This window comes from Pelophylax lessonae, assembly GCF_965119305.1.
Source record: "Pelophylax lessonae genome assembly, chromosome: 6".
In the NCBI taxonomy this organism is placed as follows: domain Eukaryota; kingdom Metazoa; phylum Chordata; class Amphibia; order Anura; family Ranidae; genus Pelophylax; species Pelophylax lessonae.
The window spans coordinates 10,288,916-10,433,094 of NC_138773.1; the positions used below are offsets into that span (position 1 = coordinate 10,288,916).

The window sequence follows — 144,179 nt, forward strand, 5'->3', positions numbered from 1 at the left end:
CTCCTGTCCCTGTCACTCCCCTCATCTTGGCTAGTAAATATAAAAGCGGGTCTCGGCTCCGTGATTTATGTTCTCATACACCCGCCGCCGCTTTTATATTTACTAGCCGAGATGAGGGAAGTGACAGGGACAGGAGTGGAGATCATAGATCAAGATAAGAAAGTTGATAACCAATACATAGTTCAATACAATTTATATGATATATATGATTTCAGATTTCGTTGATTTTGGAGCATCTATTACGTCAATCTCTGATGAGAAAAATTATATGCCAACTCTTTGTCCCTCTATTTCCACTTTGGGCTAATAAATTCCTGCTGCCTTTTCCCATTCCATTGGATGTTGTCCATGCCTCAGCCCCGGGTCAGGCTTCTCCCGGCTTGGCCCTATACCTCCTCTCTGGAAGTGGATCGTTCCGACAATATAACACAACCTAAGGTAGTGTTTACTCCTTATTATTTTTCATACAAATATTTTTTTTTTTTTCCCCTTTTCCCCGTTCTCTCATATTAACATTCTGGTATAATATATACCTATCATTTTTTCAGATACACAATCAATATATATATCCCCTATTATGCTCCTGATGAGTGGACGTAGATCCATGAAACGCGTCGAGTCTACAAGTATTTCAATCAAAAAATTCATATCCAAGCTTCCGTTATTTATAAATTCTATACCTATGAAGAATTCAGTTTTATATGTAATCTGCTTTTTGTGGATTTAATATCAATGTATTTATTCTCAATTATAGACTTCAGGTATAAAGATGCTATATGTGTATTTATATACGTTATATTCTAGATTATGAATGTTAAATTAAATGATTAAAGTTGTCAACGTCCTATGGGTCCCCATTTTTTTGGGTTATATTAAATTTTGTATATCAAATTTTTTATATGTGTTAAGACTGAGTACCCTTGGAAAATTGTTTGTCACAATAAATCTGCTATTTATGAATATTAATTTTTGATATGGTATTATTACATGTATCCGTTTATATACCCCTCTGCATAATCAAGTATCCAATGAATTTCCAATTGCCGACGGGTTCTCAACACCCGAGATCCTATAGGTTATATACATTATATACCCATTTAAATATGATATGTCCAGCCGTACTCATGTAAAGTCCCACATTTCCTTCCTCTTTGCTCGATACTATTAGGGATGGAGACAGCTGGACATCTTTTCAATGACTTTTTGGTGGCAGATCTATTCCCCAATTTTTGCCCCACTAGGAGTGGAGATCACTCGTATTGCAGCACAGCTGTTTTAATGTAAACGCCGAATGACACAGTGCCGTGCAACCGGAAGTGACGAGGGTAGGTAATTCTCACGGAACACCAGCACTACACATGCCTAATGGGCTGTCAAAACCATTTCCCCATTAGCAGCCAGTGGCACAGAGATCCAGGCTTTGTACCTGTAGCAGCTCATCATTCATCCATCTGCACCCTTTTAGGACTGTGCCTCCAACACAGGCTGACACTCTTCCGTGGACTCCCACATATATATGTGTGGTTTTTATACTTTTGTGAGTATTTGTTTTGAACTTTTCTTTGTAATTAAACCTCCTTGGAACTCACTGCACCAGAGTGGTCACGCTGTCTCCCTCCCTTCCCCTCTCTTTGTTTTATAGATGGAGTCCCACCTTCGTTTTGACAGCAGCACCCCTAGGTCCTCAGTTCCTTTTGTCTAGCTATGAGGGCTACCTGCTCATAAAGCCCTCCCACCCTAATTTTGGCCTTTATTAATTGTTCATTTTATGGATCATTCACATTTCCCATGAGTGGATGAGTGTGGATAGCCCAGCGCCATACCTGGCGTTGAGGAATAATAATCATTTTTTATTTTTAGGTTGATTTATGAGAAATTCACATACCCTTGAAGTGATTGTAAAGTCAGGTATTTTTTCAATAAAAATAACAAACATGTTACACTTCATTCCTCTGTGCAGTTTTTGCACAGAGCAGCCCGGATCCTCCTCTTCTCTGGTCCCTCTTTGGCTCTCCTGGCCCCTCCCTCCCTTTGAATGCCCCCACAGCAAGCAGCTTGCTATGGGGGCATCCGAGCCGAGTCACAGCTCTGTGTTTCCAATCAGACATGGAGCTGTGGGTCAGCCCCGCCCCTTCTCTCTCCTGATTGGCTAGCTGACTTTGGCAATGGCACCACTGCTGTGTCTTAAGCTGGATACACACTATACAATTTCCTTTAGATTTTTTCCTTTAGATTTACCAAAACCATATAATATGGGGTCAGACCTAAACACTTTCAATTTGTATGCAGTCTGGAAGGCCCCTGCACTACATAGTTGAAGGTAAATCTAAAGGAAATCTAACAACAAAAGTTGTATAGTGTGTATCCAGCCTTAAGCCTCGTACACACGCATCGAAAATCAGCAGGGAATTTTCGTCCAACGACCTATCTGCCGATTTTCGGCTTGTTAATATGATGCTTCTGACAACCGACTCCGACTTTTCGGCCGAAAAAAATCCTGGTGTGCATGCTATGAAATTTTTGTCCACCGTCAAAACACGGCCGATTTTCGTGCAGTCAGTACAGATTTCGACTGGGAAAAATCTAATGAGCAAGTCTGGGCATGCTCAGAGAAGAAAGAACACAAAGAAAGCAAACCAACACATGACATCACTTCTGAAGTAGAATTTTGTCGGGCAAGAAAATTTGTGTGCAGTCTAGGCACATTCCAACCAACAAAACACCACTCTGGACAAAAGACGGACGATCGGTCGGCTGATAATTGTTGCATATGTACTAGGCTTTAGTCAATGAGGAGGGGATTCCCAGACAACTGAGACAGTTGTTGGATCAAGAGGGGGCTCAGGTAAGTATTAAGGGGGTGACGGGCAGCGGAGGACTGGGCCAGGGGGACAACTGCCCCCCTGGCCACTCTGATGCCCTGTAAAAAGGCTGCACCGCTTCTGCCACAGACATGCCTAAAGGATTCCTGGTGAAAAGTACTAAAAAGTCCCACTGCTGACCTACTGAGTGTGGGATGAAGACAAGGACAGAGGGCAGGCCTTTCCCTCAGCATGGATGGTGTAAACTGTGTCTGAGCAGAGGCCAGCTCCATGCCCCACCAGAGACTCTCCTCCCCCAGGCAGCTCCGACCCAGCTGTCCCAGCTCCCCCCAACTGCTTTCCACTGGCCAGGTTGGGAACCAAGATTTGGCCAGTGAGTAAAGAGTACCTGGAGCGGAGCTTCAGCCTGGAATGGGGGTCAGAAGGAGATGAGGAAGAGAGAGAGTGGGAGGGGGGCCAAGTTGCTGCACCATGGGCCTCTGGTTTGTACTGGGCTGAAAGCTGCCAGTCAGCTCCTGGTTATAAAACCGGGTGGGCATGGATGGTTAGCTGATTCAGTGGTTCAATGGGCCACTTGATTGGACTTGCCCCCCAGGTTTAAGGCTACCAGCCCTCTCCTGGTGACGGGGCTGATGCACACAAAAGGTTTTTTTTTTATCTTAATGCATAGAATGCACCTTCTGCCTTTACAACCCCTTCAAATGCACTCAAAGTCTAAGACTGAGCTATAAAAAAACATTCCTCATACGTATTTATGAGACGGCTGCAGCAGGTATTGTGACTCTTTGTAGAAAGGAGATATCACTTTTTCCGAGAAGGAACCAGACCAGCCACATTCTTTTCTTTTTAGCCTCAAAATGTCAGTAAAATAGATGAGATCTGGGCTGTGATTGGAGAATGGAATAGAATGCACAGTCGTAGGAGGAATACCTGGGAGACAACTGGCTGGTGGTTTCTTCTGTAATGCAGATAGGATCTGCTTTCACTTTCTGATTAAAGACCGTGGGCATAAATCATCATCATCTCTGGAGAATAAGAGGAAAAGCCATCAACCCGGAGGGAATACAGAACCCAATCAGTGGTGAACAGGTAAATATTGAGCAGCCTATAAGATTGTCTCCTCTGGAGGTAAGAAAAATCCAGCCAAAACCATTTTTTAGTTTGGATTGTGGTTAGAACGTTCATAAGGGTCCTTTCACATGGTATTTTCTGCCCGGAGGACTCCGTTTTGCCACTGAGCAGGCGGATGACAGGTCAGATCCCTGCTCTCCTCTATTGGGGATTCAATGAAAATGGACCACCTATCCGATCCAATCCTCCAGACGGATGGAAAATAGAGTTTCCATCCACCTGTATTTCACGGAAAGGATTGGATTTGATAGCAGCGGGTGTCAGCGGAGATGTTACCACTGACATCCGCCGCTCCATAGGGGTGCATGGAGAAAAACTGAAAGGGACCGGATCAGAAAGCCCGTGTGAAAGGGGCCTTAGTGATTTAATTGCCAGCTGAGTCCCGATTGTGGAGATTGCACTTTACTTCATGTCCTCCCTGTCCTCCTCACTAACTCATGACAAAGGACCAGCCAATCTCACACCCTGCCGTCACTTACGTAACAATGAAACTCTCAGCTGCACCATGCACAAAGATTTTCCAGCTTGCGGGACCACAATCTAGATGCCAGCAGGCTGAGAGTGAATGTCACTGGGCTAATTAAGCAATTAACCCTTTCAATGCCACCACCTCCGTTCAGAGCGGGAGGAAGCTCATAATTTTAGAAATACCAATTATGATTTTAGAATAATGGTCTGTAACACGCGCTGTCACCTCAGACCGGAATGTTCAGAGGATTTATTCTATACAGTAGCACTCTTCAAGAGACAGGTTCTTTGTTAGCTTGCATTAAGAGCTTAGGGACAAGGTTAACACTTTTCAAAATAACGTTTTAATAATTAAAAATGTCAATGTTTTACAGAAAAAAAAGGTGTTTCAAAGAAATAGAGACACCATTCAGCAATTAGAAAAATAAGGTAGAATTGAGAAGTAAGAATACTTGCATTCAATGTCTTGGGGGTTATCAGAGTTCAATCGATGAGCCAGTTGTGATCGGTTCTCAAACTTGATAGATGTTCCTTCTTTGATGTTACCATGAGAACTCTGATAACTGAGTTTGAGTCAGCTTTTCTCTGGAATCAAAGGGGTGTTGACAGATGCCCCTGACCAATTAAAACGGAGTGGCCATGGGCTGTCCTGGGGCTATGACAATATCAGGACCTTCCTCTTTGTACAGTTTTATACCACTATTCATATCTCGAAATATGTATTGGTTACATTCTTTAAACTGCTAGTTTATCATTCAGCATGAAATTTTGCATCCAGGGATACCAAACACAGAATATGTCAGATAAACTTGTCACCCAGGGAATATCTGACCCTCTATCTTCTATTCTATATGTGATAGGGTGGTTATGCATGGTCTTAATTCGATTAGTATGACATTTCTCATCCAAATATATACTTATTGTTAACCACATAACGACCGCCCACTGCAGATATCCTGCGGCAGGCAGCCGCTGCTGGGCAAAGTGACGTAGGGGTACGTCACTCGCTCAGCCGCCTGTGGGGGGCAAGCGCGCACCGCCGGAGGCGCACTCCCACCCCCGCTCGTTCACTGAGATCCCTGCGCGACTGACCGGTGGCTCCGATGTCCGCCGGTCACTCGCGATCTCCCGCTGCAGAGGGAGAAAGGCAGACAGCTGATGTAAACAAAGCCATCTGTCATTCTCCCTGATGTAAGCACAGAGACTATGCGATCCTGCTATGTAGGATCGTATGTCTCTGTAATTACATCACAAGCCACGCCCCCCCCCCCACAGTTAGAATCATGCCTCTAGGGACACACTTAACCCCTTGATCACCAATAAAGTTAACCCCTTTCCTGCCAGTGTCATTTTGACAGTAACAGTGCATATGTATAGCACTAATTACTGTAGTAATGTCACTGGTACCCCCAAAAGTGTCAAAAATGTCAGTTAGGGGTCCAATCTGTCGCAGTCCTGCAAAAAAAAAATCACAGTTCGCCGCCATTACTAGTAAAAAAAAAAAAAAAAAAACAATAAAAATGACATAAATCTTTCCCGTAGTTTGTAAACGCAATAACTTTTGCGCAATTCAATCAAAATAAGCTTATTGCGTTTTTTTTTTTTTTAACCAAAAATATGTAGCAGAAAACAAATTGGACTAAAATGTTAAAAAATTTAGATTTTTACATTTTTTTTTGGGGGGGGGGGGATTTCATATAAAAAAATGTGGAAAATATTGTTATTTTTTCAAAATTGTCATTTTTTTTTTGTTTATAGCGCAAAAAATAAAAATCGCACAGGTGATCGAATACCACCAAAAGAAAGCTCTGTATGTGGGGAAAAAAAGGACGTCAATTTTGTTTTGGGTACAATGTCACACGACCGCGCAATTGTCCGTTAAAGTCACGCAGTGGCGAATCGCAAAATAGGGCCTGGTCTTTGAGCAGCCAAATCTTCCGGGGCTTAAGTGGTTAATGTGTCATGTTCCTGTCTGCATTTATGAATCGTGGGTGTATTTAAGTTTTTATTTTTTTAATGAACAGCTGGTTATCTTTAATGGATTTGTTCAAAGTTTTACGACAGCCCTGTTTTGGAAGAACAGACATCCTGCCAGAGATGAATTAGTGGTTTTATGTCTCTGAGTTGAGATAACTGTTCTTTTGAAGTGTAAAACCGATGCATTCCATGAGTTAACTGAGGTGAGGAGAGGGGAGAATATCACTGCGTGGATAACTACTGTTCATGGCTGGCTTACTGAACAACATGGCTGCTTGCGATAGCTTTTCGTATTCGGCCTTTTGGCTAAGATCAAGTGTAGTATCTGTTCTTATCAGTTGGTATGGACCTCAGCTAGTACCAGTATGACCGAAACCCGGAGCGCTCTAAGTACTGAGGTATGGGGAGTAGGTCATCTGGGAAAGCATGTGGGGACCGCCGCCTTCTGATTCGAATGGGTTGAACTGTCCTAACCAGTTTGAAGGGAGCAGGAAAGCCGGTCTGATAGGGTGGGCCCAGTGGAACTGCTCCTGGATGTAATGGGCTGAGGAACAGGATGGCGAGGGGAGGGCTTTCTCTCCTGGGTTTTGATCTGGCCAGCTGACGGGCCTGTCCCCAGTGGTAGGTAAGCTCTCTCTAAGCTGTCCAGGTTCTGATGTCTGCTGGTGGGGATAGGCTACACTCGGTCTGGCCGGGGGCTGAGATTGAAAAAGCCCGTAGTGTAAGTGCCCCTGGGGTGGCAGCCCAGGGGTGCCTTAATTTCTCACTGGTGAGGGGCAGCTCGCCTTGAGTCTTTTCGGCACCTTGGTCACTGCACACCTTTTTCACACCTGCCTCTTGGGACAGGCCTTTTGGCTTGCACCAGAGGAATTTTTTATTCCGGCTGGAAGGCCTGCCTTGGTTCCTCACATGGCACCATTGCACTTTCCCCACTTCTTTGTTTGTTTGTGTCCTTTTCTTTGTAGTTTGTCACCTGCACTATCACCTTTGTTTTCTTTATTGCACGACTTGTAGGGTGTGGGTCCTCGGGCCCAGCCTTGCGTCTTGGGAGGGGGTGGATATGGCCTTTTGGCTTAGTTCGCCCTCTCTCATGGGGTCTCCCTTCGGGGAGCCCCACTTAGTACTTGGGGTGGGCTGTTTCGGCAGTCCCCCTGGAGAACGGGGTCAGTCTGGTTTCGGCCAGACAGACCATAAGTACCTTATATCCCTGTCAGGAGTCTTGTGGCCCGGGGGATCGAGGTTAGGGTCCTGCCTCTTCGGAGGGAAGACCATTCTCTTCGCACACCCTGTGCACTTTTTGTGTTCTCACCTTGTGTGTGTGCACTTTTTTATGCACCGGGTGGAGTCTTTTGAGTGTGTTTCACACGCTACGGGCTTTAAAAAAGAAAAAAGAAAAAGCTTTTCGTATATCCAGTGCAGGATATCATTACACTGGTGACCACAGAAAGTAAAGATATTTCCCCAAATAAGAAGAGTATGGCAATTAAAATTTGATAGCTGTCCCAATCATTCCCCACTCTACTTAACCACTTAAGCCCCGGAGAATTTGGCTGCTCAAAGACCAGGGCCTATTTTGCGATTCGGCACTGCATGACTTTAACAGACAATTGCGCGGTCGTGCGACGCTGCACCAAAATGAAATTTACGTCCTTTTTTTCCCCACAAACAGAGCTTTCTTTTGGTGTGCGATTTTTACTTTTTGTGCTATAAACAAAAAAAAGCAACAATTCTGAAAAAATAACAATATTTTTCACATTTTTTTATATGAAATTCCCCCCCCCCCAAAAAAAAATGTAAAAATCAATGTTTTTTTAACATTTTAGGCCAATTTGTTTTCTGCTACATATTTTTGGTAAAAAAAATAGCAATAAGCGTATTTTGATTGGTTTGCACAAAGGTTATTGCGTTTACTAACTAAGGGAAAGATTTATGTCATTTTTATTTTTTACTAGTAATGGCAGCGATCTGTGATTTTTTTTGTGGGACTGCGACATTGCGACGGACAGATCGGACCCCTGACTGACATTTTTGACACTTTTGGGGGTACCAGTGACATTACTACAGTAATCAGTGCTATACATATGCACTGTTACTGTAAAAATGACACTGGCAGGGAAGGTGTTAACTTTATTAGTGATCAAGGGGTTAAGTGTGTACCTAGGGGCGTGATTCTAACTGTAAAGGGGCGTGGCTTGTGATGTAACCACAGAGACATACGATCCTACATAGCAGGATCGTATGATCTCTGCTGTTACCCCAGGGAGAATGACAGATGGTTGTGTTTACATCAGCCGCCTGCCTTTCTCCCTCTCCAGTGGGAGATCGTGAGTGGCCGGCGGACATCGGAGCCGCCGGTCACTCGCGCGGGGATCCCTGTGAACGAGCGGGGGCAGGAACGCACCTCCAGCGGCGCGCGCTTGCCCCTATTGGTTAGTGGGCGAGTGACGTACCGGTACGTCAGGAGGGGCTGACTGCCGCAGTATATGTACTTGCGGCGGTCGGCAAGTGCTTAAAAGAGCATCTCAAGTCCCTCCGGCTTCCCTACCAGTTTCGTCATAGCGTGACGTAATGGGGGGTCTCTATCCTCTGGTAAGTGGCTGCATGATTGGGTGCTGGTGAAGGCTTTTCCACAGAGCTTCAGATCTACTCTCATCTACCTCTTATGGTTCCTCTCATCATGGAATTTGTTTTTTTTTAATGAACTATTTCCTTTTATATGGACTTTTGGTTTTTAATGTTTTATTTTTAGTGCTGTACCTTTTTCTCTTTACACCTCTCTTTTACCTGGAGGTTACCCAGCAGGAAACATGAAGGAATCAGCTTTACTGAAACTGGGAATTACCATCTTTTCTGTACATATCTAAAGAGAACCTCCTGTGGGAATTACTGTATTTCATCAACATTTGTGCAGTGAGTTAGCAGATTAAGAAATTGATACTTATAACTGGCTTATAATGGGAATAACACTACTCAATATATTGACCCATTGTTTCCTGCACTGCAGTCATTCTTTTGTAAGAGGACATCCAATAATCTTCTGTCTTGTCCTTCGCCATCACTTATGGACTATATAATTAAATAACATCCACATTTGGGTTTCAGGGAGTCTCTGTGGAGCAGACGGAGGATGTTTCAGAAGGGTGTAGTTGGATTTTTCTCCAGAGATCCCCAGGTTTGCTATGAATGGCTGATTGCTTTCCTCCTGGACTCCTCATTGGTGGAAGATGTCCGCCCGGTCGTCATCCCTTGTGACTTAAATCGAGAAGCCCATCACTGCTCATTCGCTGTTCTCTACCACACCAAGAAGAGAGGAAGACTGAATCTCACCAACGTGAGGGACTCTCTGTATGACGAGGAGTTAATGACTTTATCAAGCTTACTTGGTGAGAGTACATTTGGTTAATTAAAGTTTTCCTGTAGTCTTGGCAAAAACAAGGAAAAATCTAACAAAGGTTTTATTTTTGTTTTTTTTGTTTTTTTTTAATGTAGCACCCTCCTAGGTAGGTGCTAGGCAAAATAATCTATTGCTCCTTTTGCTTATCAGGGGAGCCCAATCTATTATGTTGCCTGTTACATAATTCCCGGTGTGATTCACTGGGTCTGAGGGAGTGTCCCCACTGTATCCAATGAGGGAGCTTGTTGGGCAGTGGAGGAAACCCAGCCAATGACACATTGGCTTTTGTGGGAGTCCCAGTGGGAGGGCAATCTTGCAATGCATCGTGGGATTGCCCATAAAAGCTGGGGGGATATGTGACAGGGTGTCTTTGGCGGTAAGCAGAGTCCCAGGAGGAGGCAGACGACTGTCTCTCCTCCTAATGTGTCTGAGGAAGGGGGTCTTAGGCAGTCGTCCGAGTGAACCAGGTGTTGAGCTGAGCTGCAGAGGATCCAGTGGAGCTGATGGTGGAGCTGCTGGCAGAGTCTCTCGGGAAAAACAGTGTCTGTGAGTACTAAGGGACTTGCCAAAGGGTCTGCCCAGGAAGGGGGACCACTCCAGCAAAGTCAAGGGATCAAGGGGCCAGCTCACATAGAGTGTTACAGAAAAGGGGGTGCCGTGTAGAGCCCTGAAGAGTAGGGACAAAGGGTGTACCAAGTAGAACCCTGAGGAGTAATTGACAGTGCAGTACAGTTCAACAACATTTTCTTCACTTTACTGGCAAGGTGAAGCAGTGGCCTTGCCGTATTCAGCAAAACAGAAAGTCCCAGCAAATTGTGCATAGTTTATTTAGTTGGAGTGTCCCACTCATCCCTTCTCCTTTCCAAGTTCTCAAATAAAACGACAAAAAAAAAAAAAAACCCTGGACTGTTTTCTGACTGAGCCAAGCACTTTGAACAGAGGCGTAACTAGAACCTTCAGGGCCCCGGTGCAAGAAACCATGAAGGGCCTCCCAGACCCCTGGCTGGGGCCCTTCCCTTCAAGCCTGGGGCTTTTCCCACTAATCCTGGGGCCCTTTACTCTCATTTTGGGGCCCTTTATTACGGTCCCGCAGCGGGACCCTTTGGGCCCCTTCCTGCCATCTTGGGTCCTCCCCACGGTGGTGGAATGCCAGGGCCCGGTCACAAGTGTGAGCTTTGCGATCCTGGAAGTTCACCCACTGGTGTCAGTAGTTTTTATTTTTTGTTATTTTAATTGTATTATTTTTTATAATTTTATTTTTTTACAATGTCACTGACTATGACTCTGTCCATTCAGAAAAGGAAGGATCTGGTAAATTAAATTTTTACCAAATCCTTCCTGGTTCTCTATTGTGATACATCCTCTGCAGCAGCCGGCAGGAGAGGGAAGGGAGCACAGTAGGGGGGGGAGCAGCACAGTGGGGAGGGGGGGCGGCGGGGGCAGCATACAGAGGAACCAATCTCCTCCATTTTCCTACTGCAGCTACAGGAGGAAAAAGGAGGGCAGTGATTTCTCTACATGCTGCCCCTGCCGCCCCTCCTATCCAGGGGTGTACAGGGGAGCCGCAAAGGCCCCCTCGACCATGGGGCCCGGTTGCAATTGCAACCCCTGCAGCCCCTGTAGTTATGCCCCTGACTTTGAACATGCTTTATTGTCAATTTGTTCCTATGGGTAACCCAGGGGTATCCGTAACCAGCCCTTCCAATGGGAGTAGTGCTACATTAATAATACTTTTTAAAGACAATTTGGGCCAAATTTAGCTAAATCTATGGACACTTAAAGTGGAACTTTAGTCAGAAATTAAGTCCTGCTAGATGACTTCAGGCCGGCCCCTTTTGCGGATATAGCTATATAAAATATTAAACATAGGTGCCTATACTGTTTAAAATCCAGGAATACACTTTCTCACCCTGCTCTGCACATGCTCTCCATTTTTCGGCACTGTGCCGAAAATCTAGAGGCTGATCTGCTGACAGCCTAAACATTTACTGCTGCTCAGGGTCTCTGGGCTTCAGCAAAATGGCAAACTCCAGCAAGAAGAACCTGGAGTAGTGCTGGAGGCAATTTAGAGCACACACTAATTTTGGAAGCATAATTATTAAAGTCTTGTTTTTATTTTTTTCTTTAAAAATAACATACATGTTATACTTACCTGTTTTGTGTAAATGGCCATACACACTATAAGATTTTCTGAAGACTTTTTCCTTCAGATTTACCTTCTCTATGTAGTGCAAGGGCCTGCCAGATTGCATACAAATCAAAAGTGTTTAGGTTTGACCTCATAATATATGGTTTTGGTAAGTCTAAAGGAAAAAGTCTTCAGAAAATCTTATAGTGTGTATGGCCCATAATGGTTTTGCATAGAGCAGTCCAGATCCTCTTCTCATGTCCTCTGCTGGCCCTCCTGGCCCCACCCACCTTGGGATGGGGGCACCCGTGACGAGCCGCCACACTGTGTGTCCATTCAGACATAGAGCTGCGGCTTGGCTCTGTCTCCTCTCCCTCCTCATTGGCTCAGGGACTTTGATTGACAGCAATGGGAGCCAATGTCTCAGTCAATCAGGAGGGAGAGTCTCAGGCAGCCGAGTCTTTCATTCAATATTACTGGATCGACTTGGGACTTGAGGGGGGCTGCTGCACACAGAAGGTTTTTTTTATCTTAATGCATAGAATGCAACTTCTGCTTTTCCAATCCCTTTAATGTGGAATGTATTGCTAAAGAACATGATTTTTAATCCAGTTGTGATGGGTGAAGTTCTGCTTTAAGGTTCTGGATCCCAAGTCATCTATCTTCTGAACTGAAGCGTGGGAGGATGATTTACAGTGCTGTTGCCTGGTGATGTGGACACTTAACATTGGGTCCATTAGTGGAATCCCCACATGGTCCAGATGACACCAGAAACGTAGTGATGTCATGATGAGGGGTGGCAATAAGACTGCTCAGCTCAGGCCTTGGCTGCAGTGGTGGATCACCAGTCTTCCCTTCCGAAGATGTTAGATGGGATGCATAGAGAATTTCCAACAACCTGAAAACCTTGTAAGAAATAGAGATTGTTTCCAACTTTGGAGATGCTCATTATCACTTAGGAAGTTCCAGGCAGCAATGGTCCATTTCTGATCAGCATTAAACTTATCCAATTATGTAAGCAGCTAAAACAGTTAGCCAAAGAATAACAAGTCTTTGGCATGCATAGAGGTTAGGTGTACTGCAAGCCCAAGTTGGTGCCCCAATTCAAATTATTAGAAGACCTAAAGTGTTTGATTAGTGCTTGCATAAGAATCAAGAATTGTGTTGCCGATGCTCTTGTTGCTGTACCTTCATGAATTGCGTTCAGGTAATAAAGTACAAATGTGCTAATCAATTACTGTGCATTTCCAGGGAGGGAGAATGTGATTGTAGTAATTGATGATCTAGAAAATGCCAATGATGTTCAGAAGGCTGAGATTCTGAAGAATCAGCCCAGCATTGGACAATATGCCCGGGATTTCTTCCTGTTCAGGTCTACACAAGATAAGAGAAAATCACCAAACTCCTACAAGAATCTCCAAGAGATCAAAGGCATCATAAAAGGTAATCAAGTGTAAAGGCAAAATCAACTGGTCATTGGGACTTTATTGGGTCATCATTTTAGATCAATGCTCATTTTTACATGCTTGCTCCTCCATTTTTCATGATGACATTTCATGTTTAACCGCTTTACCACCGCTGGACGGGAACGAGCCACTGTGCCGCAGTAGCAGCACAGTGGCTGGGGCTAAAGTGGTTAAAGCCCAATTAAATTTGCACTTTAACCACTTTACCACCGGAGGATTTTGCTGTCTTACGTCCAGGCCACTTTTTGCGATTCGGCACTGTGCGAATTTAACTGACAATTGCGCGGTCATGCAACACCGTACCCAAATGAAATTTATGTCCTTTTTTTCCCACAAACAGAGATTTCTTTTGGTGCTATTTGATCACCTGTGCAATGTTTACTTTTTGAGCTATAAACAAAAAAATAGCGACAATTTTGAAAAAATAACAATATTTTTCACATTTTTTTATATAAAATTCCCCCCAAAAAAATGTAAAAATATTTTTTTTTTTTATCATTTTAGACCAATTTGTTTTTTGCTACATATTTTTGGTAAAAAAAATTGCAATAAGCGTATTTTGATTGGTTTGCGCAAAAGTTATTGCGTTTACTAACTACGGGAAAGATTTCTGTCATTTTTGGTGTTTTTTTTTTTCAACGAGAATTGGCGGCGATCTACGATTTTTTTTTGCGGGACTGCGACATTGCGGCGGACAGATCGTACCCTTGACTGACATTTTTGACACTTTTGGGGTTACCAGTGACATTACTACAGTAATCAGTGCTATACATATGCACTGTTACTGTAAAAATGACACTTTATTTCATAACTTTATTTGAGAGGGAGGGAATAAGTGTGTCCCTAGGGGCGTGTTTCTAACTGTGATTGGCGGTGGCTACTGGTGTAAGAACAGAGATCAACAGTCCTACATAGTAGAACCGTGTGATCTCCATTCTTACACAGGGGAGAATAACAGGTGGCTGTGTTTACATCAGCCGCCTGCCTTTATCCCGATCGGGATTTCTCCCATCGGGTCTGCCGGGCACACGCGCGGGGGGTCCGTGAGCGAGCGGGAGCATGCCTCCGGCGGCGCGCGCTCGCTCCCTAGAGCCTCACAGGCTAGTGACGTAGACCTACGTCGATTTGCCTGTGAGGGGCTGACTGCCGACGTAAATCGTCGTTAGGCAGTCGGCAAGTGGTTAAAGCCCAATTAAATTTGCACTTTAAATTTATGTAATACATTATAGAGGCCTCAAAAAAAAAAGGTGCGCAAAGTCTTAACGTTTTTTTGTTTTCAGAAAGGAGACACATTTTGAGAACAAAATCCTGGTCCCTTCCTACATACTGAACCCTTGCTCACTGCTTGGAAGCAGTAGTCTCACTGCAGAGGCCCGAGATTTTGGAGATTTCTAGTCAGCAGGCAACATGAGTTTTGCTGAATGGGGAGCTCTAGCTCTGGCTCACCAGGTGTCATGTTGGAGCTTTGCAGAGAAACCACTGCTTGCACAGAGATAGCAAAGATCCTTCAGTCAGCATGCTGTCAGATGACAGAATGTCTACCTAAAAAATGAAATATTCTTCTGGCTTATGCTAATTTAGCCTAAAATGCCTGACAATAGCAAAGCACAGCCTGCTCAAGTATTCAGAATTCTTTACACACGTGGGAAGTAAATAGGGTTGCAACCTTTTCTTCAACCCAAACCCGAACACTTTAGCACATGGCAAAATTTTATTTTTAAGGGGGAATGCTGTGGACTCTGGTGTAATAGGGAACTCTGATGGGAGAGGGTTTCTGCTCACCAAACCTCCCACTTACATCAGAGTTCTCAGCTGTCCTCCTTAAATTAGGGTTCCTAAGGCCCCCCTTACATCAGAGTCCACAAGGTACCCCTTATATCTGAGTCCCCCTTACCTTAGTGTACTCACTCACTTGGAGGCAGGAAAGAGAAGAGAGGGCCGGAGGGGGGAGACATCAGTCACAGACATTGGATGATGAGCTTACTCGTCCGAGGATGAAGGTTGAGGCATCGACACTTTTCATCCACGATGTATCTACCAGTTGCTGAGCCTCAAACTCCTAGCCCACCAATCCCTTTCTTGAGTCACAAAGGATTGGAGTGTGGGTGGGCAGACAGAGGGGTAGGGGCGGGAGGAGGAGGAGCAGACCAAGCCCCCTCTCCTGCCTGTGTATGGGGGTGGGGCCCATGTGTACACCTATGCACACAGCGGTTGTGGTTCTTGGTTACTTGAGGAGCCACAGTCCATTCTGAATATTGTGTCTGGGTTTCAGATGGTCTGAAATCTGGACACAATTCAAAACCTGGACTGTCCAGGTGAATCCTGGATGGGTGGCAACCCTAGAAGTAAAAGTAATTTATCTGAGTTCAGTATTCTGATATTTAACGTTATATTCCTAAATGTTTTGTGACACAGATTTCTAATTGTTTTTTCCTTTGTTACAGCTCACAATAGAAAGCTCCCGGTAAGTACATCAGAATATACCAGATGTGCACCACCCACACACTCCACTAGGGGGGCCCCTTCAGAAAACTGCTGACTAAAGTCCAAACACACTGGCCACTGACAGTCCACAGTCCAGGGAGAACTCTGTTTCTGCCTAGTGTGCATGAATGGCAGGCTCTAAACCTTTCACTCATCATTCTCCTAGTCACCATAAGCAATGACCCACCAATGTCCAGAGAAAATACTTGTTATAGGCCTTATGTCTTCTCCATGGTTACAGGATAGCCCTCTGACAGTCCAATGAACACCTGAGGCCCATGTGACATGGGGGTCCATGCCACTTGCCATGTGCTACATGGAGGAGATCAAGAGGGTGACTTCAACCCCTATCTGCCACCAGCAACAACCCAACCAGACTTCCCTTCAAGATCCTGTATCCCATAATGTGTATCCTCCTTGAGATAAACCTATCCAACACCGAGGCCTAATAATGTTCAGCCCCCATAATCTAATGGATGGCAGGCATCCACTTGGTTCACCAATACTCAGCCAGAGGCTTGGAACAACTCAGTTTTATTTGTATTTGAGGTAGAAATCAGTATTAGTCTGTAGCAATGAATATAAGTGGTATTAAAATGATTTTGGGCAGAGCAGCACCAATCCTCCTCTTCTTGGCTCCCCCCGCAGGCACTCCAGGCCCCTCCCTCCTGGCAAATGCCCATAAAGGAAACAGCTTGTTCCCGATCCTCTTCTCTGTGTCCATTCACACACACAGAGCAACTCAGTCCTGCCCCCACTCTCTCTTCATTGGCTCTCTGATTGTGATTGACAGTAGTGGGAGCCAATGAGGAGAGTGTGCCAGGAGAGACAAGGCTCCCGTGCATAGCACTTGAGAAGGATTGGGCTTAGGTAAATATTACAGGGGCTGGGGGCCAGTGCAGGGACAAGTTTATCTAGAGACCAGGACGAACATGCCAAATTGCGCCCCTCCAGGATGTATGAATGTTATGTGTCAGCAAAAACCCCCCTCTCTATAAAAATCGAGCAGTACAAATCTTTCCCCCCCTACTGAAACGCCCTCCTTCCCAGCACAAATCTTTACCCCCCCCCACCCAGCTAAAATCCACTCTCCCAATATGCCTTCAGCACAAATCCCCCTCAAAAAATGTCCCCCTTCTAGCACAAACCCCTCAAATGTCCTCTCCGAGCACAGTTCCCCTCCCCAACACTCCAAATCCCACACAGCACAAATTCGCCTAACTAGCACAAATCCCTCCTCCTCCAAAGTTCCCCTTCAAGCACAAATACCCCCTCCTTCAAAGTTCCCCTTCAAGCACAAATACCCCCCCAATCATCCATAATAGCACTAATCCCCCCCCCCCAAAAAAACAATTTCCCTCCTAGCACAAATCCCTTCTCCCCCTCTACCATATTACTTTTACTAGCACAAACCCCACAAATGACACCTCTTAGCACAAACCCTGTCCCCCCTTCCAACACAGATTATTAATACCTATTTGATGGAGAAACTGAAAAAGATTATCAGAGGTGGTTGCATTATCAAGTCCACAGTATAGTTTTCGGGTTAACCAGAGAATGAGGAGTTTCTAAGTAGTGACAGATTCTTCCCGAGGTTGGAGAGGTTTTTGAAAGTAGTTGAAGGTGCTGATTAGAGAGTTCCTGTTTTCGGGGGGGGGGAGCAAATAGTTGTCAAGAAAGTCTGCCATTTCTGGAGAAAACGGTTGGAGGAGCAGGATTCGGTGAAGTCAGTCAAGGTTTTCTCCGGTGCATGAGGGCAGTAAGATCCCTTTTGACACATGTGATCGTGGGGTGAGATGAAGACGTCCATTGTTTCAGAATGGCTCTGCGGGCAGTTAGAAGACACATTTGGATCCAGTCTTTGTGTAGAATAGGGGCTTCGGGCCCTGTTGAGAATGAAGTTGGGTTCCAATAACCAAATAGCAGGAGGATGGGATCCTTTGGGATTTGAATTGAAGAGATACTTGAGATGAAGGAGATAACAGGGTCCCAGAATAAGAAAATTTGGTCACAGAACCAGAAGCGGTGTGACAGAGATGGTCTTGGGTGAAAGCACAAAGGGCATTGAGTCGAGTGTGGGTTGGTCGTGTCTGAGAGAAAGGGTATGTATGCTCTGTGCATAAGCTTGAGTTGGGTCTCCCTCAGTACTTCGCTTGAACATTGTTATATCCTTTGAGAACTTTGGTGGTGATGTCTTCCGTGGGGAAGTCCTTGGTCAGGGAGGGGGGGATTTTTGCAGGGAAGGGGTGTATTTGTCATGGGAGGATGGGAGGATTTATGCTTAGGGGGTAAGCATGCAGATTTTTGTTCATTTTTTTTTTGGGGGGGGGGGGTTTCCTGACACATACTGCTTATACATCTGGGGGGGTGCACAGTTTGGCATGTTCGCCTTGGGCTCTAGATGACCATTTCCCGGCACTGTATGAAAACAACAACTCTTATGCTGCTAAGCAGAAGTGCTAACCACTATGCTGCCCATACAACTCCATTCTGATATCAGAAGCAGTGCAGCATCATTGCCACCCAATCACAGAAAGATGTAAGGTGGGTTTCAATGGTAGGATCAACCAGTAATCATTGGGCTTTATTTTTTCCTTCCCCATTGATTCCAATGCAATTTCCCTAAAAAATTTACCAAAATTTGAAGAAAATGGAAACTCAGTTTTGCTCACCCTTATTTCTAACATTGACATACAGTACAATATAATGTACCATGCATCATGTGCTTGTATTGATTATACAATTACCCAAAGTACAATGATACTTCTTATTCTTTTCAGTGTATACGCATGGGAGAAATACTTGCAAAACTCTATCCTCTGATTATAGTGGTCCTAATTATTTTGGGTTTTGTTATTATCGTTGTATCGTTGGTTGAGCTGGAGATCCAGCAGAGAGCTGTACCTATGACTACAGCGATTCCCTGGAATATTACCACCAACGCCACCGCCAAAACATGAACCTGCAGAAATGGCCATGGAAATTCCTACACTACTGAACTTTATATACTATATATAAATCAAATGAAGTAACAGACAGAGGCAAGCAAAATAATAACCATCACAAGAGACATTAAGTTCTGCTATTTTGCAACACATAAAAAGCCTCGCTGTAGAATACTTGCAGACTAAAACTTTGCACAGTTGGAATATTGTTTGAAAATGTTCATTAATTAAATGTTTGCTCAATGTTCTATTGGTTAATGTGGAGAAATTAATGATAATTTTTGACTGCAGTCATGAGGAAAATCGAAGCCAAAAGATAGAAAATACAATGATAGGTGAATAGTGCTGCGCTAAAAAAAAAAAAAAAGGGGGGGAAGGGATAGCCCCCAGAAGTGATAGGACTTTTAGGGCATCCACGAGTTAATCTCATAAAGAAATGTACAATCCTTAATTGTGTAAATATATACAAAATGTAATATAATAAGAACTGGAGAGAGTCCAGAGAAGGGCAATTAACTAATTAGGGGATTGGAGGAGCTTAATTATGAGGAGCGATTACAAGCACTTGATTTATTCTCCCTGGAGAGGAAACGCCTAAGAGGGGACATGATAGCAGTTTAAAAATAACTCAATGGTGATCCCTGCATAGGAAATAAACTGTTTTGTCTCAAGGAATGTAAAGGGACATGTGGCCACACAATGAGATTGGAGGAGAGGAAATTTAACCAGTGGCGGCTGGTACATGATAATTTGGGGGGCAGCAAATACACCACCCCCTCAGCAAGACGGATGGCCGGCAGGCAAATCCCCCCCCCCCAGTGGGATGGATAGCCAGCAGGAAAATACACCCCCCATCAGGACAGATGGCCAGCCGGCAAATACACCACCCCCCACCCCACCCCAGCGGGATGGATGGCCGGCCGGACAGCCAGCATTCTTGCCTCCTTCAGCCGTGCATCTCCTCCCTCTTCCTTGCCAATGGCCGGTAAAATCACTTCTCTTTTCAGCCAATCAGGAAAAGGGTCTCACGATCCTCTTCCTGATTGGCTGGGAGGAGAATCCATGTGATAATAGTGAATATTCATTCGCTATTGTCATACAACTGGGTGGGCTCAGGGCACAGTGCTCTGCGCCCCAAGCCCACCCTTTTTTGAAGCCTATTAGAGCCTCTGGCTCTAATCAGGTGCTTAAAAAAAAACATATTGGAACCCATGCATCCGGCACCCTGCATGTAGATTAGGAGGCTGGCTGCATGGATGGGGGGGGGGTGACGGTTCCCCTGCGCCCCCAATGGATGGGCTGCCCGCTGAGTTTAACCTTAAGCTGCGTAAGTGGTTATTCACTGTAAGGGGGATAAGATTGTGGAACTCTCTTCCACAAACAGTGGTAGCTGCAGGGAGTATAGATACTTTTAAAAGACTCTTGGATGTGCATCTCAAAAATCACATCATTCAGAGTTATGGGAAATGAATATGTCCACACACACCTACACACGTTGTACTGGATGGACTATTGTCTTTATTCAACCTCAACTACTATGTAATTATATAATAAAAAAAATTCTTGTTACATAAAAACCATCACATAGATGAGTGAGCACAACAGTGCTGAGCAACATGCTCCTGAGCCAGAAGAACCCATAGGTGGTTCGACATGTAGCAGGGTCTGTGTCTGAAGACCATCAAGATGGCCAATGGATCACTACGCGTTTCACTTTGCAGCTTCTTCAGAGATCACATTGGAGCTAAGAGACATGGCATGGTGAGTATACATTATATGGTATACAAAGTTGCTCTTAGAAGACAAAATTCATTACATGGTTGATTAAAAAATATCCCAAAACAAAGATTGTACTAGCCCTGAGAATAGTGCTGTGCTGTCAATCGAGTGATGTAATATTTGATATATCAAAGTGCGGTGACTCAATAAAAACATTAAAGTGAAATGCTCACCGTGCAATTATGTACATTCAAAAAAGTGAGTGCTGTTTCATTCCAAATGTTCGCAAATACAGTAAAACCATATAATACCTAAAATAAAAATAACAAGTAAAAGAAAAGTCCTTATTGTGTATCCCTTCACCATTTAATATCGAGTGTCCATATGAAATTCTTTCCTTCATCCAGGTGACACATCCGGCCTCTCACCTGTCTTTTGCTTAACCACTTGCTGACCGCACACTGTATATGTACGTCGGCAGAGTGGCTCGTACAGGCAAAACAATGTGTTGGTACGTTGTTTGCCTGGGGGCAGCTGGGGGGCGAGCGCACGTACCAGTACGTTCTTTTGCCTGTAGGAGCCCCTCTGCCGATGTACATATACAGTGTGTTTCCCCTAGGCTCACATTTAATCCATTGATCACCCACAATGTTAACCCCTTCCCTGCCAGTGTCATTATTACAGTAACAGTGCATATTTTTAGTAATGTCACTGATCCCCCAAAAGTCTCTCGATGTGCAAAACTGATAGAGACATACCCCAAGCGACTTACAGCTGTAATCGCAGCAAAAGGTGGCGCTACAAAGTATTAACTTAAGGGGGCTGAATAATTTTGCACGCCCAATTTTTCAGTTTTTTATTTGTTAAAAAAGTTTGAAATATCCAATAAATTTCATTCCACTTCATGATTGTGTCCCACTTGTTGTTGATTCTTCAAAAAAATGTTTTTTTATATCTTTATGTTTGAAGCCTGAAATGTGGCAAAAGGTCGAAAAGTTCAAGGGGGCCGAATACTTTTGCAATGCACTGTATATATATATATATATACATATATATATAGATATCACCTTCTCGCCCGGCCTATAGCAGATTGACAGCTGGGCAGGACTTTCCTCCTTCGGACTGGATGTTAGATAATTCTCTCTCCGACGGCCTCGCGCAGTGGGGCGATCTGTCACCAGCTGTGTCCACTGGACATAGCCAATGACTGATCAGTATACCAGTACCATGTGACCACTGTGACCAATCAAATTCATGACAGTTGTAAGCAATGGGTGGCTTCCTTTCATGCCATCGATTGTATACAATTTGTGTTGCTAGCTGTGATTGGTCAATGTGATTTCAAGGTACAGACAGGGCCAATTACATCCCATCTTTATCATGTGATTAGCTCTGGCCAATCACAGCTAATGAATGAACCAGTTTCTTTCAGTAAAATACTTGCTTATAGCAATGAAATGTATTGCTATAAGCAAACATAATGTGTAAGGAAAAAAAAAAAAATGTGATCACGTACCCACAATAGTACAATTTCACTATGGTAACATTATATTGCTTGTTAGTGTCTCAAGAAATGAGATTGGCCGTCAGTACATCAGGATTGATCAATTTTTAGATATATACCACGGTTTGTGAACTCTATAACTTTTCTATAGACTAAATATTATACACTGATTTGGGTTATTTTCACCAAGGAAATGTAGCAGAATACATTCAGACCTAAATTTATGAAGAAGGATTATTTGTCTGCAAAATTTTATAACAGAAACAAACAAAAACGCATCTTTTTCAAAATGTTCGGTCTTTTTTTGTTATTTAGAAAAAGATAAAAACCCAGTGATGATTAAATACCACCAAAGAAAGATCTAGAGTGGAGATATATATATATATATACACTGAACAAACCTATAAACGCAACACTTTTTTTTTTTTGCCCCCATTTTTCATGAGCTGAACTCAAAGATCTAAGACTTTTTCTATGTACACAAAAGGCCGATTTCTCTCAAATATTATTCACAAATCTGTGTAAATCTGTGTTAGTGATCACTTCTCCTTTGCCGAGATAATCCATCCACCTCACAGGTGTGGCATATCAAGATGCTGATTGGACAGCATGTTTATTGCACAGGTGTGCCTTAGGCCGGCCACAATAAAAGGCCACTCTAAGATGTGCAGTTTTATCACACAGCACAATGCCACAGATGTAGCAAGTTTTGAAGGAGCGTGCAATTGGCATGCTGACTACAGGAATGTCCACCAGAGCTGTTGCCTGTGAATTGAATGTTCATTTCTCTACCATAAGCCGTCTCCAAAGGCGTTTGGCAGAGAATTTGGCAGTACATCCAACCGGCCTCACAACCGCAGACTGTGTGTAACCACACCAGCCCAGGACCTTCACTTCCAGCATCTTCACCTCCAAGATTGTCTGAGACCAGCCCAGGACCTCCGCATCCAGCATCTTCATCTCCAAGATGGTCTGAGACCAGCCCAGGACCTCCACATCCAGCATCTTCACCTCCACAATGGTCTGAGACCAGCCCAGGACCTCCACATCCAGCGTTTTCACCTCCAAGATCATCTGAGACCAGCCCAGGACCTCCACATCCAGCATCTTCACCTCCAAGATCGTCTGAGATCAGCCCAGGACCTCCGCATCCAGCATCTTCATCTCCAAGATGGTCTGAGACCAGCCCAGGACCTCCACATCCAGCATCTTCACCTCCACAATGGTCTGAGACCAGCCCAGGACCTCCACATCCAGCGTTTTCACCTCCAAGATCATCTGAGACCAGCCCAGGACCTCCACATCCAGCATCTTCACCTCCAAGATCGTCTGAGATCAGCCAACCGGACAGCTGCTGCAACAATCGGTTTGCATATCCAAAGAATTTCTGCACAAACTGTCAGAAACCATCTCAGGGAAGCTCATCTCCATCCTCGTCTTCCTCATCGGGGTCTCCACCTGACTGCAGTTCATCGTCATAACTAACTTGAGTAGGCAAATGCTCACATCGGATGGCTTCTGGCACTTTGGAGAGGACTTCTTTTCCTCGATGAATCCCGTTTTTTTTAGATCTTTGAGTTCAGCTCATGAAAAATGGGGGCAAAAACAAGTTTATAATTTATAATTTTGTTCAGTATATTTTCATTTCTGAGGAATGAGATAACAGTTTGGTTTGAATTGAGGCTTGGACCGAACTTTGGCCATTCTGTTATTGCCTAAACTACTGCCCATGTTTGGTGGGAATCCAACATTATATTTCTACTACTTCTATATATGACAGCTTTCTGCTATCACTGGTTCCTAAGGAAGACGCGGATGCTTATACCCACAGTGTCCCTATGAACCATTGAAGTCACCAGGAATCCCCGCTCTTTTTAAGCAAAGGGGCAAAGGCAGCAGCAACATCATTGCCAAAGTATGGCTATTGGTCAAATTTGGTCCAAGATGTCTCCAAGATTCCTACCTCTTCCTTTATATAGAGTTGGGGTCTGGTATACACTTTGGAGGGGACTCTACACACATTTTTATTTATTATGTTTATTATTTATTTATAATTTTTTATTATTATTATTATTATTATTGCCATGTTTGCAGTAGAATAAACAACAGCAAATGTGGCATTTATAAACATTTGTCATTGACATTTGTCAGCTTTTTATAATATAAAAAAATAAATAAAAAATAGCACACAGACCCATCCAAATGACCCCCAAAATACAACGCAGAACCCCATTGCCCGATGAAGCTACAATGTATATAACTATACATCTAAACATACAAAATACTTATAAAATGTAAATAAATTTTACTTTACATTATTTTTTCATTGAAACTTTCTTAACCACTTGCCGTCTGCCGCACGACTATTTACGTCGGCAGTCAGTCTCTCATAGGCAAAGCGACGTAGGGATACGTCGCTAGCCTGTAAGGGTGTGGGGAGCGAGCGCGCGCCGCCGGAGGCGCGCTCCCACTCTTGCGCGGTCACAGACCCCCCCGCGCGTGTGCCCGGTGGACCCGATGTCCGCCGGGCACTCACGATCGTCCGTGACAGCGGGAGAAAGGCAGGCGGCTAATGTAAACAAAGCCGCCTGTCAGTCTCCCCTGTGTAAGAATGGAGATCATACGGTTCTACTATGTAGGACTGTTGATCATTGTTCTTACACATCAAGCCACAGCCAATCACAGTTAGAATCACGCCCCTAGGGACACACTTAACCCCTCCCTCTCCAATACAGTTAACTCCTTCACTGCCAGTGTCATTTTTACAGTAACAGTGCATATGTATAGCACTGGTTACTGCAGTAATGTCACTGGTACCCCCAAAAGTGTAAAAAATGTCAGTCAAGGGTCCGATCTGTCCACCCCAATGTCGCAGTCCCGCAAAAAAAAAAAATCGCAGATCACCGCCATTACGCATTAAAAAAAAAACCAACAAAAATGACAAAAATATTTCTCTTTGTTAGTAAACGCAATAACTTTTGCGCAAACCAATCAAAATACGCTTTTTGCGATTTTTTTTTTACCAAACATATGATAAAAAAATTTTGATTTTTACATTTTTTTGGGAGAAATTTCATATAAAAAATGTGAAAAATATTGTTATTTTTGCAAAATTGTCACTCTTTTTTTGTTTATAGCGCATGATCAAAAAAAAAATCGCACAGGTGATCAAATACCACCAAAAGAAAGCTCTCTTTGTGGGGAAAAAAGGACGCCAAATTCGTTTAGGTACAGCGTCGCACGACCGCGCAATTGTCCGTTAAAGTCACGCAGTGCCGAATCGCAAAATAGGCCCTGGTCAGGAAGGGGGTAAAATCTTCCGGGGCTTAAGTGGTTAATACAATACAATACAACTTTCTTTGAGGACTTTAAAGCAAAATTAGTTGACTCGATATTGACTTCTTTGAAGGCTCCGATGAACATTTTTTTTTAGAACATTCAAAGGAAAATACGATCGTGTTTAGCCAGTTTCAGTGCGACTACAGACTGTGAAACAAAACTCTCCAAAGGTCGGTAAAAATAACCAGTTCTACCATCTTTCTGCAAAGTCATTCTAGCAGTGGACCTGTTACTATTAAAATAACCTAACATTAGCATATAAGCACCTAATATTGTCATTTAACTACTTGCTTACTGGGCACTTATTCCTCTTCTTGCCCAGGCCAATTGACAGCTTTCAGCGCTGTCACACTTTGAATGACAATTACGCCAGATAGAGCTTTTTTTGGTGGTATTTAACCACTACTGGGTTTTTTTTCTTTTTGATAAACAAAAGAAAAAAGACAGAAAATTTGAAAAAAAAAAAAACTTTTTTTAATTTCAGTTATAAAATTTAGCAAATAAGTAAATTTTCACCTTCACTGATGTGCACTGATGAGGCTGAACTCATGGGCACGGATAGGCTGCACTGATGGGCGCTAATAGGTGGCACTGATGAGGCAGGACTGATAAGGATGTACTGATAGGCAGCACTGATGGGCACAGATAGGCAGCACTGATGGGCACTGATAGGTGACACTGATAGGCGGCACTGATGAGAAGCCACTGATGGGCAGCTTTGATGGCACTGATGTGCAGTACTACTGGGCAGTGTTGATGACACAGATTAGCACTGATGGGCACTAATATGTACTGATAGGTGGCACTGATGGGCACTGAAAGGTGGCACTGATGGAGAATGATAGGGGACACTGATAGACAATGATAGGTGGCACTGATGGGCAGCATTGATGACACAGATTAGCACTGATGGGCACTGATATGTACTGATAGGTGGCACTGATGGGCACTGAAAGGCGGCACTGATGGACAATGATAGGTGGCACTGATGGGCAGCATTAATGGCACTGATGAGCAGCACTGCTGGGCAGCATTGATGACACAGATTGGCACTGATGGGCACTGGTGATTATCAGTTCCCTAATTATTTGTGTGCATGTCACCTGTCAGGATTGCTGGTTACCGGCTCTCCTCTCCTCATGTGACCGGCAATTCTGTTTACACTGTGATCAGCTGTAATTGGCCCCTTACCATGATCACAGATCATGCTGGTTGTGCGCACCAGGGGGCGCGCAAGGTACGTGATTCCAGGAGGATGTCCATGGATGCCCTCCCTGAAGAACAGAGCCACGATGTAGCCAACTTTCGACTCTGGCACCGTTGGGATGCGGTTAGTCATTAGGGTCATTGTGTTTTTTTTCTTTTGAAGGGGGTTGTTCACAGCAGATCCTTATCTGGTTGGCTAGGAAAGGGTAGGGACAAGAGTGCAGCACCTCAAACCATACAGTGCCGCATGTCCCAACATGGGGGTTGTACCTTGCCAGGAGAACCCTACTGGCAAATTACCTTGTCCCCATGATAAAGAGGAAAACAACCTCTTCCCCCACAACCCTGGCCCGGTAGTTGTGGAGAGTCTTATCAGAATCTGAAACCCCCTTTAACATTACAGGGACACTGGCCTCCCCGTGTGAATAATTAAGAGTTACATAGTACCTCTACTACTCTACAGAAACAAATGTAAAGTGTACATTAAAGACTGACAAGTCCTTTATTAATTTTTTGGGGAAACCCCAAGCTTTTTTCTCTTAATATTTACAAGAGGGTACCCCTTGACACCCATACCAGACCTGAAGGGACTGGTATGAATTATGAGGGAACTCCATGCTATTATTTTATGTGTGAGGTCCCCCATTACCATCTATAGCAGACCCTCACCATGTCATTTGATTGACAATCCCTTTGCTATTAGCTTAGAAAACATACAGAACTGTTTTTTTTTTTGTTTTTTTTTTTAACATTCAGCTTATTGACTTCAATGGGGTTTAACCACTTTACCACCGGAGGATTTTCCTGCTGTATGTCCAGGCCACTTTTTGCGATTCGGCACTGTGCGACTTTAACTGACAATTGTGCGGTCATGCAATGCCGTACCCAAACGAAATTTACGTCCTTTTTTCCCCACAAACAGAGCTTTCTTTTGGTGGTATTTGATCACCTCTGCGCTTTTCATTTTTTGCGATATTAATGAAAAAAATTGCCAATTTTGAAGAAATAACAATATTTTTCTACTTTGACAGTTAAAAAATATCCAATATATTCAATTTTTGTCATATATTTAGGCCAAAATGTATTTAGCTACATGTCTTTGACAAAAAAATTCTCAATGAGCGTAATTTTAACCGCTTTAAGACCGGACGATTTTACCCCATTCCTGACCAGGCCATATTTTGTGATTCGGCACTGCGTTACTTTAACTGGCAATTGCGCAGTCGTGCGATGCTGTACCCAAATTAAATTTATGTCCTTTTTCCCCCCACAAACAGAGTTTTCTTTTGGTGGTATTTGATCACCTGTGCGACTTTTACTTTTTGCGCTATAAACATAAAAAGAGCGACAATTTTGAAAAAATAACAATATTTTTCACATTTTTTATATGAAATTCCCTACCCAAAAAAATGTAAAAATCTAATTTTTTTTAACATTTTAGTCCAATTTGTTTTCTGCTACATATTTTTGGTAAAAAAAATTGCAATAAGCGCATTTTGATTGGTTTGCGCAAAATTTATCGCAGCTACTAACTACGGGAAATGTATGTCATTTTTATTGTTTTTTTTTTAACTAGTAATGGCGGTGATCTGCGATATTTTTTGCAGGACTGCGACATTGCGGCGGACAGATCGGACCCTTGACTGACATTTTTAACACTTTTGGGGTTACCAGTGACATTACTACAGTAATCAGTGCTGTAAATATGCACTGTTACTGTAAAAATGATACTGGCAGGGAAGGGGTTAACTTTTATTGGTGATCAAGGGGTTAATGTATGCCTGGTGCTTACTGACATGTGTGGGGGGAGGTGACTGAGTGACACAGGCACAGATCGCAGGTTCAGCTATGCTGAATCCTGTAATCTGTCACTGCCTGTCACTTAGGAGATCCGCCTGCTTTGTTTACACAAGCGGGCGGATCTCCTCACTCGATCCCCGACGATCGGGGAAGAGCAGCAGTGATCACCGCCTCTCCTCCCCTGGCCTGACTCCCGCTGTGACTGAATACAGCGGGAGCCAGCCTCCGGGGCGCGCCGCCCACAAAGGGAGGAGTCCAGCGACGTAGGTCTACGTCGCTGGACGGAATCGATTCACTTTGCCGCAGTAGGCTCAACGTGAGCGGTCGGCAAGTGGTTAAATTCAGCATCTGGACTTAAGTAATGTTTGCCTAACTTGCCCTGAACCTAACCCAGGGATGTTCAGGCTTATCACTAGTATGGAGTAGCACCTTTTTCATCCCAGCACAGTGATGGCGAACCTTGGCACCCCAGATGTTTTGGAACTACATTTCCCATAATGCTCCACTACACTGTAGAGTGCATGAGCATCACGGGGAATGTAGTTAGAAAAAAAACTGGGGTGCCAAGGTTCGCCATCACTGTCTAGGACATAAAATGTGTTAGGACTACAGAGCAAGCCATCCCCACAACATATGTGGGAGGTATTCAGTATTTCATAGAAAGAACTGGTAGAAGCAGATACAAATTTAAGATGTTTGCTATATACAAACATTTCCCATATGTGTTGATGTGATGGCTGAAGAGGGCAACGACAATACCGAGAAGAAACCAGACCAGCCACATTCCTTTGGTGGTAAACCTCAAATAAGCTAGATCACATCTTTGCTGTGATTGGAGGATGGAAAAGAACGTTCAGTCGTAGAATGAATACCTAGGAGGCATCTACCTGGGGGTTTTCGGCTATAATGCAAATAGAATCTCTTTCACTTTCCGATTGAAGCCCACGGACATAAATCATCATTATCTCTAGAAAACAAGAGGAAAAGCCATCAACCCGGAGCAAATATAGAATCCCATCCATTGAAAACAGGTAATTAATGAGCAGCCTAAAGGAATTCTTCCACCAGAGGTAAGAAAACTCCAGCCAAAACCCATGTTTGGTTCGGGATATGGTCAAATGGTTAGAATGTTCATCATTTTTTTTCTTGCTATCTGGTTCCCCGTTGTGTGAATCATACTTCACTCCCTGTCCTGGTGACCATTGAAAGTAAGGAAGTCTTCCCAAATAGAAGACATATGGCAAAAGACAGCAGTGCTCACCCTTCCCCCAACTCTACTTAATCCTTTGCTATGAAAGGTAAAACAAATCTTAACGCCCGAACGCAGTCTTGCAATTTTGTCACATGTTAGTAAAATTGTACGTTATCACAACTACTTAGTATATCTAGGTAATTCATAAACATTTTTTTTTTTTTTTTATAGGACAAATTTACTTTTTTTATTTTATTATCGGTAAGTAAGAAGTAAAACTGGCCCAAAAACATAGAAAAAAACGTATTTTTAAACATTTTAAAACTTTAGCTGTAAATTTTTTGTCATTACCATTGCCACCATTACCACTGCCCAGGGCCATAGATAAATGTTTGTTCTGGGGGGGGGGGGGGGGGGGGTTCAGCAGTCGGTACTAAGTAAAAGTCTTTTTAAATAAAACAAATTGCGCCAAACTAAAAAAAGCTGGAAAAAAGGAAAAACTATGTGTTGCTCATAGTAAGCAATCACAATACACTTAATTCTATTTTCTCAGATCCTCTTGAAAATTGAGCCTGATTTCAGTTTTGCCTTCTTCCAGTTCTGATGAACATTGCCCAGTTTGGTTGGCTATTGTCCAGCCTAAAGCTGGGTACTGGCTGAAGGAAAAAAACTGGCAGATCACTGTACTAAAACTCACTGTGTTAGTACAGCGATCTCCCCAGCTGTGCTATTGGGTCTCCCCCCCTCACCAGAACGCAGTGTACATGCCCTCAGCTATTGGACTGCCCACAGGGTGGTGCACTATAATAGCCAATCTTACTGGGCAGGTGCAAAGGGCACCATCTTGTGGAAGGAAGCACTCACTGATTTTTTTGTTAACCTGGCATACCAGACAAGAGAAGCCGCACAGTGCATTGTTCATACATACAGAACATACCTGACATGACAGGGAGGAAGTGACGCTGAGTGCGCCGAAGCAAAGAAGTGGGTGTGGTAAAACATTAGAGTGGGAGGGTCTAAGGGACACGGTTAAACAAAACCTGGGCTTCCTTGTACCTATAAAATACATTGAGGCCGGGGCCTCCATAATTGCTGTTGTGTTAGCCTGTTAGGCCCTGACTTTTAGCATGTAGCAATTTAGGATCTTTACTGGGAAGATGTAAAAGGCACCATCTGGTGGAAGGAAGCAGCAAAGCACACACTGATTTTTTGTTAAACAGGCATACAGGACAAAAGAAGTGGTACTTTGCAGACACCGCAGAGTCCAAACATACAGAAAAAGAGAAGATACTTAGAATGCGGTGCACCCAGGAAACACAACAGTATCAGAACAGCAATGGAAGACTCAGCCCAGCCTTAGTCAATGTCATTAAGGCCCTGTTCACAAGTAGTGATTTGGGATCATGGTCTGGCAGTATCCTTGTGATTCTGCCTGCAATTCCCAATCACACTGCAATGCTCGCAAAACGCAGCACTTGTGTTTGTGTTCTTTTCAGTTTTAGTGGCACCAAAACATGGTGTGGTTTTTGGATCCTTGTGTGATAAATCACCCAATAATCACAGCAAACCCACACCACATTTTGGTGTCACTAAAAATGAATAGAACACAAACACACGTGCTGCATTTTGCCAGCATTGCCGTGCAATTTGGATTGGAATCTGGGTGTGGCGGCGGGCAGAATCACAGGGATATTCTGCCCACAATCCCAAATTGCTACATGTGAACAGTCAGGGCTTAACAGACTAACACAACAGCAATTACAGAATACTCAGCATCCAGCACCTCAATCAACAAACTGTGCCAGCAGTTCCCACAATCTCAGATACATAGTTATAGTATGAATCAATGACAGCAAGAAATTCTGCACTGCAGTTTTAGCCTGAGGAGCACACAAGGGAAAGAGGCACACACACACATATATATATATTATATATTCACCTGTATATATAATACAAAATTTTAAACTGCGATTGGAAAACATCATTATTAAAACCACAACTAATTGGTGATATAAACAGTGACTCTGCTCTGCTGTGAGATGATTAACACAGAAAACATTCAAATATGTAACAAAAGAGCCACGCATAAAGTGATAATAAAAATAATGTGCTAATAATAATGTATGTGATGCATACTAGCACATTATGCCATTAACTTTCAGGAAGAAGATTTTTTGTGGTTTACTACCACTTTAAGCTAAGACCAGTAGGCCTAGCATCGCATGGAAAGAGTCAACAACTTGCTCAGCAGGACTACAATGTAGCAGGCTAGCAGCATACATTTAAATAGGGATTAATAACCTTCAGGGCAGCATTCAATGTAGTAGCACAGCACTCCCTACAGCTATGGGTAAATCTCAGAATGTTCCCACTGTTATGTGAATGTGCAGATAGCACACACATGGGGAGAGAGAGTCTGTTCATTTGTAGGTCTCCTTTTTTTTTTTAGAGCCAATCATAAAATAGATAACACAAGAGCAAAAAAATAAATAAAAAATCCATCCTGCCCACTGTATTTATATTCAGGATGGCAGGATTGGCTTTTGTAACAGATCATCAACCTTACACCTATTTTACACTCTAGTGTTGAGACTGAGGTATGCATTGCAAGCATGAAATAAGAGGAGGATAAGAAGAGATATTATGAAAGAGTTTATAAAAGAACAGAAGAAAAAAAAACTGAACTCCAACTGTTCTAGCAGCCCTGAACTTGATCCATGGTTGAAGTTCAGATCTAGAACCACTGCCCTCCCCCCCCCCAAAAAAAAAACAAAATACTTTTGTAATTTGTGGCACAACCCTATATGCTTATATTAAACTCTGGTTCAGACCAGTGCAAAATGTCACGTGATTTGAAAGTTCTAAATTGCATGAAAAGTCGCACCCCATTGCCAGCATTGGAACTGTTCAAAATGGTGTGACTCAAGTCGCAGTGATTATTAAAAAGGTTCCTGCTAGGGATGATCGAACTTTTGAAAAGTTTGGTTCGGCCAGAACACCCGAACTTCCAGAAAGTTCGGGTTCGGATTCCAGAACCCCATTGAAATCAATGGGACCCGAACTTCCGTAATCAAAAAACACAATTTTGAAGCCCTAAAACCCAATAAATGCCCCTAAAAAGTGCCTAGGGTACTGGGTCATGCCCCAGGGACTATTAATCACACAAAAAAAGTTTTTAAAAATTGTCGTTTTTGATAGAGAGCCAATTATTGAAAAAATTATTGAAAAAAAAATTTTTGATTTCTTTGGATTTAGTGTCTGGGGGGTCTAAAAAGTGTACCTGTGAAGTGTCAGCTCTGTAGCATGTCCAGAACCAGAGAAAAAAAGATAATTTTTCTTCGAATTTCAATAGCGCAGGGATGGGGCTACGCTCCTTTCACACCTATATGTGTGTCTGTGTATATATATATATATATATATATGTATATATATATATATATATATATATATATATATATATATATATATATATATATATATATATGTGTGTGTGTGTATATATACCCCTATACAGAAGTTCAGATGTCATGCCTGCCTCCGAAGACGCCCCAAAAATGCCCAATAAGCGCCTGAAACAAAAACGCCCAGGTGTGAAAGGAGCGGAACCCCATCCCTGCTCTACTAAAAATTCTAAGAAAAATTATCTTTTTTTTCTGGCGGTCACCCTGACATGGAGGAGTTTGGTCACCCTAAACTACACTACGGTCACCCTGACACTTAAAACTTTCCCTACAGAAACTAGATTATTGAATCTAACTATAGTGGTATATAGTACCCTAACTACACTAGATATCCCTTTCCTCACACTAATAATTACTAAATGACACTGGAGCAGCAGGAGTAACAGAAATGCTTCCACTCTATTCCACAGCCTCTCTATTACAGTGCTAGAGATTTGGCGGGGCTATGTTATATACTGGGGGGAGTATGGGGGGGCGTATTCACTCCTGATTGGCCTATGGACCCCCTAGTCACTCCAATCACATTCCTAGCAGACTCCTGCACCCTCAATTGGCTTTAACTGACGTTTCTGGTCCAATCACGGCTTTTAAAGCCTAGTTCCTGTCCCATTGCATTTTGGGCGGTTTTGGTGCCGAATTCCAAACTTTTACCGCAAAAAGTTCGGAATTCGGCCGAATTTCGAACAGCCAATGTTCGGGTCGAACCGATGGTCGACCCGAACCGTTCGATCATCCCTAGTTCCTGCACTACTTTTTTGTGATTTCATTGCAACCCGATCTCTGTGTTTTTATTATTATTATTATTATTATACAGGATTTATACAGCACCAACAGTCTGCACAGCGCTTTACAACTTGAGGGCAGACAATACAGTTACAATAAGTTCATAAAGTGCTATAGTGCAACAAGTGCAAGTGTGTGTACCACAATTACAATACTAATAATCCTAACTAATGCTATTCCAGTGACATAAAACAAAGACAAATAATCTGTGTGTTAACAAATATACTAACAAATCCATAAAGTGCCCTCATGCAAACACACACAGTATCTCACAAAAGTAAGTACACCCTCACTTTTTTGTAGATATTTTATAGTATGTAGATCCAATCTAGAAATGGTTTTCTTTTTCTGGAAGATTGTTTGGTGGACTAAACAGAGAAAAAAGATGTGGCATGCCCTACAGCAGCTTGAGGAAATATCAGGCTGGGGACTGGTTTTTCCACATTTCACCACTTAGTATCATTCAAGTTCATTATCGTGGAGGCCAGAGAGGAGCACACAGGTAAGGCGCAGCGGGAGGGTACTGTGGTTGGGACTTCATAATGGATTGTAGGCACGGACTGATTCCATTCATGTTATTGTTGATGAAGCTCCAGAAGACTGGAGAGACCAGATCAGAGTTTAGAAAAGTAATCTATTCCTATTCAGATCTGATGGGATGAAGCTGCAGTACGTAGAGGGGAAGAAAAATCAACAGCAAGACTACACTGTCTATGGAACAAGAACCTATCATCAGGGGCAAACTGGCAACTTTCAGCCAAGGGGGCAAGTACAAACCAGAGACCCATGGTGCAGCGACTTGGTCCCCCTCCCATTCTCCCAATTCCTGTCCTGCCCTTGACCCCCATTCCAGGCAGAATCCCTGCTCCTGGTTCAGGTACTCTCTACTCACTGGCTGAATCAGGCCAGGGGCGGTCGGGGGAGCTGGGACAGCTCGTTTGGGGCTGGCCGGAGGAGGAAAGTCTCCAGTGGGGCATGGAACCGGCCTCTGCTCAGACACAATTTACACCATTCATGGGGGGGCTGCTCTCTGTCCTTGTCTTCAACCTGCACTCCGGTCCGGTGGGGACTTTTTAGTTCTCTTCACCAGGAATACTTTAGGCATGTCTGTGGCAGAAGTGGTGCAGCCTTTTTACGGGGCATCAGAGCGGCCCAGGGGGGCAATTGCCCCCTTTCCCCTTGGCCCAGTCCTCCCCTGCCTATCACCCCCCCCCCTCCCTTCTTACCTGTATAGCGGAGTAGTTCCCTAAAAGCATGCTCACAAGCCAGGTAATCCAGTGATGTTCCTTAGGGATCTGCCTCTTACCTGCAGGAGCACACCGGTCTTATGCCGTCATCTTCCTCTGACATTTCATGGAGGGCGGGGGGGGGGGGGGGTAGCTGTCATTTCTCAATCATGTGCAATAGAGACCCCAAGGCCTCCTGGCATGTGAGCAACTGTACATGTCCTTATGTCCTAGGCCATAAACAAGGTAGTCCGGGGAGGTAACCCCCCCAAAAAAGTATTTATAATCCCCCAAAAAAGTATTTAGAACTCTCCCAAGAAAGTATTTATAGCCCCTCCAAGAAAGTATTTATAACACCACAAAAAAGTATTAATACCCCCCCCCCAAGAAAGTGTTTATAAACCCCCCAAAAAAAGTATTTATAACCCTCCCAAGAAAGTATTTATAACACCCCCAAAAAAGTATTTATAACCCCCCCAAGAAAGTATTTATAACACCCCCAAAAATATATTTATAACCTCCCCAAGAAAGTATTTATAACATTATAACACCCCCAAAAAGTATTTATAGCCCCCCAAGAAAGTATTTATAACCCCCCAAAAAAGTATTTATAACCCTCCCAAGAAAGTATTTATAACACCCCCCAAAAAAGTATTTATAACCCCCCCCAAGAACGTATTTATAACACTCCCAAAAATATATTTATAACACCCCCAAAAAAGTATTTATAACCCCTAAAAAAAGTATTTATAACCTCCCCAAGAAAGTATTAATAAACCCCCCAAAAAAGTATTTATAACACCCCCAAAAAAGTATTTATTACCCCCTCCCAAATAAAGTATTTATAAAACCCCAAAAAAAGTATTTATAACCCCCCCAAGAAAGTATTTAGAACCCCCACCAAAAAAGTACAACTCTGTTAGTGGAGGGGGGTTACTAAGGAGGGTAAAAATGCCCTTCAACAAACATTTAACCACTTCAGCTCCGGAAGGATTTGCCCCCCTAATGATCAGGACATTTTGTCTGATATGGCACTGCGTTACTTTAAATTGCATGGTCATGCGACGCTGTACCCAAATAAAATTGATGTCATTTTTTTCCCCACAAATAGAGATTTATTTTGGTGGTATTTGATCACCTCTGTGATTTTTATTGGTTGTGCTATAAACAAAAAAGAGCGACAATTTTGAAAAAAAAAACAACATTTTTTACTTTCTGCTATAATAGAAAAAATTTAAAAATCAAAATTTTTTCATCAGTTTAGGCCAATTTGTATTCTGCTACATATTTTTGGTAAAGAAAATCCCAATAAGTGTATATTGAATGGTTTGCACAAAAGTTATCGCTTCTACAAACTAAGGGCAAGATTTATGTCATTTTTTTTTACTAGTAATGGCGGCGATCAGCGATTTTTAGCAGGACTGCGACATTGCGGCGGACAGATCGGACCCCTGACTGACATTTTTGACACTTTTTGGGGACCAGTGACATTACTACAGTAATCAGTGCTAAAAAAATATGCACTGTTACTGTAATCATGACACTGGCAGGGAAGGGGTTAGCCCAGGGGCAATCAAAGGGTTAAATGTGTCCCTAGGGGGTGCTTTTTAACTGTGTGGGGGGTGGGCTTGCTGCATGAAAACAGAGGCTCTGTGTTCATAACTGACAGAATAGCGGTCTTCTGTGTTTACAACGGCAGACCACCGCTCTGTCTCCACGAGGAGCGATCGTGGGTGCCTGGCGGCAATCGCGGCCACCGGACCCGCTGATCAGCTTCCCCTGTGGTGAATGGGCGCGCGCATCGTGCCCTCGTTAGCGTGAAGAGATGTACAGGCGGGAGTAAAACTGCGGTGGGCGATCTTTAAGAGGTTAAATTAGCCTAACATATCAAAGGTGACTCAATAGAAAATACACTATATTGTCAAAATTGTCAAAAGTATTGGGACGCCGGCCTTTACACGCACATGAACTTTAATGGCATCCCAGTCTTAGTCTGTAGGGTTCAATATTGAGTTGGCCCACCCTTTGCAGCTATAACAGCTTCAACTCTTCTGGGAAGGCTGTCCACAAGGTTTTAATCATTAGTACCCTGATTATCAGTGCAGCCCAACAGTGCCCATCAGTGATGCCAGTCAGTGCCCAGAAGTGATGCCGATTTGTGCCCAACAGTGATACAAGTCAGTGCTGCTTTTCAGTGCCCATCAGTGCCTACTCATCAGCTCCGCCTAAATGTGCCACCTTTCAGTGCCCATCAGTGCTTATCAGTGCTGCATATCATTGCCACCTATCAGTGTCCATCAGTGTGGCATATTAGTGCCTTCTCATCAATGCCCTTCAATGCTGTCTCATCATTGCCCATCAGTGCAGCCTATCAGTGCAGCCTATCAGTGCCCATCAAAGAAGGAGAAAAATTACTTACTGTATGTAGCACTGCCCCCCGTATGCACTGCTGGATATTAACTCTGCGGGCTCCCCTGGTTACCAACACACGGTTATAAGTAAATACAGTTCATACATTCCTCTTTGCTCTTCACTGTAATAAGCAGTCCAGGGGTATTGTTTTTTTTGTTGTTTATTTTGTAATGGGGATAGGAGAAGAGAATCGTGGGATACTCCAATTTAACTATTCACAATATCTGAGGACTTCTATCTTCACAACTCCACTTGTAGATATGGAACAGCCAGGCTGTGAATTCATCCTGCCACATTAGATGACTGGGATTAAGTCTCTTGCTTTCTATATCCTCTCTCTCAAGATGACTTAATGAACAATATTTTATCTTCAGGATACTCTCCCTAGCATCCTCTTTCTGCTGACACCCGTCCACTGACTATCCTATGAGCAGGGGTGGCCTCCCTCAGGTCAGGCCCCTTGACACGAGTTCCTGTATTCACGATACTGCAGAAACATTATCTCCAGTGTCTCCCCCTCTCAGTCAGCTTCCCTGGACCTCTGGGCTCAGCTCCTCTCAACCGCTCCTCTGGCCCTCAGGACGACCTCCTGCGACCGCATGGCACCTCTACAGAGGAGGAGGTAGCCGCCCCCTCCCTTCGGGACTCCACAATCCAATGAATGATCCCGAACACATGTGTTCCTGGCTTTTATACAGTATTCCAGCATGCACCAAGGCGACCTACCCTCTGCTAATCATCAGGACTGTATCAAAAGCCCATACACCCATTCGTCAGGTTTCCTCCCACTGTCCAACATGCCTCCCTATTGGACCAGTCTGAAACACTGTCTAGACTGAATGAATTGAATACTGAGCGCAATGTGCAGACCTCACTAACAGATCCCGCTCCCTGGTAGGCAGAGAACAATATAGATTTACCTGCAGCCCCTCTGGTAAGCAGACAGAGTTTAAAACTACACTTTCTCACTACCACCTACCTAGGAGGGTGCTACACTTATTTACAAAATTTTCTAAAATAAACTAAGAAAAACTTTATTTTTTCAAAATTTTCAGTCTTTTTTTTTATAGAAAAAATTAAAAAACCCAGCAGTGGTTAACCACTTTACCACCGGAGGATTTTGCTGTCTTACGTCTGGGCCACTTTTTGCGATTCGGAACTGTGCGAATTTAACTGACAATTGCGCGGTCATGCAACTCTGTACCCAAACGAAATTTACGTCCTTTTTTCCCACAAACAGACCTTTCTTTTGGTGGTATTTGATCACCTGTGCGATTTTTACTTTTTGCGCTACAAACAAAAAAAGAGCAACAATTTTGATAAAATAACAATATTTTTCACATTTTTTTATATGAAATCCCCCCCCCCCCCAAAAAAAAAATGTAAAAATCTAAATTTTTTATCATTTTAGGCCAATTTGTTTTCTGCTACATATTTTTGGTAAAAAAAAATGCAATACGCGTATTTTGATTGGTTTGCGCAAAAGTTATTGCGTTTACTAACTAAGGGAAAGATTTTTGTCATTTTTATTGTTTTTTTTTTTTAACGAGTAATGTCGGCGATCTGCAATTTTTTTTTGCGGGACTGTGACATTGCGGTGGACAGATCGGACCCTTGACTGACATTTTTGACACTTTTGGGGGTACCAGTGACATTTCTACAGTAATCAGTGCTATAAATATGCACTGTTACTGTAAAAATGACACTGGCAGGGAAGGGGTTAATTTTATTGGAGAGGGAGGGGTTAATGTATGCCTGGTGCTTACTGATGTGTGTGGGGGGAGGTGACTATGTGACACAAGGACAGATCGCAGGTTCAGCTATGCTGAACCCTGCAATCTGACCCTGCCTGTCACTCAGGAGATCCGCCCGCTTTGTTTACACAAGCGGGCGGATTTCCAAACTCGATTCCTCGACGATCGGGGAAGAGCAGCGGCGATCGCTTCTGCTCCTCCCCTGACCCGACTCCCGCTGTGACTGAAGACAGTGGGAGCGAGCCTCCGGCGGCGTGCGCACGCCGCCTAGAAGGGGGAGTGTCTGCCGACATAGGTCTACGTCGTCAGACCTACAAGAGCCACTTTGCCGCAGTACAGCTCTAGTGAGCAGACGGCAAGTGGTTAAATACCACCAAAAGAAAGCTCTATTTGGGGGAAGAAAATTATAAAAAATGTCATTTGGGTACAGCATTGTATGACCGCGCAATTGTCATTCAAAGTGTGACAGCTCTGAAATCTGAAATTTGCCTGGGCAGGACGGGGGTGAAAGTGCCCGGTATTAAAGTGGTTAAGGATGGTCCTGCCCATGTTTAAGTGCTGATTGGTCTTTCGGCTATTCCCCGTGTTCTGCTGCTACTCTGCTTGTTCCTTTGCTGCTGACCCAGCTTGCCTCTGACCTGAACTTGGATTCTGATTCTGCCTTATTGCCACTTCCTGACCCCAGCTCCATTCCTGACAACGCCTTTGCCTTATGATTTTGTACCTCGCTGCTCACCTGCTGCTGACCTCGCCTATCCCTGTGACCACGCTTATGTTCCTGGCTCTGTTTCCACATCCGATTCAGGTGCCTACCTGGATGTCTTCTGTATCAGGTCTGCTCACCATAGAGAGTTCCTGACAAGCCTCACATCTGGAACCTGCAGTCCATTCAAAGTGTCCCTTTAACCACTTTACCACCGGAGGATTTTCCTGCTTTACGTCCAGGCCACTTATTGCAACTTGGCACTGCGGGATTTTAACCCCTTCCGTACCGCGTCATGTAAAATGACGTCGGCACAAATCCTTTCTCGATCCGGGCCGACGTCATATGACGGCGCCCGGATCTCCCCGCTACTGCGCGCCCCCGGGGGCGCGCAGCGCGGCGATCGGGGGTGAGGCTCGTCCCTCGGACTGAGCCCAACCCCGATCAAGGTAAACAGCCAATGAAATTGGCTGTTTACCACGTGATCGGCTGTGTCAATCACAGCCGATCACATGAGCGGCTCCAGCGCGAGCCGCTCGTTCCTTCCTTAATGCGCGCCCCCGGGGGCGCGCAGCGTGGCGATCGGGGACGAGGCTCGTCCCTCGGACAGAGCCCATCCCCGATCTAGGTAAAGAGCCAATGAAATTGGCTCTTTACCACGTGACCGGCTGTGTCCAATCACAGCCGGTCACAAATGTCATCAGAGAACACGGTAACTAGCTGTCACCGTGTTCTCCTCCTCACACACTGATCCTGTGTGAGGAGGAGATTGTGGTAACAGCTAGTTACCAATCATAGTGCACCCCAACCACACTGATTGCCCCCCCCCCAATAAAGAGCACCTGTCACTAGCCCATCAAAGTACCCGAGTACCTGTCACCAGCCCATCAGGTACTCAGATGACAGGTACTCGGGTACTCTGATGGGCTGATGACAGGTACTCTGATGGGCTGGTGACAGGTACTCGGGTACTCTGATGATGGGTACTCGGGTACTCTGATGACAGGTACTCGGGTACTCTGATGACAGGTACTCTGATGGGCTGACGACAGGTACTCGGGTACTCTGATGATGGGAACTCGGGTACTCTGATGACAGGTACTCGGGTACTCTGATGACAGGTACTCTGATGGGCTGACGACAGGTACTCGGGTACTCTGATGACAGGTACTCGGGTACTCTGGTGACAGGTACTCTGATGGGCTGGTGACAGGTACTCGGGTACTCTGATGACAGGTACTCGGGTACTCTGATGACAAGTACTCGGGTACTCTGATGACAGGTACTCGGGTACTCTGATGACGGGTACTCGGGTACTCTGATGACAGGTACTCGGGTACTCTGATGACAGGTACTCGGGTACTCTGATGACAGGTACTCTGGTACTTTGAGTACCCGTCATCGGAGTACCCGAGTACCTGTCACCTACCCAACAGAGTACCCGAGTACCTTCCACCTGCTCATCAGAGTACCTGACACCTGAAGTACCCGAGTACTTGCCACCTGCTCATCATTACCCATCACTACTCATCAGTACTCATCAGTACCCATCAGTACCTATCACCTATTAGTATCAGTACTGATCATCCGTACCCATCAGTACAGTATCAGTATCACCTATCAGTATCAGTACTACTCATCAGTACCTATCACCTGCCTGTCACCTGCCCATAAGAGTACCCGAGTACCTGTCACCTGCCTATCGGAGTACTCGAGTACCTGCCACTTGCTCATCAGTACCAGAGTACCTGTCACCTGCCCAGCAAAGTACCCGAGTACCTGTCACCCTTCATACAGCCACCATGTCTAAGTCCAAAAAGGTTAACATACGTCGTCCGTTTAAACCTAAATACCGGTGTTATGGCAGCAGATAGCTGCTATAACCCTGGTATTTTTTTAAACGGTGGACGGTTGGCTTTCCGATAAGGGTGGTCCCAGCGGCAGATTCGCCGCGGGATCACCCTTCCGGGGTGGCGGAAGAGGTGCCCCCCCCCTCCCGCTGCATTCTGGTCCTTTTCCCCGCTTACCGGACCCGCCGGCAGCGGGGAAAACGATCCGGTCCCAGATCCTCACAGACAGGATGTCGAGTGAGGGCAAGCTTGCCCTCACTCGACTCTATGGTCTTGGAGGACCGGAGCTACGGCAAACGTCGTTGCCTAGCAACCAGTTTAAAGGTCCCTTTTTTTTTTTTTCATTTTATTTAATTTTTTTTTTATTTTTTTTTTTTATTTTTTCTATCTTTTAGTGTACTTGTGAGATCTGAGGACTTTTTGACCCCAGATCTCACAAAAAAGAGGTCCTGTCGTGCCTTTTTCTATTACAAGTAATGTTTACATTTCTTGCAATAGAAATAAAAATGATCAATTTTTTTTTTTAAAAAAAAACAGTGTAAAAATAAAAAATAATAAATAAAATAAATAGTAAAAAAAAAAAAAAAAAAAATTAAAGCGCCGTGTCCCCGCGAGCTCGCGCGCAGAAGCAAACGCATACGGAAACCCCGCCCACATATGTAAACAGTGTTCAAACTACACATGTGAGGTATCGTCGCGATCGTTAGAGCAAGAGCAATAATGTGAGCCATAGACCTCCTCTGTAACTCTAAGATAGCAACCTGTAGAAATTTTTAAAATGTCGCCTATGGGGATTTTTAAGTACCAAAATTTGTCACCATTCTGTGAACGTGCGCAATTTTGAAGCATGACATGTTGGGTATCTATTTACTCGGCGTAACATTATCTTTCACATTATGGAAAACAATTGGGCTAACTTTACTGGTTTCCTATTTTTTAATTAAAAAAAGTGATTTTTTTCCCAAAAAATTGCGTTTGGAAGACCGCTGCGCAAATACGGTGTGATAAAAAATATTGCAATAATCTCCATTTTATTCTCTAGGGTCTCTGCTAAAAAAAATATATAATGTTTTGGGGTTCTAAGTAGTTTTCTAGCAAAAACAACTGATTTTAGCTTGTAAACACCAAATGTCAAAAATAGGCCTAGGCAAGTGGCTAGGATGCATGATGATGCTCCTTGGATGTTTAGGCCCCTCTATATGGCTAGGCTGTGAAAAAGTCTCACACATGTGGTATTGCCATACTCAGGAGGAGTGGCAGAATGTATTTTGGGGTGTCATTTTTGCTATGTACATGCTATGTGTTAGGAATATTCTATAAATTTACAACTTTGTGTAAAAAAAAAAGTTTTTATTTTTTTCCCACATTTTCACAAAACTTGTGGAAAAAAAATGACATGTTCAAAGGACCCATAATGCCTCATAGAATATACGTTGGAGTGTTTGCTTTCCAAAATGGGGTAATTTTGTGGACTTTTCCATTGTATTGTTGCTCTAGGGCCTTGAAAAGTGTGATAGGTAGTAAGAAAGTTTTATGTGTATTTATGCTCCTAAAACGCCTTATGGTGCTACTTGGACGTGGAGTCTCTTTTTGTGGCCAGGCTGTGTAAAAGTCTCACACATGTGGTATCACCATACTCAGAAGGAGTAGCAGAATGAATTTTGGGGTGTCATTTTTGCTGTGTACATGCTATGTGTTAGAAATAGCTTATAAATTGACAACGTTTTGGGAAAAAAAAAGAAAAAAAAATGTTTTCTTCATTTTCCCAAGAATTGTGGGAAAAAATTATAACTTCAAAAAACTCACCATGCCTCTTACTAAATACCTTGGACTGTCTACTTTACAAAAAGGGGTCATTTGGGGGGTATTTGTACTGTCCTGACATTTCAGGGCCTCAAGAAAGGAGATAGGCCATCAGTACATCTGGTGTGATCAATTTTCAGTAATTGGTACCATAGCTTCTAGACTCAATAACTTTCACACAGACTAAATAATATACACTAATTTGGGTTAATTTTACCAGAGATATGTAGCAGTATAAATTTTGGCCCAAATGTATGAAGAAAAATTAATTTTTTGCAAAATTTTATAATAGAAACTAAAAAAAGTTTTTTTTGCAAAATTTTTGCTCTTTTTTTGCTTATATCACGAAAAAAAAAAAACCCCAGTTGTGATCAAATACCACCAAAAGAAAGCTCTATTTGTGTGAAAAAAATGATAAAAATTTTGTTTGGTTACAGTGTAGCATGACTGAGCAATTGTCATTCAAAGTGTGAGAGTGCTGAAAGCTGAAAATTGGTCTGGGCAGGAAGGGGGTCTAACTGCTCTGTATGGAAGCGGTTAACTGACAATTGCGCGGTCATGCAACCCTGTACCAAAACAAAATTTACGCCCTTTTTTTTCCCACAAACAGAGCTTCCTTTTGGTGGTATTTGATCACCTCTGCGTTTTTCATTTTTTGCGATATTAATAAAAAAAGAGCGAATATTTTGCGAAAAAATTGACATTTTCTACTTTGACGGTTAAAAAAATATCCAATATATTCAATTTTTGTCATATATTTAGGGCAAAATGTATTTAGCTACATGTCTTTGACAAAAGAATTCTCAATGAACGTATTTTTAACTGCTTTAAGACCAGAAGATTTTACCCCATTCCTGACCAGGCCATATTTTGGGATTCGGCACTGCGTTACTTTAACGTAAAATTGTGCAGTCGTGTGACGCTGTACCCAAATTAAATGTATTTCCTTTTTTTTCCCACAAATAGAGCTTTCTTTTGGGGGTACTTGATCACCTGTGGAATTTTTAATTTTTGAAAAAAGAGCAACACTTTAAAAAAAAAAAAAACAATATTTTTTACATTCTGATATACAGTATAACATTCCCAAAAAAAAAATTAAAAATCTAAATTTTTTAACATTTTAGGCCAATTTGTTTTGATTTTTGGTAAAAAAAAATCACAATAAGCGTATTTTGATTGGTTTGCGCAAACGTTATTGCGTTTACTAAGTACAGATTTGTCATTTTTATTGTTTACTTTTTTACTAGTAATGGCGGCGATCTGCGATTTTTTGCGGGACTGCGACATTGCAGCGGACAGATCAGACCCCTACCTGACATTTTTGACACTTTTGGGGGTACCAGTGACATTACTACAGTAATCAGTGCTATAAATATGCAATGTTACTGTAATAATGACACTGGCAGGGAAGGGGTTAACTTTATTGGTGCTCAGGGGGTTAAATGTATGCCTCATGCTTACTGACGTGTGTGGGGGGAGGGGATTGTGTGACACAGACACAGATCGCAGGTTCAACTATGCTGAATCCTGTAATCTGTCACTGTCTGTCACATAGGAGATCCGCCCACTTTGTTTACACAAGCGGGCAGATTTCCTCACTCGATCCCTGACGATCGGGGAAGAGCGGCGGTGATCACCGCCACTCCTCCCCTGGCCCGACTCCCGCTGTGTCTGAATACAGCGGGAGCGAGTCTACGGCGGCGCGCGTTGCCGAGAGGGGGCGTTGTCCAGCGACGTAGGTCTGCATCGCTGGACTATAACGAGCCTCTTTGCCACAGTACCCTCAATGTGAGCGGTCGGCAAGTGGTTAACTTCGGCTGGATCTCCATGCACAGTTACTGTTCCTGACCTGATGTTCTGCCAGCCTGTCTCCTGGGACTGCATCACCTGCTGCAAGCACTCCAATCAACACCTGCCTGCACTTGTGCTCCTCCTGTCCCTCTGTATCCTCTGTTCCATCGTCAGTGGGGCCTGGGCTGGAGATACAAGTAGTGAAAGGACCCTGGAAGTGTAGAGGGGGTGCCAGCGGTTGGGCCCTGAAGAGTCAAGAGTGCAGTGTTAGGAGTTGCAGCAGCACAAGCAATTACAAGGAGCTACCTCAGTCAGTGAAGAGCTGGTAGGAGTCATACACAGGACTTTTGAGCTAGACAGAGTGTCAAGAGTCAAGGATTATTACAGTCCTGGATCTTCTGAGTTAACCAAGGAGTTAAACTCAAAATTTCAGCACTTTCAGCAGAACAGTATTTCAAGTGTCAGGAAGCATTGGTCGGCATTCAGCTGGCGTCAGGACAGCGCTAACAGGCATCTTTTCTACAAAGTGTCCCATTTAAACCTAGTTGAGCAAGAGGAGTATCCCACTAATTTCCTTCTCCCACCCCATTATAAAATAAACAAAACAAACCAAAGATGTCGGAATGGTCATTGTCTCAATTCTCACAATTGGGTTTTCAACTTTGATGTGTTGGAAGTGTTACCGGTAACAATGGCAGACCCACATCAGGCCCAATGCCTGGAAATATTGCTACATATACAATCAGTCTGAGCAAACTACAGCCCAGCCAAAAACTAAAATTAGGCTAGTAGCCCCTGTTTGGGACAAGGGGGCTACACAAATGACATGATCCACTTCTGACACAATCAATTTATTCATAAACAGCATTGAGGACGGGATCAGGAGTTCTATATCAGTTTTTGCAGATGACACAAAATTGGGCAGGGCAATAACTGCACAGCATGAAGCAGATATCCTACAGAATGACCTGGACAAAATAACGGAGTGGGCAACGACATGGCAAATGAGGTTTAACGTGGAGAAGTGTAAGGTTTTGCACTTGGGGACTAAAAACATAAAAGCACAATACACATTAGGGGGGAACCCTTGGGGGAATCAAAAATGGAGAAAGATCTGGGAGTCTTGGTTGATGATAGACTAGGCAATAGCATGCAATGTCAAGCGGCAGCTGCCAAAGCCGGCAGAATATTAGCATGCATAAAGAAAGGGATGTATTACAGAGATAAAACTATAATCCTTCCACTTTATAAAACTCTGGTCCGACCGCATCTGGAGTATTCTGTCCAGTTCTGGTCGCCAGTCCTCAGGAGGGATGTGTTGGAGCTGGAGAGAGTTCAGAGAAGGGCAACTAATCTAATTAGGGGATTGGAGGACCTTGATTATGAAGGGCGTCTGCAATCGCTCGATTTTTTCTCCCTGGAGAAGAGACGCCTGAGGGGGGACATGATAGCAATTTATAAATATCTCAATGGGGATCTCAACTTAGAAAAAAAGCTGTTCAGTCGAAGGGATTGCATGAGGACTCGGGGGCATACAATGCGATTAGAGGAGAAGCATTTTAACCTCAGGCAACGTGGGGGGTTCTTTACTGTTAGGGCTACAAGATTGTGGAATTCTCTACCACAAGAGGTGGTTTCTGCGGGAAGTATGGTGGCTTTCAAAAGACTCTTAGACTTACATCTCAAGGATCAGAACATTCGGGGGTATGAGAGATGATTACAGTCACACACACCTACACAGGGGGAACTGGATGGACTATTGTCTTTATTCAACCTCACCTACTATGTAACTATCAGGAAAAATGCCCTAAAATATGCCATGTAGACAACGCTGGAGTACATGTAAACAGAAGGGGCTTTAAAGAAGCTTCAGATGATCAGCAGCAATAAGATGGACCAAAGGATGAGAAAAAAGTGAAAATAATGTATGAAGAATTGACAATTATTTATAATATGCAGTGCACAGAGCAAAAGGGTCTACATTAGAATGTAATGGCGTAGGACAGATGTAGCATCACCTAGGTGTTGTCATGGAGGAGTGGAAGAGGACTCCAGTGGCAACCTGTGAAGTTCTGGTGAACTCCATGCCCAAGAGGGTTAAGGCAGTGCTGGAAAATAATGGTGGCCACACAAAATATTGACACTTTGGGCCCAATTTGGATATTGTCACTTAGGGGTGTACTCACTTATGTTGCCAGCGGTTTAGACATTAATGGCTGTGTGTTGAGTTATTTTGAGGGGACAGTAAATTTACACTGTTATACAAGCTGTACACTCACTACTTTACATTGTAGCAAAGTGTCATTTCTTCAGTGTTGTCACATGAAAAGTTAGAATAAAATATTTACAGAAATGTGAGGGGTGTACACACTTTTGTGAGATACTATATATATATATATATATATATATATATATATATATATATATATATATATATATATATATATATATATATATATATTTTTTTTTTTTTTCTTTTACTTAAACTCATCTTTCTCATTTAAATTTGTTAATGAAAGTTGTAATTTATAATTCAGTATCAGAAGAGAAAAAATGTCCACCAGTAGAATTTTAACTCTTTATAGATAGTACTTCTTCCTCCTTGTGGCCATCGCAGGAAGTACCATAAATATAATATGATGGATGAACATACAGTGCAGCTGAAATCAGAAGCTGGAAAGTACATTGATATTTTCTATTCTCTTTACAGAAAGTGTTGAAACCCGTCTTTATCAGTTGCCGATGCTGAGGTCCAGGATTTTTGAGGTCTCCTTGGATTGGACAGGAGATGTGTCAGAAGAAGGCGTTGGTAGGGATCTTCTCCAGAGACCATGTCAGCTGCTATAAATGGCTGATTGATTTCCTCTTAGACTCATCCCTGGTGAGCGATGTCCACTTTGCCTACATAACAAATGATTCCTGGAACTTCCAAAAGGAAATTCACCAATGTACATTTGGTATTCTCTACCACACCAAGAACAGAGGAAGAATTAATGTCACCGATGTGAAAGATTCTCTGTACGATGAAGAACTGAGTTCTCTATCAAAGATCTTGGGTGAGAGATCTAAACTTTCTTTTAAACTTTTTTTGTGGTGATCTGAGGTATAAACTAGTCAAAACTTCCTTCTTTATTGTGGTGACCACAGGGATGCCCAAAGCCCTTCCTTGACCAGGGCCAACTAGATTTCCTTTTCCACCATACATAATTATGATGTAGCACCTTTCTAGAGTAGAGTACGCTGCTAGGTAAATTGGGTTGAATTATTAGGGCTGCTCAGTGTCTCACAGATTGCTTCCCCCTTTTTTCTAGAGAATTCTGGAATCATAGTGGGGAAAGCAGGGCACCCAGCCTGAATATTTATGGGACTTAACCGTTTGCCAACCGCCGCAAGTACATATACTGCGGCGGTCAGCCCCGTGCAGGCAAAGTGACGTATGGGTACGTCACTCGCCTGCGAGCCAATAGGGGGCGAGCGCGCGCCCCCACTCGTTCACTGTGATCCCCGCGCACGTGACCGGCGGACCCGATGTCCGCCGGTCACTCGCGATCATGCGGTACAGAGGGAGAAAGGCAGGAGGCTGATGTAAACAAAGCCGCCTGTCATTCTGCCTTGTGTAAGTGCAGAGATCATACGGTCCTGCTATGTAGGATCATATATCTCTGTAGTTACACAAACAGCCACATCCCATAACAGTTAGAAGCATGTCCCTAGGGACACATTTAACCCCTGCATCTCCAATAAAGTTAACCCCTTCCCTGCCAGTGTCATTTTTACATTAACAGTGCATATGTATAGCACTGATTACTGTTGTAATGTCACTGGTACCCCCAAAAGTGTCAAAAATGTCAGTCAAGGCTTCAATCTGTCCGCAGCAATGTCGCACTCCCACACAAAAAAAATCACAGATCGCCGCCATTACTCGTTAAAAAAAAAAACAGTAAAAATGACATAAATTTTCCCTTAGGTAGTAAACGCAATAACTTTTGCACAAACCAATCAAAATACGCCTATTGCGAATTTTTTTTTACCAAAAGTATGTAGCAGAAAACAAATTGGCCTAAAATGTTAAAAAATTTTGATTTTTACATTTTTTGGGGGGAATTTCATATAAAAAAAAATGTGAAAAATATTGTTATTTTTGCAAAATTGTCGTTTTTTTTTTGTTTATAGCGCAAAAAGTAAAAATCGCACAGGTGATCAAATACCACCAAAAGAAAGCTCTGTTTGTGGGAAAAAAGCACGTCAAATTTGTTTGGGTACAGCGTCGCAACGACCGCGCAATTGTCCGTTAAAGTCATGCAGTGCCGAATCGCAAAATAGCGCCTGGTCAGGAAGGGGGTAAAATCTTCCGGGGCTTAAGTGGTTAAATCAATCCCTGGGGGAGCTCAAATTGTGTCAAGAGAGGCAAGAGAGTCTGAGGCCTGAGCAGGAGGGTGCAGAGTTCTTGGGTCAAGTCTTATTAGAAGTGACCACTGTGCAGGTGGGCTCAGCCCCTGAGGCTGATTACTACAAGAAGCTATTAGGAAGACACTGAGGTCCCAGCTAGGCTTAGCAGGGGGGGGGGGGGGGGGGGGTATTTACAAGCTTCTCAAGTTGGATCTGGAGAATCTTACTGTAGGAAGACAGGAGAAAGTTGGTGGGAAAGATTCCAGCTGTCCTATTGTCCTATGGTGGTGTGAGTTTACATCTTAAGCACTAGGAAGAGCCTGGTGGATGTCAGCAGGAGACAACAGATAATCCTGCGGCTATGTGAGTAAGTGACCCCAGTGCTGGAGGAAAAGTGAATGTGTGTAGCTTTTAAGTCTGAAAGGAGTACCGGTCACAAACAGAATAAAGATCCCGTGGGACATTCCTTTTATTACTGTAAAGCTGGGGAATCCTCAAGTTATTCATTTCTACAGTTTATTGGGGTATCCCATGCTCCTTCTCCCTATCCAAATTCATTGTCCCAATAAAAAACCCAAAAATAAATCCTAGACTGTTCTTTGGAGCCACTAGAAGAGTGCAGAAAATGCTGTGTACCTGGCTATGGGTGCTCTAAGTAGGGAAATAGGACCAATTTCAGCAGCGGCTCCTATGGGGTGCTCTACAATTCAATCTGCATTAGGCTATTTGTATGTTTAACAAAAAACATTTTTGTATTTAACCACTTTTGCCCCCCGGAAGAATTTGCCCCCTTCCTGACCAGGCCCTATTTTGCGATTCGGCACTGCGTGACTTTAACGGACTATTGCACGATCGTGCGACGCTGTACCCAAATGAAATTGACATCCTTTTTTTCCCACAAACAGCTTTCTTTTGGTGGTATTTGATCACCTGTGCGATTTTTTTTTTTTTTTGCGCTATAAACAAAAAAACAGCGACAATTTTGAAAAAAAAAAAACAATATTTTTCGCATTCTTTTATATGGAATTCTCAAAAAATAAAAAAAAATCTCAAATCAAAATGTTTTAACATTTTAGGCCAATTTGTTTTCTGCTACATATTTTTGGTAAAAAAAAATCGCAATAAGCGTATTTTGATTGGTTTGTGCAAAAGTTATCGCGTCTACAAACTACAGGACAGATTTATGTCATTTTTGTTGTTTTTTTTTTTACTAGTAATGGCGGCGATCTGCAATTTTTAGCGGGACTGCGACATTGCGGCCGACAGATCGGACCCCTAACTGACATTTTTGACACTTTTGGGGGTACCAGTGACATTACTACAGTAATCAGTGCTAAAAATATGCACAGTTACTGTACTAATGATACTGGCAGGGAAGGGGTTAATACTGTTGGTGATCAAGAGGTTAAATGTAAGCCTAGGGGAGTGATTCTAACTGTGGGGGCGGGGCTTGTGAAATGATCACAGAGACCTGTAATCCTATATAGAAGGATCACATGGTCATTGCAGGGAGAAGGACGGACGGCTGTGTTTACATCAGCCGACCATCCTTCTCCCTCAGCAGGAAGAAATCGCCGGTGTCAGGCATCAATCAGAGCCGCCTGACACACGGGGCGGCTTCCCCATGAACGAGCTGGGGGTGGGAGCGCACCGCCAGCGGCAGGCATTCGCCCCCCCTCGCGGCTCTTAGGCGAGCGCCATACATGTACCGCGATTTGCCTGTAGGTGCCAGCCTGCCGCAGTATATCTGCGGCGGCTGGTGGGGAACCGGTTAATTTGGCTAAGAACAGTGTGGCACAATCAGGGCTGCTGCCTGGGCCCCCTTCACCCTGCTGCCTGGGCCCCCTTGCTGGCCTGGGCTCCATACAGAAGGACTGGTGGTACCCTCTTATCTACAGCCCTGTAGATAAGAGGGTACCACCAGTCCTTCTGTATGGAGCCCAGGCCAGCAAGGGGGCCCAGGCAGCAGGGTGAATCAGATGTGGGCAGGAAGGGTGATTGGTGCGACAGGGAGGCAATTACCAGAACCGATCCCCTGTATGGCTCTCTGCAGCAGCTGAAAGCTAGCTTCTTCTACTCTCCCTCCTGTTGGCTTTCAGAGGGAGCCATTCAAAGGATCAGTTCAAGTAATTCCTGCCCCACAACACCGATCACCCTCGTTGTGCACCATGCATTTCCCCCCCCTTCCCAGCCCCCCCCCCCCCCCCCGTGTGCCCCTTTCACCCCCACAGTGCTGCTGTCTTCCTTCCTCTTCTTCCCACTGGCAGCTGCAAGCACACCACAGGATCCTTTAAGATTGGGAGTGGGGGATGGGTTTGGTAAATATATCATATTTACCAGCCCCTACCTCTACAGAATAAGTGATCGGTACCAATCACTCACTGTGTTCATTCATCAATGAAGTATTGGCTGTATGGGGCCCAGTGTCAGGTTGTCTGTATGGGGCCCAGTGTCAGGTTGTCTGTATGGGGCCCTGTGGTTTCTAACAGCAGCCCTGGCCACAGTTACCCACACATCATGGAGATGGGGAGTAACGTAGAGTATATAGTGTATAGACAACCAACATCTGCTGTACAGGTCTGTGAAATGTTATAATGCTAAATGAATGATCAATAGAAAATCATCTTCCTACAGGAAGAGAGAATGTGATTGTGGTGATTGACGACATGGAGGACGGCAGTGAAGTGGAGAAGAAGGCGATCCTGAAAAGTCAGCCCAGTATTGGGGAACTGGCCCACGATCTTGTCATTTTTGTAAAAGATGATAAGAAATTAGCAAAAGTAGCCGAATTTGGGAAAAAACTTCAAGAGCTGAGGAGCATCATCGAAGGTAACCAATTCATCTATGGCATGTTATTTTTTTTCTTCCTCAGAAAAGCTTACACTCTAATGTCCCCACCACACTCAAAAAAACACACCGACAAGCTATGGCCACATTTGTGTGTCATTAAATAAATCTACCAGAATGGTTCTGCTTTGTGGAAAGATGCAGGCCACCTACAAGGACGTCCATGTAAACCCTAACTGTCCAAGACCACCTCACCTATCTTCTGAAAAACCCGTATGCAAGTCAAGAAGCAACAGTTAGAACAGGACATGGAACAACTGACTGATTCAAAAGTCAGCCCAGTATCGAGACACTGGCCCCACGATCTTGTCATTTATGAAAAAAGATAAGATAGTAGCAAAAGTATCCGAATTTGGGAAAAACCATCAACAGCTCAGGAGCATCATCAAAGGTAACTGGTTCATCTATGGCACATTATTATTTTTTTTTCCTTCCTCCGAAAAGCTTACACTTTTATTTTACTCACCACACTCATAAAAACACACAGACAAGCTTTGGCCACATTTGTGTGCAATTTAATTAACCACTTAAGCCCCGGGAAGATTTTACCCCCTTCCTGACCAGGGGGTATTTTGGGATTCGGCACTGCGTGATTTTAACGGACAACTGCACGGTCGTGTGACGCTGTACCTAAATGAAATTGACAACCTTTTTTCCCCACAAACAGAGCTTTCTTTTGGTGGTATTTGATCACCTCTGTGATTTTTTGATCATGCGCTATAAACAAAAAAAAAATGTAAATTTTGCAAAAATAACAATATTTTTCACATTTTTTTATATGAAATCCCCCCCCCCCCAAAAAATGAGTGCCGCCCACAAGGGGAGGAGTCCAGTGATGTAGGTCTACGTCGCTGGACGGAATCGAGCCACTTTGCCGCAGTACAGTCCCAGTGACTGGTCGGCAAGTGGTTAATGTACCGATAACCACTAGAGAGGACATTCACTCATAAGAATATAAAATATTGTTGTTAGGATATCTAATGGAAAGTACGTCAAATTTTAAAGTTGTATCAAAAGTGGTTTTCCTGTGACCTTCGGGGCCATGTTACTCAATCCTGGGTGAGAACCCACAAGTGAGAGGATTGTTATGCAGGGAAACGCAGTGCAAGTGTAATACTAAGCTATTTCTATGTGTCCCTTCTTCGGCTGAATGCTCTCCTTTGCTGGGGACCGACTTTCTGCAGTGTCTCTGTCAGTGAGGGGACACCTCACTTATTTAGCCTGGAAGGGAGCCACACATGGAAGTAGGTGATCTTTTTCTATGCTGTCTGCTGCAACCGGATGGTAGTGTGACCAGGGTCTTGCTATCAGGGCCTTACTATCAGGGCCTTACTATCAGGGCCATACTATCAGGGCCATACTATCAGGGCCATACTATCAGGGCCTTACTATCAGGGCCTTACTATCAGGGCCTTACTATCAGGGCCTTACTATCAGGGCCTTACTATCAGGGACCCTACTATCAGGGCCTTACTATCAGGGCCTTACTATCAGGGCCATACTATCAGGGTCGTACTATCAGGACCTTACTATCAGGGCCATACTATCAGGGTCGTACTATCAGGGACCCTACTATCAGGGCCTTACTATCAGGGCCTTACTATCAGGGCCATACTATCAGGGCCATACTATCAGGGTCTTGCTATCAGGGTCTTGCTATCAGGGACCTTACTATCAGGGCCATACTATCAGGGCCTTACTATCAGGGCCTTACTATCAGGGCCTTACTATCAGGGTCTTACTATCAGGGTCTTACTATCAGGGCCATACTATCAGGGTCGTACTATCAGGACCTTACTATCAGGACCTTATTATCAGGACCTTACTATAAGGGACCTTGCTATCAGGGCCTTACTATCAGGGCCTTACTATCAGGGCCTTACTATCAGGGACCTTACTATCAGGGACCTTACTATCAGGGCCTTACTATCAGGGCCTTACTATCAGGGACCTTACTATCAGGGTCTTACTATCAGGGTTTTACTATTAGGGCCTTACTATCAGGGCCTTACTATCAGGGACCTTACTATCAGGGACCTTACTATAAGGGCCTTACTATCAGGGTCTTACTATCAGGGTCTTACTATCAGGGCCATACTATCAGGGTCTTACTATCAGGACCATACTATCAGGGTCTTACTGGGTCTTACTATCAGGGTCTTACTATCAAGGTCTTACTATTAGGGCCTTACTAGGTCCTACTATCAGGTCTTACTATCAGGGCCCTACTTAGTCTTACTATCAGGGCCTTACTATGGGTCCCAGCATAGCACTATGGACTGATTGATTCACCAGTTCCACTCACTATGGATAGGAAAATGTACAAATTATGAAAGACAAAAATAATTGAAGGTCGTTGAGTTCTCTTTACTGATTTCCTCTCATTTTCCCTTTTGCAGATCATAACAGAAGACTGTGGGTAAGTCACATTAACGAGTGATGACTTTTATCTGTGACATCATCAGGATTTTTGACACCCTATGCAAAACCTCATATTGCCACCTGGCTCTGCCCCTGACCAGAGTTACATGGTTTGATTCAACCCACTAACTGCTACAGCTTGTTCTTTTGAAAAACAACAGACTTACTAGCAGGATCACCAGGTGAAAATAAAATAAGAAAAAACAAAAACAAAATGAATACAGCCACCCATTGAGAGAGAGAGAGAGAGAAAGAGAGAGAGCAGGGCAGGGAGAGAGAGGGGGAGAGAGGGGGCAGGGAGGGGGAGAAAGAGAGAGAGGGGGGAGTCAGGGAGAGAGAGGGGATGAGAGAAAGAGAGAGAGTGAGAGAGATAGGGGTCAGAGAGAGAGAGGGGACAGGGAGAGAAAGAAAGACAGAGAGGTCAGGGAGAGAGAGGGAGAGAGGGGGTCAGGGAGAGAGAGGGGTCAGGGAGGGAAAGAGAGAGAGAGAGGTGGGGGGTCAGGGAGAGAGAGAGGGAGGGGTCAGGGAGAGAGAGTGAGAGAAAGAGAGGGGAGTTGAGGGAGAGAGAGGGGGGTCAGGGAGAGAGAGAGAGGGTGGTTCAGGGAGAGAGAGAGAGAGGGGGGGGTCAAGGAGAGAGAGAGAGGGGGATCAAGGAGAGAGAGAGAGGGGGAGTCAGGGAGAGAGAGAGAGGGGGGGGTCAAGGAAAGAGAGAGACAGAGAGGTCAGGGAGAGAGGAGAGAGAGGGGGGTCAGGGAGAGAGAAGGGTCAGAGAGAGAGGGGTCAGGGAGGGAAAGAGAGATGGGGTCAGGGAGAGAGAGAGGGAGGTGTCAGGGAGAGAGAGTGAGAGAGAGAGGGGGTTTGAGGGAGAGAGAGAGGGGAATCAGGGAGACAGAGTGAGAGAGAGGGGGGTTGAGGGAGAGAGAGAGAGGGGGGTCAGGGAGAGAGAGGGTGGGTCAGGAAGAGAGAGAGAGGGGGGTCAAGGAGAGAGAGGGGGGTCAAGGAGAGAGAGAGGGGGGGTCAGGGAGAGAGAGAGGGGGGAGCAGGGTCTGGTCAGTCAAAGTGCTCACTCACTTGGAATGGTCCCGGGTACTCACTCACACGGGAGGGGCTGGAGAAGGGATGTGTGTGAAGCTGTGGGCATCCTGGAGGTGGAGAGGACAGAACAGTGTGGGGAATGAATCTTCTCCACCTAGGACGCACAGAGCAGAGAACAGAGCGGCCATTGGAGTAGAGAGGGGGAGGAGAGAAGCAGGTTAATGGGTTTTGTAGTAGATGGGAACTAATTACTGCACCCCTCACTTTCTTCTCCTGCCGGGTTGTCACTTTCACTTGATGCTTCCCCACCTCCTCCCTCTCAGGTGCCATGGCTGCGCCCTAGATGGCAGTGCGACCTAGGCGACTGCATAGTTCACCTAGTGGTAGCGCCGCCCCTAGGACATCACAATGATGACTTGCTCACTATCAGTCTCGTCCAATACATGGTGACATGCAGTGCCTACTGACCTATTTCTGGCCATGTCTCCATTATTAATGTACAGCTCTGAACCGTGATAAAAATGTACAATCATTATTGCAATCCCAAGGAAGAGGTGGTGACTTCACATTATTGTGCGTCCGATGTGGGAAACAATGACCCCCCCAAATAACTTTGGGAAGTTTCCCTGTAACCTATATCTTGACATTGGGGTAGTTTCCTGTAACCCATAACCTGACATTGGGTTGGTATTCTCTAACTCATAATGTAGCATTGGGAAGAGTTTCTGTAACCCATAAGCTGATATTGGAGCATTTTCCTTTAACCTAACATTTGGGTGGTTTCCTATAATCCATAACCTGACATTTGGGTGGTTTCCTATAACTCAGGGCTCAAGCCAGGCCTTAAAACGGAGTTCCACCCAAAAGTAAAAGCTCCGCTTATCTGACTCCTCCCCCTCTCCAGTACCACATTTGGCACCTTTCGAGGGGAGCAGAAACCTGTTTTTGACCCAGGAGGTCCTACACCCAGGAGGCTGTGCCACAGTGTGATCACTCTGAAGTTCAGCCCCCCCCCCATACCCATTCACATAGGGAGGGGGTCCAGGATCTGGGGCGGCCCCCCTTGTTAAAGAGGGCTTCCAGATTCCATTGAGCCCCCTGCCCGCAGACCGGCCAGGGTTGTGGTGATGAGGCCCTTGTCCTCATCAACATGGGGGAAGGTGCTTTGGGGTGGGGGGTGCAGAGCCCCCCTGTCCCAAAGCACCAATACCCCCCCCACGTTGAGGGCATGTGGCTCGCTCCTCCCCTTTCCTGGCCTGCCGGGCTGCGTGCTCGGATAAGGGTCTGGTATGGATTTTGGGGGGGGACCCTGCGCCGTTTTTTCGGCATGGGACTACCCTCAAATTCCATACCAGACCCGAAGGGCTTGGTTTGGAACCTGGGGGGGACCCCCACGCCGTTTTTCCCCATTTTGGCGTGGAGTTCCCCCTCAAGATTCTCACAGCGCAAGTTGCGCCGCAAGTCGGATCTACCTGATCCGACTTGCGGTGCGACTTCCATTCAAATCAATAGGCTCCCATAGGGAACCATTGATTTTGAATGGAGGCAGAAAAAAAAGCTGCTAAAAGCGACGTGGCAAAACGTGCAATAACGCAAATGGAAAAAGCTACTGAAAGCACGTTTTTACAGCTGCTTTTTCCGGCGTCAGAACTAACTTTGACGCACGTTTTTTCTAATGCCCCGTGTGCATGGGGTCTTAACCTAACAATGGGGTGGTTTCCTGTAACCCATAGCCATGACTCCAAGTCAACCTAAGCCTCAATAGATGCTAGAAATGTGCACAAATATATATTTTTTGGTATTTATTGGGTATTATCTCTGCAGTACGTAAATACTAGGGATTGATCGATTATCGGCAAAGCCGATATATCGAGGGTCGATATGCACTTTCCCCGATATATCTAAATCGGCCCTTGAGGTTACCGATATTACCGATATTTCAGGAAAGTGCTTGTACCGGAGTGATGCCTGCAGATAGAGGCATCACCCCGGTACCGGCGTTCATAGATGACAGTTGGCTGTCTTGTAATGACAACCGATGCGGCTGAGAAGCGTTCCCCCGCCCCCCGCCACCTTCTGTGGCTCGCCCGGGTCTCCCGTCCCACCGGGAGACCCAGGCAACCATCCTGCACGGCTGCCGAAGAGAAGACCTGATGAAAGCCACATTCGGCTCTGATTGGGTCTCCATGTAAAAACCCGGAAGTGACGTCATGACATCACTTTCGGGTACTCAGCGCCAAATTCAAAAAAATGACAGCATTCAAAACAGCCAAACTCTGTGTTTTGAATGCTTTTAAGTGCAGAGGAGGGGTTTGGGGTCTTTTAGACCCCCAGATCCCTCCACAACAGTACCTGTCAAGAAAAATGTACGAAACTATCGGCTAATATCGGCCGATACCGATATTTGATGACCAAAATATCGGTATTGGCATAAAAAAAACAATATTGGTCGATCACTAGTTAATACCATGTTCTTTCGTCTTTTTCAGATCAGAGAATTCAAGAAATACCTATGGCCTATTCTGACTCTTCTCTTCATTGCTTTCGTTTTCCTGGTTATTGCGTTGGTGGTGCACCCATTCCTTCATCATCCCTACAAGAAATTGCAAATAAAGGGTGCAAAGAAACATGCCTGACAACACAGATGAACTCAGCTTCTTGCATTTGTCAAATAATCCTTCCTCTGGAACAGGCATGTCATACTTGCAGGCACTTTCTATTCCTAGACACATCATTGGTGCACTGAAGGTTGTGGGTAGGCAGGAGACATAGAGCCGCTGTGGCTCCAAGCAGAGAGAGACAGGAAAGTGGCATTTCCCAGGTGTTGGGTGGGCAGATAATGCGAACTGACTGCAACTCTAGAACAGCGATAGAGCAACCAATAATAAAGAAAAGAGAGAGGTGGTAGAGCTATATATATATAAAGAGAGAGGGAGAGAGAGAGGGAGAGGGAGAGAGAGAGGGAGAGAGAGAGAGAGAGAGAGAGAGAGAGAGAGAGAGAGATTATTTAATGGTGGTGGTTGACTAGGAACATGCTAGAGCAGCTGGAAGGCTGTCAGATGGTGGTGGACAACATGCTAGACATGAATAGGGATGATCAAACTTTTGAAAAGTTTGGTTCGACCAGAACACCCGAATTTCCCGAAAGTTCGTTTCGGATTCCAGAACCCCATTGAAATCAATGGGACCTGAACTTCGGAAATCAAAAAACACCATTTTGAAGCCCTAAAACCCAATAAATGCCCCTAAAAAGTGCCTAGGGTTCTGGGTCATGTCCCAGGAACTATTAATCACACAAAAAAAGGTCTTAAAAATTGCAGTTTTTGATAGAAAGCCAATTATTGAAAAAAATTATTGAAAAAAAAATGAGATTTCTTTGTATTTAGTGTCTGGGGGGTCTAAAAAGTGGACCTGTGAAGTTTCAGCTCTGTAGCATGTCCAGAACCAGAAAAAAAAAAAAAGATTATTTTTCTTAGAATTTCAGTAGCGCAGGGATGGTGTTACCCTCCTTTCACACCTGGGCCTTTTTGTTTCAGGGGTTTTTCAGGCGTTTTTTGAAGGTGTTTGGAGGCAGGCATGTCATCTGAACTTCTGTATAGGGGTATATATATGTATATGTATACCCCTAACCCAGAATATGCATAGTGGGGTCACCCTGACATGGCAGAGTGGGGTCACCCTAAACTACACTACGGTCACCCGGACATGGCAGAGTTCAGTCACCCTGGCATGGCAGAGTCAGGTCACCCTAAACTACACTACGGTCACCCTGACACTTAAAAGTATCCCTACAAAAACTAGATTTTTGAATCTAACTATAGTGGTATATAGTACCCTAACTACACTGCATATCCCTTTCCTCACACTAAAAGAACAGCTCCATACAGCAGAAGATAATTGCTTCCACTCTCTTCCACAGCCTCTGTATGACAGTGCTATAGGTTAGGCGGGGCTAAGTTATATACTGGGGGGCGTATTCACTCCTGATTGGCCTCTGGACCCCGTAGTGACTCCAATCACATTCCTAGCAGACTCCTGCCCCCTCAATTGGCTTTTACTGACGTTTCTGGGCCAATAACGGGCTTTTAAAGCCCATTTCCTGTTCCATTGCATTTTGAGCAGTTCTGGTGACCCAATTCCGAACTTTTACCGCAAAAAGTTTGGAATTCGGCCGAATTTCGAACACCAATGTTCGGGTCGAACCGATGGTCGGCCCGAACCGTTCGATCATCCCTAGACATGAACAGCAGTGAACCTGACGCAGACATATGAAGGTGTTGGGTAGCAGGTTACACTGCTCTGCAGCTCCCTAAACCTCTCTCTTTGGCTATCATTACCAATTTTATTTGTCCACTATTTATGTGATAATCCTATATCTATCAATGTTCAGCCCTCCAAGGTGTGGCACCATCTGTGGCTCATCCTTGGACTTAAGTTTGACATGCCTGCTTTAGATGAATCCATTGTCTCCATTAAAACATAAATATATGTTGAAGTTTAAAAAAAATGTTAAAAAATAAAATTGTTACAAATTACCCTCAGTGTGACAACCATCATCTTCATTCACTGGCCATCCTCCTACCACACTATACCGCCATCCACATATCATAATCAGCAATAATCCCTCAGCTGAGAGGAACTTTTATTGGGGGTCAGACTGCCGATCACAAACAGAAAAAGAGGAAGATCACGGGGACAATAGTTGCTACAATGTTTCATGTAAGTGCTGATGATCTCCTGGAGCATCTTTACAGCTACTTCCTGCCTACAACCACTCCAGCGGTGACTACATGACTTTTAGGGGGGGTTTAATGATGGTGACAACAGAGGAACATGCCTGTTTAATGTGTATGGAAATGGCCACCTAAATTCTCCATCAGAAGCTGGTGTGACAGGGTGACAACCATGGGCGTGCGCAGAACTTTTTTCAGGGGGGGGGGCATAATTTTAAGGTCACCCATGCTCCGCCCCTTTTCAACAATGTCATGAAGGGGAGGGGCTTAGTCATTATACTTATTTTGAGTATATTCCCTTAAAGCATGTTATATAGCACCAGAGGCGGCTCTAGGCTTTGTGAGGCCTAAGGCAAAACTTGGATATGAGGCCCCACTCACGCCCATAATGGGAAAAAAAGCGATAAAAATTAACTGCATAAATTGCATACATTAGGAGCCTTAACCTTTGTACTATGAATTCACAGTTTCTAGAATTTTCTCTAACCAATTCTTCTTTAATCAAAGATCATTAAACATCGGGTATGTATGTATATATGTCTGCTCTTACATCACAGCCCCCAGCATTTCCCTATAGGTCATGATTCCCTGAGTCCCTCCTTACATCAGAGTTCAGTGTCCCCCCTTACATAAGAGTTCTCCTTTAAATCAGATTCCCCCCAGCATCTCCTCCTTACATCAGAGTCCACAGAATTCCTCTTTACATTAGAGTCCCCCTCTTAAATCAAATTTCACAGAGCCCCCTTTACATCAGAGTCTCCAGAGTTTCCCCCTTACACTGTAAGAGGGAACTCTGAAGACTCTGATGTAAGAGGAGTTCTGGGAACCCTGATTTAGGGGGAATGTTGGGGACTCTGAAGTAAGGGGAGTTCTGGAAACCCCGATTTAAGGGGGAATGCTGGAGACTCTGATGTAAGGAGAGTTCTGGGAACCCTGATCTGAGGGGGAAAGCTGGGGACTCTGGTGTAAAAGGGAACTCTGTGGTCACCAAAGCTCCCCCTTGCATCCGAGTTTCCAGAGACCCCCTTACACTTCCCTTCCTCAGTCCGCCACAGTCTAGGGCACGACAAGTCCCACTGCAGAAGGCTGCCATACCTGAGTCCCCACAGAGGGCACTGTAAATTCCAGTATAGTGCACTGCCATTCCTCCCTGAGGAATGGAAGCCTGCTATGCTTGGACTTGTAGTGCTCTCTGTAGGGGACTGAGGAATTACTGCCTGCTATCCTAAGATTTGTAGTGCCCTCTGTGGGGACTAAGGCATGGCAGCCTGCTATTCTGGAACTTGTAGTGCCCTCCATGAGGGACTGAGGATTCCTCAGTCCTCCACATTCTAGGGCACTATAAGTCCCAGCATAGTGGGCTGTCATTCCTCAGTCCCTCAAAGCTGGGGGGAAAAACAACAGTTAAACATCTAAAGGACAACTCCAACCAAAACTACCAATAATGTACAGAGTCCATATGCTATATAATGTCAAAGCCCCGCTACCCCTCACCTTCCACCTCGGTCGCTGTCATTGTGTAGGGCAAAGGGCTCCAGCTCCACCATGTTTGGCTTTGATGTCAGATATGCAGGACTGGCTCAGATCCACTCTCTTCCCTGGCAACTGACTCTGGCATCACGGGGGGGCCTCTCCTCCTCCCCCAGCCACCCAGGGGCACTCTCCTTCTCCCCCAGCCACCCAGGGGCCCTCTCCTTCTTTCCTAGCCACCCAGTGGCCCCTCTCCTTTTCCTCCAGCCACCCAGGGGCCCCTCTCCTTCTCCTCCTCCAGCCACCCAGGGGCCCTATCCTTCTCCTCCTCCAGCCACCCAGGGGCCCTCTCCTTCTCCTCCTCCAGCCACCCAGGGACCCTCTCCTTCTCCTCCTCAAGCTGCACAGGGTCCCTCTCTTTCTCCTCCTTCAGCCACCCAGGGGCCCTCTCCTTCTCCTCCAGCCACCCAGGGGCCCTCTCCTTCTCCCCTAGCCACCAAGGGGCCCTCTCCTTTTCCCCTAGCCACCAAGGGGCCCTCTCCTTTTCCCCTAGCCACCAAGGGGCCCTCTCCTTTTCCCCCAGCCACTCAGGAGCCATCTTCTCCCCCAGCCACCCAGGGGCCCTCTCCTTCTTCCCCAGCCACTTAGGGGTCCTCTCATTTTCCACTAGCCACCAAGGGGCCCTCTCCTTCTCCCCCAGCCACCCAGGGGCCCTCTCCTTCTTCCCCAGCCACCTAGGGGTCCTCTCATTTTCCACTAGCCACCAAGGGGCCCTCTCCTTCTCCCCCAGCCACCCAGGGGCCCTCTCTTTCTCCCTCAGCCACCAATGGACCCTCTCCTTTTCCTCTAGCCACCAATGGACCCTCTCCTTTTCCCCTAGCCACCCAGGGGCCCTCTCCTTTTCCCCTAGCCACCCAGGGACCCTCTCCTTCTCTTCCAGCCACCCTCTCCTCCCCCAGCCACCCAGGGCCTTCTTCTTCTCCTCCTCCTCCACCAACCATTTTAGGACTCTTCCAACTTCCCTGGGGCTACTCACCCCCTTTGCGTAGTAGACACACCACAAATCTATGACCAGCCTGCAGAGTGACAAGTCGGGGCTCTCCTCCCAACAACTGATGATAGCAGAGTGAGCTGACCGGGCAGTCACTTCCTACTGATGCAGGTACACGCCCACCGATTCCTCCACATCTTAGGATTACATGATCAGATGGCCAATCCCCAGGCAGAGAAGGCGGTGTAAGTTTCAGCGGACAACAGACACCTGGCAGCCGCAGTGAAGGGACTGCAGCACACTGCTGCAACTTTTATATCCGAGGATTTAAACAATCTTTTACTTGGGAGATTTCCCTGACTGCGCCCTTCTAAATGTTGTTGCTCCGCCACTGGCTGTGAGGCCCCTGTAGGTGCGAGGCCTTAGGCGACCGCCTAATTAGCCTAATTAGAGAGCCGCCTATGTATAGCACAGTGCTTTGCTGTGTAATTTGGCCCCTTCTATCACCTAAAATACCTGGCTGATCCTGCCTGGCTATGTCCTCCCCTCTGTAAACTGACCACGGTACACCATGGCTGCTGAGCCCTGACACCGTGGTCAGTTTACGTGCCTCCATCATCCGCAGCTCTCCTGTCCTCCTCTGTCCTCTCTCCCCCCCTCTCTCCCTGCCTGCCTGCTCCTGTGTCAGTGCCCACCCCCCCCCCCCTCCTCTCCTGCTGCTGTAGTTTAATTTAAAGTTTCATATCCTGTCTACAGTCTGTTTAATAATCCTGTGTGCCCCTGTGTCTTTTTTTTATAAAAATAAGCCATTCTTTACAAGTATAGAGTGCCACTCTCTGCTCACGTGACCCGCCACTTCTCTCCTCCTCCCCTCCCAACTGACATCAGTGAGGAATCCTTGGCCCCGCCCGCTGCAGGCAGCTGTCAGCCGGAGAGAGGAGAGAGCCGACGGGTCATGTGAGCGGCGCTCGGCCCTCTGAAAACTGGTAAAGAACAGTCTTTTTTTTAAAACACAGACACACAGGCACACATGATTATTAAACAGGACGGTATAAAGTGGCTTAACAACCACTTAAAAGGGGAAGTTGAGATTCCATTTGCCCCCCCCCCCCTTTGCCCCTACCTGCGGATGCCCATGGTGACAACACAGACACATAATTGGGACACAAAGTTTTCTCAAATAAAACCAAATTAATTTCCAAGCTCAACTTACCGACCAGCCTGCGACCAACTGAATTGACCTTTCTAACAGTATGCATTAAAAACAGGGGTTTAGTCTGCACACATTTGCAAATACATGCGTAAGCTACAGACCCAGTCAAGGCACCCTGATATCCTGTAGTCCCTAACTCTAAATTCTAAGAGTCTTCACAGTGGGAGCACATGCATTCTAATGGATAGGCAGAGGGCAGGTGAGCCGGAAGGAGCCCACACCTCCTTGAAGATATAGGGGCACAATGAACCCCCAGCACATAGCACTATGGAAGCAAAGGTGTCAGTGTGTTGCCTGAGAAATATATCAACAATACAAACAAATTGCCACTGCCCACACCTCTGACTGGCCTTTGCAGCAAGGAGCACTGGAAGGGCAACGTATGTCAACAAAAAAACAAAGAAAATTTCCAAACTCAACTTACTGACCAGCCTGCGACCAACTGAACTGACCTGTCTAACAGAGCGCAGCGGCTGCATGCAGTGCAAATATCTCCTAAACCCTGCAGGTGTAGGAGATATTAATTGTAACTACAGGTAATCCTTATTATAGGCTTACCTGTAGTTAAAATTCACAAAAAGCGGTATACTACCGCTTTAAATGGATGAAGAGGAGCGTATGCGGATAGCCAATGGTTCAATAGCCAGTGCGAAGAGGAGCGGAGACAATGGACAGCCCTGTCTTGTTCCCCTGAAGATAGAGAATCCCGGAGAGACAATGTTATTGATTTGGATCTTAGCAACTGGGTCAGTGTATAAGAGTCGGATCCAGCAATTGCACAAATACTGATCAACCCACTGCACTGTAAAACGTGTTCAATACTGTGTGATTGTTTCATTTTACAGATTGATGATATTCTTGTCACATAAAATACCATTACATACGTTTGAAGCATTCGAATTCTGTTCACAATCAGGGTAATAATTTTAATTTCCATCAAACGATGTGGCATCCTTTCCATCCTAACACATTACCCAGTTCATACCAGTATATATCCTAACACATTACCCAGTCCACACCAGTATAGATCCTAACACATTACCAAGTCCATACCAGTATAGATCCTAACACATTACCAAGTCCACACCAGTATAGATCCTAACACATTACCCAGTTCATACCAGGAAAGATCCTAACACATTACCAGTCCAAACCAGTATAGATCCTAACACATTACGGAGTCCATACCAGTATAGATCCAAACACATTATCCAGTCCATACCAGTATAGATCCAAACACATTACCCAGTCCATACCAGTATAGATCCTAACACATTACCCAGTCCATACCAGTATAGATTCTAACACATTACCCAGTCCATACCAGTATAGATCCTAAAACATTACCCAGTCCATACCAGTATCGATCCTAACACATTACCCAGTCCATACCAGTATAGATCCTAACACATTACCCAGTCCATACCAGTATAGACAGTATTGATCCTAACACATTACCCAGTCCATACCAGTATAGATCCTAACACATTACCCAGTCGTTATCAGTATAGACAGTATTGATCCTAACACATTACCCAGTCCATACCAGTATAGATCCTAACACATTACCCAGTCCATACCAGTATAGATCCTAACACATTACCCAGTCCATATCAGTATAGATCCTAACACATTACCCAGTCCATACCAGTATAAATACTAACACATTACCCAGTCCATACCAGTATAGATCCTAACACATTACCCAGTCCATACCAGTATAGACAGTATTGATCCTAACACATTACCCAGTCCATACCAATATAGATCCTAACACATTACCCAGTACATACCAGTATAGATCCTAACACATTACCCAGTCCATATCAGTATAGATCCTAACACATTACCCAGTCCATACCAGTATAGATCCTAACACATTACCCAGTCCATATCAGTATAGATCCTAACTCATTACTAGTCCATACCAGTATAGATCCTAACACATTACGCAGTCCATACCAGTATAGATCCTAACACATTATCCAGTCCATACCAGTATAGATCTTAACACATTACCCAGTCCATATCAGTATAGATCCTAACACATTACCCAGTCCGTACCAGTATAGATCCTAACACATTACCCAGTCCATATCAGTATAGATCCTAACACATTACCCAGTCCATACCAGTATAGATCCTAACACATTACCCAGTCCATATCAGTATAGATCCTAACACATTACCCAGTCCGTACCAGTATAGATCCTAACACATTACCCAGTCCATACCAGTATAGATCCTAACACATTACCCAGTCCATATCAGTATAGATCCTAACACATTATCCAGTCCATACCAGTATAGATCCTAACACATTACCCAGCCCATACCAGTGTAGATCCTAACACATTACCCAGTCCATACCAGTATAGATCCTAACACATTACCCAGTCCATACCAGTATAGATCCTAACACATTACCCAGTCCATACCAGTGTAGATCCTAACACATTACCCAGTCCATACCAGTATAGATCCTAACACATTACCCAGTCCATATCAGTATAGATCCTAACACATTACCCAGTCCATACCAGTATAGATCCTAACACATTACCCAGCCCATACCAGTGTAGATCCTAACACATTACCCAGTCCATACCAGTATAGATCCTAACACATTACCCAGTCCATACCAGTATAGATCCTAACACATTACCCAGTCCATACCAGTGTAGATCCTAACACATTACTCAGCCCATACCAGTGTAGATATCCAGCACAACATTTTCCCCATTGAGATCTGATGTGTTTTTAAAGTGTTCCTTTTATTTTTTGAGCAGTGTGTGTGTGTGTATATATATATATATATATATATATATATATATATATATATATATATATATAAGTTATATAAATATAAATATATATATAGTTATTGGGACGCCTGCCTTTACATGCACATGAACTTTAATGACATCCCAGTCTTAGTCCGTAGGGTTCAATATTGAGTTGGCCCACCCTTTGCAGCTATAACAGCTTCAACTCTTCTGGGAAGGCCGTCCACAAGGTTTAGGAGTGTCTATGGGAATGTTTCACCATTCTTCCAGAAGTGCATATGTGAGGTCAGGCATTGATGTTCAATGAGAAAGCTTATTAAAAAAGAATAGCGCGCAAATGCAAAAGAAATTACTACCAAATCTGAAGAGAGTCCATAAATAAAAATGGGGGTTTGGTCCCACCATATGGCCATATCGGGGGCTTGAGCACGATATGGCCATATGGTGGGACCAAACCCCCATTTTTATTTATGGACTCTCTTCAGATTTGGTAGTAATTTCTTTTGCATTTGCGCGCTATTCTTTTTTAATATACATGTCTTTTGGTTCATAGCTGCAGCAGCTTTGGAAATACATGGGTATGCTCCCCAAAAAAAAAAAAAATGTTTTGCCTGTTTACAATGAGAAAGCTTGGCTCACAGTCTCGGCTCTAATTCATCCCAAAGGTGTACTATGCATTGTAGCAAAGTGTCATTTCCCCAGTGTTGTCACATGAAAAGATATAATAAAAAAATTACAAAAATGTGAGGGATGTACTTTTGTTTCTTGACCTTACTACAGGTACAAAAATAAATCCCACCCACATGTGGTATTACTGCAATCACCAGGAGTAGGAGAATGTATTTTGCAGGGTGTTTTGGTGGGGGTACATGTTATTGACAAATATACAGCTAAACTAAAACATTTTTTTTTCACTATTTTGGGCCAGTTTGATAATAATAAAAACATCAGGAGATAGCCATTAAATTTACCCACCAAAAGAAAGCTCAATTTGTCCTGAAAAAAATGAAACAAAACAAAAACAACGACGACAAAAAAAGTACAATTTACCTGGACACACTAAGTAGTTGTGATGATATGTACAGATTTACTAAGTTGGAAAATTGGGATTGGGCGTTAAGGCTGATTTTGACCCCGGACACAAAGGCGTTTCAATGTTTCCTGTACTGATAATGTTTGAGCTTTACATATCCATAAGCCTCATACACACAATCAGATTATTGGACAAATTTGTATCTGTTTTTTTTTGCTGCATGCTGGTCTCATATTGAAAGTGTAGAGGTTACTCAACATTTGAAAATTCCCGTACGACAGAATTCAACTTCAGAAGTGATGTCATGTGTTGAATTGTTTTGTATGTAGTCTTTCGTTTCTGAGCATGCCCAGTCTTCCTATTACGCAGTGGCAGCTGGTGCTCTATGGGCCGGGGGGGGACGGAAGGCGGACCACACCATACCCCCCCCCCCGGACCACACCAGCTTTAGCCATACCCCCCCCCCCCCCAGGTCGCTGGCTCACTCACCCTGGACTGACATGTGGAGGGCAGGCAGCGGCGGCGGCGGTGGCTTCCCCCTCAGTCTCCTCCATGGGTTGGGCTTCGACTGTAGGCAAAGTCCAAACAGGGTAGACCGCTCCAGGTGAGGCTAGGATCAGGTGCCGGTCGGATCCGCAATCCAGGATAGCTTCAGACAAAAAGGAATGACCGCACTTCTGATGAATTTTCAAAGAAAGGAGTATCTTTATTCCACATCAATCAAATGGCAGGTACAGGTACACACTGTGAATGCAGGACAATCGGTGGACGCGTTTCACGACTGGATATGTCGCTTATTCATCACCAACAGTGATCCACCGATTGTCCTGCATTCACAGTGTGTACCTGTACCTGCCATTTGATTGATGTGGAATAAAGATACTCCTTTCTTTGAAAATTCATCAGAAGTGCGGTCATTCCTTTTTGTCTGAAGCTACCTTGGGCTTCGACTGTGTCTTCTTCCTCCTCCTTGGCCAATAACATGGCTTCTCCTTTCGGCCAATCGGGAAACTGGTGCTCTATGGGCCGGGGGGACGGAAGACGGAAGACGGACCACACCATACCCCCCAGACCACACCAGCTCCAGCCATACCCACCCCCCCGGTCGCTGGCTCACTCACCCTGGACTGACATGTGGAGGGCAGGCAGCGGCGGCGGCGATGGCTTCCCCCTCAGTCTCCTCCATGGGTCAGGCTTCCCCTGTGTCTCCGTGTGACAATAGCAAATATTCATGCGCTATTGTCACACAAATGGGTGGGCTCAGGGCACAGTGCTCCGATCTGTCCGTTCTCATCCAATCCCATCCAATCCGATTCCCTGGATGGATGGAAAATGGGGTTTCCATCCTTCGGGATTTCACGGACAGGATCGGATGCGAATGGCAGCGAGTGTCAGCGGACATGTCACCGCTGACACCCGCTGCCCCATATGGATACATGGGGGATCCGATCTGAAAAACTGACAGGCGGATCTGATCGGATCGTTTGTGTGAAAGGAGCCTTAGTGGTTAAACGAAAATTGGACGTTGAGTTCACGTAAGATAAAAATTTTCTAGCATTGGTCTACAGTCGCTAGGTCATGGGGGATCTGGGGACACCCTCTCTTTCCTGAGGAGACAGTCTTAGTTACCAGTAGGGGTCTCCTTGGGTTAGGGCGGGCTCCTCCTGGTCCCCTTTTCAGGATGCACAGTGTTTACTTTGCATTTTTCTTATTGTGGAACTTAATGGGATGATTTGCCTTCTTACCCATAGTGGTATTTGGGAGTTTTACAAGGACTGTTCAGTATGGTTAAAATTGTCAAACTTTTGCTTTTTGTGCATGGTTCATAATGCTTGTTATGTATTTGTTCCCTTACATTACAAATAAAAACATTTTTGAAAGAAAACTTTTCTAGCCTGCACATTCAGTATTTGTCGTTCGAAATGTAGGAATTTGCTGTCGAAGGGACTATAATAATGATCCGAAAATCTGCAGAGCAGATCGTTCATAGGACAAAATTTTATTTCTGATTTTCTTATCGTGTGTATGGGCCTAAAGCCTATAATTTTTTTATCGTACATGAACACAATGTCCGATTTTCATTTAATTATTATAGTTTTTGTCCAAAAAAAAAAAAATCGTAAGAGCAAGATTAGGCATGCTCAGAAAAGAAAGAATACAAACCAAACAACTCAACACATGACATCACTTCTGAATGTAAATACTGTTGTATGAGAATTTTCGTATGAAAGTAACCTCTTCACTTTTGATATGAGACTAGCATGCAACCACAAAATGGACGAATATTTGTCCGATAATCAGGGCCGGACTGGCCTACCGGGATACCGGGAAATTTCCCGGTAGGCTGCCTGCCCTGGGGCTGCTTTGGGCTGTGGGCAGCTGCGGTGGTGCCCAGGATGGATCCCGGGCGAATAGAAGAGCGGTTGCACGGCACGCCATTAGCTGAGACAGAGGGGAAAAGCGGTGGGCAGCTGCGGCAGTGCTCAGGATGGATCCCGGGCGGGTGGCCGTCTGGCCGGGTGCACAGAAGAGCGGGTGCGCTGTGCGCCATGAGCTGAGACAGAGGGGAGGAGCGGTGGGCAGCTGCGGGTGCCCAGGACCGATCCCGGGCGGGTGGCCGGCCGGGTGCACAGAAGAGCGGGTGCGCGCAGGGCGGCGCGCCGTGAGCTGAGATAGAGGGGAGGGGCGTCAAAGTCCTCTTCTTCCACCTCCCCTCCCTCCTTGTGTATGACAAACAAGGATTGAGTCTGAAATGTAAGTCCCGCCCCCTAGACCGGCTCCTGAGATAGACGGCACACTGATCCAATGCTGTGGAATTGAATCAGTGTGACGTGATCATAGGAGCCGGTCTAGGGGGCGGGACTTTCTTACAGTGGCATGGCATCCCGGGCAATTCAAATCCAAGCTCCCTGACAGACACCGCAGGAGATTGCTGATGTGCATGATCCAGGCACAGGTAGGCTTTATTTGGGGGGCACTGATTACTCTACATTTGGTGGGCAATGATTACTCTGCATTTGGTGGTTACTGATTACTCTACATTTGGTGGGCAATGATTACTCTGCATTTGGTGGGCACTGATTACTCTACATTTGGTGGGCAATGATTAGTCTTCATTTGGTGGGCACTGATTACTCTGCATTTGGTGGGCACTGATTACTCTGCATTTGATGGGCACTGATTACATTTGGTGGGCACTGATTACTCTGCATTCGGTGGGCACTGATTAGGCTGCATTTGGTGGGCACTGATTAGGCTGCATTTGGTGGGCATGGATGAGGCTGCATTTGGTGGGCATGGATGAGGCTGCATTTGGTGGGCACGGATGAGGCTGCATTTGGTGGGCATGGATGAGGCTGCATTTGGTGGGCACGCATTAGGCTGCATTTGGTGGGCACAGATGAGGCTGCATTTGGTGGGCACGGATGAGGCTGCATTTGGTGGGCACGGATGAGGCTGCATTTGGTGGGCACGGATTAGGCTGCATTTGGTGGGCACGGATGAGGCTGCATTTGGTGGGCACTGATGAGGCTGCATTTGGTGGGCACTAATTAGGCTGCATTTGGTGGGCACGAATGAGGCTGCATTTGGTGGGCACTGATGAGGCTGCATTTGGTTGGCACTAATTAGGCTGCATTTGGTGGGCACTGATTAGGCTGCATTTGGTGGGCACGGGTGAGGCTGCATTTGGTGGGCACGGGCGATGCTGCATTTGGTGGACACGGATGAGACTGCATTTGGTGGGCACACATTAGGCTGCATTTGGTGTGCACAGATGAGGCTGCATTTGGTGGGCACTGACGAGGCTGCATTTGGTGGGCACTAATTAGGCTGCATTTGGTGGGCACTGATTAGGCTGCATTTGGTGGGCACGGATGAGGCTGCATTTGGTGGACACGGATGAGGCTGCAATTGGTGGGCACTGATTAGGCTGCATTTGGTGGGCACACATTAGGCTGCATTTGGTGGGAATGGATGAAGCTGCATTTGGTGGGCACTGATGAGTCTGCATTTGGTGGGCACTAATTAGGCTGCATTTGGTGGGCACTGATTAAGCTGCATTTGATGGGCATGGATGAGGCTGCATTTGGTGGACACGGATGAGGCTGCAATTGGTGGGCACTGATTAGGCTGCATTTGGTGGGCACACATTAGGCTGCATTTGGTGGGCACACATTAGGCTGCACTGATCTCTTGTATCATGTCTGCAGTCTCTGACCATCTCTTGTATCATGTCTGCAGTCTCTGACCATCTCTTTTATCATGTCTGCAGTCTCTGACCATCTCTTGTATCATGTCTGCAGTCTCTGACCATCTCTTTTATCATGCCTGCAGTCTCTGACCATCTCTTGTATCATGTCTGCAGTCTCTGACCATCTCTTGTATCATGTCTGCAGTCTCTGACCATCTCCTGTATCATGTCTGCTGTCTCCGACCATCTCCTGTATCATGTCTGCTGTCTCTGACCATCTCCTGTATCATGTCTACTGTCTCTGACTATCTCTTGTCTTTTATAATGCCTGCAGTCTATGAGGGGGAGTCTGGAGAGGAATCAAGAGTTGGAGTGGTGCTGGGATGGGGGTCATAGGAGAAGTCAGACGTATGTGGACTATGTTGAGTCGTATGTTGAGAGGAGACTATAGGATAAAACCAGAGCCACCAAGCTGGTGCCGACTAACTGAGCCCTGCACGGTGCACCTGAGAGGAGGTCAGGGACAGCGCCACCAGGCAAGTCTGGGGGGGGGTCAGTGATGCAATTAATATATGGGCAGCCCTTATATCATTACCCCCCCACACACACACATACACATTCCCAGAGTTCCTGGAGTCCCCCTGGATTGCACCACCTTCACCACTTTTAACCGGAATTTTCTTTATTATATACATATATATATAATAAAGCCCAATGTGCTTTCATGTCTGTCTTATCTATAATACACTCTTTAAATTTGCTTTAAAATGCATGGTTTTCCCTTTTATGAACAAAACAATGGCGTTATGCTGTTGGGCCGGTATAATAATGCTATGGGGCTGGTATGAAATTATTTCCAGGGCTGGTTTTTATCCCCAGTCCGGCCCTGCCGATAATCTGATCGTGTGTATGAGGCTTAAAAAAGTTGTAAAGACAGAAGGTGCATTCTATGTGTTAAGAAAAAAAACTTCAGTGTGCAGCAGCCTCCCTAACCCCCTAATACTTACCTGAACCCCATCTCCATCCTGCGATATTGCAGGTGTTAAATGATAGGTGGTGCGCTATATCAATATTTTGAGTGTATTCCAATCGATACAAAAAACAACCTCAAATTAAACAAAATGTATAGGTGCAAAAAGATAAACGGTGATAAGGTCCCAAAACACAACTGTGTTGATAGTAGGACCACCAACAGTGGTGTGTTGGTGACAGGTGAATATGTATTCCAAACAATACCAATCAATACATAAAATATAGGTGCAAAATTATATGATGCAAGAAGTCCCAAGACACAACTGTGTCAATAGTAGGACCACCGACGGTGGTGTGTTGGTGACAGGTGATAGTTAATTCAATTGGTGAGTTGAAGTTCCCTCCACCTGCTGGAATTCCTCCTTACCGGACGGAATGGAATAAGTGCTTTTCTATGGTGAAAATAAACGATCCTGGTGCCCAAACTGAACCAAGTGCTCCCCACCATGCATTCACAAGAGCCCGTCAGGCCTCTTACCGGATAAATAAGGTTATCATGCACTGCTCACTGCTCTCAGATCCAACCGATATTGGCAGCCACAATGGATATAGAAGTCGTATACCACTCCACTGTTCACAGTCGGGTAGATTTCTATGTTCAGACGGTACTCATGGCCACTTGTTATAGGTGATTAAGAGGATCGTTTCGCTCCTGTTTGACTGGAAATGTTCCAGGACCTTGGCATCAGCTTTTTTCACTTCTCACCTCATGTGGAGTGATCCTCGGGCTCTTTCAGCAGTTTTTCTGATATTGCAGGTGTGTCTCAGCTGACCTGGTCTCCCCTCCTCATTGGCTGAGACAGCAGCGTGGTGCGATTGTCAATCAAAGTCAGTCAGCCAATAAGGAAAGAGAGGTGGCAGGGCCGGGTTGCAGCTTTGTGTCTGAATGGACACAGGGAGTCATGACTCGGTTCGGGTGCCCCCATAGCAAGCTGCTTGCTGTGGGGTCACTCAACAGGAGGCAGGGGCCAGGATCACAGAAGAAGGACTCGAGAAGAGGAGGAACTGGACTGCTCTGTGGAAAACCATTACACAGAGCAGGCAAGTATAAAAAGTTTGTTATTTAAAAAAATAAATAAATGAGACTTTACAATCACTTTAGGGTCATGTGCGACTTTGCTGTGGGTGCAGTGCGAATCTAGCCATACGAATTGTATGGCTGAATTCGCACCACACAGCCGATCGCATGTAATGAAGGAGCAGTGCGCTCCGATATTACATGCGATCGCCGCAGCCGCACTAGTGTGAACCGGCACTAAGAGCCGGTTCACACTAATCCAACTTGTCAGGCGACTTGTAGCACTCCATGCTGTGCAATTGAACCGTTCTAAGCAGAGCGACTCAAGTCACTGCTTAGAACACTGCTTAGTCACTGCACTATTTTTTTGCCAAGTCAGAGCAACTTGCATTGACTTCTATTATGAGAAGTCGTTTGCAAGCCGCGATGAAGTCGCGCTGCACGGGTGACTTCAAAGTCGCCCAAAGTTGGGGGCGACTTTGAGTCGGATTAGTGTGAACCGGTTCTAAGTCAGGTTAAAATACAACACAAATCCTTCTAGTTCAGCAAACAGAAGAAAAAAAGAAATGAATAGAAAACCTCATATATACACAATCCTATATCCGCAGTTGATCCAGAAGAAGGCACAAAAAAATAAACAATTAAGCATGATCCTATTTGCTCCATGGGGGGGGGGGGGGGGGAATAAATTCCTTCCTGATCCTCCAGGAGGGAAACGCATATTCCCAGGATCAACTACTCCTGGTGCTATTACCTAGGAATGTTCGTCTCCAGTTAAATAGTTAAGTTGAAAAAAGTACTGGAAATTTTTAATGCTTTTCGATGTAATACTTTATTGGTTTATTTGTTGCTCTACTCGTTACATATTTACATTGTTATGTAATCATCCTGTTCATAAATCATTATGTTTAGCTTTATTGCTAGTTGAATATTGTTCCCCCATCCTTGTATGTACTCAATCTGTCAATATTTGTTATATTTAAAAAATAATAAACAAATTTGATGAGGAAAAAAGACACAAGTCCTTCTAGTTCAACCAATAGAAAAGAAAAAACAATCAGACAAATAGAAAAATTCCAAACACACAATCCTGTACCTGGGTGTTACTGACTTCTCCTTTACATAATAAGTCAATTTACAAACAAACATTGTCGGAGAAGAACGCCCCTTTGTGGCGGCCGGGTGAAGAGCGCCGCATCTCATCTCCTTTCACTTTCACTTTGGAGCTGATCAATGTCTCAATGATATTCTAGAAGGAAGACAATTTCCAGGGAACGGAGAAGACAAAACAGCCAGAGGAGACCTGACCTCCTGTCCATGTGATTAGTATGTATAATACATAAGGAGGAAATGTTACATTGTGTCAGTGTGTATAATACATATGGAGGAAATGTTACAATGTATCAGTATGTATAATACATAGGGAGGAAATGTTACATTGTGTCAGTGTGTATAATACATAGGGAGGAAATGTTACAATGTATCAGTGTGTATAATACATAGGGAGGAAATGTTACAATGTATCAGTGTGTATAATACATAGGGAGGAAATGTTACAATGTATCAGTGTGTATAATACATAGGGAGCAAATGTTACAATGTATCAGTGTGTATAATACATAAGGAGGAAATGTTACAATGTATCAGTGTGTATAATACATAGGTAGGAAATGTTACAATGCATCACTGTGTATAATACATAGGGAGGGAGAGGGCGTGGCTTCCGGCGCTGAAGATGGCCGCATAGATCTTCAGCTCCGCTCGGCCACCCGGGACATCGCTCACCTACAGCCTTCACAGCGGGTTTAAACACCCCCACGAACGTGGCAGAACCTCCGGGCACCATGAAGAATAAAAAGAACACCTCGCAATCTCGCAAGCTGGACGGATTCCTTGTCTCCACCGCGGCGGGCAGCAGACAAGATGGCGCCGGCAGGTCCCCACAGCGTGCTTCTTCCCGGGACGGGAACCAACACCACAAGCCGCCACCGCTCAGGCATGTAGCCAACCCGGACAGCGGGAACTCCTCCGGCGCTTCCACCCCTCCTTCTCCCTCCTCGAGAAGCCCGGCGAAGCAGCGCCCACGCTGGTGCTCTCCCCCCCCCGATCCATCCCAACGATGCGAGATGGAGCAGGCGGCATCCTCTCCACCAGAACCCGGGGGCATGAGCACACCTCCTGCAGACCCCTTCGCTGCCTTCCCAGTGGGGGACCACCCGATCTCGGGTACACTCATGAAAGGAATGCTTCACTCCCTATGGTCCTCTCTGCACTCAGATGTGATGCAGAGTCTCTCTCAAACAAGGAAAGATGTCCAGCAGCTCGAGGTGAGGGTGGACTCTGTTGAATCCTCTATGACAAAATGTACTTTGTCTCTCAACACTCTCATTACAGCCCATAATGGTCATACTGATGACATTGACTGGATCAAGGACAAGCTTGCAGACCTGGAGGACAGGTCCCGTAGAAATAACTTAAAATTAAGGGGGATCCCGGAAACTGTCCAGCCCCAACACCTGCGCAAAATGGCTACAGACCTATTCTCGGCATTGATCCCCTCCTTGTCTTCCTCTGAATTGGAGATAGACAGGATCCATAGGATCCCTAAGCCTCACTTCATAGCACAAGACCTGCCTCGTGATGTCCTTCTTCGGGTGCACTTTTTTCAGACTAAGGACAAAATCCTAATGGCCTCAAGGCAACTCCAAGTTCTTCCTGGCGACTTCCCGCAGGTGCAGATACTGCCGGACCTCTCCAGGCACACGCTCCAGAAGCGTAGGAACCTCGCCACCATAACAAAAGCCCTGAGGAACCACCAAATAGTGCACAAGTGGAAACACCCAGCTCAACTTTCCATCACCCATCAGGGCCGCACTGTCACAATTGCTTCACTGGAGGAAGGTATGGCTCTGCTACACCGCTGGGGAATCATCCCGGAGCCTCCATCTGCCTCCTCGAGATCCTCCGGACCTCCTTCGCCACAGACCCTCTCGGACGAATGGCATGTGGTGTCCCGTAAACGTTCTAACTCTAGACACTCCTCACCCGGAGGTGAGCTCCAGCACCCGCACACACCTGCTCAACGTTAGTCCCTGGCCAAGGTTTTGGCGACCTACTGGCCCCTCTTTTTCGGTTGCAGGTAGTACCTGCCTCTAGACTCTTTTTTATTCTTTGTTTGGTTTCCCCAGCCTCCCTGCCTTCCCTTCCCTTCCTGTTTTGTTACTCCAGTCGGAATGATGGACTTGTGCTCTTTGACATGCCCGCACCCCCCTCGGCCCTCATGCAGATGACCCTATTTACGTCTCTGAAGATACCATGACCATCAAGTTCCTTTCTTTAAATGTTAATGGTCTGAATCACCCTGTCAAGCGGTTCTCCCTCTGGACTGAGCTTAGCAACAGTGGAGCTGACGTGGCATGCATCCAGGAGACTCACTTCAAGCTTAACCATCAGCCCAAGTTCTCACACAAGAACTTCCCTACTCTTTTTTTCGCCAGCGCCCCTGTGAAGAAAAGAGGCGTGATGATTGCTCTGAGAGACTCGATTTCCTTCTCACTCCGCAACCTGACCCAAGATCCTGACGGCAGATTTCTCATTCTTCAGGGTGACTTTAATGCGCTGCCTTTAACTTTAGTGGCGGTTTACGCCCCCAACACTCACCAGAAGCGTTTTCTATCCAGACTGCTAAAGGAAATCTCCAGTAATGTTTACGGTAATTTAGTGGTTTGTGGTGATATGAACTCTGTAGTCGACCCGGGGCTTGACACCTCGGTGCCTGCCCGGGGCCGACAACTTTCATTGGCCTCTCTGTTGGCCTCCGAGCAATTGTTTGATGTTTGGCGCTGCCAGCATGGTTCGGAAAGGGATTACTCGTTTTATTCCTGCAGACACAAATCGTACTCACGTATTGATATGTTCTGGACTGACCTCCCTTCGCTGGGAAAGGCCTCCTCCTCGGCCATCAGAAACATCACGTGGTCTGACCACGCGGCTGTGGAGATGGTTCTGGAGGAGTCCGGTCCTAGGGAACGGTCGTCGGTTTGGCGTTGTGATGTAAAGGTGCTTCAAGACCCAGCTGCTGGTAAGTTGATTCGGGACCAGCTCTCAGAATTCTTTGCTATCAATGCTTCCTCCGTGTCGGACCCCTGGGTGCTCTGGGGAGCGCACAAGGCGTTCGTCCGGGGAGTGTGCATCCAACAGTCAGCAAGACTCCGTAAGGCATACTGCCACAAGCTCACGGCTCTCTTAACCGAGATCCGTGACCTTGAGAAAGCGCACAAATCTTCTCCCACCCATGACCTAATCTCGCAACTCTCCCGTGCAAGAGACTCTCTAAAGGCCCATCTCATGGAACGCTTTGACCGTCATCTGAGGGTGCTCAAGCTCAAGTACTATGCGCACGCGAATAGAGCGGGCAAATCTCTAGCAGTCAGGATTAAACAGCGCAGAGTGTCCATGCGTATCTCCCATCTCTCACATGGACGGACTGGAGCTAGACTGACTCATCCCAGGGACATCGCGAATGAATTCGCGGACTTCTATGGATCCTTGTACAACTTGAACCGAGACCCTGACACTCCTCAACCGACTCCGGCTCTTATACAACAATTCCTGGACAAGTTAAATTTACCCTCCCTGACAGAAGACCAGAGGAAGTCCCTATCATCCCCGTTCACTTTATGTGAAGTTTCCAAAGCCATTAAATTACTCCCCAATGGAAAATCACCGGGTCCGGACGGTTTGTGCAATGAATACTACAGAATTCATTGTGACACCCTGGGTCCACACTTAGTGGACGTGTTCAATCAGGCCGCGCGCAAAGCTGCATTCCCGAGTGAAATGTTGGGTGCCTACATCTCCACTATCCCAAAACCCGGAAAGGACGCCAGCCTCCCAGCAAACTACCGACCCATTTCCCTTCTCAATAGTGACCTCAAGATCTACGCCAAGATCTTGGCGTCCCGACTCCAGCCACTCCTCCCTCTGCTTGTTAAGAACGACCAAATGGGATTTATGCCGGGTAGGCAAACATCGGATGCTACCCGGCGGATCATCAATTTGATCCACCTGGCTGAGGTCTCCAGAACGCCTTCTCTGCTCCTAACGCTGGACGCAGAGAAGGCGTTCGATAGGGTGAATTGGCTTTTTATGCGGCTCACACTGGAGAAATTTGGCTTCTCGGGTGCAATACTGTCTGCAATTCTTGCTCTGTACTCCTGCCCCTCAGCAAAGGTCCTCACTGCTGGTGTAACATCGACTCCATTTCAAATTACTAATGGCACCCGCCAGGGGTGCCCCCTGTCCCCTACGATTTTCAACCTGATGATCGAGCCCCTGGCGGAGGCCATTAGATCGGATGGCGAGGTACGGGGGTTCCGTGTGGGGTCAGTATCCCACACGGTTAGCCTCTTCGCGGACGATATCGTTATCGCCCTCACTGACCCTACTCGCTCACTTCCGGCTGTCCATAGACTGCTCTCAGAATTCAGCTCCGTCTCTTACCACAAGGTGAACACATCCAAGTCATTAGTATTGAACCTGGGAATTGATAAACGGGTCGCTGACCGTCTCCAGACAGATTTCCCCTACCCCTGGACTGTAGACTCTATTCCCTATCTGGGTGTACTTATAACTCCCACCGTTAAACGACTCCTCCCTGCTAATGTAGAGGTCTTACTGAAGAAGACATCAAAACAATTGGCAGCCATGTCCAAAGTGGAGCTCTCCTGGGGTGGCCGGATGGCCGCCTATAAGATGTCGATATTGCCCCAAATCCTATATCTTTTTCGTGCCCTCCCACTGGCCTTCCCTAGAAAGTACTTAGAGGCTCTTTCCAAGAATATGCGAGACTTTATCTGGGGAGGCGCAAGAGCCCGGGTGACTGCCTCCACTCTGGCTCTACCCAAGTTCATGGGCGGGGCCAAGCTTCCTGATCTGTATCTGTACTTGTGGTCCACAAGACTGGTCCAGCTCCGTATGTGGTTCTTCAATTCTACCTCCCTCCCCTGGGTTCAACTAGAAGGCCACCTAGCCCCCACTGGGGACCTCCGTCTGCTTCTCCTCGGGGACTTATGGATCCCATGGACGTTGTCTCGGCTGCCCCCCACGTCCCGGTCTTCGATCCTTGCATGGCGCAGACTGGCTCTAGCCGGCGTGAGGCAGACGGAAGGACACTCCTTAGACTCCCGGTCGCTCCCGGTTTCCATCCTGTCCGCTCACATTCCCTCCCTCCAACTGACACACCTGGCCAGGTTGGGTCTGACTTCTATCTCGCATTTCTACGACTGCGATTCTTTGCGCTCCACTGCCTCACTGATGGAGGACTATAGGCTCCCTTCCACGCTGCTTTTCTCGGTCCACCGCATACACAGCTTCTTGGCTGGGCACCCTCCGACGACTGGTCATTTACCTGCTAAGCCCTGGGCGTTCTACCAAACTGATTCACGCACAACCAAAGGCATCTCTATTTTTTATGACAGTCTCCTTGACGTAACAGATATCCCAAAATCTGTGCCCATGATTAGGTGGGAGAAGGATTTGGCGCTCACTTTCACCACGACACAATGGTCTAGAGCTTTAACGTCTACCTATCGTTATTCACACTGCACCTCCCACTGGGAACTCATGTTAAAAATTGTAAATCGGTGGTATTATACGCCTTACAGGCTCTCAAAACTGTTCCCCGCCACCCCAGCACACTGTTGGCGTGAATGCGGTGGCATTGGAACCCTGATTCACGTGCTTTGGGAGTGCCCCTCACTCACAAGCTACTGGAAAAAAACCTTCAGTTGCATAGCGGACTGTACGGGGATTCTACGTCCTCCGAAGAAGGAACTGGCGCTGTTGAACTTGGGTATTGATGATTACCCAATTCAATTTCGACAGATGATATTACACATTCTGCTAGCGGCTAGAATACTTATTCTGCGCAGATGGAAGTCTCTGGAGATCCCGGCTTTCTCTGAGTTAATAACGGTAGTGAATGATAATTATCGCCTGGAAAAGGCACTGGCAACTAATGACATGATGCTTCATAGATTTACTGAAGCGTGGCAACACTGGAAATATCATAAGCACTGACCATGGTGCTGGGCGGGGCGGTGGGGTCGGTCTCCTCCCTGACGCTTATGTTCCCACTGGGATGTCGGGGAGGGGGCTGTCATCCTCTCCGTGCTTGCCTGGACCGGTGGTCTTTACTCCTATCTGCCGATGCTTTAGGCTTACTCGCCACTCAGCTGGGTCCTAGCACACAGGTTAACACGTATGGTAGCACATATGATAGCTTGACTTGCACATAATGATTACTGCATGTACCTTGACAGTAATGGTCTATGTTCTTACTGCTGATTTTATAGTTTTGGAACCTACACCTGGTCCTGTTTGGAGTAACCCCCCCCTCCCCCCCCCTCCCCTCCCCCTCCTCCCTCCCTCCCTCCCTCCCCCCTTTTCTTGTACTCACGTTATGTACTACATGCCTTGTTTCAACTATTTTCATGAGAATGTTTGTACTTGTTGTTTCTCTTGTGAAATTTAATAAAAATTATTATTTAAAAAAAATACATAGGGAGGAAATGTTACAATGTATCAGTGTGCATAATACATAGGGAGGAAATGTTACAATGTATCAGTGTGTATAATACATAGGTAGGAAATGTTACAATGCATCACTGTGTATAATACATAGGGAGGAAATGTTACAATGTATCAGTGTGTATAATACATAGGGAGGAAATGTTACATTGTGTCAGTGTGTATAATACATAGGGAGGAAATGTTACAATGTATCAGTGTGTATAATACATAGGGAGGAAATGTTACAATGTATCAGTGTGTATAATACATAGGGAGGAAATGTTACAATGTATCAGTGTGTATAATACATAGTGAGGAAATGTTACAATGTATCAGTGTGTATAATACATAGGGAGGAAATGTTACAATGTATCACTGTGTATAATACATAGGGAGGAAATGTTACAATGTATCAGTGTGTATAATACATAGGGAGGAAATGTTACAATGCATCACTGTGTATAATACATAGGGAGGAAATGTTACAATGTATCAGTGTGTATAATACATAGGGAGGAAATGTTACATTGTGTCAGTGTGTATAATACATAGGGAGGAAATGTTACAATGTATCAGTGTGTATAATACATAGTGAGGAAATGTTACAATGTATCAGTGTGTATAATACATAGGGAGGAAATGTTACAATGTATCAGTGTGTATAATACATAGGTAGGAAATGTTACAATGTATCAGTGTGTATAATACATAGGTAGGAAATGTTACATTGTATCAGTGTGTATAATACATAGGGAGGAAATGTTACAATGTATCAGTATGTATGATACATAGGGAGGGAATGTTACATGTAGTGGGTGTTCCTTCCTGCACTGACAGAGAGGTACATTGATGATATATCATTGCCATTCCATACAGTTGCCAGAATAAAATATTTTTCAATAAAGCTATGCTTTAATATTTTAGGTGGGGGATCCATGCAGAGAGGGGGAGGTATGCATGGAAGGGGGGGGGGCTTTCTGACACTTGTTTACAAGTAAAAATCAGTATTGTTTGCTAGAAAATTACTTTGTACTCCTAAACATTATATATTATATATAGGGAATAAAATGGTGGTCTTTGCAATTTTTTATGTCACACGGTTTGCACAGCGGTTTTTCAAACACAATTTTTTTAGGAAGAAATACAGTTTAACCACTTTCTTATGGGGCACTTATACCCAGGGCCAGCCTTTGGGGTGTGCGAGCTGTGCGGCCGCACAGGGCGCCATGGGCAACATGATCAGGTTACACAGCGGTAGGTAAGCAGCGACCTTGGCATGGACAGAGTTAACACAGGCCGTGGCCACTGCTTACCTTCCGCTGTGCGGCTGTGCCTCGATCTCCTATAGCTGCAGGGCTGAGCTGTGTATCTCACACAGCTCAGCCACAGAGACGCCTCCGCTGACTGATCCCTCCTCTCTGCAGGGATGCCAGAGGAGAGAGATCGCCAGCTCCTCCTCTTCCTGCCCCTTCCCCTTCTGGGTATGATCCCCCCACACATGTGTGGGCGGGAAGTTTAAAGAAGAAAAGAAAAGCTGCAGACAGCGTGAGCCTCCATACTGAGGTAAGTAAGCTCTCTCTCCTGCAACAAATGTAGGGGGGCTCTGTGTGGGGGTCTCTGATGTAAGGGGGGCTTTGTGTGGGGGAGTCTCTGATGTAAGGGGGCTTTGTGTGTGGTGGGGTCTCTGATGTAAGGGGGGCTTTATGTGGGGAGGGCTCTCTTATGTAAATGGGGCTCTGTGTGTGGGGGTCTCTGATGTAAGGGGAGCTCTGTGTGGGGGTCTCTGATGTAAGGGGAACTCTGTGGGGGGGTCTCTGATGCAAGGGGCTTTGTGTGGGGTCTCTGATGTAAGTGGGGCTCTGTGTGGGGGGGGGTCTCTGATGTAAGGGGAGCTCTGTGGGGGGTTCTCTGATGTAAGGGGCTTTGTAAGGGGGTCTCTGATGTAAGGGGGGCTCTGTGTGGGGGGGGGCTGTCTGATGTAAAGGGGGCTCTGTGTGGTGGGGTCTCTGATATAAGGTGAGGCTCTGTGTGGGGGTCTCTGATGTAAAGGGGGCTTTGTGGGGGTCTCGGATGTAAGGGGAGCTCTGTCTGGGGGGTCTCTGATGTAAGGAGGGCTCTGTGTGGGAGGTCTCTGATGTAAGGGGGGCTTTGTGTTGGGGGTCTCTGATGTAAGGGGGGCTCTGTGTGGGGGGTCTCTGATGTAAGGGGGCTCTGTGTGGGGGGTCTCTGGTGTAAGGGGGGCTCTGTGTGGGGGGTGTCTGATGTAAGGGGGGCTCTGTGTGGGGGGTCTCTGATGTAAGAGGGGCTCTGTGTGGGGTCTCTGATGTAAGGGGGGCTCTGTGTGAGGGGTCTCTGAAGGGGGGCTCTGTGTGGGGGGTCTCTGAAGGGGGGCTCTGTGTGGGTGGTCTCTGATGTAAGGGGGGCTCTGTGTGGGGGGTCTCTGATGTAAGGGGGGCTCGGTGTGGGGGTCTCTGATGTAAGGGGGGCTCTGTGGGGGTCTCTAATGTAAGGGGGCTCTGTGTGGGGGGGTCTCTGATGTAAGGGGGCTCTGTGGGGGGTCTCTGATGTAAGGGGGGCTCTGTGGGGGGTCTCTGATGTAAGGGGGTCTCTGTGGGGGTCTCTGATGTAAGGGGGCTCTGTGAGGGTCTTTAATGTAAGGGGGAGCTCTGATGTAAGGGGGAGCTCTGTGAGGGTCTCTTATGTAAGTAGGGCTCTGTGAGGGTCTCTGATATAAGGTGAGGCTCTGTGTGGGGGTCTCTGATGTAAAGGGGGCTTTGTGGGGGTCTCGGATGTAAGGGGAGCTCTGTCTGGGGGGGTCTCTGATGTAAGGAGGGCTCTGTGTGGGAGGTCTCTGATGTAAGGGGGGCTTTGTGTTGGGGGTCTCTGATGTAAGGGGGCTCTGTGTGGGGGGTCTCTGATGTAAGGGGGCTCTGTGTGGGGGGTCTCTGGTGTAAGGGGGGCTCTGTGTGGGGGGTCTCTGATGTAAGGGGGGCTCTGTGTGGGGGGTCTCTGATGTAAGGGGGGCTCTGTGTGGGGGGTCTCTGATGTAAGAGGGGCTCTGTGTGGGGTCTCTGATGTAAGGGGGGCTCTGTGTGAGGGGTCTCTGAAGGGGGGCTCTGTGTGGGGGGTCTCTGAAGGGGGGCTCTGTGTGGGTGGTCTCTGATGTAAGGGGGGCTCTGTGTGGGGGGTCTCTGATGTAAGGGGGGCTCGGTGTGGGGGTCTCTGATGTAAGGGGGGCTCTGTGGGGGTCTCTAATGTAAGGGGGCTCTGTGTGGGGGGTCTCTGATGTAAGGGGGCTCTGTGGGGGGTCTCTGATGTAAGGGGGGCTCTGTGGGGGGTCTCTGATGTAAGGGGGTCTCTGTGGGGGTCTCTGATGTAAGGGGGCTCTGTGAGGGTCTTTAATGTAAGGGGGAGCTCTGATGTAAGGGGGAGCTCTGTGAGGGTCTCTTATGTAAGTAGGGATCTGTGAGGGTCTCTCATGTAAGGGGGGCTCTGTGAGGGTCTCTGATGTAAGGGGGGGCTCTGTGAGGGTCTTTGATATAAGGGGGGCTCTGGGGGGGGTCTATAATGTAAGGGGGGTCTCTGTGAGGGTCCCTGATGTAAGGGGGGCTCTGTGAGGGTCTCTGATGTAAGGGGGGCTCTGTGGGGGTCTCTGATGTAGGGGGGGCTCTGTTGGAGGTCTCTGATGTAAGGGGGGCTCTGTGAGGGTTTTTGATGTAAGGGGGGCTCTGTGGGGGGTCTCCAATATAAGGGGGGGTGATCATAAAAAAGATAGGTCAAATGAAGAGCAAATAAGGTGAGAGAGTGTGCGCGGGGGGGGGGGGAGCACAGGATTAGCTTGCACAGGGCACCTGAACACCCTGCTTATACCCAGTGCCGTTTTAAGAGCCTTATAGGCCCCCGGGCAATGCAGTGCACTGGGGCCCTGCCTACACAATCACCCACAAGAATAGAAATGCAAATTATCGATAAGGTGATATTTATTGGTAGATCTGCGCATGTCGCGCGCGGGAAGCTAGGGGCGAGCGCACGCCAGCAGCGGCGCAATCCCGCCCCCACTCAGCAGCGGAGAAGCCGATGCGCGGGTAAGATGGCTCCGATTGCCACCTGACACCTGCGATTGTTCCCCGCTGAGAGAGAAGGACGGTTTGCTGTTGTAAACACATCTGACCGTTCTTCTCCCTGGAATGATCACAGAGGCCCTGTGATCCTTCTAAATAGGATCACAGGTCTCTGTGGTCATCTCAGAAACCACGCCCCCCCCCCCCACAGTTAGAATCACTCCCCTAGGCTCTTATTTAACCCCTTGATCACCCACAGGGTTAACCTCTTCCTTGCCAGTTTATTACATTAACAGTGCATATTTTTAGCACTGATTACTGTAGTAATGTCACTGGTACCCCCTAAAGTGTCAAAAATGTCAGTTAGGGGTCCGATCTGTCTGCCGCAATGTCGCAGTCCCGCAAAAAATCGCAAATCGCCGCCATTACTAGTTTAAAAAAAATAAAAAAAATAAGAATGACATAAATCTTTCCCGTAGTTACTAGGCGCGATAACTTTTGCGCAAACCAATCAAAATACGCTTATTGCGATTTTTTTTACCAAAAATATGTAGCAGAAAACAAATTGGCCTAAAATGTTAAAAAATTGTGATTTTTACATTTTTTTTGAGAATGTTATATAGCAGAAAGTGAAAAATATTGTTTTTTTTTTTTGTTTTGTTTTTTTTTCAGAATTGTTGCCCTTTTTTTTTGTTTACAGCGCAAAAAAGAAAAAAAATTGCACAGGTGATAAAATACCACCAAAAGAAAGCTCTATTCGTGCGTACAATTTTATTTGGGTACAGCGTCGCATGCCCGCGCAATTGTCAGTTAAAGTAACGCAGTGCCGAATCGCAAAATATGGCCTGGTCATTAAGGGGGGTAAATCCTTCTTGTTTTAAAGTGGTTAAACTAGCAACAAAAATAACATGGATGCAACATATTCATGACTGCAAGTACCTTCAAACTTTTTTCTGTGCCTAGAAGCCCCCAAACTAAGGTTTTCTATTATTCCAATTATGTAAGTTGGTTTCTGTTCCTCCGCACCCACAATATGACAACATTTAAATTAGTATTCAAGATGGAAGGAGAGAGAGAGAGAGAGAATCCCCAAGCAGCAGTCTCATTACCTTCCCGCAGCGGCCGCACACAGAAAATTAATGGAGGAGGTGGGTGGAGCCATTCTAGGTGCGGAGGAGGACAAGGAGGATCCTCCTCTGCTCTGCATGCTGGGTCCTCTCCTCCAGACATCACTGGTTGCTAGATGCCAGTCAGCTGGCCATCCTAGCAACTAGTGTAGCGCAGAGCCAGAAACTAAAGCAGCCAAGAAACAATCTGGTCTTGGGGGGGGGGGGGGGGGGCTAGACCACCAGGTAAATTAAACTGGGGGGACAGATTTGGGTAAATTTCCACCCTGCGTGGTGCCCCTTGGCAAAAGGGGCCCCCGGGCAACTGCCAGGCGTGCCCATTCAGAAAGACGGCCCTGCTTATACCCTCTTACTGCCCAGGCCAATTTTCAGCTTTCATGCTGCAGCACGGTACCCATATAAAATTGTTTTTTTTTTGACCACATAGATAAAGCTTTCTTTGGTGTTCTTTAATCACCACTGGGTTTTTTTTATTTTTTGTTAAACAAATGAAAATTTTGAAAAAAAAAAAAACGTTTTCATATTTTGTTATAAAATTTTGCAAACTGAATTTTTCTCCTTCCTTGATGGGCACTGAAAAGGCAGCATGCATGGGCACTGATAGGTGGCACTGATGGGAACTGATAGGTGGCCCTGATGGGCACTGATATTCTGCACTGATGGGCACATATGAGGCGGTACTGGTGGGCACTGATCAGGAGGCACTGATGAGGCTGCACTGATGGGGACTGATAGGTGGCACTGATAGGCACTGATAGGTGGCACTGATGGGCATTGATATTCTGCACTGATGGGCACATATGAGGCGGTACTGGTGGGCACTGATCAGGAGGCACTGATGAGGCTGCACTGATGGGGACTGATAGGTGGCACTGATAGGCACTGATAGGTGGCACTGATGGGCATTGATAGGCGTCACAGAGAAGTGGCGCTAATAGGCAGCACTGATGGGCACTGATAGACACTGGTAGGGGGCACTGATAGGCAGCACTGATAAGTGGCACTGATGATGGGGCAGTGATGGACACTGATTGGCATCACTGATGGGCACTGGTAGGTGGCACTGGTGGGCACTGATTAGCAGTACTGATGGACACTGATATATGGCACTGATTAGCAGCACTAATGAGCACTAAGGGGACCGATGCCCTCTAACAGAAGCAGGTTAACGGCTTGATTCTTTTTTTCAGCCAGCGTGAGGGGAAAAAAAAGCAGATAACCGACTCCTGTTTACTGTACTTCCGCGATCAGCTGTCTTTGGCTGACAGCTGATCACGTGGTAAAGGGCCTGATGTGATTGGCCCTTTACCACGATCAGTGATCAGTTGAGTCCCAAGGACTCGTCAATCACAGAGCGCGCTGCGTGTGTGCCCTATTGGGAGCCTGGGCAGCGCGAGAATGGGAGAACGTTTATGTACGCCCTCTCTACATTTTTCAGGTACAGCGTGGACGCAAAGTGGTTGAAGAATTAAAAAAAAAACATAATATATACCCCCAATTTTTTGTCATGCTTTAAAATTGTACGCGCTCGTGTAATGGCACCAAACTACTGTACTTAAAAATCTCCATAGTCAACGCTTTAAAAAAAGTTCACTGGTTACCAGTTTAGAGGTACAGAGAAGATCTATTGCTATAATTATTGCTCTCACTCAAACACCATTTACACATGTGGACGTGACTTACGTATGCTTTCACCACTAGGAGCGAGCACACAGGGACAGCAGGTGCTTTAAAGCGGAGTTCCACCCAAAAGTGGAAGTTCCACCTATCTACTTCCTCCCCCCCTCCAGTGCCACATTTGGGGAGGGAGAAATGGGTACCTGTATTTGACAGGTACCTGTCCCCACTTCCGTGAGACCCTGCCATGATGAGATCCCTCAGGAAAATAGGCCCCCCTCCTTCCCCCCCCCCCCGGGTCAGTTAGAAAGCGCAGCGCACTTCGCGCATGCGCAATAGGGAACTGGCTGTGCAGCCGAAAAGCCTTCACTGCCGGTTTTCCCAACCACAAATGGTGGCAGGAGCACCCGAGAGCTGATCTGAAAATTGTCTGGGGTGCCGACATCATGGGATCCCAAGACAGGTAATTTTTTCAGGGGGGGGGGGGGGTGGTGTGAAACTCTGCTTTAACTTTATTTTTTTATCAATTGTATTACATGTTTTACATTTTTACACTGTCCTTTAAAAAAATAAGATCAGTTTTATTGCTATCGCAAGAAATGTAATCATCGCTTGTGATAACAATACAGCATGAACTGAAAGGTCCTTTTTATGGAGAGATATGGGGGGATGGGGGGGGGGGACATGACCAGAGAACAGGAGGGTTCCCAGGCTCACCGATCAGTAACATAAGCCCAGGAAGTGCACTCAAGGGCACCACCAGAGTTTCTCGGCCTTCAATGGAAGATTGAGGTGCAGTGTCTCCACCTGAAAGGGTAGAACATCAGCCTGTTGAGATAGAGAGATCTGCACCATCCCCTTAAATGACAATTCTTAGTATGGACTGTACTCGCTATACGGCGCTACACTTGAGCTTGAGCTATACAACCCCAAACTTTACATTATATAGATATACTGTATATACAGGGCCGCTGATAGGGGGGGACCACCAGCCCTCTTGTAGGGGGCCCGAGAACACAGGGGGGGCCCACACAGAGAGGGGGATTAGTGATGGACAACAAATACAGAAATCTTCCTCCAGCACCTGAATCTGATCTGTCCCTCTCCCTGCTATCAGCTTTTATCTGCTGAGAAAGAGACAGTCGTCCCTTCACTAATCCCCCTCCCTTGTGTGGGCCCCCCTCCCAGCACTGGCTCTAATGTTATCTCTACTCAGGAGTTTATTTGTAACTTTGTTTCTCTCTCTCTGTCTCTTTCATCACTGAGCTCCAACTGCCCAGCCTGTATATTTTTCTCAACTTCATTTTTATTTAACATTTTTTTTTTTTTTTTTAGTTTTAGCAGGAATTATGTGAGTTATGTTAAATTTATGTCTGCTAATAGTGATTTTGTTGTAGTTTTAGCTAAATATATATTTAATATTTTCTTGGGGGGGGGGGTGCCCTGCCAGGTAGTCTGTACGGGGCCCTGCGATTTCTAACAGCAGCCCTGTGTATATATATATATGTTGTATGTAGGTTGGCTGATACTGTGCAATTGTTAAGGTTCTTTCTTTTGCCAATATTGGGGTTTATTTTGAGCTTTGTGTTTCAGGAAGTCTCTTTGGAGTGGAGATGTGTGAGAAGAAGTGCATGCTGGGAATTTTCTCCAGAGGGGACCGCAGTTGCTATCGGTGGTTAAGTCGGTCTTTGGAAATTTCCTCAGCAGTGAAATCTGTGAATCATTGTTATATATCTGACAACTTTCCAGCCTTCCAAGATGAGGTCAGAAATTGTACATTTGCCATCTTGTATCACACCAAAAACCGCGGAAGACTAAATCTCACCGACGTCACTGACTCTTTATATGACAAGGAATTACAGCATCTCCATGACAAGCTAGGTGAGATAAAACTCATACTTACTGCTTGAAACACATTACAATTTGAGTATATATACAGCTATGTAACTGATAGTTTAGGTTTAGGCCAAAACTATTAGGACGCCTGGCCATCACACCTACCTTTATGACCAAAATGATTGAGACTCCCTCTCCAAATGACTGGGTTCAGGTGTTTCTAGTAAAGGGTCCTGTTAATACTCCATCAAACAAAGACATTGTAGACAATTGTGCTCCTCCAACCTTGTAGTAAAGGCTTGGGAAAGACCCTTTTCTGTTCCAGTATGACTGTGCCCCTGGGTACAAAGCCAGCTACAAAAAAAAAAAAAAAAAAAAAAACGAAGCTAGCTTTGTCTAGTTTTTGGTACAATTCTCAGCTATAATACTTTGTTCCTGTGCTTCAGCAGCAAGGAAGCATCTCAGTGGCAGATGCACCCAGCTGGGCTGCCAGGGAGTTTGTCACCCATAGTTTGATAAGTTTGATGTGTAGCGACTCAAGTGTCCTTCGCATCCAACATCAGTACTTGTAAAAGCAGAATTTGACCAGCGCTATGGAGTGTGCGGTGAGGCGTGAAGGACTAACAGGTGTAAGCGGCCAACAACCAAACCCCAAAGGGGTCAAGATATGTGTGAAGTGCAGAGAGAGGTTGTAAACGGCGCTACCTTGTGCAAATAAATAATTAAATGGTAATAAAGTGCATTCACTTATAATCAAATGATAAATGAGAGGGTGTGTCCCATCAAACCGAAAGGGTTAAAAATTATTATATATACTGTGTATCAAGTGGGTACAAGTAAAAAGGTAAAATATCCTGGTGTGTGATAGATAAAACCCAGAAAGTGCTGAAGTGCAATAAATAAATAAATAACATAGACAGTGTTTTTATTGTGATATACAGGTAATTAAATCAATCCACTGTGGAAATAAAATAATCAAATATTGGTGAATATTCCTGGCGCCGTTACTATCAAAAGTGCAACATGCCAGTAGAAACCATATAAGTGAAGTAGAGTGAAAGCAGGGAATAATCCCGTGTAAATGAATAGATCAAAATAAAATGAGAAATCAGCTGCAATCACCTGTGTGACCACTAGGTGTCGCGCTGTATATACAACCTGCCCTAAACGAAAGTTAGGCAAAGTGGATCTTCAAAGGTCCCCCTCCACAATCAACCAAGCACCGGTTGGCGAGTTTCCATATGGAGAGAAAGAAAAGGGGAGCCTCGTGAAGTATCAATCATAAATTGAAGAAAAGAACGTAGCATCCACTCACTATGAGAAGCTGTGGTAGCTGCCTCGCATCAGTTGCAATAGCCGGGAAGCTTCCGCGTTCCACGGCGGTGGAGTCTCAAACCGGAAGTGACGCTGTGACGCAATGGACCCGCCCTACGCGTTTCGTCATCGACGTCTGCTGGAGCGGCGTCACCACGGCCTTCTTATAGCCAGCCCTTGTCATGGCAACAGATTGACTGCCGTCAGCCATCTTGGTGCTCCGTGTTCATTGCCGAATGGAGGCCATCTTACTACTCCCTGTATTACTATAGGTGAGTATAGAGGGCGGCTTATTTACATAATTTACGAAGCAGCTATTCACGGGGCTACTACGAGGACCACAACATAAAAAGAAATGTTTTAAAAATTGCAAAAGAAAGAGTGTGTTTCTAAAAAAATTATTTTTTATCTGGGGTACAACCTTTAATAGACAAAAAATTAAAAGTAAATATGCTGAAATTATTATTCGTGCTAAAAAACCTAAAAACAGTGTTGAGAGTCTTTTACAAGCCCTAAGTGCATAATGTTACTAGAAACATTCCTGGGGCTATGCTCTCTGTGAGTCATCCTGTCCACCTTATGGGGGGGAATTTGGATATCACGTTATATTCTTAGAGACCAAAACTCACGGCTGTGTGTGTAAGGGAAAGCTGGAGAGAAAAATAATTTAAAAAGCCTAAAATCCAAAAAAAACAAAAAATGATCCGATGTTGGATGAGAAGGCTGAGACATAAAATTGCTTAATCACGCAAAATGTACCGTTTTCACTGGAGGTGGGTATAGTGGGAAGTTGGTTCGATATAAAGGGGATATATGTGTGTGGGAAAAGTATATATATAATTGTATATATAAAAATGTGGTGGAAAATGGTAAAAATCTATAGTAAGAGAAAATGATAAATAAAATGATAAATAAAAAACAGGAAAGAGGAATTGGAACAAATGGATATGAGGAATGTCCAAGGATTTTCTTAATAAAATACCAGAAGGGTAGATGGGTGGAATAATGGTAATAATGAGAAGAGGGCTATACACCTAATGGAGTTTTTAGTGCAATAATCTATCCAAGATAGGTACTGGAAGGGCAAAACAAATCACATGCATAAAAGATGCATAAAAACAGTGTACAAAGGCATGAGGGACGGTATCAGTACTTGACCTCATAAATGCTCTTTTGGATGACAGGGGTTTTTAACCTTCCCCTGCACTTCCAGCCTTGTATCAACAGTCTTGGAAAGTTTATTTTCAGTTCCATCATGAATGGGCTGAAAGCCAGCTCCATAAAGACATGGTTTGGCCAGTTTGATGTGGAGGAGCTCGAGTGCCTTGCACAGAGCCCTGACCTCAACCCAATTGAACACCTTTGGGATGAATTGGAACACCAATTGTGAGCCAGGTCTTCTCATTTAATATCAGCACCTGACCTCATCACAGAGTCTACCCTTGCGGCTAACAGAAAAGCCTGTTGCTAATAAATCACCAGGACCAGATCGCTTACACCCAAGAGTCCTCAAAGATTATAGCCAGAGCACTATTCCTAATTTTTATGGACAGCATAATGACAGGAATGGTACCAGCAGATTGGCGAAATGCCAATGTGGTACACATTTTTAAAAAAGGGCAACTACTATCTATACTTGCAAACTACAGGCCAGTCAGTCTAACATCAATAGTATGTAAACTATTTGGGGGGGGGGGGATGATGAGGAACCATATTCATGATGTTGCTGATGAAAACGGTATCATTATTAGTAATCAGCATGAATTTACGAGAGCTTGTTCTTGACAAACCAACCTGTTAACATTCTATGAGGAAGCGAGCTGCCATCTTGAAAAGGGAAGGCCTGTGGATGTGGTGTATTTGGATTTTGCAAAACCAGTCGATACAGTCCCCCACAAATGCTTAATTTACAAACTGAGGTCTGTTGGCATAGAATATAATGTTTGTAAATGGATAGAAAACTGGTTACAGGGCGCGTCCAAAGGGTGGTGATAAATAGCGTGTGCTCAGACTGGTCTGGAGTGGTAAGTGGGGTTCCCCCAAGGCTCTGTCCTGGGACCAATTCTGTTTAATTTATTCATAAATGATATAGAGGATGGGATACATAGCTACATCTCAGTGTTTGCTGACAATACATATCTAAGCAGGACAAGCTTCACAGCAGAATATATAAACTTTACAAGAAGACCAGTAGTTGGGGTGGGCAACTACATGGCAAATAAGGTTTAATGTCGAAAAATGTAAAGTAATGCACCTAGGGGCTAAAAAGATGAATGCAAACTACTCACTATGGGGAGAAGCTCTGGGGGAATCAAGGATGGAAAAAGATCTGGGGGTCTTTGTAGATAACAGGCTCAGCAATGGCATGCAATGCCAAGCTGCAACAAGCAAAGGAAGCAAAATATTAGCATGCTTAAAAAAAGAATTTAATAGAGATAAAACTATTATCCTGTCACTTTATAAAACTCGGGGCCGGCCACATCTGGGATATGCTGTCAAGTTCTGGTCACCGATCCTGAAGAGGGAGGTGCAGGAGCTGGAGAGAGTCCAGAGAAGGACATCAAAGTTAATACGGGTATTTGATGACCTCAATTACGAGAAGTGACTACAAACATTAAACGTATTCTCCCTGGAAAAGAGACGCTTGAGAAGAGATATGAGAGTAATATACAAATATCTCAAAGGTGATCCCAGTGTAGGGATTAAACTATTCAGTCTCAGGAAGTATAAGAAGACATGTGGTCACTCAATAAATCTGAAGGAGAAGCAGTGTAACCTTAAACTGTTTAGAGGGTTTTACAATGTCAGGGCAATGAGGATGTGGAAATCCCTTCCACAATCGGTGGTGTCTGCGGGAAGAATGGAGAGTTTTCAAGAAACACTGGGACAGGTATCTTAATGAACACATTATACAGGGATACGGGCAGGGCTGCTATTAGAAACCAGGGGGCCCCATACAGCCAACCTGACAGCCCCCCCCCCCCCACACACACACACACAAAAAAAACACAGTTTACTATGCTTCAGTTATGAATGAACACATAAATGAACACATTGAGTGATCTTGAGTGATCTGTACCAATCACTCATTGTCTTCATTCAGGAAAGGAAGGTGCTGGTAAAAGTGAAATATTTATTGGACCCTTCCCCTACTCTGAAGGATCCTGCCCGTGGGAAAGAGAGGAGAAAAGCCGACAGCACACAGGGGGGTGGGCACACAGGGGGGCATGGGCATCAGGGGGAAATGTATGGTGCACAGGGAGGGTGATGGGTGCAGCAAAGGGGGGGGGGGTGCAAATACCTGGAACTGAGCAGAAGACAGCTTTCAGCCGCTACAGTGAGAGCAATACAAGGGATCAATATCTGCCCCCCCCAATGCCAATCACCCTCCCTGTCCACATCTGATTAACCCCAGTTGCCTGGGCCCCTGGCTGGCCTACTCCCTGTACAAGGAGGGACTGGTGGTCCCTCCTTATTTCCTTATCCACGGCCCTGGATATGGAAAAGTATTTTTGAAATGTGCACACACCCATACACAGGTTGAACTAGATGGACTGGTGTCTTTATTTAACCTAACCAATTATGTAACTCATGGGCACACCCAAAGACACCCTCTGAAATCTTGTGGAAATCCTTCCTAGAAGAGTATAAACTGTTGTAGCAGAAAATATGGGGGGAGGGTGGGTTGGAATGGAATGTTGAACATATCATATAGGTGTGATGGTCAGGTATCCACATACTTTTAGCTACATTATATTGTCAAAAGTATTGGGACGCCTGCCTTTACACACACATGAACTTTAATGGCATCCCAGTCTTAGTCCGTAGGGTTCAATATTAAGTTGGCCCACCCTTTGCAGCTATAACAGCTTCAACTCTTCTGGGAAGGCCGTCCACAAGGTTTAGGAGTGTGTCTATGGGAATGTTTAACCATTCCTCCAGAAGCGTATTTGTGAGGTCAGGCACTGATGTAAACGAGAAGACCTGGCTTGAAGTTTTTGCTCTAATTGATCCCAAAGGTTTTCTATCAGGTTGAGGTCAGGACTCCACGTCTTTATGGACCTGTCCAAATCATTTTGTGGAGGGGGGATTATGGTGTGCGGTTGGCCCCTTCCTGTTCCAACATGACCTTGCTTTGTACACTGGTGTGCAGTCATGTTGGAAAAGGAAGGGGCCATCCCCAAACTGTTCCCACAAAGTTGGGAGCATGACATTTTCCAAAATGTCTTGTTATGTTGACACCATAAGAGTTCCTGTAGAAAGGGTTTTTTGATCTCTATAGTCCTATGTGTAGTCGGGTTTGCCGTCGTCCCTGGTTGAATATTGTGTCAGTTTTTTGGTACCTCAGGCCAATGAAAAGTGGGACTTTTAAGGCAGGTATGAAGATACGATAAAGTTCAAGCAAAATCGCTAATAATAATAAAATAATATTTAATCCTTAAAATCATAAGTACAGTGAAGTACAGTAGCGTGAAAAGGGTTATAGACCCTTGTGAAGGTGTGTAATAGTTGGAGGATAGTGACACGTGGTAAATGGTGACTTTTTAGGGGTGTATCTCTGTCATTCCCTGCTGGTAAGCTTGGGTTGCTTTGATCAGAGATGTCTCCTATATCCTACGCGTTTCGGCCCTTTTTAGAGGGGGCCTTTTTCAAGGTTGCTAGTCACCATTTCTGTTGATAAAATACAGATACGGTGTTCAATATTTATAAATAGTTACCACTTTTATATATATAAGTTGTGGTCAGTTTTCAAAAATAGTACATACATATTGTTTTCTTTAAATCCTTGTATGTTGAGGTAACTCCCTCTTTAGCACAACGGGAGCCTGTGCGGTTTCCTGAAAGATATGTATGGAGTTTAAATGCAGGATTTTTGGTTGGTTGTTAAATTATGTAAGTGTGCTTGTTTAGAACTTACATATATGTTGCCCAGTTTCACTTAATGGCTAATTTGGTTCCGGTATAAATAAAACCGGTCCTTTTCAAGGAGGTCCTTGTGCCTATAATTAGTGCAATGTGAAACAGGTATAGGTTGTTCAAAGACATTTAAATGAGTTGGGTACAGTGTGTGAAAAAGTGTTGGCTATATTACCTTAGTTCTTTTGTTATGGCTGCGGTGGAGTCTTTAAAGGTTGTCTCCAGCCGGATCGCACTTTAAAAGAGGAAAATCTCCTTCATTAGTGTGCTATCTTTCCAGTGTTTTAAGGCAGATGTGTCTGAAGTTTGAGACTTACATTTTGCAGGTGCGCCGCTCTGGTCCTCTCTCATCCCCGTGTAGTTGGAGAGTGAGAGAAGTATTGGTTCCCCCGGCCTTTTTATCAGACTCGCGCATGCGCCGTAGGCGCTGCACGTCTGAAGCCTGATCGCACACAGCTGGTGTGTGTCTCTGGTGCGCCTGCGTCAATAGCAGAGTGCGCTTCCAGTTTCCACCACTGTTGCTCACTGGCGCGGCCGCCGACACGGAGAGGGCACAGATGTCAGACTTTTCAAGTCTGAGGGGCCGATGTCCTTGGCTGTTTGTACCTTGAAGCCTACAGAAAAAACCGTCCAGACAGACAGCCTTCACTCCTTTCCAATATGGATATAACCGAATCCCCCTCCTTCCCCTTTAACCTGACGACATACTATACTGCTATTAAGAATTAAATTACACAAATGTTTCTGTGTTTTTTTCCTGTTCATTTATTTTCTTCTGATTATTATGCATTCATGCTATGTACAAATCCTTGCTTGAGAACTCTCCCAAACTCTAGCACACCCGGCACGGTAAGCCCCTAGGAGGATCCCCCCTCCTTTTTCCTCCTAGGGGCACTTTACAGGCACAGCCAAACAGCCAAGGACATCGGCCCCTCAGACTTGAAAAGTCTGACATCTGTGCCCTCTCCGTGTCGGCGGCCGCGCCAGTGAGCAACAGTGGTGGAAACTGGAAGCGCACTCTGCTATTGACGCAGGCGCACCAGAGACACACACCAGCTGTGTGCGATCAGGCTTCAGACGTGCAGCGCCTACGGCGCATGCGCGAGTCTGATAAAAAGGCCGGGGGAACCAATACTTCTCTCACTCTCCAACTACACGGGGATGAGAGAGGACCAGAGCGGCGCACCTGCAAAATGTAAGTCTCAAACTTCAGACACATCTGCCTTAAAACACTGGAAAGATAGCACACTAATGAAGGAGATTTTCCTCTTTTAAAGTGCGATCCGGCTGGAGACAACCTTTAAAGACTCCACCGCAGCCATAACAAAAGAACTAAGGTAATATAGCCAACACTTTTTCACACACTGTACCCAACTCATTTAAATGTCTTTGAACAACTTATACCTGTTTCACATTGCACTAATTATAGGCACAAGGACCTCCTTGAAAAGGACCGGTTTTATTTATACCGGAACCAAATTAGCCATTAAGTGAAACTGGGCAACATATATGTAAGTTCTAAACAAGCACACTTACATAATTTAACAACCAACCAAAAATCCTGCATTTAAACTCCATACATATCTTTCAGGAAACCGCACAGGCTCCCGTTGTGCTAAAGAGGGAGTTACCTCAACATACAAGGATTTAAAGAAAACAATATGTATGTACTATTTTTGAAAACTGACCACAACTTATATATATAAAAGTGGTAACTATTTATAAATATTGAACACCGTATCTGTATTTTATCAACAGAAATGGTGACTAGCAACCTTGAAAAAGGCCCCCTCTAAAAAGGGCCGAAACGCGTAGGATATAGGAGACATCTCTGATCAAAGCAACCCAAGCTTACCAGCAGGGAATGACAGAGATACACCCCTAAAAAGTCACCATTTACCACGTGTCACTATCCTCCAACTATTACACACCTTCACAAGGGTCTATAACCCTTTTCACGCTACTGTACTTCACTGTACTTATGATTTTAAGGATTAAATATTATTTTATTATTATTAGCGATTTTGCTTGAACTTTATCGTATCTTCATACCTGCCTTAAAAGTCCCACTTTTCATTGGCCTGAGGTACCAAAAAACTGACACCATAAGAGTTCCTTTCACTGGAACTAAGGGGTCAAGCCCAACCCCTGAAAAACAAGCCCACACCATAATCCCTCCTCCACCAAATGATTTGGACCAGTGCACAAAGCAAGGTCCATAAAGACATGGATGAGTGAGTATGGGGTGGAGGAACTTGGCTGACCTGACCTCAACCCGATAGACCCTCTTTGGAATGAATTAGAGCGGAGACTGCGAGCCAGGCCTTCTTGTCCAAAATCAGTGTCTGACCTCAGAAATACGCTTCAGGAAGAATGGTGAAACATTCCCATAGACACACTCCTAAACCTTGTAGACAGCCTTCCCAAAAGAGTTGAAGAGTTGAAGGTGTTTGAGCTGCAAAGGGTGGGCCAAATCGATATTGAACCCTACGGACTAGGGAATGTTAGAACAGGAAGAGACCATCCCCAAACTGTTCCCACAAAGTTGGGAGCATAAAATTGTCAAAAAAATGTCTTAGTATGCTGACACCATAAGAGTTCCTTTCCCTGGAACTAAGGGGCCAAGCCCAAAACCTAAAAACTAACCCCTCCCCCCCCCCCCTCCACCAAATGATTTGGACCAGTGCACAAAGCAAGGTCCATAAAGACATGAATGAGCGAGTATGGGGTGGAGGAACTTGGCTTACCTGACCTCAACCCGATAGAACCTCTTTGGAATGAATTAGAGTGGAGACTGTGAGCCAGGCTTTCTTGTCCAAAATCAGTGTCTGACCTCAGAAATGCGCTTCAGGAAGAATGGTGAAACATTCCCATAGACACTCCTAAACCTTGTAGACAGCCTTCCCAAAAGAGTTGAAGAGTTGAAGGTGTTTGAGCTGCAAAGGGTGGGCCAAATCAATATTGAACCCTATGGACTAGGGAATGTTGGAACAGGAAGAGACCATCCCCAAAAGTTGGGAGCATAAAATTGTCAAAAAATGTCTTGGTATGCTGACACCATAAGAGTTCCTTTCCCTGGAACTAAGGGGCCAAGCCCAACACCTGAAAAACAACCCCACACTATAATCTCCTCCACCAAATGATTTGGGCCAGTACACAAAGCAAGGTCCGTAAAGACATGGATGAGTAAGTTTGGGGTGGAGGAACTCTACCACAAGAGGTAGTTTCTGCGGGTAGTATGGTGGCTTTCAAAAGACTCTTGGCCATACATCTCAAGGATCAGAACATTCAGGGGTATGAGAGATGATTACGGCCACACACACCTACACAGGTTGAACTGGAAGGACTATTGTCTTTATTCAACCTCAACTACTATGTAACTTGACTGGCCTGCACAGAGTCCTGACCTCAAATCGATAGAACACCTTTGGGATGAATTAGAGCAGATACTGCAAGCCAGGCCTTTTCTTCAAACATCAGAGCCTGACCTCACAAATGTACATCTGGAAGAATGGTCAAACATTCCCATGGACACTCCTAAACCTTGTGGACGGCCTTCTCAGAAGAGTTGAAGCTGTTATAGCTGCAAAGGGTGGGCCAACCCAATATTGAACCCTACGGACTAAGACTGGGATGCCAATAAAGTTCATGTAAAAAATACAAAAAAGTGTAGTGCTAATCAATATACTGAAGGTGAATAGTACAAAAACATCTTATATATGGTGATCTATGTGAAAAACAATATAATGTGTGAAGTCCCAAAAGTATTGATGGTAAAGTCCCAAATCAATAAAGAAGTGAGGATTCCAAACTTCAATAAAATCCAACAGTGACGTGAAGAAACCTTCCTTGTAACACCCAGGGAAGTGCAGGGAAAGGACACCACTAAGTGAGAATAATGGGAGGCAGCTTACCAAAGCAAGATGGCTACTCAAATAAATGAGATAGCCTCACCAAGCATAAGGTAACACCAATGAGGCTCCAGTATCTCCAAAGGGAATCAGCGCCAGGGAAGATCCAAATCCTTATATTAGATCCGTAGTGGTCAGGCAATTGTAACATAAGGGGAATGCATAACAAAGAACCATAGCGTAATCCCGTAATACATAAAGGATACATTTATTAAAAGACACTACTCACAAGCAGGATGGTACAAGCAGGCATATAAATCATAGAGGACTGTGGTTAAGATCGCGGCGTCCCGCATGTTCCCAAACAGCATATAAAAATAAAAGCCGGGACAGATGGGGGTGTATGTGGACGTTGCGTCTGGTGCTGCCGACGCGTTTCGTCATCAAAAGACGTCGCGTGTGTGTAAAGGCAGGTGTCCCAATACTTTTGCCAATATAATGTATATAGGGTATGTATTCCACCTGTGTGTTTAGTTGTATCCTGGTATTTTGTGTTTTGTATATACAGTAGAAGCCACATTGACATCTAAAGACAAAGGTACAAATATTTATAGCATCATGATGTTTTTTACTAGTATTTTTTTTTATTATAAATGACATTGTAGCATTATATGGTATACACAACTTTTCATTCACTTCTTTTTCCTTCAGGAAAGAAAAATGTAATTGTGGTGATTGATGATGTGGAGGGTGGAGAGGAGCAGGAGAGCCGAATCAAAGCAGAACAGCCCAGCATCCCCAGACTGGCCAATGCCATGTTCTTGTTTAGTAGGATGGATAAAACGACGCATACGGAAGAAGATACAGAGAATTCTGCTCTCATTACTCCCAGTAACATGGAAAAAAAGCTTAAACTGATTACCGAAATAATTCAAGGTAACAGCACTCTGTTGTTTAATTCTGGATGGAGTGCTAAGGGGTTAGAACCTTTGTCAGGTTTTTTATGCTGCCTCACCCAAATGGATAATCATTCCCTCTCTTGTCCTCCTGATCACCATTGTCACTGGGGCAGAAAATGTGGGAAAATCCAAACCTTTGAACTGTCACCAGAAGGGGAATAGAGGGGAAACTTTCCAATGGGGACACTTCTTCTGGTGAGGGCATCTCCCATACATTGTGGACTTTTCCTCTACCTGTTGTGTCTACGGGAGAAGAAGAGAAGAGAAATCTCCCCAACAGGCAAAAGATGGGAAAGAATCCCACAGGGGTTACATCCAGCCCTTGTCCTATCCAAAAGGAGCAGTGGCGGAGCTAGACTTTTAAAACAGGGGTGGCAAAGGGGTGGCAAGGTATTATTTTGGGGGGTCAATATACATGCGTGTGTGTATATGTGTGTGTATATGTATATATGTATATGTGTGTGTGTATATATATATATATATATATATATATATATATATATATACATATACACATACATACATACATACACACACACATATACACACACGCATATACACACACTTTTATAAATAAATTTAAACAAACATTCTAAGCGTTATTAAAACATTTTTAATTAAATAAACAATTATCAAAGTAAACATTATTCTTTTAAGGCCGCACACCGATCACAGGGCTCTGCTCTAAAGGGGGATCTATGGCATATATCCCCTTTACAGCAGGCCAGGGTGAGGTGAGGTCCTCTATATAGACCCCCCCCTTACAGCAGGCCAGGGTCCTCCCCCAGACAGTCCCTCTCAGTCTCCGCACCGACAGGATTGGGTTAGGGAGCTGAGCAGCCAGGGGCAGAAAGCAGCAGACACAGCGGCGGCAGCCATGGCAGAAGCACTGCACGAGGGTGATTAAGGTGTGCCTAGGCACACCCGGCACACGCCTATGAGTAGGGCTGCACAATATTGCCCCCCATCAATGTAGGGACCAGCATGCCCCCCCCCCATCAATTGACGATGTAGTAACCAGCATCCCAACCCATCAATGTAGTGAATTCGCATCGCATTCGGACACAACTCACACAGGAACCTTTTTTGGGTCCGCAGCAGAATCAGATCTCATGGGTGTTCACACCTATGCGATCCGATTCATGTCCAAACTGACAGTTCGCACTGCGATATGCCAACTGATCTGGGGGGGGGGGGTCATTAACTTTGTATTGACAGCCCCAGTGTTTCGCATATGGCAGTGTGAACTATCTTAGAGTTGAATGTGATGTGGGAACCCGCAGTGGATTTGCAGGGTTCCCGCATCGCATCTATGTGGACCGAGACTAACTGATTATGTTTTTGTAGGGGGGTAAGTGCACTTTGTACAAAATGACTTTATTACCTCAGCTATGTACATGCTAATGAAACATTTAGTGCTGGTTCACACTGGTGCGATGGAAGACATTGCATGTGATTCGGGGGGGAACTGCTATGCAAATCACATGCAATGTCTTTGCGATGCGAATTCAGCCATACAGATTGTATGGCTGAATTTGCATCGCATTTGGACCAAAGTCATGCAGGACCCTTTTTTTGGTCTGAACCAACATCAGATTGCATGGGTGTTCACACCTAATGCGATCCGATTCCTGTCAGAATTGACAGTTCACACTGCGATATGTAAACTAATCTGGGGGTATCGTTACCTTTTGTATTGAACACTCCCAGTGATTCGCATATGGCAGTGTGAACTGCTTGCGAGTCGGGTGCAATGTGGGAACCCGCAGTGGATTTTCAGGAGTTATGGTTTCCTTTCCAAGTGTCGGTTCCCATTGCACATTGGTGCGATGCGGTAACCCTGCAAATCCACTGCGGGTTCCCGCATTGCATCCGACTCGCAGACAGTTCACACTGCCATATGCGAATCACTGCGGGTGTCAATACAAAGGTAACGATACCCCCAGATTAATTCACATATTGCAGTGCAAACTGTCAGTTCAGGCAGGAATGGAATCGCATAGGTGTGAACACCCACGCGATCTGATTCTGGGGCAGACCAAAAAAGGGTCTTGAATGACTTTGGTCCAAATGCAATGCAAATTCAGCCATACAATCTGTACAATCTGTATGGCTGAATTCGCATTGCAAAGACATTGCATGTGATTTGTGCGAATCACATGCAATGTCTTCCATCGCACCAGTGTAAATCTAAGTGTCTGTAAAAAAAAAAAAAAGTTGAAGTCCTGGAAGCATTAGACATGCATTTGCATCTCTGTTTTCAGTCAACTTCGAACACCCCAATTCCTGCCAGTGACAAAAAAAGTTTTACACTGTCTGACCTGCTGCTGCTCTGGCTCTGCACACAGGTCAGGGTGGTTGGGGGATGGGTGGGTGGCTCCTCCGAGACCTCTTGTCCTCTTCCACTCTCTGCACTCTGTCTCAGTCTGCAGCATCCCCCGACGATCTCCTGGCTGTCCCCCACGGCATGGATGTGTGGCCCCGCCCCTCAGCTGAATTCTTCAGGGAGGAGAGGTGGCCGGAGCGCCTGTCACTATTATCATCCCCACAGCTCCATTAAAGCACCATGATCCCGGCCAGCACCCGACTCCTCTCCTATAGCCGCATCCACTGCCGGCAAGGATCCATTCTTCACTGCATTATTGGAGCACAGATGTCCTCCATTCTACAGTGCGAGCTGTGTGGGCACCTCCAGGGACAGACTGCTGAGCCTCTTATGGGGCCCCCCCTCTGACGCGGCACCGCACGAATGGTCAGTCCGCCCCTGGCCTGCACACAGTCACAGAGAACTTGCTGCACAGCTCGTTCAGCTAATGTTATGAGCATAAGCGAGCGGGGTGGCAACAGGGGTGTCAAGGATGTCTTCTGGGGTGTCAATTGCCACCCCAGCTAGCCCTCTAGCTCCGCCACTGAAAAGGAGGACAAACATTTTGGCTTTTGATATACTTTAACCACTTCAATACGGGGAACTTTCGCCCTCTTCCTGCCCAGGCCAATTTTCAGCTTTAAGCGCTGTCACACTTTGAATGACAATTGTGCAGTCATGCAACACTGCACCCATATGACATTTTTATAATTTTTTTTTAGATAGATATAACTTTCTTTTGGTGGTATTTAATCACTGCTGGGATTTTTATTTTTTGCTAAACAAAACAAAAATCTAACATTTTGAACAAAAAAAAATAGTTTTTTTTTATTTCTGTTAGAAAACCTTGTAAACATGTAATTTTTCTCCTTTGCTGATGGGCACTAATGAGGTGGCACTGATGAAGCGGCACTGATGGGCACTGATGACACTGATGGCCATTGATGAGGTGGCACTGATTAGGAGGTACTAATATGCACCACTGATGGGCACTGATATGCAGCCCTGATGAGCAGTGATAGGTGGCACTGATGGGCACTGACAGGCCCGGACTGGGACATAAAATAAGCCTGGACATTTTAGACTGAGCAGCCCATGACATATTTACCGGGAGGCACGGAGAGCATAGGGGGGCATAGAATGTGGGGGGGGGGGGGGCTGAAAACACAGGGGGCGGAGAGCACTAGGGATGTGGAGAGCACAGGGGGGCTGGAAAGCATAAGGGGAGCCAGGAGAGCATGGGGGGCTGGAGAGCACTTGGGGGGGGCAGAGAGCACAAAGGGGGTGGAGAACTGGGGGGAGCAAGTGCACAGGGTGGGCCTATAGCACTGGGAGAGCCAGAGAGCACGGGGGGCTAGAGAGCACTGGGGGTGAGAGCACGGGGGGCGGAAAGCATAAGGGGAGCCAGGTGATCATGGGTCACGGGGGGCGGAGAGCACTAGGGGGGGTCGTAGAGAGTACTGGGGGTTGGAAGATAGCACGGGGGGGGGGGGAGAAGAGCACAAAGGGGCAGAGAACATGGGGAGGTTGAAGAGCACAGGGTGGGCCTAGAGCACTAGGGGGGCCGGAGAGCACAGGGGGGCTGGAGATCACTGAGGGGGGGTTGGAGAGCATGGGGGGCCTGGGAACACAGGGGGGCTGGGGTGAACTGGGGGGAGTCGGATAGTACTGGGGGAGAGGGAGAACACTGGGGGGGGGGTCAGAGAGCACTGGGTGGGGTCAGAGAGCACTGGGCAGGTCAGAGAGCCATGAGGGGGGTGGAGAACACTGAGGGAGGTGGCAAACATGGGGGGGGAACAAAGAACACAGGAGGGGTGGAGAGCACAGGGGGAGCTAAGAGCACAGTGGTGGCTAAGAGCGTGGGGGGCCTAAGAGCACGGGGGACCGGAGAGCACTAGGAGGGCCCAGAGAGCCCTAGGGGGGCAGGGAGACTGGAGAGCAGTTGGGGCTGGAGAGCAGTGGAGGGGAGCCTGAGAGCACAGTGGGGGGGGGATAGAGCAGTGGGGGGCAGTGTCATCTTAAGAGCATTATAGGCCCCTGGGCAATGCAGTGCACTGAGGCCCTGCCTACACAATCACCCACGAGAATAAAAATGCAAATTATAGATAAGGCGATATTTATTGATACAGCAATGCCAGGCTAATGACAGCTTCCAAGTTTGGCGGCTGGGTCCAGTGAACAAACACACAGACAGGAGTCAGACTCGACTGTTCTGTGTGTGCCTGTTTCCACGGAGGCTGACACGCATTCCTCCCCCACCATGACCCAAGTGGCCTGACAGCAGCGCAGGACCAACAGGTGCTTGCCACCTGCTAAGTTCTGCGGCAGGATGCACACGGGATTCGGGACTAAAGCTTGGCTGGGGCTAGGTCGCTGGACAGGTGGGGCCCCCTGGGCAGGTGGGGCCCCCGGGCAGCTGCCCAGCGTGCCCATTCGGTAAGACAGCCCTGGTGGGGGGGGGGGCAAATAGCACAGCCTAAGAGCACTGGGGGAGGGCAAGAGCACTGGAGGGCTGGAGAGCAGTTGGGGGCTGGGGAGCAGTGGGGGGGGGGGGGCTGAGAGCACAGTGGGGAGAGCACTGTGGCCCGGAGAGCACTGGAGGGCTGGAGAGAAGTTGGGGGCAGAGAGCAGTGGGGGGGGGGGCTGAGAGCACAGTGGGGGGAGAGCAATGGGGGGGGCAAAGAGCATGCGGGGCAGTAGAAGGATAGGAGGTGGCGCTGATTAGGAGGTATTAATATGCAGCACTGAAGTGCACTGATATGTGGCACTGATGGGCACTGATAGGTGGCACTGATGAAGCAGCACTGATGGGCACTGATGATGTGGCGCTGATTAGGAGGTATTAATATGCAGCACTGATGGGCACTGATGTGCAGCACAGATGAGCAGTGATAGGTGCACTTTTGGGCACTGATAGGTGGCACTTATGGGCACTGATAGGTGGCACGGATGGGCACTGATAGGCAGCATTGATGGGCAGAGATAGGGGGCACTTATGGGCACTAATAGGCAGCATGGATAGGCGGCACTGTTGGGCACTAATATGTGGCACTGATTGGCGGCACTGATGGGCACTGACTGGCATCACTGCTGGGCAGTGTTGGGGCTGCACTGATCAGTGCCCTGATTATCTATGCAGATCTCCCCTGTAAGAAAATGCCTCTAATCGGCTCTCTGTCATTCTGAGGTGGGGAGAGCTGATAACCGGCATTTCCTTGTTTACATCTGGTCAGCTGTGATTGGACACAGCTGAACACATGGGTAAAGAACCATGCCAATGGCTCTTTACTGAGATCGGGAATGCGCTGTGTCCCTGGCACAGTGCCGAATCGCAAAATATGGCCTGGTCATTAAGGGGGCAAATGCTTCAGGTCTTAAAGTGGTTAAAAGAGACACTTGGTTTTTGGATCAATTTCTGATTGTTATTTATTAGACGGTGCAGCATTTTTTCTTTTTAGCTATAGTTTGTTTTATCCTGTTTCCAGGATTGTAAAAAGTACAACAGTCTGTTTTGATCCTTCTAGCGTGAGGTTAAAGCCCCGTACACACGTACCGATTGTCGGCCGTAAATATTCGGCCGACGACCGATCGGCCGATTGTAGGCTTGTTAGTATGATGCTTCCGACAGCCGACAGCGCACTTTCGGCCGAAAAGAATCTGTCGTGCAGGCATTAAAATTTTTGTTGGCCAACACCAGAACGGCCGATTGTTCGCCAGTCAGTACAGAATTCGTCCGACAATCAGCAGATTTGCAAGACTGGGCATGCTCAGAAAAGAAAAAAGAGTTAACCATCCCATGACATCACTTCTGCAGTCGGCGGACAAAATTCGTGTGCAGTCTTTTGCACTTTTCAGCGGACAGGAAAGCCCTGGACAAAAGACGGCCGATCGGTCGGCCGACGATCGGTACGTGTGTACGAGGCTTTACTATATATTTTGTCTTTACTATGCACAGGTACACCTGATTCTGTGTGCTCCAATTTTAGCAAATCTCCTCCAATGTTTTCTAATTAACAAAGAAATATCTCATTTATAATCTTGTGTCATTTCTTTCTACAGCTCACAACAGAAGACTATGGGTAAGTGACAGTATGTACATACATATTATAGCAGGGACACTAGTAGCTCCATAGAGATTCATTCAAACAACAAACAAAAAAAAATATTTATTCAGAAAATAAACAGCATGGTGATCTCGAGATCCCTAGATAAGGAGGACAAGTTCAGAACACACATGGGAAGTCGGTGGTTAGAGAAAGGTAGGTTCAGGTGGGAGAAGATGACCCATTATAGCCCAAATTTTGGAAACCTGACCATCAGACTTATATAGGCTTGTTGGACATCCCATTCAAAAACCAAATGAAGGGGTCCCCCTAACTAACATTTCCAAACATATTGGAGGATGTATAGTAACCAAGTAGAACTACTTCACTACTGTACTTAAGTACAGAAAGGCGGTATCTGTACTTTCCTAGAGTAAAATTGTTTTCTCCTACTTCCACTTTTACTTCACTACATTTTTTCAATGATTTCAATACTTCTACTCCGATATTTTTTTTTTGTGCTGCATAGTTATTCGTTACAATTATAAAAATTACCACTGCCAGAACAGTAGATGGGAGGTTTCATGAAGCTCAAAACATGTGTATTATCAGCGCATACGAAAATAAATGCTACTGTATGTATAAATAAAAGCTGCATTTGAAATAATAAAAAACAATATGATGTTCAAAATTTTGACTTCTTTCTTTAATAACTACATAACACAGTACTTGTACTTTTACTTTCAGTACTTGAGTAGCATTTTTTTTTCAAAACTACTGGTACTTTTACTTTCAGTACTTGAGTAGCAAAATTAAAAAAAAACTACTTGCAATACTTAAGTACAAAAAATTTTGAATACTTTTATACTTCTACTCAAGTCACTTTTTGATTGAGCACTTCCACTTCTACTCAAGTCACTTTTTGATCGAGCACTTGTACTTTTACTCAAGTATGGGTTTCGAGTACTTTATACAACTCTGCATATTGGCTTCTTTATGGAAATTGTATCCATACATGGTCTTTGCCTATGGCCTTGTACTCTCCTCCTTGTCCTATGTTTAGTTTATCTTACTTGAAACGCCAGAAGAAGACTGGTCATTGGGGATCCAGCATACAGAACCCACACAGGCAAATCTATGTTATTACTTAAAGCGGAGTTCCACCCAAAAGTGGAACTTCCGCTTTAGGGAGTCCTGACCCCCTGACATGCCACATTTGGCATGTCATTTTTTTTTTTTGGGGGGAGCGGGTACCTAGTTTTGACAGGTACCCGCTCCCACTTCCGCTCGGAGCACCGCGGCGCCCTGAGCGGAAGTTCTCCTCTCCCCCTCACTCCCTACAATCTTCTGGGACATGTCAAAGGTCCCAGAAGATTGCCGGCCAATCACGGCGCGCAGCGCAACTCGCACATGCGCAGTGGGTACCCGGCTGTGAAGCCGCAAACTGTCACAGCCGGGTGCCCACAGCAGTGATGCCGGCGCCGAGGGAGAGGATCGAGGCTTCGGGCGGCCGCATCGCTGGACCGTTGGGCACAGGGGAGGACTGGGCCAGGGGGCAGGGTGGCAATTGCCCCCTGGGCCACTCTTCTGCCACAGACATGCCTAAAGGATTCCTGGTGAAGAGAAGTGTAAAGTCCATGCTGCTGACCTACTGAGTGTGGGTTGAAGACGAGGACAAAGTGCAGCCCCCCCCAGTGCATGCCCTACTGAAGACTCGGCCAGCCCCAACCAAACTGTCCCAGCTCTCCCCAACCTCCCCCTGCTGGCCAAGTCAGGAACCCAGATTCAGCCAGTGAGTAGAGAGTATCTGGAGCAGGGCTTCAGCTTGGACTGGGGGTCAGGAGGAGGATTGGAAGAGTGGGAGAGGGGCTGAGTCGCTGCACCATGGGCCTCTGGTTTGTACTTGCCCCCTGGGCCGAAAGTTGCCAGTCTGCCTCTGGTTGGGCAGGTGAGTGAATGGCTGGAACTCCGCTTTAATATAATACTGTGATTTGTCAATGCTTCTTCATGCCCCAGTAATTCATGTAAATTTTAACATGACACGAGCTAAAAACTGTAAAGTGAATTTTAACATTTACTAATAGGACCTTAATATTTTTCTGCTGATTTTATTTTCCTCACTATAAAATGGTAGCCTAATCTATTCTTCCTTCTCCCTTTCAGTGGAAACATTATGGTTATCTGATATTTGTTTCTGCTGTTTTGCTAATAGCGGTGGCAATTTTTCTTGTGGTGTACGAGGAAGTTTAAAAAAAAAAAACTTTAGGACTCAACAAGTCCAAGAACCAGAGCACTGCATCCATGATCTGGAGGAAACCCGCTGCTACATCTCTACTTTGCTCTGCTCCAGCTACAGAATTTCTTCAATGGTTTTGGGAGTTGAGAAGAAGTGTCAGTGGGGTTCCGGTTGTTCATAAACCAGGAACTTGCATGTTTGGCAACAGTAAATGATGAGTCGGAATGTAGATGTGCCGAATCAACCTGGATTAAGAGAATACGTGTTACTAATAATGAAAGTTCTCCAGAATATCATTGTAATGTACTGCCTTCTGTAAGTAAATAAATATCTGAAGACATTTACAGATCTTTGTGTTGGACTGTCCTCATTCCATACCTGGCCTGCTTTTGGGTTTAGATTAACTTGACCATTGAGAGAACTCAAAGTTCTAAGGTTTGCTATGGAATTTAAGTGACATGGATGGAGGTAGAGAAAGTCTAAGACTGAAAAGCCACACCAGAAGTTTAATTTCCAGACAAAAATATATGTTTCAAAATTGTATGAAAGAATTGATTACGGAACCAATGCATGTTTGGGGTCAGAACACAACACCACACCATGCAGCAAGTTCACAACGCCCGATTGGATTCCCAGGAGAGTTGGGATCTTGGTGCACGGGCTGTGGGTGCCTTCCATAATCCCAATGAAGACTATTGTAGAAACAGATATCCAGCAACTCAAAACATGCACATGGAAAGATCTTTATTAATACCGGCTGAATACAGAGGCGTATGCATTTCGGCCTGCAGCCTGAATCATAACCATGAATAAGACTGCGAGCCAAACATTGTAAGCCACTGTATCCAACCTGTATTAACCACTTAAGGACCGTCCGCCTGCAGTTATACTGCGGCAGGGCGGCCCTCCTGCGCAAACCGACATAGGTATTTGTCGGTCGCGCGCATGCAGCTAGGGGGTGAGTGCACACCGGCGGCTGTGTGCTCCCGCCCCCACTCAGCAGCGGGGACTCCGATGCCGACTCAATTGTCATAGTCATAAGATATATCTAAATTAATAAAAAGACACATTTATTTATGAATAATTAGAAATAATAACCTCTAGGATTGAAGGAAGAAAACAAGGGAAAAAATATACTGTAAAGTATGAGATGTACACATTGTGAGCAGAAATCAGTGAGCACAGCAGAGGATTAGTGATGGTTTAGTTTGCCAAGGGTTCCGTGAATTTTGCATGAAATTTGGCAAATCCAAACACAGAGGCAAATCCCACTGAACTCTAGGGGGAAGTGATTTTTGTTGTTAAATTCTGGCTATTTTTAGGGATAGCAGGAAAACTACCATTAATTATATATGTATATATATATATATATATATATATATATATATATATATATATATATAATTAATGGTAGTTATCCCTAAAAATAGCCAGAATTTAACAACAAAAATCACTTCCCCCTAGAGTTCAGTGGGATTTGCCTCTGCGTTTGGATTTGCCAAATTTCATGCAAAATTCACGGAACCCTTGGCAAACTAAACCATCACTAATCCTCTGCTGTGGCTCACTGATTTCTGCTCACAATGTGTACATCTCATACATATATATATATATATATATATATATATATATATATATATATATATATATATATATATATATATATATATATATATATAATATATATATAAATATATATATATATATATATATATATATATATATATATATATATATATATATATATACACACTATATATATATATATATACACACTATATATATATATATATATATATATATATATATATATATATTATAATATATATAGTTAATTATATATAAAAATAAAAAAATAGATATAAATATATAATAGATATATATAAAATAAAAAATAGAACTTTCTTTTGGTGGTATTTAATCACCACTGGGATTTTTTATTTATTTACTTTTTTTTTTTGCTATATAAATGAAAAAATACAAACTTAAAAAAAAAAAAAAAAAAAATGTTTTTTTAATTTCTGTTACCAATTTTGCAAACAAATAATATTTCTTCGTAAATGTAAGCCAAAATGTAGTCTGCTACATTTCTTTGGTAAAAATAACCTAAATGAGTGCTTATTATTTAGTCTGAATGAAAAGTATAGTGTCTACAAACTATGGAATATAGATCTGAAAATTGATCAATCCTGATGTGCTGATGGCCTATCTCATTTCTTAAGGCCCCAAAATGCCACGACTGTACAAATACCTCTCAAATGCCCCTTTATTGGAAAGTAGACAGTCCAAGGTATTTAGTAAGAGGCTAAAAAAATGTCACAATTTTTTGGAAAATGAACAAAGGAAATAAAATGTTTTCTACTTTTTGTTTTACATACTGTCGCCAGTGCAGTACAGCGCCATCATATGACTGGTGTGGCGGTGATCACAGATACTGACTGGTGACAGTGTGTAACAATAAAAACATTATTTTTCTTTCTATTTTTTTTTTCTTTTTTTTTTTTTACCTACTGTCACTAGAGTAGTTTAGTATTACCATAGTGACACTGCACTACACTGGGGAAGTGATATGGATTTTTTTTTTTTAACACTGTGATTGTTCGCTACAATGATAATCACTGTACCAGCAATCGTTTGAACTGTCATGAATAGCTAACATTCAAGACTCATTGTTTACTATTGTGATGCTGTGATTGGCCCACAGCTATCACATGGTACAGGGTGTTGCGATTGGTGCCCAGGTATCAAGTGATCACACAGTAATAAACAATGATGTAATGAATAGATTCCATTTACTAGGTTACATGGGATGGCAGTGGCAACCTGTGAAGCTCTGGTGAACTCCATGCCCAAAAGGGTTAAGGCAGTGCTGGAAAATAATGGTGGCCACACAAAATATTGACACTTTGGGCCCAGTTTGGACATTTTCACTTAGGGGTGTACTCACTTATGTTGCAAGCAGTTAAAACATTAACGTGGTATCTGGGCCGCTCAGAGCAGCCTGATACTGGCTGAACAGCGAGGGGGATCGGTGTCATAGAAGCGATTACAGGAACGATGCCCTGTGTCTGTGTCTCTCCCTGCAGCAGCTGAAAGCTGGCAAGAGGGGGGGGACTGGCTTTCAGCTGCTACAGAGGCTTCCTTCAGTAATTGCCCCTCTGCCCAACCGCATCGATTCCATGTGCTGTTGGAGCCCCCATGTGTGCCCGGGCCCTCTACAGGAGGATTGGTGGTCCCCCCCCCCCCATCAGCGGCCCTGGGCAAAACCATTACTCACCTGGACAGGATGTGAGGGGAAATCTCCACAACAAGACTTGGGATAAACAGCCAATAATTACTTTTCTACTTCATCCAAAAACAAATCAAATTGTTTGACTTGACTCCAGATAACAAAAATTGACCGAATGATTAAAATGAAAAGTAAATAATAAATGAATATAAAAATGAAGTGTGGCATTTCTGACACACACCTATAGATCTGCAAATGGATTTAAGGAACAGTTTTAGTTTACAATCTGCAACAGTTTATCAAAAAGAAAGAAAAAAAAAGACCAAAATCATTTTCTTGCTACAATACAATAGTGACCACATAGCAGATTCTTTCTTATTCTCAGAGACACAGAAATGGAAGCCGTGTTCTACCTATTCCAGGAACTGGCGTGATCTTCCGTTACAGGGTGAGACTTTGTTTAGGGATTTGCTCAGGTGTCACATTGTTGTCAGGTTAAAGAATCTCACAATGTCATTGTTCCGGGTCCGGGCACGCTGCATCTCAGGAATTTGTTTTTATGACAAAGGTCAGCTCGTTTTTTTCTTCCTAAAGGCTGAAGGCTTAAATGCATGCAGGTAAAAAACCTTATGTGTTCCCCCCCCCCCCTCCATACCCCATACTCACCTGAGCCCTCTCTAGATCCAGCAATGCGCACAGGAGCCTCGGCTTTCCTGGGTCTCTTTCTCCTCATTGGCTGAGGCACAGCAGCAGGAGCCATTGGCTCCCACTGCTGCCACTCACAGCCGGTGAGCTAATGTGGAGAAAGTGGGGGCGGGGCCAAACCAAGGCTCTATATTTCTTATGGTTGCATAGAACGGGGCTCAGGAGCAAGCATTCACTAGTGCCCCTATAGCAGAGGGTGACCATACGTTCCCTGGTTCCAGGGACAGTCCCCGGATTGAGGTCACTGTCCCCGGTCCAAAACTGTCCCTGGTTTTGGATTAATGTAGACAGGGCATCCCACACTGGCTGAGAAACAGTCTGGTGGCTTGGATGCAGAGGCCCCCTGCTGGGCGATCTCACTGCCTCTCCTGCTGCTGTTCAGTGACGGAGTGGCAGAGCCAAAAATGTGTGGAGGGCTGAGACCGAGAGATGAATAGATAGGAGGGGGAGGGGGGTACACAGGTGAGGGCAGTGGGGGAGGAGGGGTCAGAGCTGATGCAGCTGCATGGAGAGATGGAGAGATAATCTGTGAGAGAAGGGTGCAGAGGTGAGCTATGGATGTGGGGGCAGAAGTGTCCTCTGTGCATAGCAAACCTCTGAAACCTGCACACTATGCCTAACACCCTCCTGTATATTATGCAGTCCTGTGCCCAGCACTCTGTGTATTATGCAGTCCTGGGCCCAGCACTCTGTGTATTATGCAGTCCTGTGCCCAGCGCTCTGTGTATTATGCAGTCCTGGGCCCAGCACTCTGTGTATTATGTAGTCCTGTGCTCAGCGCTCTGTGTATTATGCAGTCCTGGGCCCAGCGCTCTGTGTATTATACAGTCCTGTGCCCAGCGCTCTGTGTATTATGTAGTCCTGTGCTCAGCGCTCTGTGTATTATGTAGTCCTGTGCCCAGCGCTCTGTGTATTATGCAGTCCTGTGCCCAGCGCTCTGTGTGTTATGTAGTCCTGTGCCCAGCGCTCTGTGTATTATATAGTCCTGTGCCCAGCGCTCTGTGTATTATGTAGTCCTGTGCTCAGCGCTCTGTGTATTATGTAGTCCTGTGCCCAGCGCTCTGTGTATTATGCAGTCCTGTGCCCAGCGCTCTGTGTATTATGTAGTCCTGTGCCCAGCGCTCTGTGTATTATGCAGTCCTGTGCCCAGCGCTCTGTGTATTATGCAGTCCTGTGCCCAGCGCTCTGTGTATTAGGCAGTCCTGTGCCCAGCGCTCTGTGTATTAGGCAGTCCTGTGCCCAGCATTCTGTGTATTATGTAGTCCTGTGCCCAGCGCTCTGTGTATCATGCAGTCCTGTGCCCAGCGCTCTGTGTATTATGTAGTCCTGTGCCCAGCGCTCTGTGTATTATGCAGTCCTGTGCCCAGCGTTCTGTGTATTATGTAGTCCTGTGCCCAGCGCTCTGTGTATCATGCAGTCCTGTGCCCAGCGCTGTGTGTATTATGTAGTCCTGTGCTCAGCGCTCTGTGTATTATGCAGTCCTGTGCCCAGCGCTCTGTGTATTATGCAGTCCTGTGCCCAGCGTTCTGTGTATTATGTAGTCCTGTGCCCAGCGCTCTGTGTATTATGTAGTCCTGTGCCCAGCGCTCTGTGTATTATGCAGTCCTGTGCCCAGCGCTCTGTGTATTATGTAGTCCTGTGCCCAGCGCTGTGTGTATTATGTAGTCCTGTGCTCAGCGCTCTGTGTATTATGCAGTCCTGTGCCCAGCGCTCTGTGTATTATGCAGTCCTGTGCCCAGCGCTCTGTGTATTATGCAGTCCTGTGCCCAGCGTTCTGTGTATTATGTAGTCCTGTGCCCAGCGCTCTGTGTATTATGTAGTCCTGTGCCCAGCGCTCTGTGTATTATGCAGTCCTGTGCCCAGCGCTCTGTGTATTATGTAGTCCTGTGCCCAGCGCTCTGTGTATTATGTAGTCCTGTGCTCAGCGCTCTGTGTATTATGTAGTTCTGTGCCCAGTGCTCTGTGTACCCCGAGCAGGCTCGTTCCCGAGCCGCTGCTTTGTCTGTCCATTCAGACAAAGAGCACAGCTCGGCCCTGTACCCGCTCTCCCCTCATTGGTTCACTGGCTGTGAGTGACAGTATCGAGTCAATGGCCCTCACTGCTGTCTCAGCTATTGAGGAGGGAGAGCCCCCAGAGAGCCGCTGCTCTTGGGCACATCGCTGGGTCGAGAGGCGGCTCAGGTAAGTATTACAGAGGGCTGGGTGGGCTGCTGTCAAAAATGTCAGTCAAGGGTCCGATCTGTCCACCGCAATGTCGCAGTACCGCAAAAAAAAAATCGCAGATCGCCGCCATTACTCGTTAAAAAAAAAAAAAACAGCAAAATGACAAAAATCTTTCCCTTTGTTAGTAAACGTGATAACTTTTGCGCAAACCAATCAAAATAAGCTTTTTGCGATTTTTTTTTTTTTTACCAAACATAGGTAGCATAAAACAAATTGGCCGAAAATGTTAAAAAATTTAGATTTTTACATTTTTTTGGGGGAATTTCATATAAAAAATGTGAAAAATATTGTTACTTTTGCAAAATTGACGCTTTTTTTGTTTATAGCGCATGATCAAAAATCGCACAGGTGATCAAATACCACCAAAAGAAAGCTCTGTTTGTGGGAAAAAAAGGACGTCAAATTCATTTAGGTACAGCATCGCACGACCGCGCAATTGTCCGTTAAAGTCACGCAGTGCAGAATCGCAAAATAGGCCCTGGTCAGGGAGGGGGTAAATTCTTCCGGGGCTTAAGTGGTTAATATACCTCAACTAAAGATGACCCCCAATATTTACAATCTTTAGGTGCAGGAGGCCATCTTCACACTTTTGCACTGCTGTACCGATACATGTGGTACGCCAATAAAGGGCGTACCACAAGTTTTATCAAGTAGCTACACTTTGAAACATTGATGTCTCTGTAGAAGATATAAAGGCGTGACCCAGTTTCGGTTTTAAAAACGGCCTCTGTGGCTTTTTGCTGACGTCTATTCAGAAAGGAAACTAAATTGTTTAAAAAAAAAAGTTCACACACTCCCATCACCTCCTTTGCAACAGAAAAGTGTGCTGTGTAAAGAACCTGCGTTAGAATATAACGACTAAGAAAGAATATAACAGAGACAAGCGACATGGAAATCTCCCCAACAATGGAACCCACAGACAAGAAGCAATTCATTCTCAATTTTCGTCTTCCAGAAGGTGGCTCGGTGAACCAGACGTACACCAGGGTGCTCCTGCAGCTGTTTGGTTATACCGGTCATGGCAAATCCGCTTTTGTCAACTCCTGCATCTATACCCTAACAACCGGAGACTTTCAGGCCCATGCCAAAACTGGCTCAAGTGGAACCATTATCACGGTGAAGAGAAACTCCTATAAACTTACTGATACCATCACCATTGTGGACAACAGAGGATTTGGAAAAAAGGACGGATTTGAGGAAGCGGTAGCTTATGCACAACTAGGTAATTTTTTTTTTTTTATTATTTTTATTTTTCCCCTATTGGTAGGAAAATAATGTTTAATAAAAAAAAATTTATCTATTCAGCTGCCCTAAATTGAATTAGCTTACTGCCGTTTTGATGTTTTGTTGGGAAGTGGTAAAGCCTAGAAAAATTTCCCACAAAACCTCTGACATTGAGGCTGCATTCACACCTAAGCCTAACATTTTTGAGAGTTTTTTGGGCATTTTGTTTTGAGTTTTTACCACTTCCCGGCCGCCATATAGCAAAATGGCGGCCGGGAAGTGGTTGCTCTATCCTGACTGGGCATCATATGACGTCATATGGGGGGCGCGCTGAGCGGCGATCGGTGGTGCAGTGTGTCACTCTGACTCACCACATCTCCGATCCCGGTAAAGAGCCTACAGAGCATTGATTACCAGTGCAGACCATTGGGGGTATGCCACTAGAGCCACCAGGGATTGCCCTCCCATGGCCACCAGAGATGCCCACCCATGGCCACCAGGGATGCCCATGGCTGCTTTTAAAAGACTTTTGGACGTGCATCTCACAGACCACAACATTCAGGGTTATGGGAAATGAGCAGGCCAATGACACACACTCACACCTATTCAGGTTGAACTGGATGGACTGATGCCTTTATTCAACCTCATCTACTATGTAGGTTTGACCTCATATTATGTGGTTTTGAGAAATCTAAAGAAAAATTGTATGGGAAGGTTGTGCACTGTGTTGCTTTTTAGGTGCTGATAGGCATTCTATACCCATTGTTGTTTTTGACCCCAAGATTATATTGATGATGTCATCAGGGGCATGGTCTAGGAACTGCTGTCCGGTGATTGCTTGAGATATATAATTTTGCGCCTGTACAAATCATTAGTGAGGCCTCATCTGGAATATGCAATAGCATGCAATGTCAAGCTGCAGCTGCCAAAGCCGGCAGAATATTAGCATGCATTAGGAAAGGGATTTATTCCAGAGATAAAACTATAATCCAACCACTTTATAAAACCATGGTCTGACCACATCTGGAGTATTCTATCCAGTTACGGTCGCCAATCCTCAGAAAGGATGTATTGGAACTGGAGAGATTCCAAAGAAGGGCAACTAAACTGATTAAGGGATTGGAGGCCCTTATGAGGAGGCGCTTACAAGCGATTGATTTATTCTCCCTGGAGAAGAGACGCCTGAGAGAGGACATGATAGAGATTTACAAATACCTCAATGATGATGTCAGCATACAAAAAAACTATTCAGTCGCAAGGAATGTAAGAGTACACGTGTCTACACATTGCGATTAGAGAAGAAGCAATTTAACCTCAGGCTACATAAGGGTTTATTTACAGTAAGGGCAATAAGATTGTGGAACTCTCTTCCACCAATGGTGGTAACTGCAGGGAGTATGGACGTACATCTCAAAAATCACAACATTCAGGGGTATGGGAAAAAGTGTCAGTTACATGATGCTGGAGAATGCGCTGCAATTTGAATGCTCCGATGTTGGTTCCCAGGTTGAGGAAGGGAATAACGTGAGCCTAGAGAGAGGGGGTGACAATGATGGATAAGAGGCTAACAGTCATTTTGCCACAGCTGCAGCATACTGCCAAGTTTGCTCTAGTGACGAGGAGGGAGGGGATGATGAGGTCACTGACTGTACTTGGGTACCTGAGAGAATAGAGGCAGAAAATGAGGAGGAGGAGGAGGTGACACAACTCCAATGAGGCAGGATGTGCTAGGGGTCTGGCACCCTTGAAGACTGCATATGCTGCCTATCCTATTCCTGAATCTTGATTATGCTAGCTTTCAACAATGTTTTTTGTTTATGGCACCACCAACAACCAAGGCCCAATTTTTCTGCACCTATATGACAAGTACATGCGATTGGAATTTTGTATTGAATTTTTAACAGCAGGGCCCATTCCTGTGCCCAGCAAGAGTAACTGCGAGGGGTTGCGGTGTTCAGGCACCACCAACAACCAAGGCCCAATTTTTATGCACCTGTATGACAAGTACATGTGATTTGACTTTTGTATCGAATTTTTAACAGATATCAGCCACAGTAACCTTTGCTCAGTTGTGTATTTTTCTATAGGGGTCACATACCTGTGGGAATAGAGATCACTACAGATATCAGCCACAGTAACCTTTGCTCAGTTGTGTATTTTACTATTGGGGTCACATACCTGTGGGAATAGAGATCACTACAGATATCAGCCACAGTAACCTTTGCTCAGTTGTGGATCTTTCTATAGGGAGCACAGATCATCCATCTATAGGATTATAGATTACATCAGATATCAGTGAGAGTATTGATAATTGGTCACTTGCGTACATCTATGACCACCACAGCTCATCTATAGGGCTATCAACTACATCATATATGTTCATTGAGTATTTACTGGTCAGTTGCGTATACCCTATATTGATCTGTATCAACATAATGTCCGAAAGGTCGACAAGGAGAGGCCAACGCTCACAGGCCACAAAAAGAGGGCAAGCAGCCTCTGTGTCGATTGTGAAAAGTGGTGGTCACAATCGACAAGTGCATCCTCTGCAGGCAGGGCACGCCCGTCCTTTATTTCCAGTGCTGCCCGTGCTATTCATCCACAACATGTGGAAGAGTTGGTGGAGTGAATCAATAAGCTGTCCTCATCCTCCTCTTCCTCTGACACCCACGCTCCCAGTAGTTTGCCTTCCACCGCAGCTGCCAAAGCGGCCCGTTCCACAGGCTCCTTCTCCACAGCTACTCCTTCAGTTGCCCCACCATCATGCACGGAGGAGTCACCTGAACTATTCGATCATAGTGTCAGTGACATGCTCCTGGAGGATGCGCAGCAATTTGAAAGCTGTGATGTTGTTTCCCAGGTGGATGAAGGGAATAACGTGAGCCTAGAGAAAGGGGGTTACAACGATGGACAAGAGACCAGCAGTCATGTTGCCACATCTGAAGCATATTGCCAAGTTTGCTCCAGTGACAAGGAGGGAGGGGATGATGAGGTCACTGACTGTACTTGGGTGCCTGACAGGATAGAGGAGGAGGAGGAGGAGGGAGAGGATGAGGAGGATGCACAACTGCAATGAGGCAGGATGTGCTCCATAGGCTGGTCTAGCAGTAGCCAACCTATTGCGTCAGAGCTCCACAGGTGCAGGGTGCTGCAAAATCCCCGCGGACTCCAAAAAGTTCATTAGCGTGGGCTTTTTTCAGCACCTGTGCAGTAGACCGTAGCGTTGCTGTTTGCAGCAACTGTCTAAAGTGGATCAAGAACACCAGCCGCTTGGGCACCACATGCTTGATAAGGCATATGACTTCCTGCCATGCAGTCCATTGGCAACAGCTCCTGAAAGAGGCACCAGATCAAAACAAGCATACATCAACTTGCTCCTCATCTGCGATCTCTAACTCTACTATACCTCATGCCTTCTCAAATACCAGCATTGAGAGGGATGATGGTATAGCAATGAGTGGCACAGAGAGTTGCACCCAATCTGCTAGCAGTACACCACCACTTGATTTGAGCAGCGGGCATATTTCACTACCCCAGTATTTGAACCATAGAAAGAAATACTGTCTCAGCCATCCACATGCTCAGCGTCTTAATGCTAGCTCGGCCAAATTTCTAGCATTACAGTTGCTGCCTTTTCAGCTGGTAGACTCGGCTCCCTTTCGCAAATTTGTGGAATGTGCTGCACCACAGTGGCAGGTCCCAAAAAGGCATTACTTTTCACGTAAAGCCATTCCGGCTCTCTACCGTCATGTGGAAGGTAGTGTTCGAAAAAGTCAGGAAGTGACGATATGTCAGGGGCTTGGCTACACAACGTACTGGAAGGATTGGTTGGGTGAGCAGAGGTGTCTCCTCGGTTCCAGCAGTACACTACGCCGTGGCAGCAGCATCTGAGTGAGCACCTTTATCCCCGCTTATGACATTCTTTTATGTGTTTTTACAAGGATTGTTCCATGTGAGTGTAAACATCGAAAGCTGATATTTTAATAAAAGGCCTTTCAGACGTTATTGCACTAGTGGTATCTTGGAAGGAAGGCTATCTAGGCATCAGTGATCTACCAGCCAATGTACTCTTGATCTAAGGTGGAACATCCAAGTGTCTTTTGCCCATTCCATGAGAGTAGAGAGCATTAAGTGGGGGTGAGTGACTTGGCAAAGGGGTGTGGAACACAGAGGTGGTGGACCTTTTTTTGGTGTTTCTTTTATCTTGAAGTCATTAGAATCTCACCAGACTATCTACACTTATCACTATGGATTTTCAGTTTAGTTCATTAACTTTTTTTGACTATTTTTACTTTTGATATTTATATACAAATATATTTTTGGTGGCAGTGTTTTCGAATTTTATTGTTCACGTATTTGATTATTTGATTGATCACTTTTACACATGTCACTGTTTTGGATGATATATGTGCGCAGCTAACAGTTGATATCATTTTGCACTGTTATTTTTCAGTGTTTTGGCCTCGTTGGACAAAGTGGTCAGCAGGAAGGTGCACATTACTGCTGACTCTTGGTCCAGCAGGCATGGACAGGGACGTTACATTTCTTTCACGGCGCGCTGGGTAACTCTGCTGGCACCTGGGAAGGATGCAGGACAGGGTTCAGTCTTGCTGCTTGTTTTACCACCAGGCCTCCAAAAAGCTGGTGCTGGTTCTGCCACATCTGGCTACTCCACCACCACCTCCTCCTCCTACCTCTGTCCTCTTCTGCGCAATTGTCCTCTGCAGCAGCAGTGCTCCCTAAGCGTTGAAGGGACTACGCAAGCAGTCAGGCTAAAAGATGCCATGCTGTGCTTCAGTTGGTCTGCCTAGGGGATAGGAGTCACACCGGTGCAGAGATTCTGTCAGCTCTGCAGGGGCAGGCTCAGAGATGGTTGATGCCAGGAATGGTTGTATGTGACAGTGGCACCAACCTTCTCTCCGCCCTCGGACAGGGACACTTGACACATGTTCCATGCTTGGCACATGTTCTGAATCTGGGTCTGTGGAAGAGAGTGGAAGCAGTTCTGTTACTCCTGCTGCAAAAGTATAATTTAACAATTATTAGTGTGAGGAAAGGGATATCTAGTGTAGTTAGGGTACTATATATCACTATAGTTAGATTCAAAAATCTAGTTTCTGTAGGGAAAGTGTTAAGTGTCAGGGTGACCGTAATGTAGTTTAGGGTGAACTGACTCTGACTGCTATGCCAGGGTGACCAAACTCATCCATGTTAGGGTGACCGCCAGAAGAAAAAGATCATTTTTCTTAGAATTATTAATAGAGCAGGGATGGGGTTCCGCTCCTTTCACACCTGGGCGTTTTTGTTTCATGCGTTTATTGGGCTTTTTTGTGGACGTCTTTGGAGGCAGGCATGACATCTGAACTTCTGTGTAGGGGTATATATACACACACACATATATGTATATATACACATACACACATATAGGTGTGAAAGGAGCGGAACCCTATCCCTCCCTAATTATTTAATTAGCGCATGGATGGTGTTCCGCTCCTTTCACACCTATATGTGTGTATGTTTATATATACATATATGTGTGTGTGTGTATATATATACCCCTACACAGAAGTTCAGATGTCATGCCTGCCTCCAAAGACACCCAAAAAATGCCCAATAAACGCCTGCAACAAAAACGCCCAGGTGTGAAAGGAGCGGAGCCACATCCCTGCTCTACTAAAAATTCTAATAAAAATGATCTTTTTTTTTCTGGTTCTGGACATGCTACAGAGCTGAAACTTCACAGGTACACTTTTTAGACACCCCCCCCCCAGACACTAAATCCAAAGAAATCTATTTTTTCAATATTTTTTTCAATAATTGGCTCTCTATCAAAAACAAAAATTTTTAAGAACTTTTTTTTGTGTGAATAGTCCCTGGGGCATGACCCAGAACCTTAGGCACTTTTTAGGGGCATTTATTGGGTTTTAGGGCTTCAAAATTGTATTTTTGATTATATATATATATATATATATATATATATATATATATACACATATACATATATATATATATATATATATACACACACACACACACACACATATATATATATATATATATACCCCTATACAGAAGTTCAGATGTCATGCCTGCCTCCAAAGACGCCCAAAAAATGCCCAATATACGCCTGCAACAAAAATGCCCAGGTGTGAAAGGAGCGGAGCCACATCCCTGCGCTATTGAAATTCTAAGGAAAATTATCTTTTTTTTCTGGTTCTGGACATGCTACAGAGCTGAAACTTCACAGGTACCCTTTTAAGACCCCCCAGACACTAAATCCAAAGAAATCTTATTTTTTTTTCAATAATTTTTTCAATAATTGGCTTTCTATCAAAAACGACAATTTTTAATAACTTTTCTTTGTGTGATTAATAGTCCCTGGGGCATGACCCAGAACCCTAGGCACTTTTTAGGGGCATTTATTGGGTTTTAGGGCTTCAAAATGTTTTTTTTGATTACCGAAGTTCGGGTCCCATTGATTTCAATGGGGTTCTGGAATCTGGACCCGAACTTTCGGGAAGTTCGGGTGTTCTGGCCGAACCAAACTTTTCAAAAGTTCGATCATCCCTACTGGCAATATGTCACTGAGCTAAATTAATTCTGACCCTACAATAAAATATATATAAAATATATATGTGAATAAAATACTATGTAAAATTGAATAATCAATCTTAGGAACTTCCATATTACATTGAAGGGATGTATCAAACATAATGTTAATGCATTAACCCTACCATATATGAATATAGATAAAAAAATAAAAAAATAAAAATAAATTATGGAAGTAATAAGCCCACAAAGTAGACACCCACTAAACCATAAAGGTACATATAAAATTCTAGAGAATAAAACCCCTAAGACCAGCAATATCATCCCAAAAATAGCAGTCGGGCATCCCAAGCAGAGATTTATACTTGCACATATATGAACAGGTCAGCTGTTACTAATGAAACAGTTGACATCCCAGTCAACGTTTAACCCATGGGGACAGTAACTCTTCAGGTCGTAAATCCAACGGGTTTCCCTTTGGAAATCTCCCGTCTGATGTTACTCCCCCTCCAATGTGCTGTAAACATGTCTATGCCAATGATAGAAGTGTTACTAGCTTTCTTATTGTGGCATCCAGTGTAATGCCTAGATACGCTGTGCTTTGGCAATCCATGTCTAATATTGCCCAGATGTTCATTAACTCAAATTTGCATGATCCTGATAGTATGGCCCACATATTGGAGACCACATGGGCATTCAAGGAGGTATACCACGTTCTTTGAGGAGCAGGTAATAAAGGGCTCAATATTATGGATTTTCTGCATGGTCTTTGACTGGAAAGTACAAACTCTCCTATCTTTAGCGGAATTGCTTTTACATACCACACACTTCCTACATGGAAAGAAGCCCTTAAGTTCTGAAAAGAATGTGGTCCTAATGGGTCTATCAACAATATTAGGCGCCACATGTAGCCGCAAAGTTGGAACACCTCGAAAAACCACCAGAGGATTATCTCCGATAACAGGTGCCAGAACTTTATCATTTTTAAGCACCTTCCAATGCCTAGAAAAGATTATTTTGATATCTCTATATTGCTGGGTATAGGAGGTGACAAAAGAGTATCCAAAAGAAGAGTCATGTGGCTTCATTTTAGGTGCTTCTCTTAACATATCAGACCTTTCCATGTTGACCACCACGTTAATGACATTATCCAGCTCAGCCGGAGAATAGCCTTTATCCACAAATTTCTCTCTAAGCATCTGGGCTTGCTGAAAGTAGTCCCCCAGAAAGGTACAATTCCTTCACACCCTAATAAATTGGCTCTTGGGAACCAACCTCAGCCATAAGGGGTGATGGCAGCTATCCATGCTAATAAAGCCATTCCGATCTGTGGCCTTAAAATACGTGGTAGTGACCAGAGAATTATCCTTGACCATGATGTTAAGGTCCAAAAAATGAATACCTTCCTTACTAGCCTCATGCTGAAGCCTAATTCCAAATGCATTATCATTGAGAGTGAGAAAGAAATCATTCAATGATTCATCACTGCCATCCCAAACCAGGATGATATCGTCTATGCACCTTTTCCAGAGGATCAGCTCGGTCCTCTGATCCTTAAAGATAAAGTCCTCCTCCCACTTCACCATGAAAAGGTTGGCCATACTAGGGGTGAATTTAGCACCCATGGTCACCCCCTTGGTCCGGAGGCCAGGAAAGGGGAGGGGGTGAGCGAGTGAATGGCCACCCTCCTGAACCATACCAGGCCACATGCTCTCAACATCTAGAAGCCCTCAGATCCTGCCCCCCCCCCCCCCCTATGTGAATGAGTACAGGCATATAGCACCCCTACTCATTTACCCTCAAAAATGTTATTAAAAAAAAAAAAAAAAACATGTACCCCAATGTACTGTAAATTCATTGTCAATAAAGATGAATGCTGGCCACTGAACTGCACAAAAAAAAAAAATATACATATATATATATATACAGTATATATATATATTTCTGAAGATTTCTGGGAGTTCAGACATCCAGAGTTGTATTTGTGAGTGACACGGTGGGGAACTGGACTAGCACCCAACTTTGTACCGTGAAAAGAGTCTGACAGTGTGGATTTTACTCGTTTGCTAAGCTAAGTGAGAAAATTTACTTTGCAAAGTGATCATACTTTACTCCTTTACTAAATCAACCCCAATGTCTGAAGGTATAGTGAATGCCAATCATGTATTTCTTTTAACTCACCTGGTTTTTATGTTTGTTGGTATTCACAGGTCATTTTTTCCCATTGGATCAGAATGTGGAGCAGACGAAAGACTTTTCTCGGATAATGTCACAGGTGGAGGATTCTGACCTGTCACCGAACTACACTGATTTTATTGTCCCAATATTTGTGTACAGGTATGGACACATGGAAAGTTTTATATATAATAAGACAAAAAAAGAATAGCTTAACCGGTTAACGACCCCCTGCCGCTCCCAGGCAAATCGCCGTACATGTTCAGCGCTCGCTCTCGGAAAGGCTAGGGGGCGAGCGCGCGCCACCACCGGCGCGTTCCCGCCCCCTCTCATCAGTGGGGAAGCAGATGTATGGGGCAGGCGGCTATGATTGTCGCCTGACACCCGCAATCGCTCCCCACTGAGAGAGAAAAACGGGCGGATGTTGTAAACACAGCCGACCATTCTTCTCTCTGGAATGATCATAGAACCCCTTTCAACCTTCTATATAGGATCGCATGTCTCTATGATCATTTCAGAAGCCACGCCCCCCACAGTTAGAATCACTCCCCTAGGCTCACATTTAACCCCCTGATTTCCCACACTGTAAACCCATTCCCTGTGAGTGTCATTATTACAGTAACAGTGCATATTTATAGCACTGATTACTGTAGTAATGTCACTGGTCCCCCAAAAGTGTCAAAAATGTAAGTCAGGGGTCCAATCTGTCCGCCGCAATGTCGCAGTCCCGCAAAAAATACGCAGATCGCAGTCATTACTAGTAAAAAAAAAAAAATTACAAAAATCTTTCCCGTAGTTAGTAGACGTGATAACTTTTGCGCAAACCAATCAAAATACGCTTATTTGCGATTTTTTTTTTTTTTTTGAGAATGTTATATAGCAGAATATGTCGCTTTTTTTTTGTTTCTAGCGCAAAAAATAAAAATCGCAGAGGGGATCAAATACCCCAAAAAGAAAACTCTATTTGTGGGGAAAAAAAGAAGGACATTCATTATTTGGGTACATCGGCGCACGACTGCGCAATTGTCAGTTAAAGTAACGCAGTGCCGAATCGCAAAAAAGGGCCTGGTCAGGAAGGGGGGCAAATCCTTCTTGTCTTAAAGTGGTTAAAGCCGGATTTCCACCTAAAAGTGGAACTTGCGCTTTTCTGATTCCCCCACCTATCCGATGCCATGGTTGGAACCTTTCGGGGGGGGGGGGGTGTTTTTGACAGGTACCCTGTCCCCACTTCCATTGGACCTCGTCGCTGCACGGTATGTCAGCAGTTCAGCCCTTTCCTTCTCCCTCTGCTTCCACCACTGCCGGGCCAGTAAGAGGGTGCAGCGCGCTTCGCGCATGCGCAGTGGGGAACCGGCTTTGAAGCCACAAGGCTTCAATGCCAGGTCCCCTTACTAGCAATGGCGGCGGCAGCACGCCGCAGCCGATGGAAATATCCATCAGCTGGGGATCTGACATTGCTGGATATTAGGACAGCGTCCTAATATTAAAAATCAGCAGCTACAGTACGTGTAGCTTCTGACTTTTAATTTTTGGAGAGGGGGATGGGGTTTAATTTATGTTTAATGTTCATGACTTTTTTCATGACTGTAACTAGCTAAAAAGTATAAATATTTGTATATTTGCCTGATATTACACAGCTCTTTCTTTTATTGAGGGCCAGTTTACACCACATTCAGTCCAGTGCATTTTTTTTTTCTGCATCAAAATGGCATGGAAAATAGGTTTTATGGTTTCCAAAGGCATAGTTCACACCGGTGCTTGCAGTTCCAGTTCGAGAAAAAAAAAAGTAGAACATGCTGCATTTTTCCTGCACTGGTGTGTACTGGAATGCTGTAAAATGCACTGGAATGCACCTACACGCATCAAAAACGCACTGGAACACACATTTCCTTATTTAAAGTGATTGTAAATATTAATGATTTTTTAAAAAGAAAATAACAAACACGTTATACTTCCTTCCTCTGTGCAGTTGGTTTTGCACAGAGTAGCCCAGATCCTCCTCTTCTTGGGTCCCTCTTCTGTTCTCCTGGCCCCTCCCGCTTGTTGAGTGTCCCCACAGCAAGCAGCCTACTATGGGGTTAAGGAACCGAGTCACAGCTCTGTGTGTCCATTCAGACATGGAGCTGCTGTCTGGCCCCTCTCTCTCTCCTGATTGGCTAACTGACTCTGATTGACAGCAGCGGGAGCCAATGGAGCCGGTGCTGAGTCTCAGCCAATCAGGAGGGATAGGCTGAGGGACTCGTGGACAGCGCTTGAGCGAGATGGGGCTCAGGAAAGTATTAGGGGGGCTCCGACACACAGAAGGCTTTTTATCATATGGCCCCATGCACACAGGGTGTTTTTGCAGCTGCTTTTAGGAGCATCAGGTGTTTTTTGCAGCTTAAAAACGCCCCTCCATGTTATCTTATGGCCTCATGCACACACAGATGTTTTGCGGCTGTAAGCATAGGCGTTTTCAAGCTGCAAAAAAAACCCAGGGCCAGTGTGTTCTGAGGACCGGCATTACAGCTGTAAAAATGTCTGACGCTGATAAAGGCTGCTTAACATTGCTTATACAGCGTTAAACCACGTCATACGTTTCTTTTTTTTTATGTGAAAATCAATGGCCCCCTATGGGAGCCATTCCACAGACAAGCCTTCCTCAGTAGTGATGGACGAACATCGGACGGGGCGGTTCGCGAACGCCATCCGCAAACTTTCTCAAGTGTACGCGAACCGCAAGTTCGTGGCGGACCCCATTCACTTTAATAGGAGGCAAACATTAAAAACCTCCAGGTCATATTTGCAGCCACAAAATACTTACTAGCTGTGCACACATAGTCCCAGAACATGGACAATGACATAACAAAAGTATTGCTTTCAGCCAAAAATTATTATTTTTTTCTAAATCAGCCATAACTGACAGTAGCCGGTAATTACATTGTCTAATACATATAGGGTCCATTCACACGTCTGAAAAATGGGTCCGCATCCGTTCCACAATTTAGCGGAACGTTTACAGACCCATTGATTTTCAATTCCAGTCTGAAAAATGAGGCATTCACAGGATAAAGCAATAAGTGTCGGCCAGTACAGGCTCCAAAAATTAGCCAACAGGCGTTCACCTGACAGCAAAGAACTTGGTATTCTGTGGCTGGAGGTATATTAGGCATTCACAGGATACAGAAGTAGGTTTCGGCCAGTACAGGCCCCAAAAATTAGCCCACAGGCCTTCACCTGACAGCAAAGAACATTGTATTTTCTGGCTGGAGGTAAATTAGGCATTTACAGGATATAGAAGTAAGTTTCTGCCAGTACAGGCCCCAAAAAGTAGCCCACAGGCGTTCACCTGACAGCAAAGAACGTTGTATTCTGTGGCTGGAGGTACATTAGGCATTTACAGGATACAGAAGTAAGTGTCGGCCAGTACAGGCACCTAAAAATTACCCCCACAGGCGTTCACCTGACAGCAAAGAACTTGGTATTCTGTGGATGGAGGTACATTAGGCATTCACAGGATAAATAAGTGTCGGTCATTAGAGGCCCCAAAAATTAGGCATTCAATGGACATAAAAGGCCTTTTATGCCGCTGTATTTACCTAAGACAGGGATCATGAATTGTTATGGGTGGTGGCGGATATTTGTGGGCTGTCATGAGGAATTTGAATGAAACATGGTCTACTGGTCAGTGGTCACATGTGCTGAATTCCTCCAAAATCCATGCCTCATCCTTTTTTATAAATGTTAGGTAGTCAACACTGTTATGAGCTAGGCAAGTGCGCTTATCGGTCACGATCCCCCCTGCTGCGCTGAACGTCTTTTCGGACAGGACACTGGACGAGGGGCAAGCCAACAGTTCCATTGCAAATTCTGCAAGCTCTGGCCAGAGGTCAAGCCTGCATACTCAGTAGTCCAGGGGTTCATCACTTCTCAGATCGTCCACATCGGCTGTTAACCCGATGTAGTCAGACACCTGTAAGTCTAGGCGCTCCCTGGTGCTGTATCTCAGATGACAGCTGTGGAAGGGTTGGCTGAAAGAATGATCTCATATCTGTAGTGACCAACACATCTTCAAACCGCCCTCTTTTTGTAGGCGCTGTTGGATTGTTACCCAAAACTGTTTCACTGTGAGTGGAAATTTCTCTGCCAGCGCACGCAAAAGCAGAATGCAGCATTTCCCGAAGCAAGGCCTGGAAGTGTTGCATTCTGACAGCCCTCTGTGATGGTGGTAACATTTCCACCATTTTTTGTTCGTACCGGGGGTCTAAGTATGTTGCCACCCAGTACAGGTCCTTGCCCTTTATGCTTTTTATACGGGGTCCCTCTTCAAACACTGGAGCATGAAGGCTCCCATTTGCACTAAACTGGAAGCGGTGTAGTGCCTGGCTCCTGCTCATCATCCAGGCTAATGTCGTCCTTGTTCTCCTCCCCCATCCACGGACAACACCAGGGATCCTAGAAAGGTTTAAAGCATGCTCTTCTTGCTCCTCCTCATCCGCCCCGGCACCATCCTCCTTTGACTCTTCTTCAGACTCCTGTTGTTGCCTTGTCTCATATGGAGTAACCCCCCCGGGAATTCATCAAGCATTGCTACTTCCTCATCTTCCTGCTCTTCGACGGCTTGATCAACGACACAATGCAATGCATGCTCCAGAAAGAAGGCATAAGGCACAATGTCACTGATGGTGCCCTGGCTGCGACTGACCAGTTTGGTGATCTCATCAAATGGCTGCAGAAGTCTGCACGCGTCGCGCATGAGCAGCCACTGGCGCAGTGAAAAAAACCCAGGCTCCCCAGAACCTGTCCTGCCGCAGAGTTCGTACAGGTAGTCGTTAACTGCATGTTTCTGCTGGGGCAGCCTATCAAGCATATACAAGGTTGAGTTCCATCGTGCAGTCACAAATAAGACGCCTGACGGGCAGGTTGTGTCGCCGCTGAATGTCAGCAAGGCTAGCCATGGCTGTGTAAAATATTCTGAAATGGCCCGAGATCTTCCTGGCCTGCCACAAGACGTCCTGGACGCAAGGGTATTTGACAACGAATCACTGCACGACCAAGTTCAGGGTGTGTGCCATGCATGGCATGTGTGTAATTTTGCAGTGTTACATCACGCTCAGCAGATTGGCACCGTTGTCGCCCACCACTTTACCGACTGTCAAATTGAGCGGTGTGAGCCACTGATCTGCCTGTGAACGCAAAGCTGAAAGGAGTGCAGGACCAGTGTGGCTCTTGGCTTCCAGGCACAACAGACGCAGCACAGCATGGCAATGTCTCACCTGGCATGTGGAATAGGTTCTGGGGATCTTGGGCGGCGCAGTGGAAAAGACAGTTGCAGTGGAAAAGGAGAAGTCAGCCGAGGAGGAGAGGGAGGATGGAGGAGCAGGAGAAGAAGAGGCAGGCCTGCATGCAATTCGTGGAGGTACAACCAAATCTACACAGGTGCCACGGGTTTTATGCTTGACGGCGATCAGAAGGTTCACCCAGTGGGCAGTAAAAGTTATATACCTTCCCTGCCCGTGTTTGCTAGACCATGTGTCTGTGGTCAGATGTATCCTGGCACCGGCACTGTGTGTTAGAGATACATTCACTTGCCACTGAACATGGCCATATAGCTCTGGGATGCCCTTCTGCGAGAAATATTTCCTTCCTGGGACCTTCCATTGTGGTGTTCCAATGGCCACAAATTTCCGAAAGGCCTCCGAGTCCACGAGTTTATATCGCAGTAATTGGCGGGCTATCAGTTCCGACAAGCCAGCAGTTAACCGTTGGGCAAGAGGGTTATCCGGGGTCAAAAATTTTTTATGCTCCAACATTTGGGTCAAGGGGACCTTTTGGCCTCTATCGATATCAAGAACACTTACCCACATACTCCAATACATGTCAGGCACCAGCATTTTCTTCGCTTTGCTGTGGGCGAGGAGCACTATCAATTCGTGCTGTTACCTTTTGGTCTCCCTTCAGCTCCTCAGGTGTTGGCCTTGCTTCAGCAGAAGGGGATCGCGGTGCTAGACTAACTGGACGATCTGCTTCTGCGTGCAGAGTCTTTATCGGCTCTAGAAATCGATTTGGACATTACTTTGTGAACTCTACAAGAATTCGGACGGACACTGAATTTTCAGAAATCGGCTCTGACTCTATCCGCCAAGGTGGACTACCTGGGTCTGATGCTGGATTCAGCCTCGGCCCAGGTGTTTCTTCCGCAGAGGAAACTACTGGAGTTTCAGGATGCGATTCTGCTTCTGTTGACCACCTGTTGGTCATCACTCAGGACCTGCATGCAAGTGTTGGATCTGGTGGTTTCTACCTTCGAGGCGGTTCTGTTTGACCTCTGGAAAGGGAGATTCTTGCCAAATGGAACAAGGATCCGCAGTCGCTAGACAATCTGATCTTGTTGAGCCCAGATACGAGAAGGTCTCTAATATGGTGGCTCCAATCTCCGGCGCTTTGCCTGAAAGTTCTTTCTCCCCCTGTATTAGACAGTGATTTCCATGGATGCCAGTCTGTCCAGGCGGGGAGGTGTCTTGGGAGTATACTCAGCTCAAGGTGTTGGGACTCGAGCGGAGTCCAGTCTGCCGATCAACATCCTGGAGATTCGGGTGATTGGGCTTTGCCTGTCCAAGTGGACGGATTGTCTGCAGGGATGCCCAGTGAGGATACAATCGGACAATGCTACAGCAGTGGCATATGTCAATCATCAAGGGGCACAAGAAGTGCCTTGGTGGGCCGGGGAGTAGCTGGCATCCTAAGGTGGGGAGAACGATATGTTCCGGCCCTCTCTGCTGTGCACATTCCAGAGGTAGAGAATTGGCATGTGGACTATCTCAGTCTGCAGTTGGATCAAGGAGAATGGTCTCTCCATACGGAGGTGTTTTATAAAATGTGTCTCCAGTGGGGGACTCCCGATGTGGACCTGTTGGCCTCCCGTCTCAACAGGAAGGTGCAAAGATTCGTGTCAAGGTCTCTGGATCCTCTGGTCGAAGCCACAGATGCCCCGGTGGCTCTTTGTGGTCGGTATCGTCTGATTTGCGCTATTCCTCCAATACAACTTCTGTCAAGACTGCTATGCAGAATCGAGGTGGAAGGGTTTCCAGTCAGTCTGATGGCACTAGATTGGCCTCACCTGTTTTGGTACACAGGCCTGGTAAGGCTGGTAGCAAACGTTCCTTGGAAACTTTCTCTCATGGAAGATCTTCTGTCTCAAGGACCAAGCCTCCAACCTGTTTTACAGTCGCTGGCTTTAACGGCATGGCTATTGAAAGCCAGGTGCTGAAGGACAGAGGGCTTTTGGAGAAGGTGATTCCTACACTGTTGAAAGCTAGCAAATCTACTTCTGGAAAGGTTTATCATCGAGTTTGGAGGGCGTACATTTGTTGGTGAGAGTCTTGGGGGGGTTTCTCCCCGTTCTTTTTTGTGTCTCGCCTGCTGGAGTTTCTACACCAAGGTGTAGATCAGCGGTTGGCTTTGGGCACCATCAAGGGACAGATTTCCACCTTGGCCATATTTTTCCAGAGGCCGTTGGCAGTGAATTCCTTGGTTCACCCTTTTGCGCAAGGGGTTCGCCATCTGGTTCCTCCGGTGCAATCCCTGGTATCTCCGTGGGGTCTTCATTTGGTACTGTTGGTACTTCAAAAATTTGTGAACTTCCTCTGCTCACTCTGCTGCAGAAGGTGGCCTTTTTGGTTGCTACTACTTCTGTGCGTAGGGTGTCAGAGTTGGCAGTGTTGTCCTGTCGGTCACCCTACCTGGTGATTCACAGGGACAAAGTGGTGTTGCGACCCTGTCAGGCATTCCTCCCTAAGGTCATCTCAGGATTTCATTGAAATGAGGATATTGTGTTGCCGTCCTTGTGTCCTAAGCCAAAACATCCTAAAGAAATTGCCCTGCACACCTTGGATGTAGCTGGGGCAATCAGAGTGTACCTGGCGGCGACTAAGTCAATTCGTAAATCTGATTCTTTATTTGTCCTTACAGATGGACCTTTTACGGGGCTACGACCAATTCCAGATGGATCAGGCAGCCAGTGGTGCAGGCCTATTCTATTAAGGGTCGGGTCGGGTTCCTCCCTTCCCTGTCAAGGGGCATTCTACTAGGGAGCTTAGTGCCTCCTGGGCTATCTGTCATCAGGCGTCAGTGGTTCAGGTGTGCAAGGTGGCTACGTGGTTGTCTGTACACACATTCACAAAGTTTTATAAGGTGGATGTACTTGCATCTGTGGATGCTGCGTTCAGCCGCAAAGTTTTGCAGGCTGCGGTTGCAGAGGCTCCTGCCTCTTGAGGGTGTATTTTTTTCCTGGTGGTGAGCTCCAGTTGTTCCTGGTTGAGCTTCTGGTTTATCTGGTTGGCTATGTTTAGCCTTTGTTGGGAATTCTATCTCTTGCTGTGTTTTTCCCACCCCTTATATTGACACTGCTTTGGGACATCCCAAGGGTCTAAGAAGACATGGAGCTGTGTCCATCAGTGAACGGAAGAGAAAAATTGATTTTTGTCTTACCGTAAAATCCTTTTCTCTGGGGTTCACTGATGGACACAGCACCCACCCCTCTGTTGGGTTGAGTTATGTATTCTTCTGACACTGCTTGTTACAAACTGAAGTCCTACAGCAGGAAGTAATGCTATACCCCCTGGGACTGCCCCAGGGGTGTAGCCAAAACTGTTTAACTGTTTCTGCCTAGTCCTACTCCTGAAGAGAGAGGAGCATAAGCCCAAGGGTCTACAAAGGCATGGAGCTGTGCCGGTCAGAGAACTTCAGAGAAAAGGATTTTACGGTAAGACAAAAATCCTTTTTTTTTGCAAAAAAATTGCGTTTGTAAAACCACTGCGCAAATACAGCGTGACAAAGTATTGCAATGATCTCCATTTTATTCTCTACTGTCTCTGCTAAATATATATATATATATATATATATATATATATATATATATATATATATATATATATATATATATGTTTGGGGGTTCTAAGTAGTTTTCTAGCAAAAAATACTGATTTTAACTTGTAAACAGCATGTGTCAGAAATAGGCGTGGTCCTTAGGTGGTTAATGGTGGATTGTTCTCCAGAGGTTTGTGTCATTTCTTCTACTCATTTATCTTTCTCAGCTAGACATCCCAAATATTAATTTACAAACAAGAAGTCAGGAGGTGATTCAAATTTGCTGAAATTACAGAAAAAACAAATGAAATATCTTTGAATCAGATTTGGTGTTTAAGGAAACTAAACTTTGATTTTCTTTTAGTGTAAAGAACGTGATGCAAGACCAGCAAGTAAAAGAAGTGCAAACGTTTTTCACAAACTGCAGAAATATGACAGGTAATTTCATCCCTTAGAGGATACAGCAGCGTAAAAATTGGCCAGTGGCAGGATTTACTCAGCAAGCTGCAGAGACACAAGGCACAAGCAGGTGTTTACCTAAAAGAGGTAACCACTTACCGGCCACTCGCCGGCGATTTACGTTGATCCTTTAATGCTAAATATTGGGGTTATGGCAGCAGATAGCTGCCATAACCCAGTATTTTTTAAAAAGGCGGGCGATCACCTTTCAGATAAGGGTGGTCCCAGCGGCAGATTTGCCATGGGATCACCCTTATGGTGTGGAGGAAGAGGTGCCTCCCGCCGCGTCACGGACATTTTCCCTACTGGACCCGCCGGCAGCGTGGAAAACGATCCGGTCCCGGATCCTCAGAGACAGGAAGTTGAGTGAGGGCAAGATGACCCCTACTCGACTCTAAGGTCTTGGAGGACCGGAGCGACGTCAAACATTGTTGCCTAGCAACCGGCTTAAAGGGCCAAATTTTTTTCAACGTTTTTTTTTTTTTTAAGTGTAGATGTGAGATCTTTTTGACCCCAGATCTCACAATAAAAGAGGTCCTGTCACGCCTATTTCTATTACAAGGGATGTTTATATTCCTTGTAATAGGAATAAAAATTATATATATATTTTTTTTAAAACTGTGTAAAAATAAAAAAATAATAAATAAAATAAATAGGAAAAAAAAAATTAAAGCGCCCTGTCCCCATTAGCTTGCGCGCAGAAGCAAACATATACGGAAGTCCCTTATTGTCATTATTACAGTAACAGGGCATATTATTTAGCACTGATTACTGTAGTAATGTCACTGGTCCCCCCCAAAAGTGTCAAAAATGTCAGTTAGGGGTCCGATCTGTCCGCTGCAATGTCGCAGTCCTGCAAAAAAATCGCAGATTGCCACCATTATTAGTAAAAAAAAAAAAAAAAAAAACAATAAAAATGACATAAATCTTTCCTGTAGTTTGTAGACATGAATACTTTTGTGCAAACCAATCAAAATACGCTTATTGCGATTTTCTAGCAATCTGAAAAGTCAAACCGTTCATCGTATATTTCCTGAGGGACACTGTTCAGAAATATTATTGTCCCAAGTGCAAGAGGCCCCTCACTCTTTCAACACAAACCACACATATAGAACCCAGGATAACCGGGGTAACACAAAAAGCTGAGTCCGGTGTGGTTGTACAGTGAGTCTGATTAGTGCAGACCCGACTGGGGTTCTTGGTCACCCTGTGCCCCTAATAGACACACATAGGTGACTTACACATAAGAGGGGTCTAGGGACCCAAGATAGGGACTTCTCTACCTCTACAAGGCAAGCTGGGTTCCACAGCCCCCCAACCAAAGTGACTCCCTTCACATGTCCGTTAATCACTTGCCGATCGTGGCACGACTATTTACTGCGGCAGTCAGCCTCTCCTGGGCAAAGCAACGTAGACCTACCTCGCACGCCCACAAGCCTGTAGAGGGCGAGCGTGCGCCGCCCGAAGCGCGCTCCTGCCTCTGCTCGTTCCCTGCCTAGCCAGCGCATGTGACCGACAGCTCCAATGTCCGCTGGCCACTCGCGATCTCCCAAAAGAGAGGGAGAAAGACAGACGGCTGATATAAACACATCCGTCTGTCATTCTCCCTGAAGTAATGACAGAGGCTATGCGATCCTGCATGTAGGATCGTATGTCTCTGCGATTACATCACTAGCCACGCCCCCTAACAGTTAGAATCACGCCCCTAGGAACACACTTAACCCCTTGATCACCAATAAAGTTAACCCCTTCCCTGCCAGTGTCACTTTTACAGTAACAGTGCATATTTATAGCACCGATTACTGTAGCAATGTCACTGGTACCCCCAAAAGTGTAAAAAATGTCAATCAGGGGTCCGATCTGTCCGCCGCAATGTCGCAGTCCTGCAAAAAAAAAAAAAATCGCAGATCGCCGCCATGACTAGTTAAAAAAAAAAGAAAAAACAATAAAAAATGACATAAATCTTTCCCTTAGTTAGTAAACGCAATAACTTTTGCGCAAACCAATCAAAATACGCTTATTAAGATTTTTTTTACCAAAAATATGTAGCAGAAAACAAATTGGCCCAAAATGTTAAAAAAATTTGATTTTTACATTTTTGTTGAGAATTTCATATAAAAAAATGTGAAAAAATATTGTTATTTTTTCAAAATTGTTGCTCTTTTTTTTGTTTATAGCGCAAAAAATAAAAATCGCAGAGGTGATCAAATGCCACCAAAAGAAAGCTCTGTTTGTAGGAAAAAAAGGAGGTCAATTTAATTTGGGTACAGCGTCGCACGACCGCGCAATTGGCTGTTAAAATCACGCAGTGCCGAATCGCAAAATATGGACTGGTCAGGAAGGGGGTAAAATCTTCCGGGTCTTAAAGCGGTTAAAAATACGCTCATTGAGAATTTTTTTGTCAAAGACATGTAGCTAAATACATTTGGCCTAAATATATGACAAAAATTGAATATATTGGATAATTTTTAACTCTCAGTAGAAAATGTCAATTTTTTTGCAAAATTTTCACTCTTTTTTTATTAATATCGCAAAAAATGGAAAGCGCAGAGGTGATCAAATACCACCAAAAGAAAGCTCTGTTTGTGGGGAAAAAAAGATGTATATTTCGCTTGGGTACAGCATTGCATGACCTCGCAATTGTCAGTTAAAGTCGCGCAGTGCCATGTTGAAAAAAGTGGCCTGGACGTTAAGCAGGAAAATCCTCCGGTCTTAAAGTGGTTAAGGGGGGTAAATCCTTCCGGCCCAGAACTGGTTAATAAAATTAAAGAAACGCGTTACAGGTAGTGAACACTTGGAAGTTTTAATTTTCATCTTTTTTTTGTTATAATGACAGGGGTTGTTCCTATTGTTGTCCTTACACACAAGACGGAGAAATGCTACAAAGATCTGGAAAAGAAGTTTCAACGTGCGGGGGCAGAAGTGGTGATGGCCATTGAGAATTACACCCCACACGACCACATGAAGACACGCGGACGGTGCTCTGATATCCAGAATGTGATTGTCAATGCTCTGCAAGATGTAAAATTCCGCCTTAAGGAACCAAGGCATCCTGTGAAGGAACGCATCGAACGCAAGAAGTTTCTTCTGAAATTTTCTTATGATATTACGGTTCAGCAAATAAAAGAAAGCACCGAAAAAAAATCTAGAGAGCAAGAGTACAGTAGGCTGAAGGCTCTGGCAGACAACAACTGGTTTAAAAGATTTCCCTATGGTCAATAATACAAATATATTGGTCTCGTATATAAAACTATTGGGAAAAAAAAAAGAAAAGAAAAAGGAGGGTGGCACCCTACTGCGGCAGGTCGGCTCTATTGTCCGGCGGACATCGCATCCCCCTTGACCCACTCATTGGCTCCCTTCTCTGGCCAATCAGCCCATGCGTGAATAGCCCCACTGGCTATTGCACGAAGCGACGTACGTCGTTTCGTGCAATAGCCAGTGGGGCTATTCACGCATGGGCTGATTGGCCAGAGAAGGGAGCCAATGAGTGGGTCAAGGGGGATGCGATGTCCGCCGGCCACCCGCAAACGCTCCCCATAGAGACAGAACGGCGGTCTGCCGATGTAAACACCGCAGACGGCCGTTCTGTCACAGATGAACACAGAGATCCTGTGTTCCTGCTATTTAGGAACATGGATCTCTGTGTTCATATAATGAGTCCATCCCCCACACAGTTAGAAAGCACCCCCTAGGGCAGTGATGGCAAACCTTGGCACCCCAGATGCTTTGGAACTACATTTCCCATGATGTCCATGCACACTGCAATGTGGCTGAGCATTATGGGAAATGTAGTTTCAAAACATCTGGGGTGCCAAGGTTCGCCATCACTGCCCTAGGGACACACTTAACCCCTTTTATCGCCCCTGGTGTTAACCCCTTTCCTGCCAGTGTCATTATTACAGTAACAGTGTATATTTTTAGCACTGATTACTGTAGTAATGTCACTGGTCCCCCCAAAAGTGTCAAAAATGTCAGTGAGGGGTCCGATCTGTTAGCCGCAATGTCGCAGTCCCGCTAAAAATCGCAGATCACCATCATTACTAGTAAAAAAAAATAGAAAATAAATAAAAATTACATAAATCTATTTCCTCTAGATTGTAGATGCAATAACATTTGCTCAAACCAAATTCATATACACCTATTGAGATTTTTTTTACCAACAATATGTAGCAGAATACATATTGGCCTAAACTGATGAAAAAATTAGATTTTTTTTTTTTGTGTGTGTGTTTTATAGAAGAAAGTAAATAAAAAAAATGATAAAACTTTTATACGGGCATGACCGTGCAATTATCATTGAAAGTGTGACAGTGGTGAAAGCTGAAATTCGGTCCGGGCAGGAAGGAGGGTACAAGTTCCCAGTATGCAAGTGGTTTGGCTCCTCCCCCTCCCAATGTATTCTCTTGGTCCTGCAGGTGTATCCATCCTCTCAGTGTTTCTATCCTGGCCTGAGACTGTCCATCGGAAACCTTCACTATGCGATGAGCCTGATTTCAACTGTCACAATGTGATTTGCAGTTTGTCTTTTCACCACAATAAATCTGTTCATATACTACACTTAGATTGCGCCCTGCTGTTCTTATTATCTGTTTGCCTAGAGATACTTCAGTCTCTTTAGAGGTGCTGAATCTGGTGCAGTGAGAAGTTACCCTGAACACTCCAAATGGAATCTTTTCATTTTTTGGTTGTTCTGCATAGACATTTATGTACACAGAGCACTTAATGCACCGTATTCCCCATTACTACAGTATTTCCCCCATCATAAGCAGTGTGATTTACCTTACATCACTGCCTTTCATATTGACCATACCTGTACCCTTTAGTAGAAATAGTCCCATGTTTAGTGTAGTGACGTCACAGACGGATGCACATTTTGTCCCACTAATCTTTTGTTGGACATCCAATGGGAACTGTGTCAGTGTCAACCGGACAGCTCTAAAAGACTCCAAAAGACTGCAGAATGGGGGGGGGGGGGGGATACTTAGGTGGATTAGGGTAAAGGTCAGATCGACAGACATTCCATTTGAAATAGTCTTCAGCAGGGCTTTTTTTTTCTCAGAGAAAAGGTGCAGGAACTCCCCTTTCTAAGTTACTTTGTGTCTCCGCCCCCTACCCACCTTCGAGCACTAAGCCTTGGTTCCACCCCTACCCACCTCTGAGTACCGACACTTGGATCCACCCCCTACCCAGCTTCCAGTACAGCCCCTTTTAGAGAATATAGAGCCAAGTATAATTTTGTAGTGGAATGTATGGAATTTGGTTATGATAACAAGAAAAGCTATAAAATTGATCCCCCCGCAGCCAGCAGCAATATACCCCCCACCCCCAGCAGCAATAGACCCCCAGCAGCAGCCAAAGATCTCCCAGCAGCCAGCATCAATAGACTCTCTAGCAGCCAGCAACAGTAGACCATCTCCCCAAACAGTAGATCCCTTCCAGCAACAATTAACCCACAGTATCAAAAGATCCTCCACCAGCAACAATAGATTGCCATCCAAAAATAGATCCCCTCCAGCATCAATAGATCCAGCATCAGTAGACCCTCTAGCACCCCTTGCCATGGCATACATTCAGTGCTAGAGGTGCCGGAACTGCGTTCCCCCGCGTTCCCGCTGAAAAAAAGCCCCAGCCTCAGTAATGCCACAATAATGCTTTAATTTCTTCCCCAAAAAATATCGGAGCCTTTCATCACCTTCCTTATATGAATTGTTTGTGATGCTACTACAATATCTGCTAATATAAATTCAATGTACTTTTTTATGAACCATGAGCCAGACTTTTCTTCTTTGATATTTGAAAACTTGTATAAGCTGCTACTGCATGTAATTATCAGTAACTGATCAATAAAATGCCTTTCATCCTAATTACTGCCTCCAATTATTTTCATTTTTACAACTTTTAATGAAAAGCATTAATTCTTTATAAGGTGGGTTTCCAAAATTCCAGGTATACCGCACACTGTTATGTATTTAGACAAAGTTAGTCATTAACCACTTACCGGCTGTATATATATATAGATACATAGTCAGGTAGAAAAAAGTACATCTGGCTCAACCAATAAAAAACAAACAAAAAAAAACCCAGTAAAGTTGTTTTTGTACAACTGGTGTGATAGACCACTGGCCTCCCAATACCACATATTGAAGTGGGGTGTTATCTGAGTATACTTTTACAAGTGTATATAGGTGCGTATTGAAAAATAAGCACAAGCAGCGCTATACCTAAAACCAAACACTTAATATGATTGGATGACTAAACCTTTCGCATACAGTCATAAGTCTCTTACAAAAGGAAATTTAAAAGTATATATGTAAACAGAATCAGAGTCCATGATAAAGAAAGTCCATCACCACCAGAACTTCATGTGGGGTTGCTATGGAATATATAATCCCGGTGTAAACAACACTGCTCGATATGCACCTCCACCTCACCGCGTGTGAGACACCCAAGTATACACTCTTACCAGATAGCTCTGTTAGTGAATCCTGTAAGATCTATTCCCATCCGGACTCTCCCAATGATCCGATTCCTATGGAACCTGCTCGTAGCTGTAATGTCCTCAAGGATGCGGTGCATAAGGAAGGAGCAAAGATACACATAGGGCAATACCGCTTGGATAAAACATGCACCTTTATTGAATACTCCCCCCCTCACCCATTACACTCACATCCAGTAAAAACAAAAGCAGCATGTATGGACAATGTAGGCGTTACGGTCTCTGCCGGCCGCTTACCGGTCTCCCGCTCGCTCGTCAGCGTCCCGGAAGTTGCCGATCCTCGTGGCTGTGCAGCGCCACAAGGCGCTTTATTATTGTTGTGCAGGAGCACACCTGTGTACAAGTACAGAGCGCTGGGTGATTGAGCTTTAATTTTTGTCTTGGTGCTCGGTCCTTCTTCTGATACCTTTACAAGTGTATTTGTGTCCTGCAACAATATTGCCTCTTTTGCTGCGTTAACTCTGCTACACACAGTGCCAAACTCACTGGCCAATTTTTTCTACAACTGGTGTGATAAACCAGTGGCCCCCCAATACCACATATTGAAGTGGGGTGTTATCTGAGTATACTTTTATAAGTGTATTTGTGTCCTGCAACAATATTGCCTCTTTTGCTGCGTTAACTCTGCTACACACAGTGCCAAACTCACTGGCCAATTTTTTGTGCAACTGGTGTGATAATCCAGTGGCCTACCAATACCACATATTGAAGTGGGGTGTTATTTAACAGTATACTTTTATAAGAGTGTATTTTAGTCCATCAAAAATTTGGCCTCTTTTGCTGTGTTAACTGTGCTGCACACAGTGACAACAGTTACTGGCCAATTATTTGTAGAACTGGTGTGATAAACCAGTGGCCCCCAAATACCACAGATTGAAGTGGGGTGTTATATACCTTATTCCACATATACTGCTCTTCTCTAGAGACTTTTGTCACAGGGTAATTTAAAAAAATGACAGGCAGAGGAAGAGGCAGGCAGGGGTGGTAGGGGTTAGGGCAGGAGCAGTAGGCCGGAGCCAAACTGTGAAGTTTCAGAAGGTGCGTTTGATTACGTACCTTGGTTGAGTGGCTCACTCAGCCTTCCTCTTCTGCACCCTCCTCCTCTTCTCTATCTGCACCCTCTTCACTCTCTGCTGTGTGCACCCCTAAAGACACCACCACCAACACCACTACATACCCTCCGCTTGAGTCACTGGAATTATTTTCCGATTCATTACAAGACATTTGCGATGTGCAGCCATTGTTGGCATCGGATCAGGAAGAGGAAGTAGCAACAGCCACCCAGATCAGCCCAAGGAGGTTGGTCCCCGCTGTTGCTGCCTACTCCGAGATCTCGAATGTTAGTGGTGGGGAAGGTGACATGGATGATGACGTGTCTATGGATGTCACGTGGGTGTCCACAAGAGAGGAAGAGGAGGGGAGTTTAGAGGGAGAGACGGACCAGCAGATAGGGAGGAGAAGCAGGCGGAACTTTCATTGTGCAAGGTACAAAGCAGACTGCAAATGTATCAGGAGCGAGCCATCAACCATGTACAGTCACATCTGGCGCTCCCACGACGCCGGCACATGGCTCCGCAGTGTGGGCTTTTTTTAACCACTTAAGCCCCAGCCCTATTTCGAACACTTTTTGTTCACAAGTTAAAATCAGTATTTTTTCTTGAAAACTACTTAGAACCCCCAAACATTATATATATTATTTTAGCAAAGACTCTGGAGAATCAAATGGAGGTCATTGCAATATTTTTTGTCACGCGGTATTAGCGCAGCGGTCTTTAAAACGCCATTTTTTTGGAAAAATTAAGAAAAATCACATTTCACTGCATTTAAAAAATACTAAACAGTAAAGTTATCCC

The 144,179-nt window shown here is 45.2% G+C and overlaps 2 protein-coding genes across 2 annotated transcripts; both read left to right on the top strand.

The window, feature by feature from the left end:
- Positions 1–9,498: 9,498 nt before the first annotated feature.
- LOC309557617 (uncharacterized protein) lies at positions 9,499–65,326 on the top strand (the record flags this gene model as incomplete). The annotated part of the gene is made up of 6 exons (XM_082260408.1): positions 9,499–9,781; positions 13,172–13,363; positions 48,115–48,414; positions 52,382–52,576; positions 54,994–55,013; positions 65,303–65,326. Exons 1-6 carry the CDS (start codon positions 9,526–9,528, stop codon positions 65,324–65,326), a joined length of 987 nt encoding a protein of 328 aa, XP_082116534.1. The 5' UTR covers positions 9,499–9,525.
- Positions 65,327–117,465: 52,139 nt separating this feature from the next.
- On the top strand, positions 117,466–139,049 carry LOC309557618 (uncharacterized protein; the record flags this gene model as incomplete). The annotated part of the gene is made up of 4 exons (XM_082260409.1): positions 117,466–117,795; positions 126,557–126,683; positions 135,733–135,806; positions 138,664–139,049. Exons 1-4 carry the CDS (start codon positions 117,480–117,482, stop codon positions 139,047–139,049), a joined length of 903 nt encoding a protein of 300 aa, XP_082116535.1. The 5' UTR covers positions 117,466–117,479.
- Positions 139,050–144,179: the final 5,130 nt, after the last annotated feature.